This window comes from Myodes glareolus, chromosome X, assembly GCF_982192425.1.
Source record: "Myodes glareolus chromosome X, mMyoGla1.1, whole genome shotgun sequence".
Taxonomy (NCBI): Eukaryota; Metazoa; Chordata; class Mammalia; order Rodentia; family Cricetidae; genus Myodes; species Myodes glareolus.
This window is the reverse complement of record NC_142053.1, coordinates 127,622,439-127,766,617: the sequence shown is the minus strand read 5'-3', so window position 1 is coordinate 127,766,617 and position 144,179 is coordinate 127,622,439. Positions and strand designations below refer to the sequence as shown.

General features: G+C 41.2%; 2 protein-coding genes across 4 annotated transcripts; both read right to left on the bottom strand.

Annotated features, from left to right (window-relative positions):
• Positions 1-32,891: 32,891 nt before the first annotated feature.
• Positions 32,892-123,601, bottom strand: LOC125405218 (uncharacterized). Of its 3 annotated transcripts, none has more exons than XM_085684525.2 (4): positions 123,540-123,601; positions 123,154-123,230; positions 109,521-109,780; positions 101,327-102,308 (listed from the first exon to the last, which is right to left on the bottom strand). In XM_085684525.2, exons 3-4 carry the CDS (start codon positions 109,699-109,701, stop codon positions 101,893-101,895), a joined length of 597 nt encoding a protein of 198 aa, XP_085540651.1. In that variant the 5' UTR covers positions 109,702-109,780; positions 123,154-123,230; positions 123,540-123,601; the 3' UTR covers positions 101,327-101,892. The 3 variants fall into 3 exon arrangements, with proteins under 3 accessions (XP_085540652.2, XP_085540651.1, XP_087759094.1); XM_087902968.1 differs by having other exon boundaries at positions 123,154-123,226; positions 123,540-123,598; XM_085684526.2 differs by lacking the exons at positions 101,327-102,308; positions 123,154-123,230; positions 123,540-123,601 and adding exons at positions 32,892-36,954; positions 41,007-41,077 and having other exon boundaries at positions 109,521-109,647.
• A 10,017-nt stretch (positions 123,602-133,618) lies between these two features.
• Positions 133,619-136,185, bottom strand: LOC125405215 (protein FAM156A/FAM156B-like). The gene has a single exon (XM_085684524.2). It carries the CDS (start codon positions 136,061-136,063, stop codon positions 135,449-135,451), a length of 615 nt encoding a protein of 204 aa, XP_085540650.1. The 5' UTR covers positions 136,064-136,185; the 3' UTR covers positions 133,619-135,448.
• Positions 136,186-144,179: the final 7,994 nt, after the last annotated feature.

The following is a 144,179-nucleotide window of genomic DNA, read 5'->3' as shown; positions in this document are numbered from 1 at the left end:
CAGTCAAGCTTGTAGTCATATTAGATTTAATAGAGATACAGAAATAAACTTCAGTTAGATATTCTTCAAATCTTTCAGAGACCTACAGAATATGACATTAAATGTTTTTAAAAAGTGTAGGACTTTTCATGACAGTGAGACATATCTGTTCCTGGCAGCACCAAGGTACTTTGAGAGGAAGATAGGCATCTAAAAGGCTCCTTAGCCATTTGGGCAAGAAACTGCTTTTGCCTGGACTGCTTCACTGGACATGCAGTACCCACAGAGAGTTGGCTGCTGAACTTGCCTAAAGGTGAGGTGGTCCTTTGGGTTTCCTGCTTCATGAAAGAGTCTGTGAGACATTCTGCAGGACACAGAAGAAAGTGACTGAAATGCCTTTGAAATTTCCTGCTTTATGAAAAAGTCTGCTGGATACTATGGACCTGTAGGCTGAAGATGGACGCCCCAATTGTACAGAAGAAATCTGGGTGGCTGTTCAGACAGCAAGATGTCTATATCATTTCTATAGTCTTGGAAGTTGCTTACAATGCACTTCCTGTTTACTTAGGTAATATTCTATTCTTCTGGAGTCTTTGATGGAGTTGAAGAATTTATAGTTATAGTTCTCCTCAGTTATGATATAAGATAAAGTAATTATAAGTATTAAAACTGTAATTCATGTTTGAAACTTGTTTTGTTATTTGTGAATTTACTATGTTAAAGTTAAAGCCTTCCTTTTTGTTTAAACAGGAAAGAGGAAATGGTATAGTAGGTTCTTCTGTTCATGTGTTGCTTTCATTGGGTAATGAATAAAAAAACTGCTTTGGGTCTGATAGGGCAAAACTTAGGTAGGTGAAGAAGACAGAAATAAATGCTGGGAAGAAGGGCAGAGTGAGAGACACCATGAATCTCCAGCCTGAGACAGATGCTGGTTAAAATCTTGCCAGTAAGCCACAGTCATGTGGTGATACATAGATTAATAGAAATGGGTTCAAATAAGATGTAAGTGCTAGGCAATAAGAAGTTAGAGTGAATGGACTAAGCAGTGTTTTAAAGAATACAATTTCTGGGCCAGCCATCCCAGCTTCCATCCAGAGGGCCATCAGAGGGCTCCCTCACCAGGAATCCCAGCTTCCAGTCAGAGGGCCATCGGAGGGGTGAGTTTGCTTCGGGCCCGCAGCAAGGACCCGGCAAGGAGGAGCTCGGACTTTTCCCGACCCCATAGACTCCCAGGTCAGCCTGCACTGCTGGCTCCACCCTTCTAGTTCCCCCACCAGCCATCCCAGCTTCCATCCAGAGGGCCATTGGAGGGGTGAGTTTGCTTCAGGCCCGAGGCAGGGGCCCGACGAGGAGGAGCTTGGACTTTCCCCGACCCCATAGTCTCCCAGGTCACCCTGCAGTGCTGGTTCCACCCTGCTAAGCTCTCCCGCCTGTCATCCCAGCTTCCATCCAGGTACAAATTTCTATATTTCTCCCCTCCCACTGGGGCCATAAAATTTCCCCAGATCAGCTGCCTTGCATGCTTGGCCTACTCTGTAGGCACATCCCGGAAAGAGGGAGTGCCTGTGCTTCAATAGCCTGCCTGAGGAAAGGTAGGCATTATATCAGTGAATTCCCTGCCCAAAAAGGGAACCTGACCCGCTACCAGAAGTTCCAATAGAGAGCATTTGAACGAAGAGATGGGCAGACGCCAAGGAAAGACCTCTTCCAACAATCTGAAAAACAACATGAAAACACCAGATCCCAACGACCCTACAACAGAAGGACTTGAACACTCTAACCCAGAAGAAGTAGAAAAAAGTGCCATTATGAAAGCAATAGAGTCCCTTAAATAGGATATGAATAACTCCCTTAAAGAATTGGATGAGAAGTATAACAAAACGTTTGAAGAAATGAGTATAGAAATGGATGAGAAATATAACAAAAAGTTTGAAGAAATAAGTAAATCCTTGAATGATACCCTGAGAAACCAAGAAAAAACAATCAAACAAGTAAAGGAAACAGTTCAAGAATTGAAAACTGAAATGGAGGCAATGAAGAAAACACAAACCGAGAACCGGCTGGATATGGAAAACCTAGGTAAACGAACGGAGACTACAGAATCAAGCATAACCAATAGAATACAAGAGATAGAAGAGCGAATCTCAGATTCTGAAGATACCATAGAGAAAATAAATGCTCTGGTCAAAGAAAACGACAAATCCAACAAATTTTATTCACAAAACAATCAAGAAATCTGGGACACAATAAAGAAACCAAATCTAAGAATGATAGGGATTGAAGAAGGAGAAGAACTGCAGATCAAAGGCCCAGAAAATATATTTAACAAAATTATAGAAGAAAACTTTCCCAATAAAGAACGATATTCCTATGAAGGTTCAAGAAGCATACAGAATGCCGAATAGACTGGATCAAAAAAAAAGTCCCCTCGCCATATAATAATCAAAACACAAAACATTCAGATTAAAGAAAGAATATTAAGAGCTGCAAAGGAAAAAGGTCAAGTGACTTATAAAGGTAAACCTATCAGGCTTACACCAGACTTCTCTATGGAAACCATGAAAGCCAGAAGATCCTGGATAGAGGTACTGCAGAAACTAAGAGACCATGGATGCAAACCGAGACTACTATACCCAGCCAAGCTATCGTTCACTATCAATGGAGAAAACAAAATATTCCAGGATAAAAATAAATTTAAACAATTCGTAGACACAAATCCAGCCTTACAGAAAGTAATAGAAGGAAAATCGCAACCCAAGGAATCCAACATTGCCATCACTGCCTACAATAACCCAGACATCTAGCGACCTTTCACAACCACAACTCAAAGAAGAGAAACACACAAACTCTACTACACACACACAAACAAAAATAATAAACGGAATCAACAACCACTGGTCATTATTATCACTTAATATCAATGAACTGAACTCACCTATAAAAATGCACAGACTTAGAGACTGGATAAGAAAACAGGACCCAGCATTCTGCTGTTTACAAGAAACACACCTCAACCAGAAAGACAGATATCTACTCACAGTAATGGGTTGGGAAAAGGTTTTCCAAGCAAAGGGTCCTAAGAAACAAGCTGGTGTGGCCATTCTAATATCTAACAAAATTGACTTCAAACTAAAATCAATCAGAAGAGATGGAGATGGACATTTCATACTCATAACAGGAACAATTCATCAGGAGGAAGTCTCAATCCTGAATATCTGCGCTCCTAATTTAAAAGCACCCACTTATGTAAAAGAAAAACTTTTAGAACTGAAGGCAGTCATCAAACCACACATGATAATAGTAGGAGACTTCAACACACCTCTCTTACCAGTGGACAGATCAATCAAAGAGAAACTCAACAGAGAAATAAGAGAATTGCTAGAGGTAATGAACCAAATGGACTTAACAGAAACCTATAGAACATTCTACCCAAAAAGGAAAGAATATACCTTCTTCTCTGCAGCTCATGGAACCATCTCGAAAATTGACCACATACTCGGTAACAAAGAAAACTTACACAGATACAAAAAAATATTAGTAATCACCTGTGTCTTGTCAGATCACCACGGAATAAAGTTAAAATTCAATAACAATTAGAATACCAGAACGCCTACAAACACGTGGAAGTTGAACAGTCAACAACTGAATCATCCTTGGGTCAAGGAAGAAATAAAGAAAGAAATTAAAGTCTTCCTTGAATTTAATGAAAATAAAGACACAACATACTCAAACCTATGGGACACAATGAAAGCAGTGCTAAGAGGAAAGTTCATAGCACTAAGTGCCCAATTAAAGAAAACGGAGAAAGCATATATTGGAGACTTAACAGCACACCTAAAAGCTCTGGAAAAAAAAGAAGCAGACTCTCCCAGGAGGAGTAGAAGATTGGAAATAATCAAACTGAGGGCTGAAATCAACAAAATAGAAACACAGAAAACAATCCAAAAAATCAACAAAACTAAAAGTTGGTTCTTGGAGAAAATCAACAAGATTGAAAAACCCCTAGCCAAACTAATCAAACGGCAGAGAGAGAACACTCAAATTAATAAGATCAGAAATGAAAAGGGGGACATAACAACAGACACAGTGGAAATTCGGGGAATCATTAGATCTTACGACGAGAGGTTATATGCCACAAAGTTGGAAAATGTAAAAGAAATGGATTGGTTTTTAGATAAATACCATTTGCCAAAGTTAAATCAATAGCAAGTGAACAATCTAAATAGACCTGTTAGTCGCGAAGAAATAGAAACTGTTATCAAAAACCTCCCCACCAAAAAAAGCGCAGGACCAGATGGTTTCAATGCAGAATTCTACCAGAACTTCCAGGAAGAGCTAATACCTATACTCCTTAATGTATTTCACAATATAGAAACAGAAGAATCATTGCCAAACTCTTTTTATGAAGCTACAGTTACCCTGATACCAATACCACACAAAGACATAAACAAGAAAGAGAATTACAGACCAATCTCACTCATGAACATTAACGCTAAAATACTCAATAAAATACTGGCAAACCGAATCCAAGAATACATTAGAAAAATTATCCATTATGATCAAGTGGGCTTCATCCCAGAGATGCAGGACTGGTTCAACATATGCAAATCTATCAATGTAATCCATCATATAAATAAACTGAAAGAAAAAAACCATATGATCGTTTCATTGGATGTTGAAAAAGCATTTGACAAAATTCAACACCCCTTTATGATAAAGGTGTTGGAGAGATTGGGTATACGAGGATCATACCTAAATATAATAAAAGCATTATATACTAAGCCGACAGCTAACATCAAATTGAATGGAGAGAAACTCAAAGCCATTCCACTAAAATCAGGAACACGACAAGGCTGTCCACTCTCTCCATACCTCTTCAATATAGTGCTTGAAGTTCTAGCAATAGCAATAAGACAACATAAGGGGATCAAGAGGATTAAAATTGGAAAGGATAAAGTTAAATTTTCGTTATTTGCAGACGATATGATAGTGTACATAAGCGACCCCAAAAACTCTACCAAAGAACTTCTACAATTGATAAAAACCTTTAGTAATGTGGCAGGATACAAGATCAACTCCAAAAAATCGGTTGCCCTCCTATACACAAAGGATAAAGAAGCAGAGAGGCAAATCAGAGAAACATCACCTTTCATGATAGCCACAAATAGCATAAATTATTTTGCGGTAACTCTAACGAAGGAAGTGAAAGCCTATTTGACAAGAACTTTAAGTCCTTGAAGAAAGAAATTGAGGAAGATACCAGAAAATGGAAAGACCTCCCCTGCTCTTGGATTGGGAGAATCAACATAGTAAAAATGGCAATTTTATCAAAAACAATCTGTAGATTCAACACAATTCCCATCAAAATTCCATCAATCTTCCCCACAGACCTTGAGAGAACAATAATCAAGTTTATATGGAAAAACAAAAAACCCAGGATAGCCAAAACAATCTTATACAATAAAGGAACTTCTGGAGGCATTACCATCCCTGACTTCTAACTCTATTACAGAGCAACAGTATTGAAAACAGCTTGGTAATGGCATAACAACAGAGAAGTCGACCTATGGAATTGAATAGAAGACCCGGATATTAAGCCACAAACGTATGAACACCTGATATTTGACAAGGGAGTTAAAGGCATACAATGGAAGAAGGAAAGCATCTTTAACAAATGGTGCTGGCATAACTGGATGTCAACCTGTAGAAGAATGAAAATAGATCCATATCTATCACCATGCACAAAACTCAGGTCCAAATGGATTAAAGACATCAACATTAATCCGACCACTTTGAAAGTGATAGAAGAGAAAGTGGGAAGTAGTCTACAAGATATTGGCACAGGCGACCAGTTCCTAAGCAGAACCCCAGGAGCGCAGACAATAAAAGAAGCAATGAATAAATGGGACCTACTGAAACTGAGAAGCTCCTGTAAAGCAAAGGACACTGTCAGTAAGACCAAAAGGCTACCTTCCGACTGGGAGAAGATCTTCACAAACCCCTCATCAGATAAAGGTCTGATCTCCAAAATATACAAAGAACTCAAGAAACTAGACACTAAAACTCTAATTAAGCCAATTAAAAAATGGGGTACTGAACTGAACAGAGAATTCACAACAGATGAATTCTGAATGACCAAAAGACACTTAAGGTCATGCTCAATCTCCTTAGCGATCAGGGAAATGCAAATCAAAACAACTTTGAGATATCATCTTACACCTGTCAGAATAGCTAAAGTTAAAAACACCAATGATAGCCTATGCTGGAGAGGATGTGGAGTGAGGGGAACACTCATCCATTGTTGGTGGGAATGCAAACTTGTGTAGCCACTGTGGAAATCAGTGTGGCGGTTTCTCAGGAAATTGGGAGTCAACCTCCCTCAGGACCCAGCAATTCCACTCTTGGGAATATACCCAAGAGATGCCCTATCATACTAAAAAAGCATTTGTTCAACTATGTCCATAGCAGCACTATTTGTAATAGCCAGAACCTGGAAAAAACCTAGGTGCCCCTCAACAGAAGAATGGTTAAAAAAGGTGTGGAACATATACACACTAGAGATCCACTCAGCGGTAAAAAACAATGACATCTTGAATTTTGCATGCAAATGGATGGAAATAGAAAACGCTTTAGTGAGTGAGGTAAGCCAGACCCAAAAAGAGGAATATGGTATGTATTCACTCATATGTGGATTCTAACCATAATTAAAGGTCTTTGAGCCTATTATTCGTGATCCTAGAGAAGCTAAATAAGAAGGTGAACCTGATGAAAATCATGTAGCTATCTGCCTGGAGATTGGAAATAGACAAGAGTCCCAGGTACCCTCAGGTGCATGGGGGGGATGGGAGGGTTGTTGGAAGGGAAGAGGGTTAGAGAGAAGGGAATAGGGGAGGATTGGGGAAAGCTAGGTGGGCTGGGATGGGAGGAGGGAGGAAAGATGGATATGAGATCAGGGAAGAATATATTTCAACTAAGGGAGTCATCTTAGGGTTTACAGGAGACTTGATTATAAATGGGATCCCAGGTCCAAGGAGATCCCCAGATTGCTCTCTGGACAGAAGAGAGGGTGCCTGAAACGGCCTTGGCCCATAACCATACTGATGAATATTTTGCTTATCACCATAGAACCTTCATCTGGCGATGGATGGAGATAGAGATAGAGACCCACATCGGAACACTGGACTTAACTCCCTAGGTCCAAACGAGAAGCAGAAGGAAAGAGAACGTGAGCAAAGAAGGCAAGATCAGAGAGAACCTTCATCCGACGATGGATGGCAATACAGATGGAGACCCACACTGGAGCACCGGACTGAGCCTCCCCAAGGTTCAAATGAGGAGCAGAAGGAGGAAGAAAATGAAAAAGGAAATAAGGACTGCGAGGGATGCTATCACCCACTGATACAAGGGGACGGATCTAATGAGAGTTTACCAAGGCCAGTTGGACTGGGACTGAACGAGGACGCAATCCAACCAGATTCTCTGAATGTGGCCGGATTCTCTGAATGTGGCTGGCCCGGAGTCTTTCTGAAAAGCCATTGACAATGGCACTGGGACTTGTTTCCTCTGCATATACTGGATTTTGCGGTTCCAGTCCGTCTGGATACTCACCTTCCTGGACCTGGAGGGAGGCGGGAGGAACTTGAACTTCCCACTGGGCAGGAAACCCTGACTGCTCTTAGGGATGGAGAGGGAGGAGGAGAGGGAGTGGGGGGAGTGGGAAGGTTGTGGGAGGAGGGGCAGAAATGGAAACTTTTATAATTTAATAAAATTACTAAAAAAAGAAAAAATAAGAAAAGAATTCATTTCTGTGTTATTACTTCAGGTGTAAGCTAGCTGGGCAGCCGGGATGATAAGCAGGCCCTCTCTCTATCTCCACCCTGTTCTCACTTGTACCATTCTACCCAAAGTAGTTCCCTCCTATCAGCCTTTGAGCACCCTGTGAACTTATCTCATTCTCCCCTGCTCATTCCTACTGCTTCTTCCCTCTGACCAGAAACCTCAGAAGAGATGGACAGCTCCCCTGATCACAGGATGAAAATGTTTTTAACCTTTTCCTTTCCCTGCAGTGATGTATCTTTATGTCCAGAGGTTCTGAGTTTCTTCTAGTTCTGTGGCCTTCGGTGACAATAGTCACTGTATTCAGAGCTCTATTCTCAAAGAATGTTTTTGGTGCAGAGCCAGCCTGGTTCTCAGACCTGGACTATTAAGTGGGTTATATAGTTATCTGACTTTTAAAAGCCATTTATTTGGATTATGTCTGTGACTTATTATATTCTAAAACATGGCCTCCTGGGTATGTAACAGGACAGTATGCCAGTTGAAGTAACTTAGTATAAAAGGAGCTATAGTAGGTAGGTTAAACATGTCAGCAAAACAGCCCTGTGCAATCAGTCAGATCGTCACATTACAGTCCATGTAGTAGTGTAAGAGTCTTCCTTGTCTCTCTGAGACTCTGCATATTTCTGGGGTTGATTTTGAAGATAGCATTTGATTCAGCCTAGCTACCAAAGTCTTTGCAGCATCAAGACACTTTGGAGGATCAATCAGCAAGGTTAATGTCTTCCATTTATGTATTGTGCTCAGCTGTGCCTATAGGTTTCATAGGAAACATGGGGCCTATGAAGAGCATAGCAGATGCTTAAATGCATTGTCGTGTTAGATACCTCTTACATTATTTACTTTTTATTGCTGCAATAAAATACTGTGACCAACTTAAGGAAGAAAGAGTTTTGCGGGGACATAGTGAGGAAATACTAGACCATAGCAAGATCAGAACTCAGCAGGGAAAATATCAAATCCTGTAGCTCCATGTCTGGTGTCTTAGGCTTTGCTTTCCAAGGGCTTAGATGGTTCCACTCCTAGAGCTTTGTTGCCTGGGCTGAACCACTCCCTGTATGCCGCTCTCATTGGCAGATGCTTCACATTTCTGGCATCTCTAACACTCTTGAGCCTTCACTGAAACCCAGGCTGCACCTTCACAGCTTCATGCAATGGCCTCTCAGGGACCCCAACCTATTGCCTTTTCATAGCTACTCCAGTACTTCCATACTTTGCCCAGCCTTGGTGGATCTCCAGAAACACAGAGAAAGATTCCATGACCCCTTCACTTTTATATCATCCATGCCCCCAAAGGCAGTACCACATGTTTGACATTCATAAATTCAGATGCCTGCTTCAGATGGGCCATCTTCCCCTTTGACAACTCTATAAAGATAGCTTTTATATGCTTTCTAGGAAGAGAAAACCTCTTAGGCTCTCTTTTGTAAGTAGAAGCTGTAGCTAGGCAGGGTTTTGCTCTGAGGGCCCCCTTCTCACCTCTACCATATAGAGCAGGACTCTCTGAGGCTATCAAATCCCGGAGGAGGTAAACATATCATGGAAGGTTCCATAGTTAGTGGGCAGCAAAGTGAGAAAGAGTTCAGCTCCTACCTGTTCTTGAGACTCTTTCCTGGACTCCGCCCTAAAAGGAGACTTACAGTAAAATATTTGAAGTTCTCTCCAAGACAAATGAAGCTCCTTAATTCTCTGATAGTAGGACCTCTCTAATTTCTAGGAATGCCCTCAACAATTCATTTTCAAGAACATCTACTGGTATCTTATTAGGGGTACAGGTTAGGAAAAATGAACTGAGTTGGGCTTTGTTAACCAAAATCTTATTCTGCTGGATATGGTGCTGACTTTCCAGTTTTGACTGTTATGTAACTTAAAAATAGTTTATGTGTGTGTTTAGCCTACATGTATGCTTGTGCACTACATGTGTGCATCTCTCCTGGAGGTGAGAAGAGGTGTCATATCCCCTGGGAGTGTAGTTACAGCTGGTTGTGAATTGTCATGTGGATACTGAGAATTGATCCTGATTATCTGAAAGTGTTCTTGACTTTCATCTTTCCAGCCCCTGCTATTTTTTCTTTTCTTGTTAAAATTTATTTATTTATTTTACATCCCGACCCCATTTTTGATGCCCTCCTATCCTCCCTTTTCATCTCACCCTTCTCTTAATTCATTTCCTTTTGTTTCTTTTCAGAAAGGGGCAGGCCTCCCATGGGCATCAACAGAGCATTACATATCAAGTTGTGTTAAGACTAAGCACTTCTTCTTGTATTAAGACTGGGAAAGGCTGTCAGTATGAGAACTAGGTTCCCAAGAGTCAACCAAAGCATTAGGGACAGCCTCTGTTCCCATTGTTAGGAGTCCTACGAGTAGACCAAGCTACACACTGTCACATACAAGTAGATGGACTAGGTTGATCCTGTGACAGCTCCCTGGTTGTTGGTTCCGACTCTCTGAGTAAATATGAGCTAGGTTAGTTGTTTCTGTTGGTTTTCTTGTGATGTCATTGACCCCTTTGCCTCCTGCAGTCATCCTCCTTCTCTTCAGGAGAATTCTCTGAGCTCTGTCCAAAGTTTGGCTGTGGGTCTCTGCATTTGTTTCATCAGTTACTGGATGGAGGATCGCTGATGACAATTGGGGTAGTCACCCATCTGATCACAGGAGATGGCCAGTTTAGGCTACATATCCAGTATTGCTAGGAATCATAGCCAGGTCATCTTTGCAGATTTGTGGGAGTTTCCCTTGCATAAGGTTTCTACCTGATTCCAAAACAGTCCCTTTCCAGTTATCTCTTTCATATTTTCCCACTTCACATCCAAACCCAATCCTTCAACTTTCCACCCCCATATGCCCCTAGTTCACCTAGAAGATCTCTTCCATTTCCCTTTCCCAGGGAGACTCATGCATTCTACCTAGCAGACCCTGGTCTTAAACTGACCACTTTCGAGGTCTGAAAAGGGCTTACATAATGGCATGAGCCTGTGTCTAAGAGCCTCTTTACAGTCACTGAAGTCCATTTTCACTCAACTCTGAGACAATTGTTGGTTCATTGTAGATCAAAAATTAGCCAGAAGTGACTGAAACTTAAGTCTCTGTGGTTCCCTGGTGACTTCTAATAGTTTTCGCAACTGGACAGTCTTGTGGGAGTGCATACTAAATATAATATTGAGGATGTAATAGTAATAGAAAAAGTGATATGCACAGTAAGATAAAACTAATATAAAAGAAGTGTTTTTGTCAAAATGTTCCAGTTGAAATGATTAAGCATATTTTCAAAGACACATATACTAGTTTCTAGGTGTGCATGTTTTAAATAAAGTGTGATATGTGTCTTCCTTCAAAATGTACTGTTAAAAGATACTTAACAAAAATTTTAAAAAGAAAGATTTGATTTTTTTAATTTACTGAACTAACAACTGCTAACACTATAATGTTTTGCCTTATATCATGAGGAAGCACCAACTGGACCCTGATAATTAGAAGTGGGGATCTAGAAATTTTCCATATAACCTAGAACTTTAATACTTCTGTCCTCCCCTATCTGATATTGGTTCCCAGATGACCCTTCTTGATATGAAGATCTGATTCTTGCTTAAGTTCAGTATATATCGTGGTTTATATTTATTTATAGTATACACCCATATTTCCCTATATTTTATCTCATTTTTATGTGAACAGTATATTGCTATATTGCCTAGACTGATCTCTTATTTGTGAGCTCAAATGATCCTCCTGCCTCAGATTCCAAACTATCTGAGACTACTACAGGAATACACGACCACTTACTTATAATTCATGTCAGCTCTAGGACATTTATAAAAACACAACGTAAATGGGATGTAAAAAGCTTTTATTCTATATTGTTTAGAGAAGGATGACAAAGAATTATACCTCTGCAGTACATATGCATTATTCTAACATTTTTGTTCTTTAGTTGGTTGAATTGTAGGTTGAGAAGCTGTGCATAAAGAGTCCTAACTATACGTGTATCAACACCATTTTCCCTACTGAAGTAAATATAGACAAGAGTAAGCACCTCTTTTGTTTTGGTGTTTTTGCCTGTGACTTATCAGTCCTGACACAGCAAATAAGGGTAATTATTTAAACATCACTCTTATAAATTGAAAGAACAAATCTTTTGTTTCCAACATTTCTTTGAAAATATTAAATACGAGTTTATCCATGAAAGGCAACTTGAATTTTTTTAATTTTACTGTATTTTTCATTTTGGGTTTGACTTTGGAAGGCAAAGTTAACCAGATGCTAGAAGGTTTGAGTTGTACCTTGGTTTTCTATTAATCAAAGTGAAAAAATTTAGATAAGTATAACGAAGATTTTTGCATATTTATAAATGTAAGCTTTGTACATTTTTGCTTTTGTTTTGGGTTTTTTGTTGTTGTTGCTTTCAAGAGAATAGTCAAGGAAATGATCATTTTAGGGGGAAAAACCCTCACTGTGATCAGAGTCAATCTTTTCTGTTTAATTAACATTGTATAGAAAATATGTTACTCTGAATAATGTCTGCTCCAAAGATATTCAGGTTCTGACCTCTGGAATTTGTGAATGTCACTTTACATGGCAAAGAGAATTTATGAATAATGAGACTGCCAAGTTTATTATAACACCCAGATAGGAGTTTAAGTTTATGAAGAAAGAATACAATTTGAGGACTGAAGAAGCAAGATGAAGAAGGAAACAGGCAGAAGTCAAAGAATGTAGCTGTAGAATATCGAAAAGCCAAGAAAATAGATTCTCCCTTAGAGTCCAGGATAGGAAGATAGTTATACACTTTCCAAAGTATAAGAAAATAAATGTATTCTGTGTTAAACTACTAAAGTTAGGTAATTTGTTACAGTAGCCATAGAAAACCAAAATAAATAACGTTTAGTAATTTATGATAAGAGCAGATTAGTACCCCCAAACTGTCATTTTCATCGAGAAAAAAAAAAGAGGTTTTAGCTTGCTGTGAAGAAGAAGCCTCAGCTATCTATTGATGGTCTTACACAGTAAAAGAGCATTGTAATTTGAACTCTCAGCAGCTGTGATAACCTGTGTAAGATTAGACAATCAACAATTCCTCATGGAGGAGACAAGAGGCCCCTCCCCTCCCTGAGGGCTTAATGGCAGTTAACAGGCTGTTGAGCAAGATGAAGAGAGAATCCTTAAGCCAAGCAATACAACTGTAGAAGGCAGCTACATGAGATCCTCCCCCTCTCTGTTGAGCTGGCAGTTAATTGCTACTGGGGAAGAAGAAGGCAGTCAGTTTACCTTGGGGATTTAAACGCAGGTAAATTAACCTGTGGTATTGTAAAATCATTCTTAATTCATCAGTTTACATAAACTCAAAAAGCTTTTGCAACATTCCTTTTTATGATTTTATGATTTTTGCAACGTTCCTTTTTATGATTCTTTTACAGCTTTCGATAATGCTCAATTTTGTCATTCACTATTATTATTATTATTGCATCATAGAACAGCAAGTCACTGTGCTTTAGGGCAGAAACACTATCATTTTTGCCCTTAAAAATATTCCAAGCACTTGGGAGGCTGAATTGCCATAAGTTCAACAAGGCCAATCAGGAAGACACAAATCCTGGTCAGACTGAGCTACAGTGTGAGACTCTGTCTCAAAAAATAAACCTTATTATCTTGAGATTCCTAAAAGAATTTCATTCACATCTTATAGCTGTACACTAGTTTATTGTGGTTCCTAAAAAAATAAGAGTGGTGGAAAATGATGAATTTCTTTCTTTTCATCAGACTTAGTAGTTGCCATGGGTATGCTTTATGCATCTCTACACCACATATTTCCCTTCCATAATGTGGCAGAAATGATCGTATTCATTTACAGGCCTAAAGATACAATCACTCTAGTTTGGGTATTATGTTTACTCGTCTATTCCCAGTGTTCTATCTTACTTGGAAATTATCTTTGGAAAGCACACTGAGTATCTTATATTTAGTTTTCTAAAACCCCCCAAATTACTGATCAAAGTAACCCACTACAATAACTTATGAGAATTTAATAAAAGAATGATTAATTTTTCAACATAGATTTAGACTTTAATAATCTTAAATATTTGCTATGAGTAATTCTAGCTCATTTGATCATGAATACGTATATTTTAGAAAAATATATTCAAGACACGTGACAGAAAGAATTAATAAATGGGACCTTCTGAAACTGAAAACCTTCTGTAAAGCGAAGAACACAGTCAACAAGACAAAACAACGGTCTACAGAATGGGAAAAGATCTTCATTAACCCCACATCAGACAGAGGTCTGATCTCCAAAATATCAAAGAACTGAAAAATATGGTCATAAAAAGAACAAATAATCTAATAAAAATGGATCACAGACCTAAACAGAGAGCTCTCAACAGAGGAATCTAAATGGCTGAAAGGCACTGAAGGAAATGTTCAACATCCTTAGTCATCAGAGAAATGCAAATCAAAACAACTCTGATTCCATCTTAAACCTGTAAGAATGGCCAAGATCAAAAACACTGATGAAAATATATACTGTAGAGGTTGTGGGGAAACAGGAACTCTTCTTCATTGCTGAGGGGAATGCAAGCTGCCACAGTCCCATTGGATGTCATTGTGGTAATTTCTCAGAAAATTAGGAAACCACCTTCCTCAATACCCAGTAATACCATTTTGGAGTATCTATCTAAAAGATGATCAATCGTGCCACAAGGACATGTGCACAGCTATGTTCATCACAGCATTGTTTGTCATAGCCAGAACATGGAAACAACCTAAATGCCCCTCAACCAAAGAATGGATAAGGAAAATGTAGACGTTTACACAATGGAGTACTACACAGCAGAAAAAAATAACGACACCTTGAATTTTGCAGGAAAATGGGTGGCGCCAAAAAACAATATTTTGTATGAGGTAACCCAGACACAGAAAGACAATTATCACTTGTACTCACTCATAGGTGGTTTTTAAAACCTAAAGTAATGAAAGCCAACATACAATCCACAATCCCAGAAAACCTAGACAACAATGAGGACACTAAGAGAGACTTGCATGGATCTAATCTACATGAAAAGTAGAAAGTAGTAAAAGACAAGATCTCCTGAGTAAATAGGGAGCATGGGGACCTTGTAGGAGGGTTACGGGGGTGGGGAGAGGCATTATTTGAAAGAATTAGGAGATATGGCCTTGTTGGAGTAGGTATAGCCTTATTGGAGGAAGTATGTTACTGGAAGTGGGCTTTGAAGTCCTGAGAGAGGGCCTGTTGAAGTTCAAGGCCTTCTCCACTACATTCAGGCTGGGAAAGGTATGCATCCATGGAAAATACGATCCCAAAAACCAGTAAATGCAGTAGAGACAAATCCTAGTGCCATTGTCATTGGCCCCACAGTCTGCCCCAACTGTCAACCACATTCAGAGGGTCCAGTGTGATCCCTTAATCGTTCATTCCCTGTCCAACTGGGGTTGGTGAGCTCCCATTAGCTCAGGCACACTGTCTCAGTGGGTGAACCCTTCGTGGGTCTGAATTCCTTGCTCTGATTCTCCCTCCTTCTGATCTTCAACTGGACCTTGGTAGCTCAGTCCACTGCTCCGATATATGTCTCTTTCTCTGTCTCAATCTTTAGCCAGACGAAGGTCCTATGGTGATATGCAAGATAGTCATCAGTCTGACTATGGGAAAAGGCCAGTTCAGGCACCCTCTCCACTACTCCCCAAGGACCGAGGTGGGGACATTCCGGTGGACACCTGGGAACCCCTCCAAAGTCAAGACTCTTGGCAACCCCAAAATGGCTCCCCCAATTTGGATATTTCCATCCCTGCTCGCATATCCTTCATTCCTCCATCTCAATCATCCCACTCCTCCATGATCTCCCCGACCCTCCCCTTCTTCCATCTCTCTCCCCTTACTTGCACACCACCCCCACCCTCATGCTCCCAACTTTTCCCTGGCAATCTTGTTTGCTTCCAATTTCCAGGTGGATCTATGTAAGTTTTTCTTTAGGTTCACCTTATTACTTAGCTTCTCTAGGATCATGAATTATAGGATCAATATCCTTTGTTTATGGCTAGAAGAAACTAATGAGTGAGTACATACCATATTCATTCTTTTGGATGTGGGTTATCACTTTCAGGATAGTGTTTTCTACTTCCATCCATTTGCATGCAAAATTCAAGATGTCATTGTTTTTTACCACTGAGTAGTACTCTAATGTGCAGATGTGCCACACTTGCTTTATCCATTATTCCTTGGAGGGGCATCGAGGATGTTTCCAGATTGTAGGTATTACAAATAATACTGCTTTGAACATAGTTGAACAAATGTATTCATTTGGGCATTTCTTGGGTATAGTCCCAAGAGTAGTATTGCTGGATCTTAAGGTTGGTTGACTCCCAATTTTCTGAGAAACTGATTTCCAAAGTGGTTGCACAAGTTTGCATTCCTACCAGCAATGGATGAGTGGTCCCCTTACTCCACATTCACTCCAGCATAAGTAGTATTGATATTTTTGATCTCAGCTACTCTGACAGTTATTAGATGATATTGCAAAGTTGTTTTGATTTGCATTTCCCTGATAGCTAAGGAAGTTGAACATATCATTAAGTACATTTGTACATTTGAACTTCTGTTGAGAATTCCTTGTTCAGTTCAGTGCCTCATTTTTTAGTGGTGTTATTGAGAATTTTAATGTCTAGTTTCTTGAGTTCTTCATATATTTTGGAGATCAGTCCTTTTTCTGATGTGTGGTTGGTAAATACCTTCTCCTGTTCAGTAGCCTGTCTTTTTGTCTTACTGACTGTGTCCTTTGCTTTACAGAAGCTTCTCAGTTTTAGGAAGTCTCCTTTATTCATTTAACTCTTAGTGTCTGTGATACTGGGGTTTTATGTCAGAAGTTGTCTCCTGTGCCCATGCATTGCAGGCTACTGTCCAATTTCTCTTCTATCAGGTTCAGTGTGGTCAAATTTATATTGAGGCCTTTAATCCATTTGGACTTGACTTTTGTGCATGGTGATAGATATGGAACAATTTTCATTCTTCTACAGGTTGATATCCAGTTATACCTGAACCATTTGTTAAAGATGTTTTCTTTCTTCCATTGTAAAATTCTAGCTTCTTTGTCAAAAATCAAGTGTTCATAAATTTGTGGATTAATATCCAGGTCTCCAATTTGATTCCGTTGGTCAACATCAGGGACCCTTGACGTCTTCAAAAGGAGGATGGGACTCACAATGATGATTTCTCCAGGATTATGTTAACACCACTCAGCTGAAAAACACCATCTAAATATTAGCTTTGGGTTACAAACTTCTCAGAACAATTTCAAGGTGGCTAGCTGAGATGATCCAGCCTATCACTAGCTAGGACTAGAGATAAGCCCTGCACTTTGCCATTTTGCAAACATTGGGCAACAAATGACACTGCTACCTCTCCTATTAGTTGACAGTTATTCCAAATGTTTCTTTTCAGGATGCCCTAAAGATTCTGTTGCCTTCAGACAGCAGGAGTAAATTTAAGAAAACAATGCTCACATTCCCAAGAGGTGGGGTAGGTAGTTATTGTCTTTTATTGTGTTATAGATATTTGTCATGGTTTAGGGTGATTGGCTCTTTTGATTATGGCAATGAGACACATCTTCTCCTGACAGCAGCAATCTACTTCAGAGATGATGAGCATCAAGGAAATTCCATATGGAGTTTATTTTCTTTGTGGCAAAAGTAAGCCAATGGGAAAGAAAGTGCCCATGTCATGACTGCTGACAGTAGGCTGCCCTAATTGGACTAGCAGGACAGACAAAAATGTGACTACCAAACATTTTCAAGACAAGATGGGACAGCCCTTTAGAATATCCTGCTTCACAGAAATGTATGTCAAATATTGTAGACCTGTAGGCCAAAGATGGATGCCTCAACATTGTAGTGGAATTTTGGGTGACTGTCCAGGCAGCCAGTCATTTCTGTCATTTCTCATGTTTTTTGGAAGTTGTTTGCTTGAACTTCCTGCTTATTTAATTAATACTATTTTCTTCTTGACGTTTGAAGGAGTTGAAGACTAGATAGTTACAGTTTTCCTTGTTTACCAGACACAGAAAGCAAGCTACATTAGAAAATAAATTAGGTACAAGACTTTAAATTCACCAAGATAGGATAGATGATGAAATATTTTCTCTGATTTTTTAAATACAAATGGACTAGACACTGGTGATGTATTTATTACCTTATATATTGTTTATAATTATTGCACTTATTGTATATATAGTTTTTTATATTAGTTATTTCCCTCACTTTTATTTTAGACAAAAGGGGAAATATAGTGGTATTTTATTTGTGTTTTGATAAATAAGACTTACCTGAAGATCAGAGGGCAAAGCAGCCACACTAGCCCACCCTATAGTTCAGGGAGTGATGGCACACACCTTTAATCCCAGGACTGGGGAGATAGAGGCAGATGGATCTCTGCGATTTCAGGACTACCCTGGGCTACATAAGATCATTCCAGAAACAGATGCAGGTGATGGTGACTCACTCTTTTAATCCAAGATTCTTGGTAGCAGCTCTCTCTCGGGTGGGCTCTGCTTACTAGAGGCAGGCACTCTCATTTAAGAGAGACTTCCTGACTCACCTTTCACTGCAAAATCTTGGAGCTCTTTAAGAAGTCCTGCCATGAAACACTTAAATGGTGTTGATGAAAAGCTGAATGCGTGCATTGTGGTTTTCAGCTGTAGCAGGAAAAAAGCTGCACTTTTTTAAAATGCCGGCTTTCTGGGCCATACTTTCAAGGAAAACTCTGACTCTTTCAGGAAGGTGGTCTGACTATGAAGCATTTCAGTGTGATTTGTGAGCATACTGCTGCAGTTTGCTTGCTGGCAGGGACCTTGAACTGCCACAGAGTTGTGGCAATAAGCGTGGCCACAGCTGGTACCTCAGCCATGAGGCTAGAATCTCATAAATCTAAGGAGCAGGCTGGATCCTACCATCAAAGGCACAGCTTTAATCCTACCCATAATGTTTAGGAAATTAAAAACTCAAAGTGGTCAGAAGAAGAGAGAGAGATACAGTAAAGATAAATTCAAAGATGAAGAAAACCTCCAAACGGTTTACTGTGTTTTTCAAAATATATGCAGTCTTGGGAAGAAAAGAAAAAGGTTAAAGACCTTAAAAGAAAAAAGAAAAAAAAGAGAGTAGTTGGGTATGGTGGTATACACCTTTAATTTCAATGCCTGGGAGTCAGAGGCTGACAGACCTCTGTGAGTTCGAGGTGTGGTGGCACACACCTTTAATCCCAATGCCTGAAGGGCAAAGGCAGACAGATTTCTGTGAGTTCAAGGTATAGTAGCACAGACTTTTAATCCCAGCACTGGAGAGGCAGAGACAGGCAGATTTCATTGAGTTCAAGGACAGCCTGGTCTACAGAGTGAGTTCCAGGACAAAGATACAGAGAAACCCTGTCTCAAAAAGCCAAAAATTAAACATAAAAGAAATTAAGTTTAAAATAAAGTCTCGTAAAGATGGAAAACACACAGAGAATATGGATACTGTACATTATTGTGCTCTCTTTGAATTGTTTGAATGCTGAGAAAGGAGCAACAGCTGCTACAGATATTGGCTTAACTGGATTTTGATTCTGCTGCATGAACTGGCTTTGTGGGAGTCTAGTCTGTTTGGATGCTCACCTTCCTAGATTTTGATGGAGGGGAGAGGACCTAGGACTTCCCACTGGGCAGGTCACCCTGACTTCTCTTAGGACTGGAGAGGGAGGGGGATGGGGAGTGGAGAGTGGGAGGGAAATAGAAGGAGGGGAGGAGGTGGAAATTTTTAATAAATAAATAAAAGGTAAAAACAATCACATTTTTTCATTAAAAAAAGATATTTTCTTATAAATGCTGCCAGATAAGCCTCATTGAGCAGGACTAAGGCCAAACCCAAAATATTGGCCAATACTGGGCCCTGGACAGCAAGTGACCCTGATCCTGTACCAAAAGTTCCATCCAGAAAGGTGAGTGTATACACGATTGGCTGGCCAGCTGCCCCGGAAAGGGAGCACAGGCACCCTCCAATCCCCTAAATTTCTGGTCATTCAGCAGGAGATTCTCTCCCCAGCTAGGGCCTTTCTCTTCTTATCCCATCCAAGCTTGCCCCCACGCACCCCTTCCCATCAGTGGGGTCATAGGATCCCCCAACTCAGCCTGCTTCGGGGCTGAGGGGCTGTGGACAAAGTAGTGCGTGCAAGTGCTGGAGGAATTTCTTTGTTTCATTGAGCCTGCATCCAGCAAACCTGCCCTTTTGTCTGTGAGGTTACTGGCAAGCAAGTGGCCCTGATCCTGTACCAGAAGATCCATCCAGAGAGGTGAGTGAATGCCTGACCAGCCAGCAGGACGCCCCAGAGAGGCAGCAGATGAACCCTCCAAAGTCCTAAACTATCTGGCCATTCAGAGGGTCCTTCTCTCCCAGTTACTGCCATTCTATTTTTATGCCAGGCAAGCTTGCAACCAGGCACCCCTTCCCATCTGTGCAGTCATAGGATCCCCCAAATCAGCCTGCTTCAGGGCTGAGGTTCAGGGGACAAAGTGATGAGTGCAACTGCTCCAGGAGTTTCTTTGTTTCATTGAGCCTCTACACAGAAAGACTGTCCTTTTGTCTGCTATGTCCCTGGTCAGCAATTGTCCCTGATCATGTACCAGAAGATCCATCAAAGAGTCTACACACCAAGCCCGCACTTTAGTCTGCAAAGTCCCTGGCCAGCAAGTGGCCCTGATCCATTACCAGAAGATCCATCGGAGAGCATTTGAATGAAGAGATGGGCAGACACCAATGCAAGAATTCTTACAACAATCTGAAAAACAACATGATAACACCAGAACCCAGCAACCATACAACAGGAAGACTTGAACATCCTAATCCAGAAGAAGTAGAAGAAATAGACATTATGAAAATCATAGAGTCAGGTCATTCAGCAGGGGTGCTTCACCTTGCTAAGTCCTCTCTCCTCCTATCCCATCCCAGCATTCACCCAGGAACCCCTTTCCTTTCTCCTTCATTCCTCGGGACCATAAAATCACCCAGCTCAGCCTGTTTGGGTGCTGGGACAGGGTGGTGAGTGCAATCGGGCAGGAGGGAGTTCCTTTGTTTTAATAGGCTGCCTACAGCAAGGAAGGCCTTTTGTCAGCGAGATTCCTGGCCAGCAAGGGGCACTGATCCTGGAGCAGAAGATCCATCAGAGGGCGAGGTCACTGGCCTACAAGGGAACCTGACACTGTAGCAAAAGATCCATTGGAGAGCATTTGAAGAAAGAGATGGGCAGGCACCAAGGCAAGAATTGCTCCAACAATCTGAAAAACAACATGAAAACATCAGATCCCAGTGATCTTACAACAGAAGGACGTAAACAACCTATTCAGGAAGAAGTGGAAAAAAGTGAAAGCAATAGAGTCACTTAAACAGGACATGAATAACTCACTCACAGAAATGGAAGAGAAGTATAGCAAAAAGTTAGAAGGTGTGGGGGTTGCCGTTCCACGCCACCCACCTCCCATGAGTTCTATATTTCCTAGGGGTTAAAACACAAGAGGCACACACAGATACAGAGTTTGAGTCATCCTCAAGAAGAGAATGCCCAATTTATTCAACTTAATCCAGGGTTAAATACTTTTGGCCCCAGTAAAGAAAAACTCCTCCCATCCAGAGAGTGCTGGGGAAACAGGCACCTGTGAGAGCTCCTTCTCAGGCAGGTGTTCGAGGGTGCAAGGCAGTGCCAGACAGGGTAGATGGGCCTTGGCGCCTGAGCTTCTTTCAGGCAGGATGAAAAATTACCATTTTAAAGTAATATAGTCCCTCAGGCTATTGTACTAGGCTGTAGCAGAAGCAAGCACGGAACTTAGGAGGAAGCTTAGTTGGTTAGCGCAAACATTTCTTGCATCCTGTGTTTTGGCCTCGAGGAACAGGGAGAACAGGGCCTCACAAGAAGTAATGAGTAAATCCATAAATGACACTCTGGGAAACAAAGAAAAAACAATAAGCAGGTAATGGGAACAGTTCAAGGACTGAAAACTGAAATGGAGGCAATGAAGAAAACACAAACCGAGGGCTGGATGGATATGGAAAATTTAGGTAAACGAACAGAGACTACAGAAACAAGCATAACCAATAGAACACAAAACATAGAAGAATGAATCTCAGATTCTGAAGACACCATAGAGAAAATAAACACTCTGATCAGAGAAAACAGCAAATCCAAAAAACTCTCATTACAAAACATTCAAGAAATATAGGACACATTAAAAAGACCAAACCTAAAATGATAGGGGCAGAAGAAGGAGAAGAATTGCAAATCAAAGGACTGGAAAATATATTCAAGAAAATTAGAGAAAAAAAATTTCCATCCTAAAGAATGATATCCCTATGAAAGTTCAAAAAGCATACAGAACTGGATCAAAAAAAACCATCCCCTTGACATATAATAATCAAAACACAAAACATACGGATTAAAGAAAGAATATTAAAAGCTGCAAAAGAAAAAGGTCAAGTAACTTATAAAGGTAAACCTATCAGACTTATACCGGACTTCTCTATGGAAACCATAAAAGCCAGAAGGTCCTGGATAGTGGTACTACAGAAACAAAGAGACCATGGATGCAAGCCCAGACTGCTATACCCAGCCAAGCTATCATTCACTATTAATGGACAAAACAAAATATTCCAGGATAAAAATAAATTTAAACAATATGTAGTCACAAATCCAGCCTTATAGAAAGTAACAGAAGGAAAATCACAACATACACAAATATATCAATGTAATACACATATAAATAAACTGAAATAAAAAAAACATACGATCATCTCATTAGATGCTGAAAAAGCATTTGACAAAATTTAACACCCCTTTATGATAAAGATGTTGGAGAGATTAGGGATACAAGAATCATACCAAATTATAATAAAAGCTATTTGCAGCAAGCAGACAGCTAACATCCAATTACGTAAAGAGAAACTAAAAGCCATTCCACTAAATTCAGGAACACGATAAGGCTGTCCACTCTCTTCATACCTCTTCAATATAGTGCTTGAAGTTCTAGCAAAAGCAATAAGAAAACATAAGAAGATCAAGGGGATTTGAATTGGAAAGGAAGAAATAAAACTTTAGATATTTGCAGATGATATGATAGCTTACACAAGCGACCCCAAAAACTCTATCAAAGAACTCCTACTACTGATAAACATCTTTAATAATGTGGCAGGATACAAGATCAACTCCAAAAATTCAGTTGCCCTCCTATACACAAAGGATAAAGAAGCAGAGAGGGAAATCAGAGAAGCATCACCTGATATGATAGCCACAAATAGCAAAAATATCTTGGGGTAATTCCAACCAAGGAAGTGAAAGAACTATTTGACAAGAACCCTAAGACATAGAAGAAAGAAATTAAGGAGGCCACCAGAAAATGGAAGGATCCCCCTTACTCTTGGATTGGGAGGATCAACATAGTAAAAATGGCAATTCTACCAGAGGCAATCTATACATTCAATGCAATCCCAATCAAAATCCCATCAAAATTCTTCACAGACCTTGAGAGAACAATAATCAAGTTTATATAAAAAAGCAAAAAACCCAGGATAGCCAAAACAATCTTATATGATAAAGGAACTTCTGGAGGCATTACCATCCCTGAATTCAAACTCTATTACAAAGCTACAGCACTGAAAACAGCTTGGTATTGGCATAAGAACAGAGAAGTCAAATTATGGAATCGAATAGAAGACACGGATATTAACCCACAAACGTATGAATACCTGATTTTCGACAGTGGAGCTGAAAGTATACAATGGAATAAAGAAAGCATCTTTAACAAATGGTGCTGGATGTCAACCTATAGAAGAATGAAAATAGATCCTTATCTGTCACCACGCACAAAAGTCAAGTCCGAATGAATTGAAGACCTCAATATTAATCTGACCACATTGAACCTGATATAAGAGAAAGTTAGAAGTAGTCTACAAGACATGGGGACATGAGACCACTTCCTAGGTAGAACTCTGGTAGCAGAGACAATAAGAAAGACAAAAACAATGAATAAATGGGAACTCCTGAAACTGAGAAGCTTCTGTAAAGCAAAGGACACTGTCAGGAAGACAAAAAGGCTACCTTCTGACTTGGAAAAGATCTTCACCAACCCCTCATCAGACAAAGGCCTGATCTCCAAAATATACAAAGAACTCCAGAAACTAGACACTAAAACACTAACTAACCCATTTAAAAAATGGGGTACTGAACTGAACAGAGAATTCTCAACAGTTGAACATCGAAAGGCCAAAAGACACTTAAGGTCATGCTCAACCTCCTTTGCAATAAGGGAAATGCAAATAAAAACAACTTTGAGATACAATCTTACACCTGTCAGAATAGGTAAAATCAAAAACACCAATGATAACCTATGCTGGAGAGGATGTGGAGTAAGGGGAATGCTCATCCATAGTTGGTAGGAATGCACACTTGTGAAACTACTTTGGAAATCAGTGTGGCGGTTTCTCAGGAACCTGGGAGTCAACCTCCCTCAGGACCCAGCAATTTCACTATTGAAAATATGCCCAAGAGATGCCCTCAGGACCCAGCAATTGCACTCTTGGGAAAATACCTAAGAGATGCCCTATCATACTAAAAAAGCATTTGTTCAACTCTGTTCATAGCAGCACTATTTGAAATAGCCAGAATCTGGAAACAACCGAGATGCTTCTCATCTGGACCTAGGGAGTTAAGTCCAGTGTTCCAATATGAATCTCTGTCTCTATCTCCATCCATCGCCAGATGCAGGCTCTGTGGTGACATGCAAAATATTCCTCAGTATAGTTATGGACCAAGGCCAGTTCAGGCACCCTCTCCTCTGCGGCCCAGGGAACAATCTGGGGACCTTTCCTTGGGCCTGCGAACCCCTGCAGAATCATGTCTTTTTCAAACCCTAAAATGGCTCCCTTAGTTGAGATATAAACTTCCATGCTCCCATAACCATCCTTCCTCCCTCACCTGCTCCCATTCCCCCAAGCCATCCCCATACCTCCCCCCTCTCCCCTCTCCATAACCATCTTCCCTTACTTCCACCCCACCACCACCACCCCCCGTGAACCCAAGTTTGCCTGGCAATCTTTTATACTTTCAATATCCAGGAGGATAACTATATGATTTTCTTCAGGTTCACATTATTATTTAGCTTCTGTCGGATTACGAATTATATACTGAAAGACCTTTAACTATGGCTAGAATCCACTTATGAGTGAGTATATACCATATTCCGCTTTTAGGGTCTGGGTTACCTCACTCAGTAAAGCGTTTCATATTTCCATCCATTTGCATGCAAATTCAAGATGTCATTGTTTTTTACCGCTGAGTAAAACTCTAATGTGTATATGTTCCACACCACTTTTGACCATTCTTCTATTGGGGCACCTAGGTTGTTTCCAGGTTCTGGCTATTACAAATAGTGCTGCCATGAACATAGTTGAACAAATGCATTTGTAGTATGATAGGGCATTTCTTGGGTATATTCGCAAGAGAGGAATTGCTGGGTCCTGAATGAGGTTGACTCCCAGTTTCCTGAGAAACCGCCACACTCATTTCCAAAGTGGCTGCACAAGTTTGCATTCCCACCAACAATGGATGAGTGTTCCCCTCACTCCACATCCTCTCCAGCATAGGTTATCATTGGTGTTTTTGAGTTTGGCTATTCTGATAGGTGGGAGATGGTATCTAAAAGTTGTTTTGATTTGCATTTCCCTGATCACTAAGGAGGTTGAGCATGACTTTAAGTGGCTTTTGGCCTTTCGAGTTCATCTGTTGTAAATTCTCTGTTCAGTTCAGTACCCCATTTTTAAAATGGGTTAATTAGAATTTTGTCTTCCTGACAGTGTCTTTTGCTTTACAGAAGTTTCTCAGTTTCAGGAGGTCCCATTTATTTATTGATTCTCTTATTGTCTGTGCTACGGGGGTTCTACTTAGGAAGTAGTCTCCTGTGCCTATATCTTGTAGACTACTTCCCACTTTCTCTTCTATCAGGTTCAAAGTGGGCAGATTAATGTTGATGACTTTAATCTATTTAGACTTGATTTTTGTGCATGGTGATAGATATGGATTTACTTTCATTCTTCTACAGGTTGCCATCCAGTTATGACAGCACCATTTGTTAAAGATGCTTTCCTTCTTCCATTGTATACCTTTAGCTCCCTTGTCGAAAATTAGGTGTACATAGGTGTGTGGGTTAATATCGGGGTCTTCTATTCAATTCCATAGGTCGACTTCTCTGTACTTATGCAAATGCCAAGCTGTTTTCAATACTGTAGCTCTGTAATAGAGTTTGAAGTCAGGGATGGCAATGCCTCCAGAAGTTCCTTTATTTTATAAGATTGTTTTGGCTATACTGGGTTTTTTGTTTGTTCATATAAACTTGATTATTGTTCTCTCAAGGTCTGTGAAGAAGTTTGATGGGAATTTGATGGGGATTGCATTGAATCTATAGATTGTTTTGGTAGAATTGACATTTTTACTATTTTGATTCTCCTAATCCAAGAGCAAGGGAGGTCTTTCCATTTTCTGGTATCCTCCTCAATTTCTTTCTTCAAAGACGTAAAGTTCTTGTCAAATAGGTCTTTCACTTCCTTGGTTAGAGTTACCCCAAGATATTTTATTCTATTTGTGGCTATCGTGAAAGGTGATGTTTCTCTGATTTCCCTCTCTGCTTCTTTATCCTTTGGGTATAGGAAGGCAACCGATTTTTTGGAGTTGATCTTGTATCCTGCCACATTACTAAAGGTGTTTATCAACTGTAGGAGTTCTTTGGTAGAGTTTTGGGGTCGCTTATGGATACTATCATATTGTCTGCAAATAACGAAAGTTTAACTTCATCCTTTCCAATTCGAATCTCCTTGATCCCCTTATGTTGTCTTAGTGCTATTGCTAGAACTTCAAGCACTATATTGAAGAGGTATGGAGAGAGTGGACAGCCTTGTCTTGTTCCTGATTTTAGTGGAATGGCTTTGAGTTTCTCTCCATTCAATTTGATGTTAGCTGTCAGCTTGCTGTATATTACTTTTATTACATTTAGGTATGATCCTTGTATCCCCAATCTCTCCAACACATTTATCATAAATGGGTGTTGAATTTTGTCAAATGCTTTTTCAGCATCCAATGAATTGATCATATGGTTTTTACTTTCTGTTTATTTATATGATGGATTACATTGATAGATTTGCGTATGTTGAACCAGCCCTGCATTTCAGGGATGAAGCCCACTGGATCACAATGGATGATTTTTCTAATATGTTCTTGGATGTGGTTTCTCAGTATTTTATTGAGAATTTTTGCATCGGTGTTCATGATTGGGATTGGCCTGTAATTCTCTTTCTTGGTTGTGTAGTTATGTGGTTTTGGTATCAGGGTAACTGTAGCTTCATAAAAAGAGTTTGGCAATGACTCTTCTGTTTCTATATTGTGAAATACATTAAGGAGTATAGGTATTAGCTCTTCCTGGAAGTTCTAGTAGAATTCTGCATTGAAACCATCTAGTCCTGGGATTTTTTTTGGTTGGGAGATTTTTAATAACAGCTTCTAATTCTTCACGACTGACTGATCTATTGAGATTGTTCACCTGGTCTTTGTTCAACTTTGGTATATGGTACTTATCAAAAATATGTTGGTTTCTTTTACATTTTCAAATTTTGTGGCATACAGGCTTTTGTAGTAAGATCTCATGATTCTCTGAATTTCCTCTGTGTCTGTGGTTATGTCCCGCTTTTCATTTCTGATCTTATTAATTTGCATGTTCTCTCTCTGCTGTTTGATTAGTTTGTATAGGGGTTTGTCCATCTTGTTGATTTTCTCCAACAACCAGCTTGTTGTTTCATTGATTCTTTGGATTGTTTTCTGTGTTTCTATTTTGTTGATTTCAGCCCTCAGTTTGATTATTTCCAGTCTTCTACTCCTCCTGGGTGAATCAGCTTCTTTTTTTTCTAGAGCTTTCAAGTTTGCTTATAAGTCTCCAATGTGTGCTTTCTCTGTTTTCTTTAATTGGGCACTTAGTGCTATGAACTTTCCTCTTAGCACTGCTTTCATAGTGTCCCATAGGTTTGAGTATGTTGTGGCTTTATTTTCATTAAATTCAAGGAAGACTTTTATTTCTTTCTTTATTTCTTCCTTGACCCAGGGGTGATTTAGTAGTTGACTGTTCGAATTCCATGAGTTTCTTGGTTTCCTGGGGGCTAGCATTGTTGTTGAATTCTAATTTTAATCAATGGTGATCTGACAAGAAACAGATGGTTACTAATATTTTTTTGTATCTGTGGAAGTTTGCTTTGTTACAGAGTATGTGGTCAATTGTCGAGAAGGTTCCATGAGCTGCAGAGAAGAAGGTATATTCTTTCCTATTTGGATGGAGTGTTCTATAGATGTCTGTTAAGTCCATTTGATTCAATACCTCCAGTAATTCTCTTATTTCTCTGTTAGGTTTCTGTCTGATGGACCTGTCCATTGGTGAGAGAGAAGTGTTGAAGTCTCCTACTATTAGTGTGTGTGGTTTGATGACTGACTTGAGTTCTAGAATAGTTCCTTTTACATATCTGAGTGCCTTTATATTAGGGGCATAGATATTCAGGATTGAGACTACTTCCTGATGAATTGTTCCTGTTATGAGTATGAAATGTCCATCTCCTTCTCTTCTGATTGATTTTAGTTTGAAGTCGATTTTGTTAGATATTAGAATGGCCACACCTGCTTGTTTCTTAGGTCCATTTGCTTGGAAAACTTTTTCCCAACCCTTTACTCTGAGTAGGTTTCTGGCTTGTGGTTGAGGTGTGTTTCTTGTAAACAGCAGAATATTGTATCCTGGTTTCATATCCAATCTCTAAGTCTGTGCCTTTTTATAGGTGATTTGAGTCCATTGATATTAAGTGATATTAATGACCAGTGGTTGTTGACTCTGGTCATTTTTTTGGGTAGTAGAGTGTATGTGCTTTCCTTCTTTGAGGTGTGCTTGTGAAGGGTCGCTAGATGTCTGAGTGATTGTAGGCACTATTGGGAATGTTGGATTCCTTGGATTGTGATTTTTCCTTCTAATACTTTCTGTAAGGCTGGATTGATAGCTATGTATTGTTTAAAATTGTTTTTATCCTGGAATATTTTGTTTTCTCTGTTGATAGTGAATGATAGCTTGGCTGGGTATAGTAGTCTGGGTTTGCATTCATGGTCCCTTAATTTCTGCAGTACCTCTATCCAGGACCTTCTGGCTTTCATGGTTTCCATAGAGAAGTCCGGTGTAAGTCTGATAGGTTTACCTTTATAAGTTACTTGACCTTTTTCCTTTGCAGCTCTTAATATTCTTTCTTTAATCTGAATGCTTTGTGTTTTGATTATTATATGGCGAGGGGATGTTTTTTTTTTTATTGATCCAGTCTATTCGGTGTTCTGTATGCTTCTTGAAACTTCATAGGAATATTGTTCTTTAGAATGGGAAAGTTTTCTTCTATAATTCTGTTGAATATATTTTCTGGACCTTTGATCTGCAATTCTTCTCCTTCTTCTACCCCTATTATTCTTAGATTTGTTTTTTTATTATGTTCCAGATATATTGAATGTTTTGTGATGGGAATTTGTTGGATTTGCTGTTTTCTTTGATCAGAGCGTTTATTTTCTCTATGGTGTCTTCAGAATCTGAGATTCTTTCTTCTGTCTCTTGTATTCTATTGGTTATTCTTGATTCTGTAGTCTCTGTTCATTTACCTAGATTTTCCATATCCAGTCATCCCTCGGTTTGTGTTTTCTTCATTGCCTCCATTTCAGTTTTTAATTCTTGAACTGTTTCCATTACCTGTTTGATTGATTTTCTTCATTTCCTATGGTGTCATTTACGGATTTACTCATTTCTTCAATCTTTTTGTTATACTTCTCTTCCACTTCTTTAAGTGAGTTATTCATACCCTTTTTAAGGGACTCTATTGCTTTCATAATGACACTGGTTTCCACATCTTCTGGAATAAGGTGTTCAAATCTTTCTGTAGTAAGATCACTGGGATCTGGTGTTTTCATGTTGTTTTTCAGATTGTTGGAGGAATTCTTGCCTTGGTGCCTGCCCATCTCTTCCTTCAGATGCTCTGCAATGGCTCTTCCCTCTTCTGTGTTTTCTGCTACAGGATCAGTGCCCCTTGCTGACCAGGAATCTCCCTACCTGCAGTCCTACCTTGCTGCAGACAGGCTATTAAAACAAAAGTACTCCCTCCTGTCTGGTTGCGCCGACCCAGGTTGGGTTGGAGAATTTTATGCCCCAAAAAAGGGAGGGAGGAAGGGAAGGGGTTCCTGGATGAAAGCGAGGATGGGATAGGAGAAGAGAGGGTTTATCTGGGGGAATCTTTCCCTTCAGAATACCCAGGGAGATAAGGGAGGCGGGAAAATTGCGTGTTCCCTTACTGGACTTCTGTGGCAAGTCAGGAACACACTTACCCCTCCATTGTATCTTCTGCTACAGGATCAGTGCCACTTGCTGGCCAGACATCTCCCTGCCTGCAGTCTTACCTTCCTGCAGGCAGGCTATTAAAACAAAGGAACTCCGTCCTGCCCAGTTGCACTCACCGCCCCGTCCCGGCGGTGCCCACACAGGCTGGGTTGGAGGATTTTATGCCTCGAAAAAGGGAGAGTGGAAGGGAAGGTGTTCCTGGCTGAAAGCAGGGATGGGGTAGTAGATGAGAGGGTTTAGCTGGGGGAATCTGCCCCTTCGGAATACCAGGGAGATAAGTCTGACGGGAAAATTGTGTGTTCCCTTACCGGACTTCTGTGGCAAGTCAGGAGCACACTTACCCCTCCATTGTATCTTCTGCTACAGGATCAATGCCCCTTGCTGGCCAGAAATCTCCCTGCCTGCAGTCTTACCTTCCTGCAGGCAGGCTATTGAAACAAAGGAACTCCCTCTTGCCTGGTTGCACTCACTGCCCCGTTCCAGCGGCGCCCACACAGGCTAGGTTGGAGGATTTTATGCCCCAAAAAAGGGAGGAAGGAAGGGCCATGTTTGTCTTTCTGAATCTGGATTGCCTCACCAAGGAGGAGCTTTTTTCGTTCTATTCATTAGTAAGCAAATTTCATGGTATTATTGTTTTGTACTGCAGAGTAATAATCCAATGTGTAAATATACCACATTTTTTTTATCCATTCTTTGGTTGAGGAAGATCTAGGTTGCTTCCAGTTTCTAGTTATTACAGATAAAGCTACTGCTGTGGAATAATCCTTCTGTACAATGTGAATATGTATTACTCTCATTGGTTATTAAAGAAGATGATTGGCTAATATTAAGGCAGGACCAAGTCAGGCAGGAAAATTATAATGAGGATACAGGAAAGAAGAAGGGTGGAGTCCAGATAGATACCAGCCAGCTGCCAAGGAAGCAGAATATGCAGAAAATGAGATAACAAACTAAGTAATGTGGCAAAGCATGAAGAGAAATATGGGGTAATTTAAATGTAAGAGTTAGCTAGTCAAAACCCTAAGCTCTAGTCAAGCATATATAAATAGCATTAATCCTCTGAGTTGTTATTTGGGAACTTGTGAGTGTTAAAGAAACAGCCAACTTCAAGCTGCTATGAATGAGCAAGTGCCATCATGGAATGATTAAGCATCCTTTGGGTATATGCCCAGGAATAGCATAACTGGGTCTTGAGGTAGATGGATTCCCAATTTTCTGAGAAACCACCATACTGATTTCCAAAATGGCTGTACAAGTTTTCACTCTCACCAACAGAGCAGGAGTGTTCCCTTTCCTCTACATTCTCTCCAGCATGAGCTATCATTAGTTATTTTGACCTTAGCCATTCTAACAGGTATAAGATGGAAACGCAGACATTTTGATTTGCAAATCTCTGATGGATAGGGATGTTGAACACTTCTTTAAGGGTGTCTGGGCCATTTGACAATTCTTTGTTTGGATCTGTAGCCCATTTTTAAATGGATTATTTTGTTTTTTGATGTCTAGTTCTTGAGTTCTTTATGTATTTTGAATATTGGGCTTATGTCAGGTATGGGGTTGGTGAAGATCTTTTACATTCAGTAGGCTTCTGTTTTGTACTATTGACAGTATCTTTTGCCTTACATAAGCTTTTCAGTTTCATGAAATTCCATTTCCTGTTGTTGTGTTCAGAAAGTAGTCTTTTTTGCGTATGCATTCAAGGCTATTTCCTACCTCCTCGTCTATCAGGTTCAGTGTGTCTGTATTTATGTTGGGGTTTTTGATTAACTTGGACTTGAGTTAGGTGAATGGTGATAGATATGATCTATTTACATTCTTCTACATGGCAACATCCGCTTAGATTACTGTAATTGGTTGAAGATGCTTTCTTCTTTTCATTGTATAATTTTGGATTCTTCATCAAAAGTCAATTGCCCATAGATGTGTGGATTTACTTACATATCTTTAATTCAGCTGTATTAATGAATCTGTCTGTTCTTATGCCAATATCACTTGTCTTCTGTTTCATTTAAATTGCTTTCCTCAGGGACTGTTGCAATACAGAGGTTGGACTCTGGAGAGGGCATATTGTCTTATTTTTTATTTTCTGTGATTATGCAGTTAGACCCAAGCATCTGGAGTCACAATGCTTGAAATGTTTCCTGGCATAATTTTCTGGTCTTGCTCTGTAAGTGCTCTGTTCTTTGGTTCCTGTTGCTCACTCCGGATCTTATCCACATGTGATGGTTGTGAAGTAAGTGCCTTGTAGAGAAACATTCTTCTTGTTGGCATACATCAGATAGGAATGGAAATGGGCTATAAGGAAAGGCTTTCAGGGTTAACAGGAGATACTAGGGGAACCTGAGTCCTGTTTTTATTTTTGCTTTTGTTTGTACTTTCTGGAGATTTAAATCAGGGATCTTGCTTGACAGGTATAACCTCTAAAATTGAAATCTAACTGATACCTACCTAGAATATTCACCTCTACTGACAAGACTTTATGGTGCAAGAAGGTACAATGAAGGCTACCTAAGGAGAAAGGTAATCATCAACGTCATTCATCTAGTAAATCAATGACTCACAACAGTGACCAGTCTGTAAGTTATCCTGGTGCCATACTGGCACAAACGTCATAGGAGGGTTTTTATTTCTTATTAGATTTAAGACTTACTTCATGAAGTGGAACCAAACCTAACAGTGTTAAAGTATTCAAGATTCTGAAACTGCCTAAATCATAGGCATACAGGAAGAGCTACAACTATTTTTCTTGAAAAGGACCATACATAGCTATAGGTAGAAGTAGACTCCTGATGAAATACTGCTATACCCATAAACCTCTCTCAGTGCACACTGCACAAGCTTTTTTCTGGAAGCATCTGAAAATTAACATGGAGAAAGAAGATTGGACAATGAGCAGAGAGTGAAAAACTTTGGAGTACTCAGTCCAAAATGTAATGTCTTTATCACAAGCCTCTTCTCAAGGGTCAGAAAGGTATGTGGAAAGAAGGAGAAAAGATAGTAAAAGTCAGAGACAAAGGTGACTCAACAGAAAAAATTGTCTTTTTGATGAAACAGGACCAATACACCTAAGAATTTGCCAAGACTGACAGCGTGAACAAGACCTGTACAGGTTCAAGCCCCAGCATTGAAAAAGGGAATTAGACTTAGCGTCTCACCACTGACCTTGTAGCTATTTGCACTTGATGCCTCCTGGCAAAGGGAAAACCAGTTTTCTACACTGGAATGTCATTGGGTCTATCATCCACATTCCATGGCAGAGCCCAAGCTCCAGAATAGTTGGCCAGGACAAATGAAACTGGGAGGAGTTGGAGTAAGATAAAAGCATGATCAAAACATATTGTGTGGAAAAATTTTTCATCAGCACAAAAGAAAAAACAAACAAACAAAAGAATCCTAAAACCTGTTCTGACAGAGGCAGGCAGATCTCTGTGAGTGGTCTACAAGAACTAATACCAGAACAGGCTCCAAAGCATCAGAGAAACCTTGTCTCAAAAACAAGGAAACAAACAAAGAGTCCTAAAGCCTAATATAGCAATATACAAGGGGAATAAAAAAACAAAAAAAGAGATGAAAGACAAACAAAACAAACAAACACAATGTTAGAATATAATGAGGGCATGGGTACTAGAGGGGATCCCATTACTGCCACTTCCTAGACCAGGACACTTTCCAAACACATTCTAAACACGTATCCTTATGTGCATAGATGAACATAGAACATCTCACCCTTCATCAAAGGGGCTTCTCTTAACAGCAGTGGGAGGCTATTACAGAAATGTATAATTGGGGAAAACAGGGAGAATGGTTGTGGGGGCAAATCCCCAATGAACATATCGACAAAACAACCACTATGCCAAAGATTTAGGGAATATTCTGAAACATAGGGAAGAAAGACTGCAAGACCAGGACATCTGTGAAGGAAAAGTGTCTTCAATATGTGCCTAGCAAGTTGCACCCGTAAAATCTCAACACTATGGTCATCTAAACAAGAGATACACAATGACATCAGTTGACATGCCAACATGGATGGTGGGAATCTCACCAGGCCCTATACCTTAAATAAAATCACATGAGCACACACATGCCAACACGTTCATGTGTGTACATTGCATACAAAACAATGACAAAAATGTTGCAGCAGTGAATATAATAGCTTCCTTGCTAGGATGCATTTTAAATTGTCTCTCTCTATGATTGTCACTCAGCAGAGTCCACTAAAGGGGCAGGTGAAATTGACAATAGCACTGCAAGTGTATGGAACCAGATTAGCAGTATGCATTGCCCCAGTGAAGTGTGTTTGTATGTGTGTGTGTGTGTGTGTGTGTGTGTTCTACATGTATCAAACATAAATGACTTCTAATGGTTCTAGTTTTGATTGTATATTACTTCATGAAGTTTTGGGAATACTTGTTTCATTGACTTAAGAGACACAGAACTCAGGTTCCTCTGATGTCACGTGAACACTCCAAAACTGATTTGTCTCAAGCTCAAGCTTTTTATTTTTTTACACTCCCAATCTTCTAAACTTATAACATATACCATATGCTGCCCTTGTTTGTTTAGGTTCCAACAGTTACTAAAGTAAAAAGGGCAGTGTTTTTATTTGACTAGTAAAATATTTACATATTGGATATATGTAGCAAGAGTTGTTCCACAGTTCATATTCTATATCCTATATTTAATATATAGGTCATAGCAGGACCCCTGAGAGTTTTTCTTCTTATTCCTTTTCTCTTAGTTTTTCTTTTCTGAAGACAGGGTATCTCTCTATAACAGCTCTGGCTTTCCTAAAACTCACTTTGTAGACTAAGTTGGTCTCAAAATCAGAGATTCTCTGGCCTCTGCCTCCTGAGTGCTGAGATTAAAGGTGTGTGTCACCACCACCCAGCTCAGGCCTCCTGAGTTTTACAAGTGGTTTTGATGGATATTTAAATAAAACTAAGGAAAATCTGTAATTGTCATGTCACCCAGAGTTTGTAATTTGGAGTCTTTGTCCTATTGAATGCCTCTCTCCCCCAGAGATTGTACTTTGGGATCTTTGCCTGAATAAAAACTTTTGTCCTCACAAAGCTTTGCATTCCTGCTTTTGGCAGCTTTATTTGTAGTAGCTAGCCAAAATATGGAAACCAAAATGCCCAAGAAGGGAGTGGAAAAGGAACTGACAGCACATGCAAATCGTGGTATGGCACACATTAATGAAAATTAATAGCAACTGAGAGAGGTGTGTGTGTGTTTGTGTGCAGGGAAGTGTTGGAGAATCAAATTTAGGTGCCCACACGTGCTGGGCAAGCAGCTTGATTACAAGCTATATTCGCAAAGAATGGAATCTTAATATATACAATTAAGTATATAGAATTAAGGGTAGGGTGGTGAGTGGAAAAAAAACAGGCTTGACCATTTTTATATGACGTTGATGAAATGAAATGATAATGGAAATAACAGACAATGCAATAGCTGTCCCAGTTGAAGCATACTGCTGGGTGTCATCACAAAAATCAACATGAGTAAAATTTTTCTGAGAGAAGAGATGAAACTTGATTGCAGTGGTCATTACATGAATTTACATACATGATACAGTGACAGAGAGGTCTACACACCCAGTGTAACAGTGCCAGTACCCTGCTTTCAGTGTATTATGTAGTTGTGTAACATATATGGTGAACAACTGGGGGACTAATTACATGAAGAATGCTCTATATGTTCTGATTCATGTTAGATAAAGAAGAATCATATTGAATTATGCTGATATAATGGATTTGAAATGAAAATTTCATACACACACACACACACACACACACACACACACACCTCAGTCAGTTCTGGTGATTCTTCTGGGTTCCAGCCAATAAAATGGAATGGACACAGTTTTGAGAACAGAAAGACATACACTCTACATCAACATTCTCCCTTTAGTGGCAATAACATAACGAAGGATGAGTCAAAACTCATTGAGGGGAAGATGGTAGCTCACCCATGGAAACAGCAGCATTGTGAGTATGGAACTATTGCAGCGGGGTGGCCATTGCCAAAGAGTATCTCTACCAAGAGTGCCCCAGGGAGGATGTCAAAACTACTAAGAAAAAGACTGATACATTTGTGGGATAGGCTTGAAACTTGCCGTCTGAAATTATTGTCACCAGGCTGGATGCTGATACTCCTACTGACCATGCAACCAAATACATATCACCCTAGGGATTGGTGATGTTGACACTCATGATAGTGTAGGTTCTGGTCTTCTTCACATGAGGATAACAATACCAGAGTTATTCTGTCCATTTGTGGAGAACCTTTAGAAACCCCTTTTTGTTTTTCAGCTGCCAATTCAATTTGTTTTCACTTGTCTGCATTCTTTCTGGCAGAATAGGGGGCTGGGTGGAACGAGGGTTGAGTGTCAGGTTATGGAAGTCTTGTATCAGCTTTTTTGTGGAGGGTGAATGACAGGTTGCTTCTGTCCTGGTCGCCACAGAGACTCCGGACGTGGTCCCCATACAAGCTTGGCAGTAGCGGCATTCACATTTGAACTTTTCCTCTTCTGCATCTCTAGGGAAAGATGGTTTTCTTTTCTTGTCAGCTTGCTGAGATAAGGGAGACCCAACACGTTTCTTTTTCTTGATTTTAACTAGATTAGTTTTCTTCAGGGGTGATCTTGAATTCTCTGACTGCTGCTCTGTGTTCATCCCTTCAGAGAAAAAAAGGACATATTAGAAACACAGAGGGTCTGTTGAAAACAGCTTGTTCTGTACACAGTCCTGGAGCACCTACCAGCACTCACAGATCACATCTCAGAAGAGGCCCTGAGGTTTGTTTCACCAATGGAAATCTTAGTTTCTAATTTTAGTGCGACCATTTTTCTTTTGTTTTGTTTATGGGTATCAACATGCCAACAAGCAAGATGTGTGCTCTTTGACTTTGCAACATATGTTTTAGTTCAGTTTTCTTTGTACTTGATTTTGTGTGCCATGAAAAACACCAGGGCAGAATTCCTTCATGTGGAGCCCACAGATCACGACTTCTGAATGTATGATGCTGATGCCTCTTGAAGCTATGCTTCACAAGTAGCCTCTTCTTTAATGTTTCCTTTAAGCTCTCAGTCCCACCACATAAATGTGATTCGAGGCAGTCCTGTCTCAGAGGACATCTTTGAGGTTCCAGGGTCTACAAACACAGTTGCTCACCACACTAGCACCTAAGGCCTTAAGAACAATGATACAGTTGCAGTCCCACTTGCCTGGGCAGAAGAACAGAACCAATCAAAGAGACCTCCCCTCATCCTACTCCAAAGGACCCCTCTCTCCATCAGCCGTGGCACATCAACCAGAAAGAATCAATGTGCGAGATTCCTGGGCACAATATGTGCTCTACATTGCCAGGCCAGCACAGCAATGGTCAATCTTCTGAGCGAGGACGTCAGGATTAACACACAACACAACTTCAGGTTCTACAGACAAGCCTTTATTCTACTTTCTCACACAGTATATATAGGCCTCAGCAGGGGAAGACAAGCAAGCAAAAGCAGGAAGCTCATCACCATAACTCAATGGCTTAGGGGTAAACATCCTTAGAAACATTGCTGAGAACAACAGATTTTTCCTGTTTTTGTTCCTGTTTTCAACCAACCACAAGAGTGCAAAGCAGATGAAGTGGGAGTGTAAAGGCCTATCCTCTAGGGACCTAACATACATAACCTGCATTTCAGGCCATACTAGGTTATCTTGCATCCCTTGCTGAGACAAGAGAACACCAGAGATAAGCAAAATGAACCCAAGGAGAAAACCACTGGACACAGATTGAGGTTGGTTGGCAAGTCCCAAGTCTTCCAGTCTTTTAGTAGGACAAGTCACATCTTGGAGAGCACAGAATGCCATGGTAAGCCCACCGACAGAGACACAGGCCATCTTCCATTTCTGGAAAACCTATACATGCACCTAATAGCAGTAATTTCTGGGGACAGAACAGGCAGAAGGGAAGTTGGTATAGTGGAATGAATTCAATGATTGCAGGGGCTAAAGGGGACTATATAATTATAATTCTTACTTATGGGTGCATTTATGGGTACATATTTGGGATCCAGGCATGAAAGTGTTCATGCCCGGGAGAAGAGTTAAGAGCATTTTAACAGAGGAAGATTTGGCACCTGGCATGATCTCTGACCTCTCTGAACTCATTTGCCACCTGTATTAAAGGTAATACAGCCTACCATTCCCTGGTATAGTGCCTATGAGTGATCATACAGGGCTTGAGCACTAAAGGAGTTTATTAGGAATGACAGCAGCTTCCCTTTGAAACCAAGGAAATAACTAGACTAGTATATGAAAATTTGTGGTCAAAGATGATTATGCTATCACATCAAAATGTACACGCATGCACACACACACACACACACACACACACACACTCATAGAGGAAAAAGGAATGGAAAGGCCACATACAGGGCTTGGTTGAAGGAGTTAGGAAGGCTTCGCACTAGGATATGTAAATCAGTCTGACAATCATGGAGATAGTTATGAGGTGTCTCAAAACATTTACTATATGGCTTCCACATAGTCTAGCCCTAACTTAACTCATGGCATCAAAGCAAAGGAACCAAAAGCACCTTACTACAGAGATACCTGACTTTCCATACTACTAACAGAACCTAAATCATGGATTCAGCCTAGGTTCAAGTTCATGGACAAATTGATAAGGGAAATGTGGTGCCAGTACAAAAGGTGGTTTCACGTGGCTGCAAAGAAGGACAGACTGCAGTGCTTGGGGGAAGACGATGGATCTTATGGAAAACAAGCCAGGTCTGTAAAGACAAATATCCCTTGTTAAAACCACAAAGATCAAAAATAAGCTAAAAGCCAACACAAAGGGACGTAAAGTTACATGAAGCAATACTGGGACTGTAGGAGGGGATTGGGAAAGCAAAGGGAGAAGAAATAACAAAGAGTAGCAGTGGGGGTGAATACAGCCAAGTTATCTTATGTGTATATATGTAATTACCAAAATGAAAGCCTCCCTTTTAATGAATAATATATACTAATAAAAACTGGGGAAAACAAAGTCTCTTTTGAAGGGTGGCTGGGAACTGTGTCCTTTTCGGGTTATCAAATGTAGCAAGTGATGTTTGACTCCTGAATACCAAGGATCAGAACAAGCTTTATTGCCTTGGACTCTCAGTACCTAGCACATGCTGCTTTGTGGGTCCTTGGGAGACATTTTCCACACACCTGCCACTCCCAAAATCGAGCAAAGCGTTTGATCTCCACTCAGAGAGTGACCAGCTCTTCCAGATCCCACCTAAAGTCTTTCCTATATCCAAAAACATTTGCCACCTGGTTGTAATGCTTCTGTAGTTAGCTGCCCTCCTACCATGTTAATGTCTCCCACTGCCTGACACAGTGTGTCAAAGCCCTTCTCCAGACTCTGAAACTCTCCTACCTCTCCTGTACTCACTCTTCTTGATCTTGCTAATCCTCCAGACACCTTTACACCTGACCCCTCTCTTCTTTCAACTAGGACATTTGCAGTGAAGCTAGTCATAAGCACTTCACTTAACAGTGCAAGTTGGGCCTGAGCTGGTCATGGTGGTGTAAAGCCTTTAATCTCAGCACTCTGAAGGCAGAGGCTGGTGAACTCTGAGTTCCAGCCTAGCCTGGTACACAGAGTGAGATCCAGGACAGTCAGGACTACATAGACAGAATACCCTTTTATTCTAAAACAAAAGTACTACAGAAAAAGTTTCTGCCCTGGCATGACAGTCAAATAGTGCATCACTGACACACATAACTTGGCTGTAACCAACAGTTCCCAGATTGGACTTAGAGCCTGCTCACAAAGGAAAATTCCTGTACAGTACTGGAATGTATAGCCTGGTGGAGTCATGAATCTTGGAGGAGACTCTACAACAGATATTTTACTAAACAAGCATAATTCCTGACTACATTCTAAGTGCTTTTCCTCATACCCATAGAGAAGTGTAGCCCTCAACCCTCACTAAGGAAATGTCACTTTGTGAGAGACAAAGATCAATGCAAAAAACTACCAATCAAAATGCAGAGTTCTGGCATCGTTCCCTGCTAGCTCCAAGGAGATCAATACTTGGTGGACATAAGACATGAGACAACAGTGGCCCTGGGGACCCAGACCCTCCACTCTCTAAAACCTCCACATGGGAGAAAGGCCAGGGGTCCCCCTCCCCAGGTGCCTTCTGGAGTCTTTGATAGAGTTGAAGAACAGATAGATAGTTATAGTTTTCCTTTGTCATGATAAAATATAAAATAGATATAATTATTATAATTGTAATCCTTGCTTGAAAACTGTTTTGTTATATATAATTTTACTATGTTAAAGTTAAAGCCTTCCCTTTCCTTTAAACTGAAAAGGGAAAATTGTGTAGGAGGTCCTTCTGTATTTGTGTTGCTTTCATTGGTTAATAAAAAACTGCTTTGGGCCTGTTGATAGGGCAGAACTAGGGTAGGCAGGACAACCAGACAGGAAGTAGAGGCAGGGCAATGAGAACATGAGAATTTTGGGAAGGAAGAAACATATGCTTCCCCAGTCCTGCCCATACTACAGAAGAAGCAATATGTGACCTACCCCACCAAAAAATGTTCCGAGTCATGTGTCTAACATAGATAAGAATAATGGGTTATTATACATTATACGAGTTAATACAAAGCCTGATGTAATGGGCCAATGAGTATATAACTAATGTAGGCTCTCTGTGTGATTTTCTCTGGGACTTACCTGCTGTGGGAACTTGGTAGGACAGAAACGTCAACAAGCAGGCCCTCAGGTTACGAATGGAAAATCTCCAACTACAAGAACAAAGAAAGAATGTTAATGACTGCAAAAGAAAAAGGTCAAGTAACATATAAAGAAAAACCAATCAGAATTACAGCTGACTTCTCAATGGAAACCATGAAAGCCAGAGGTTCTGGATAGATGTGCTGCAGAAACTAAGAGACCATGGATGCAAGCCAAGACTACTGTACCCAGAAAGCATTCATTCACAATTGAGGGAGAAAAGAAGATATTCCATGATAAAAAACAGATTTAAGTAATATTTACCAACAATTCCAGCCTTACAGAAAGTACTTTAAGGAAAGCCACAACCCAAGGAAGCTATCTACACCCACAATAACAGAGGCATCTGATAACCCCCACTAGCATAACTCAAAGAAGGGAAACACACAAACACTACCATTAAAAAAAATAACTGGAGTCAACAACCACTGGTCATTAGTATCACTTAATATCAATGCACTCAATTCACCTATAAAAAGGCACAAATTAAGAGAAAGTATACAAAAACAGGATCCAAAATTCTGCTGTTTACAAGAAACACACCTCAACCTCAAAGACAGACACTACCTCAGAGTAAAGGATTGGGAAAATATTTTCCAATCAAATGGGCCTAAAAAAAACAAGCAGTTATGGCTATTCTGATGTGTAACAAAATTGATTTCAAACTAAAATCAATCAGAAGAGATGGAGAAGGACACTTTATATTTATAACAGGAACAATTTATCAAGATGAAGTCTCAATCCTGAATATCTATGCCAGTAATTCAAGAGCACCCACATATGTAAAAGAAACAATACTAAAATTTAATCACATATCAACCACACACACTAATAGTAGGAGATTTCAACACTCCTCTCTCAACAATGGACAGGTCAACCAGACAGAAACTTAACTGAGAAATAAGAGAACTAACAGATGTAATGAATCAAATGGACTCAACAGACTTAATAGAGCATTCCACCCAAAGAGGAAAAAATATACCTTCTTCTCAGCATCACATTGAACCTTCTCGAAAATTGATCACATACTCAGTAACAAAGCAAACACCCACAGAAAAAAAAGTAATTCACTGTATTTTATCAGATAACCATGGAGAAAAGTTAGAATTCAACAACAATACTACTCCCAGAAAGCCTACAAACACATGGAAACTGAACAGTCAACTACTGAACCAATCCTGGTTCAAGGAAGAAGTAAGAAAGAAATTAAAGTCTTCCTTGAATTCAATGAAAATGAAGGCAAAACATATCCAAACCTATGGGACACTATAAAAGTAGTGCTAAGACGAAAGTTCATAGCACTAAGTGCCCACATAAGGAAAATGGAAAAAACTCACACCAATGACCTCACAGCATGCCTGAACAGCATGCCTGAAAGCTCTAGGGAAAAAAGCAAGCAGACTCACCCAAAAGGAGAAGAAGACTGGAAATAATCAAGTTAAGGGCTGAAATTAACAAAATAGAAACATAGAAAACCACACAAAGACTCAATGAAACAATGAGCTGGTTCTTTGAGAAAACCAACAAGATTGACAAACCCTTATCCAAACTAATCAAAGGTAGAGAGAGAACACGAAAATTAACAAAATCAGAAATTTAAAGGGGTACATAACAACAGACACTGAGGAAATTCAGAGAATCATTAGGTCCTACTACGAAGATCTGTACTCCACAAACTGGAAAATGTAAAAGAAATGGGCAATTTTTTAGATAGATACCACCTTACAAAATTGAATTAGGACCATGGGAACAATTTAAATAGACCTGTAAGCCTTGGGGAAATAGAAACTGGCATCAAAAACCTCCGAACTAAAAAAAGCCCAGGGCTGGATGGTTGTAGTGCAGAATTCTATCAGAACTTTCAAGAAGAGGTAAGAACTATACTCCTCAAAGTGTTCCACATAATAGAAACAGAAGGCTCACTGACAAACACTTTTTATGAAGCTACAGTTGCCCTGATACCAAAACCACACAAAGACTCAACTAAGAAAGAGAATTACAGACCAATCTCACTCATGAACATCAATGCAAAATTCTCAATAAAATTCTGGCAAAGTGAATCCAAGAACACGTCAAAAAAAATCATCCAATATGACCAAGTAGGCTTCATCCCAGAGATGTAGGGCTGGTTCAACACACAAAAATCAACCATGTAATCCACCACATAAATAAACTGGAAGAAAAAAACCACATGATCATTTCATTGGATGCTGAAAAAAACATTTGACAAAATTCAACATCCCTTCCTGATTAAGGTCTTGGAGAGATTAGGGATACAAGTAACATATCTAAATATAATAAAAGCAATGTACAGCAAGCCGACAGCTAACATCAAATTAAATGGAGAGAAACTCAAAGCCATTCCACTAAATTCAGGAACACGACAAGGCTGTCCACTCTCTCCATACCTCTTCAATATAGTGCTTGAAGTTCTAGCAATAGCAATATGAAAACATAAGGAAATCAAGGGGATTTGAATTGGAAAGGAAGAAACCAAACTTTCATTATTTGCAGATTATATGATAGTGTACACAAGCGACCCCAAAAACTCTACCAAAGAACTTCTACTGCTGATAAACATCTTTAGTAATGTGGCAGGATACAAGATCAACTCCAAAAATTCAGTTGCCCTCCTATACACAAAGGATAAAGAAGCAGAGAGGGAAATCAGAGAAACATCACATTTCACAATAACCAAAAATCCATAAAATATCTTGGGGTAACACTTACAAAGGACACAAAAGACCTATTTGACAAGAATTTTATGCCGCTGAAGAAATTGAGGAAGACACCAAAAAATGGAAAGCTCTCCCATGCTCTTGGATAAGAAGAATCAACATAGGAAAAATGGCAATCTTCCCAAAAGCAATCTATAGATTCAATAAAATCCCCACCAAAATCCCAACAAAATTCTTCACAGACCTTTAAAGAATGATACTCAACTTCATATGGAAAAACAAGAAACCAGGATAGTCAAAACAATTCTATACAATAAAGGAACTGCTGGAGGCATTACCATCCCTGACTTCAAAATCTATTACAGAGCTACAGTAATGAAAACAGATTGGTATTGATATAAAAACAGAGACGTTGAGCAATGAAATAGAATGGAAGACCCAGATATTAATTCACACACCAATGAACAATTGATTTTTTACAATGAAGCAAAAAAGATACAATGGAAAAAAGAAGGCATCTTCAACGAATGGTGCTGGCATAACTGGATGTCAACATGTAGAAGAATGAAAATAAATCCATATCTGTCTCCATGCACAAAACTCAAGTCCGAATGGATTAAAGACCTCAATATAAATCCGACTACACAGAACCTGATAGAGGAGAAAGTGGGAAGTAGCCTTCAATGCATGGGCACAAGAGACCACATCCTAAATATAACCCCAAAGTACTGATAATAAGAGCATCAATAAATAAATGGGACCTCCTGAAACTTAGAAGCTTCTGTAAAGCAAAGGACACAGTCAGTAAGACAAAAAGGCAGCCTACTGAATGGAAAAAAAAAATCTTCACCAACTTCACATTAGACAAAGGAATGATCTTCAAAATATATAAAGAACTCAAGAAATTGGACATTAAAATTCTAAATATCCCAAATAAAAAGTGGTGTACTGAACTAAACAGAGAATTCTCAGCAGAAGAATTTCAAATGGACAAAAGATACTTAAGCACATGTTCTTCTTCCTTAGCTAGCAGGGAAATGCAAATCAAAACAACTTTGAGATACCATCTTACACCTGTCAGAATGGCTAAGATCACAAACACCAATGATAGCTTATGCTGGAGATGTTGTGGAGCAAGGGGACCACTCATCCATTGTTGGTGGGAATGCAAACTTGTGCAACCACTGTGGAAAGCAGTGTGAGAGTTTCTCAGAAAACTGGGAATCAACCTATCTCAGTATCCAGCAATTCCATACTTGGGAATATATCCAATAGATGCTCAATCATACTACAAGGTGGTGAACGATGGAGAGTGGCCTTGAGGGAAGAAAAACAGCTGATCTCCCAGTGATAAAGGCTTAGAGGAGGTGTAGAGAAGCTGGGCCATCCTTGCAGTGGTTTCTCAGGCACTGGAATCTGGACGTGTCTATTAGCAGGATTATTTCTGAGGCAGATTGGCTCTTTACCTGCAGGGAGAATGTAGGTAAATGGGGAAGAGGAGACAGGACTAGGTAGGATTGACTATCAGCTTCTTACCCTGAGGAGACAGCTAGATTTCTTTTTTCTTTTCATGTGAAATCAAGTTCCACTCCCTGCTTGAGGACCCTCAAGCTATCAGCCTCCCCCACTGGTCCCCACCCCCAGTGGACAGTGTGGAAACACTGGAGGGGTCCTGCCAGAGCTCTGTGCCCTTGCTGGGACTCATTGTGACCAAAGCAAAGTTTCCAAGGTGCTGTGAGTGACCTAACAGTGGAGGGACGGAAAAACTGGTCCCAAATTCAATCTTCAGGGTGTTCCTGACAGCGGGGGATGTCCATAGTTAGGCCCATTGTAAGGGAGTGAGAACCCTGCCCGACCCTCGTTTGACAGGCTGGGATTGCTTTTCTCTTAGAGTCCATTCAAGACAACTAGTTTCCATTTGTTTGTCTATGTCTGCTTCATAGAGAACACGCTGAAACTGCTCATTGTGTCTTACCTGACACCTTAAGCAGATGTAAGCAGTAGCCTGCTGCTCAAGGAAAGGTCAATGTGAACATCTATGTATTCATTAAGACGTGTTGAGTTCTTCATTTCCAATTTGAATCCCCTTGATATCCTTTTGTTGTCTTATTGCTACTGCTAAAACTTCAAGCACTATGTTGAAGAGATATGGAGAAAGTGGAGAGCCTTGTCTTGTTCCCGATTTTAGTGGAATGGCTTTGAGTTTCTCTCTGTTTAATTTGATGTTAGCTGTCGGCTTGCTGTATATTGCTTTTATTATATTTATATATGATTTTTGTATTCCTCATATCTCCAAGACCTTTATCATGAAAGGGGTGTTGGATTTTGTCAAATGCTTTTTCAGCATCTAATGAAGTGATCAGATGGTTTTATTTTCTTTCAGTTTATTTAAAGGATGGATTACATTGAGAGATTTTTGGATGTTGAAGCATCTCTGGGATGAAGCCTATTTGATCATGAAGGATGATTTTTTTGATGTGTTTTTATATTTGGGTTGCCAGGATTTTATTGAGAATTTTTGCATTAATGTTCATGAGTGAGACTGTTCTGTAATTCTCTGTCTTGGTTGAGTCTTTTGTTGTTTTAGTATCAGAGTAACTGCAGCCTCACAAAAAAGAGTTTGGCAATGTCCCTTCTGTTTCTATTATGTGGAACACTTTAAGGAGTAGAGGTATTAATTCTCCTTGGAAATTCTGGTAGAATTCTGCACTGGACTTTTTTTGATTGGGAGGTTTTTGATGAGAGCTTCTATTTCCTCACAGATTATAGGTCTATTAAAATTTTCACCTGGTCTTGATTTAATTTTGGTATGCAGTTCTTATCCAGAAAATTGTGCGTTTCTTTTACATTTTCCAATTTTGTGGAGTACAGGTTTTTGTAGTATGACCTAATGATTCTCTGAATTTCCTCAGTGTCCATTTAATTTCTGCTTTTGCCAATTTCAATGTTCTCTCTCAGCCTTTACAGAACCTGGAAACAACTTAAATGTCCCTCAATTAAAGAATGGATAAGGAAAATGTAGTACATTTACACAATGGAGTATTATACAGCAGAAAAAATAACATTTTGAACTTTGCAGGAAGGTGGATGGGGCTAGAAAACACAATTTTGAGTGGGGTAACCTAGACACAGAAAGACAATTATCACATGTACTCACTCATAACTGGTTTTTAAATATAAAGCAAATAAAACCAGCCTACAAACCACAATCCAAGACAACAATGAGGACACTAAGAGAGACATACATAGATCTAATCTACATGGGAAGTAGCAAAAGACAAGATCTCCTGAGTAAATTGGGAGCATTGGGACCTTGAGGGGTGCAGAGAAAAATGTAGAGCTCAATAAAAATCAATTAAAAACAAAACAAAACAAAAAGACAAAGGGGGTTAATCCATTTTTTTGTATCTGTGGAGGTTTGCTTTGTTATCAAGTATGTGAACAATTTTAGAGAAGGTTTCATGAGGTGCTGAGAAGGAAGTATATTCCTTTGGGTTTGAATGGGATATTCTATAAATGTTTGTTAAGTCCATTTGATTCTTTACATCTGCTAGTTCTCTTATTTCTCCCTTAAGTTTCTGTCTGGTTGACCTGGCCATTGGTGAAAGTGGAGTGTTGAAGTCTCCTACTACTAGTGTGTGGGATTTGAGGTGCGATTTACGTTTTAGTAATGTTTCTTTTACATATGTGTGTGCTCTTGTATTAGATGTTCAGGATTAAGTCAAACTTCCGTTATTTGCAGATGATTTGATAGTGTATATAAGTGACCCCAAAAACTCTATTAGAGAACTCCTACTGCTGATAAATACCTTCTGTGATATGCCAGGATACAAGACAAACTCAAAACAAAACAAGTAGCCCTCCAATACACAAATGGTAAAGAAGCTGAGAGGGAAATCAGAAAAACGTCTCCTTTCACAACAGCCACAAGTAATGTAAAATATCTTGGGGTAACACTAACCAAGAAAGTTAAAGACTTATTTTACAAGAACTTTATATCTTTGAAGAAAGAAACTGAAGAAGTTACCAGAAAATGAAGAACTGGACTGAGCTCCCAAGGTCCAGTTGAAGAGTAGAAGGAATGAGAATATTAGCAAAGAGGTCAAGACCATGAAGAGTTCATCCACTGAAACAGTTTACCTGAGCTAATGGGAGCTCACCAACTTCAACTGGACAGGGAAAGAACAAGCATAGGACCAAACTAGTCCCTCTGAATGTGGTTGACAGTGGTATGGCTGGGAAGGACATAGGAGACACTAGACGTCCCACTGGGATTTATCTCTACTGCATGTGCGATTTTTGGGGGGATCCTATTCTCTTTGGACATATAACCTGCTCAGCCTAGATGTAGTAGGGAGGTTCTTGGACCCTCCGCAAAACAAAGTGCCTTACCCTCTTTTAGGTGGGAGTGTGTGTGGAAGGGATGGGAGGAGGAGAGGGAGTGGTAATTTGTATTGCTTTTTTCCCTTTTTATTGATTTTTATTGAGCTCTACATTTTTCTCTGCTTCCATTCCTGCCACTCCCGTCCCACCTTCAGCCCTTCCCCAAGGTCCCCATTCTCTCAATTTTCTCAGGAGAACTTTTTTCTACTTCTCATGTAGATTAGTTCTATGTAAGTCTCTTTCAGTGTCCTCATTGTTGTCTAAGTTCTCTGGGATTGTGGTTTGTAGGCTGTTTTGTTTTTTTTTTTTTTTTTGCTCTATGTTTAAAAACCTCCTGTGAGTAAATACATGTTATAATTGTCTTTCTGTGTCTGTGTTACCTCACTCAAAATAATGTTTTCTATCTCCATCGATTTTGCTGCAAAATCCAAGGTGCTGTTATTTTTTCTGCTGTATAGTACTCTGTTGTGTAAATGTACCACATTTTCCTTATCCATTCTTCAGTTGAGGAGTGTTTACGTTGTTTCCAGGTTCTGGCTATGACAATCAATGCTGCGATGAACATACTTGAGCACAGGTCCTTGTGGCACAATTGAACCTCCTTTAAATATATACCCAAAAGTGGTATCACTGGGTCTTGAGGAAGGTTTTTTCCTAATTTTCTAAGAAATCACAATCCAAAGGGGTTGTACCAGCTTGCATTCCTACCAACAATACAGAAGTGTTCTCTTTTCCCCACAACCACTCCAGCATAAGTTGTTATCAGTGTTTTTGATCTTGGTCATTCTTACAGGTGTAAGATGGAATCTCAGAGTTGTTTTGATTTGCATTTCTCTGATGACTAAGGATGTTGAACATTTCCTTAAGTGTCATTCAGTCATTTTAGATTCCTCTGTTGAGAGTTCTCTGTTTAGGTCTGTACTCCATTTTCTTGTTGTATTGTGTGTTCTTTTGATGACCAATTTCTGGAATTCTTTGTATATTTGCCAGATCAGACCTCTGTCTGATGTGGGGTTAGTGAAGATATTTTCCTATTCTGTAAGCTGTCATTTTTTCTTGTTGACCACGTCCTTTCCTTTACAGAAGCATTTCAGTTTCTGGAGTTCCCATTTATTAATTGTTTCCCTCTGTGGATGTGTGTTTCCCTTTGGGGTTATATTTAGGAAATGGTCTCCTGTGCCAATGCGTTCAGGTGTATACTTCCCACTTTCTCTTCTATGAGGTTCAGTGTGGCTGCCTGTATGTTGAGGTCTTTTTAAAAATATATATAGTAATAATAAAGGTGTGTTTAATTTGTGTGTCAATGTGAACATCTACGTATTCACTAAGATGTATAAAATGTGTATATTTATCCGGGCTAGGAGGTCAGGTCTCCTGTAGCTCAATCTGGACACAAATTTGATTTAACAAGGATAATCTTGAAATTTGGATCTCCGAACTCCACATCCCAAATGCCAGGATTGAAGGCCTGAGCCACCAAACCTGCTTTATATGAGGCTTGGTATCAAACCAAAGGCTTCCTGCATCATAGCCATCTCTATGAAAAATGGGCAGTCCCAGTCCCGCTAAAGGGGTGGTAAGAACAGCAGTGCACACACGAATGCCATTGTACTTAGTCCATACTCACAAGCTCCATTGTCCTCACTTGTCCCTCTACGCCCTTCTGCTTAGCCCCTTCCTCGCCAAAACAGGATCTCTGGAGAGTCAATCACCATCTACAAGTGCAACATTATCCTTCATTAACGATGGCCACAGAATTAGGGTGTTATGGTCATTTTTTTGTCCTTATCTCTCTTTCTCTCTTTGATATTCTGAAATGGAGGAGAATAGAGGGCTTTGGCAATCTGTTCCCAAGTAAGGATTAACAGTTCCTGGAATCTCCATACAGATCAAAGCATGTTAGGTCTTACGTGCTGTGCTGTGTCACCATCTACTGATGACTCCCAGCTCAACATCTGTACCTCCAACTTGGTGATGATCCTCAGTTTCTAGTCTCCTCCCAGACCACCCTTCATGGATATTCGGATCCTGTGTACCAAAATGAACTCACACTCGTTGAACATTTGCAAATGTATGCCTCCTCTAGTCTCAGGAGTCTTTGAAAGACTCCACCATCTACTGGACTGGACCACTGCCTCAGAATCCTCCTCTGCACCCACCACCTCTAAGGCATTCAGACTGTCTAGATGACATGGCAATTCCTCTTTCATCCTCTCTGCCCATTCTCCCCACTTTCGCTTCAATCATATTACTGCAGGGAGAGATGCAGCGACACACAGAGGGTTCCGGAGACATAGACCTCCCCACAGGTTGTCATGGCATTGCTACTTGTAATAGTATGGAAGCATGCTCTGTGAGTATGTAAGCATGTATGATGATTATGCAGGTGTGCATGGATATATATATATATATATATATATATATATATATATATGTCGGCATGTAGTCTGCAAGAGCCCAAGAGCAGCAGGTGCACAGTAGCCTGGAATCCCCAGAGTGCAGCAGTATGTGGGATATTGACTGAGCTGTATCTGGGTTGAAAATCAGGTGCTGAGAAGCAGTGGCTTTGTGTGAAGACAGAAAAAGAAAACCCAGTTTCATACCTTTCACAAAGGTGGTCAGAACTGGATGAAGGAAAAAGGGGAAGGATGCGAGACCTTTCCAGAATGGACTGCAAGGGAGGCTCTGCTTTATCTCCACTGGACTGAAGACAGGACTCTGTCTCAGAAGCAGCTCTCTACAAGCAGAGCCTGCTGGCTTATGGGAATGCATCCCTTGCTCTCAGTGAGAAATGAACAGTGAAGAAACGGGTGCATGTCAGCCACATCATGTTTTCCACTTCCCATTGCTCTTCATGAACAAGGTGGTAGGGGAATGGGCAAAGAGGGAAAAACAGCACCAGCTGTGATTCAAATGACCCAAGAAACAGTCTGTTCAGGATACCACATCATCATCGGCCATCATGGTTTAGATCTGTCCCTCGTCCAGGTTTTTCCCTCTCTTAAAGATGAAAGCTAATGCCAGAATTAGCAGAATGACCTTGTGGTCACCAAACCCCGTTATCTATCTCTGCCCTGCATAGGCTGGATGACTTCTCATCTCTTAATTGGTCCTAGACTGGATAACTGAGCAAAGAATTTTGAAGTAGTTATGGCTGGAGGGGTTAATTTGAGCTCTGATTAGAGCAGGGAGGTGTTTGTATCTCCATGCCTTTCCACTGGCAGAGAAAGGGTGAAGACTGAAATTAGTTTTCAGAGTCTAAATATCTCCTAACACATGATCACAGGGTATGGGAAACACAGGCCAATGTCAAGAATATCCTCTCAAACTTCCCATTGTGAGATGCCACCCAACCCAAAGCTCTCTGGATTGGGAAGGCTAGAAGAATGTTTTAAATGGTTGGCACAAATTTTGTGTGTCAAGCAGACAAGAGGGACATATAAGAATACCAGTGAAACTACCTGCAGGCCCTCTCTTCTCCTTCTCCCGCTTTTCCCACACTTAATCCCTAGTTCATTCCCAGCTCTACAGCAGAACACCCATGACTACCTTCCCTGCCCCCTGATCCATCTACTGTGTATCTTACAAATCTTACCCTTCCAACCTCACTCCCTACACTTGATCCTTTGGTCTACAGCCCATCTCCAGCAGGCACTGCTACTAACCCGAGGACAATTCCTCCCAGGCCAACAAGTATCATGAAGGCAGACTGCCACATCCACGGCTGTCACACCAGTGTAGCAGAAATGCTGACTGGACGGACTGTTGCCGTAGGATTGGGGCCTGCGCTCCATGGAGTTGTACCCCAGGCTGTCCCTTGGCAATCAGCTGTGGTCATGATGCCACCTGAGTTGCCACCTGCACTGGCTCGATCTCACTGCCCTTGGCGCCAATATGTCTGCCTTTTCCTTGTCTTTCTGTTCTTTGTGATTCTTGCATCTTGTCGACAGATCAGACTATTCCAGGAAGTTGCTGATACAAACAAGACTGCTGAGGACATTTTGAGCTCTGCCCCACCATTCATTAAATCCTTTAAAGAAGTAGCCAGTTCTGGGAATTGGGGGTCATAGTTAGGATAATTCCTTACTGATGTGGAGCAAAAAGAGTTAATATTACTAGGAGAAACCTTAGAAGCCTTCTGCAGAAAAACAGCTGCAGCAGTCCCCACTCGGCATCTGCCTGGGGGATACGTGCAGTTGCAAACAGGAGGCCTATGAAGCCTTTCTTGTGGGGAGAAAAAGACCTAGACTGATAACAACATCTGAGCCTGAGAATTAGGAAGGGAGGAGAGTTGAGGTCAATGGTGTGAGACGAGCTTCAGAGAAGTTTGAGATCATGTCTTTGAAATTTCCTAGCAGAATGTTTTCCCAGGAAGATAGTGGCCTTCCCCTCTCCCACCCAGGATATTCTGAGCACAAGGTCACTTAGCTCAACCCAGCCAGCCAAGTTCTTTGATTGTAAAAGAATATAAACCTTGCGCTGATTGAAGTAAAGTCGCAGCAGCATATTCAACCACATTGAATGTGTCTGTCTGTCATTTCCTCACTGATTCCTGAATTTTCCTGAGCCTTCGCCCTGATTCTCCCACGGTCTGAGTGGCTCCCCTGAGCCGGTCCGTGGCAGCAGACACACAGCTCTACTGCTGCTCCTGGGATCTGTTACCACTAGGCTCATCTGCAGCTCTGCAGCTTGACACCTGCGGTGGTCCCTCTCTGATCCCATACCCAAAGCATCTGAAAGACCTCCTTCTCTAAGTGTCCCTCCCCAAATTCATCCTAATATCCCAGCCTCCAACACCAGCAGGCATTGCATGTCAAAACACCCTTTGAACATCCCAGGAAATCAGGCAACACTCATCCACCCCATCACACTCTCTGGAAATCGGAGAAGGAACAACCACCAAGAAACAAAACACTCACCCCGTGAAGGCAAGGCCAGATATTCACATCTAGAATTACAGTCTTTCCAATCCCAGTTTCCTAGACGCCTATATAAAAACACAATCAATAATAGTCAAGGCAATGAGTCTCAGCTAGAGCACAGCTATCCCAGCATAGCAGGCCCTGAATATTCCAACTCAGCAGAAGAACAAGAAAAAGATCTGAAAATGGCAGGTATAATAATTATAGAAAGCCGAATAAAGGAAATTAAAAAACTTCTTGAAGAAATCCGAGAAAACACAAACAACAGTGCAAGGAAATGAATAAAGCTGTTGAAGACCTGAAATTAGAGACAGAATAGATAAAGAAAACCAAAACTTGGGGAATTTGAGAAATGGATTATTCAGGAACCATATAATATTCAAAGCAATAAATATACAGAAGAAAGAGAAAATCCTAAAAGCTGGAAGGGAAAGTGACCAAGTAACATATAAAGGCAGACCTGTTAGAATTTTACCTGACATCTCAATAGAGGCTCTACAAGCTGGAAGGGCCTTGAAAGGTTGCTGCACACCCTAAGAAACCACAGGTGCTAGCCCAGAATACTGTCCTCAGAGACAATTTCAATTACCATCAATAAAGACAATGCAATATTTCATTATAAAGTGAAATATAAACAATATCTACCTACAAATCCAGCCCTACAGAGGGAGCTAGAAGAAAGCCTCCAATATGAAGAGGCTAACTATTGGCTAGTCCATGAAGACAGAGGAAGTAAATCAATTCTTTCTAGAAAAATCAAAAGAAGGGACACACACATACTCACACATATTACAAAATCAACACCAACAAAATCACCCATCGTTAGTCATTGATATCTCTCAATATCAATGGTCTCAATTCTCCAAAAAAAAGACAAAGACTAACACAATAGATGCAAAAACAATAGCCATATTTCCTCTGCATTCAAGAACCACAGCTCAGCGTCAAGAAAAGACAGCATCTCCAGGTAAATGGTTGGAAAAAGTTATTCCCGCAAATGGACACATGAAGCAAAATGGTGTAGTCACTTAAATAGGTACCAAATGGACCTCAAGCCAAAACCAATCACAAGACATAGTGAAGGACGCTCCACATAGTGATAGTGCAGCTCATATCATCTACTGCAAACCAAACACAACGGCACCCATGTTTGTAAAAGAAACACTACTACAGCTTAAATCAAATATTGATCCTCACACACTAATACTGGGAAACTTCAAAACCCCATTCTCACCAAACAGAGAAGTCATCCAGTCAAAAAATAAAAGAGAAATGCTTGAGGGAATAGACATCCTAAACCAAAATGGAATTAAAGGATATTTACAGACCATTTCACAAATACATAAGAATATATCTCCATCTCAGGACCTCATGGAACGTTCTCTAAAACTGAACATATCCAAGAAAAGTGAAACAGCTCCCCTCATCCTGTCAGACTACCACAGGTTAAAGCTGAACATCACGAACAACACAAAGCCTACACATTCATGGAATCAGAACAACAACACTAATAAATGAAAATGCATCATGCACAAAATTCACAAAGAAAATTAAGACATTCTAAACTCAATAAAGCAAATACACAGCATCCCCAAACTTATGGGACACAATGAAAGTGATGTTAAGAGGAAATTTCATAGCACTAGGTGCCTACATGAAAAAGACGAGGAGGGGGTAGTCCATATACTAGCCACTTAACAGCACACCAGAAAGCTCTAGAACAAAAGAAGTAACCACATACAAGAGGAGTAGATGGCAATAAATAATCAAACTGAGGGCAACAACCAATAAAATAGAAACAAAGAGAAAACAAATAAAATAATTAAAAGAGTTGGTTCATTAAAAATTCAACAAGATAGACAAATGTTTATGCAAACTAACTAAAAGGCAGAGATAGAAGATTCAAATTAACAAAATCAGAAATGAAAAGTAGGACAAAACAGCAGACACTTAGGAAATGCAGAGAATCATAAGTACATATTTTAAAAACATGTAGGCCACCAATTTGGAAAATATAAAAGAAATGAATATTTTTCTCAAGAGGTATCACTAACCAAAGGTTAATAAACCAAAGTCAGATAAACAATGTTAGTAGACTTGTAATCACTAGGGAATTAACAACAATCATTAAAAACCTCCCAGTAAAATCAAACCCCTGGGTTGCAAGGTTTTAGCACAGAAGTTCATTATATGAGGCCATTGTTACCCTGATATCCAAACCACACAAATACTAAAACATGAAACAGAATTACAGATCAATTTCCCTTATGAGCATAGAAGCAAAAATAATTAATAATATACTTGCAAACAGAGTTCAAGAAAATGTCAAAAAGCCCATCTACCATGATCAAGTAGGCTTCATCCTAGAATGGCTGGGGTGGCTCAACATATGAAAATCAATAAACATAATCCACCATGTAAAGAGACTGAATGACAAAAATATATGATCATCCCAATAAATGAACAAAAATACATTGAACCTATTGAGGATATAAGGGACATCCCTTGGCATCCCTTGACATAGGAAATTCAGCTTGCAGCAAGTGAGTAGCCACCATCAGAGTAAACAGAGAGAAACTCAAAAGCAATTCCACTCAAATCAAGAACAAGAAAAAGCTGTCCACAGTCTCCATTCCTACTCAATAGAGTACTTGATGTCTTAACTAGAGCAACAAGTCAAATGTAGAAGATCAAATTGGAAAGGAAGAAGTCAAAGAATTGTGATTTTCAGATGACAGGATAGTTTACATAACTGACCCTAGAAATTCCACCAGGGAACTCATAAATTTGGTGATCTATTGAGGCTCTGGGGACAGCCTTCAGCAGGCCAGGGTTTGAAAGGAATCCATGGAGTTGACATGTACAATGACTTTTTTCTCTGAGGGGGTTAAGGGAAAAGATGCTCACACACTCTCTTGATGGTTTCCCCCTTTCTTCTGTATTATTTATTTGACTTCTCTATTCTCTTTTATTATCTGTAGCCTGAAAAGTCCCTTGTGTTCCTCTTGATATTTTCCTTCCAGCTCTCTTCATGTCTTTTTCCTAACTAACTCAGTCTTGATGTTTTCCTTCCCACTCTATCTTCTTTCTTGATATTTTCTCCTATTTTTATCTTTAGACTTCTGTATTCTCTCCGAGTGGATGTTTTTCTTCTTCTTCTCTCTTTATTCTTTCCCTTACAGCTTATATACCACAGCAAATCTCTCAAGCAATATGACAGTTACAATATGGTTACAATCCATTTTTCATGTGAATGATTACAATAAATAAAAGTAAATAAGATCATGTTTTCCATATCCCTTACATGATTAAATATTTTATGTATGACAGGTGAAAACAAATTTTCCCGAGAATCCAAGTATGTTCATCCCTAAGAAAAGAGTTACAGATTATAGGAGTGTAACCAAGACATTTTTTTTAATGGCAGGCCACAATTTGTGGTACAAATAAAGGATCAATCGCTTTATTATTTATCTCAAAATATAATCTAATGAAATCTTAAAAGAATCACAAATCTAAGTTATTATATAAGAAAAAGAATCAGTCAGAACTATGTTAAACCTTTAGGATGCACACCCACACATCAACAATCTCTTTTCTTTTAATTTGTGTTATTTTTCTTTTTGAAAAAGAAAACAATCTTTTTTCATTTTACATATCAATCCCTGTCCCTACCCCTCCCTCCCCACTTCCCATTACCTCTACCTAATCCCCCATACCACACCTTAACGATTCCTCAGAGAAGGTAAGGCACATTGCTTTGAGAAATGTCCAAGGTCCTCCTTATTATACCTAGGCTGAGCAAGGTATCCATCCAAAGAGAATAGGTTTCCTGAAAGCCAGTACGAACTGTAGGGAGAAGTTCTGGTGCCACTGCCAGTGATCCTGATATAAAATTGTCACCGACATTCAGAGGGTCAAGTTTGAACCTATGTTGGTACTTTCCCTGTCCAGATGGAGTTGGTGAGTTCCCATTAGTTCAGGTACACTGTTTCAGTGGCTGTTGCCATCATGGTTTTGATGTCTGTTCTTATAGTCTCACCCCTCCCACTCTTCAACAGCACTTTGGGAGCTCAGTCCAGTTCTCTGATGCGGGTCTCTGCCTCTGTTTCCATCATTTGCTGGATGAAGGTTCTATAGAAACATTTAAGATATTCATCAGTCTCACTATAGGACAAGGCCAGTCTGGATACCCTCTCCTCTATTGCTTATGATCTTAGCTGTGGCCATCCTTGTTGTTTCCTGGGAAATTCTCTAGTGCCAGGATACTTGCTAGTCCCATAATGGCTCACTCAATCAAAATATCTCTTTCTTTGCTCTCATCTCTATCCTTCCTCTATCTTAAATATCCTGTTCCCTCAAGTACTCTTTTCCACTCCCCTTCTCCCATCCTCTTTCGCTCCCACCCTCCCTTTACCCATCCACCCCCATACTGCCAATTATGTCAGGTCATCTCGTCTATTTCCCCATTCCAGGGGGATATATACATGTATTTCTTAGGGTTCACCTTGTTACTTAGCTTCTCTATGATCATGAACGATAGGCTGAATATTCTTTGATTTATAACTAGTATCCACTCATGAGTGAGTACATACCATTCATCTTTCTGGGCCTGCTTTACCTCACTCAGTATGGTCTTTTCTAGTTCTATAAATTTAATGCAAATTTTAAGGTGTCATTTTTTTTAAAGTAAATTTTATTAAATTATAAAAGTTTCCATTTACGCCCCTCTTCCCAACACCCTCCCACTCCCCCCACTCCCTCTCCTCCTCCCTCTTCGTCCCTTAGGGCAGTCAGGGTTTCCTGCCCTGTGGGAAGTTCCAGTTCCTTCCCCCTCCCTCCAGGTCCAGGAAGGTGAGTGTCCAAACAGACTGGATCCCCAAAAAACAGTATATGCAGAGGAAACAGGTCCCAGTATCATAGTCAATGGCTTTTCAGAAAGACTTCGGGCCAGCCACAGTCAGAGAATCCGGCCAAATTCCAAGAATCTGGTTAGATCACCTCCTCGTTCAGTCCCAGTCCAACTGGCCTTGGTAAACTCTCATTAGATCCGTTCCCTTGTATCAGTGGGTGATAGCATCCCTCGCAGTACTGATTTCGTTTTTCATGTTCTTCCTCCTTCTGCTCCTCATTTGGACCTCGGGGGGTTCAATCCGGTGCTCCAATGTTGGTCTCCCACTATATCGCCGTCCTTCGCCAGATGAAGGATCTATGGTGATAAGCAAAATATACATCAGTATGGTTATGGGCCACGGCCGATTCAGGCACCCTCTCCTCTGTCCAGAGAACAATCTGGGGGAATCTCTCCTTGGACCTGGGATCCCATATATAATCAAGTCTCCTGTAAACCCTAAAATGACTCCCTTAGTTGAAATATATTCTTCCCTGATCCCATATTCATCCTTCCTCCCTCCCCCCCCATCCCAGGCCACCGAGCTTTCCCCATTCCTCCCCTACTCCCTTCTCTCTAACCCTCTCCCCTTCCATCGACCCTCCCACCCCCCATGCACCCGAGGTTACCTGGGACTCTTGTCTATTTCCTACCTCCTGGTGGATAGCTAAATAATCTTCATCAGGTTCATCTTCTTATTTAGCTTCTCTAGGATCACGAATAATAGGCTCAAAGACCTTTAATTATGGTTAGAATCCACTTATGAGTGAATACATACCGTGTTCCTCTTTTTGGGTCTGGCTTACCTCACTCAGTAAAGCGTTTTCTATAAGGTGTCATTTTTTTAACACTGAGGACTCTTTTGTCTGAGGTTTCTGTCCCGCCTTGTTCCTGCAGTAGTTAAGTCCCAAAGAAAACACGTACAGGTCTACATTAACTATAAACTGATGGGCACATTAATTCAGGCTTCTTATTAACTCTTATAACTTATATTAGCCCATTATTCTAGTATATGCTAGCCACATGGCTCAGTACCTTTTTCAGTGAGGCGGTCACGCCTTGCTTTTTCTGTGTGTGGGATGGAACTCTCAAGGAATGAGCTTCCTCCTTCCCAGAATTCTCCTGTTCTTGTTGACTCACCTCTACTTTCTGTCTGGTTGTTCCACCTGTACTTGCTGCCTGGCTACTGGCCAATCAGCATTTACTTAACATATAATTGTCAGAATACAGACCACAGTCCTACACTACTTCCCCCTGTTTTAAAAAAAAAAGAATATCTATAGTACATTTTGTGGGAATGTGGACATAATTTTCCAGGCTACTTCCTGCTGGTTGCGGGCACTGATAATATAATGGGGACATAAACAAAATTTTGAGTTATGATAGTATACTCCAATCCTGACTGGAGTATACTGTGAGGCTTGATCATCTCCAACAGCAGACTTGAATCTGTTCTAGATGTAGAACTCAGACATCTGGGCCATTTGTTCCTGACAGATTTCTCAGGGGATTGTCCTTGATCAAACCTGATTTTTATTAACTCAGAATGAATCCACAGCTTCTCATTTTATGTGGAAGCAAAACCAAAACCTCTTCAAAGTAGCATATCTTTTGAAGTCAAGGTATTTTCAAAATACCTATCTTGGATTAATTTAGCAGCATTTATAAACAAATATCTTTTAGCAGCTGTTGTTCCTTCCTCAGCTTTCAGACAACTCAAAGAGAGCATAATAACATACAGTATCCAGACTCACTGTGTATTTTTTCATCTTTACGTGGCTTTATTTTAATCTCTATTTCTTTTATTTATGATTTTTGGCTTTTTGAGACAGGGTTTCTATATATTCTTATTCTGGAATACCTCTGTAGACCAGGCTGTCCTTGAACTCATAGAGATCTGCCTGTCTCTGCCTCCCAATTGTTGGGATTAAAGATGTGTGCCAGCACACCTTGAATTCACAGAGATCTGGCTGCCTCTGCCTCCCAAGTGTTGAGATTAAAGGTGTATGCCACCACACCTTGAATTCACAGGGATCTGTCTGCCTCTGCCAACCAAGCACTGGGATAAAAGGTGTATGCCACCACAACTTGAACTCACGGAGATCTGTCTGTCTCTGCCTCCCAAGCATTGGGATTAAAGGTGTATGCTGCCACACCTTGAACTCACAGAGGTCTATATGCCTGTCTCCTTAGTGTTGGAATTAAAGGTGTGGTGTGGGACAATTCTATATTCTGTCAATTATGCTTTAAATAAACTCTGATTGGCCAGTAGGCAGGCAGGAAGTATAGGTAGGACAACCCTACAGGGGAATTCTGAGAAGCAGAAAGCTCACTCTGCAGTCCTGCCCAGATTATGGAAGAAGCAAGATGTGGCCTGCCCTGCTGAAAAAGGTCCTGAGCCCTGTGGCTAACATAGATAAGAATAATGGGTTAATATACACTACAAGAGCTAATAAGAACCCTAAGCTAATGGGCCAATCAGTTTATAACTTATGCAGACCTTGTGTGATTTTCTTTGGAACTTGCCGGCTATGGGAACCAGGCAGGACAAAAACCCCAACAAGCCGACCCTCACGTTACAAAGGTGTGTTCTACCACATCCAGCTATTCTCTTTCTTTCTATTTTATTTTAAGGAGATTAACCATTTTCTTTTGTCTCCCAAGCCTGCATATATTTTTAGCACATTGTAAACCATTTAGAGGTTTTCTTTGTCTTTAAATCTCTCTTTGATGTATATATCTCCCTTTTTCTGACCACAAGAGTCTTTAATTTGCTAAGCAATATGGTGAGGATTAAAGCCGTGGCTTTGAAGGCTAGATCCAGCCTATTCCTTAGCTTTCTGAGATTCCAGGCTCATGGTTGAGGTACCAGCTGGAGCCATGTTTATTGCCACAACTCTATGGTGTTTCAAGGTCCTTGCCAGCAAGCAAGGTGCAACAGTGTGCTCACAAACCAAACTCAAATGCTCTGTAGTTGGACCTCTTGCCTGAAAGAGTCAGAGTTTGCACTGGCAGGATGGCCCAGAAAGCCAGCATTTTAAGACAATGCAGCATTTTTCCTGCTACGGCTGAAAAACAAAAAGCATCTGGTCAGCTTTTCATCAACACCATTTAAGTGTTTCATGGCAGGACCTCTTAAAAGAGATGCATGGTTTTGCAGCTAAAGCTAAATCAGGAAGCCTCTCTTAAATGAGAGTGCTTGTTTGCCTCTAGCAAGCAGAGCAGACCTGAGAAATTGCTGCTACCAAGAAGCCATGCTTTACTCTATACTTTTCTGTTTAGAATTATATCCTGAACTCTTTCAGGCTTTATGTGGATGCAGTGGTCCCCATGTTGGTCACCATTTGTTGTCTGAGGTTCTGTGTTGCCTTTTTCCTGGAGTAGTTAAGTTGCAAAGAAATCATATAGAGGTCTACATTAACTATAAACTGATTGGCCCATTTTCTTTTTTACAAAAAATTATTTATTTATTTATTTATGACAGATTCTTAGGAAATCCAGAGAATAATAGGGATGTAATTTATAACTCTATCCCACCAATTTGGAAAATCTAGGGAGATGAATATATTTTTTGTTATATAACATCTACCAAACTTGAATCAAGATTGTATAACCAATTCAAACAGACTCATGACCCCTAGTAACATAGAGGCTTTAATTAAAAGACTTTGAAACAATACAAGTCTAAGGCAAGATAAATTCAGCACAGAATTATACCAGACTTTCAATGAAGAATTAACACCAATACTTCCAAAATTATATTGTAAATTAAAAAGAAACAGAAGGAACATTGTACAATGTTGTTATACAGCCACATTTACTGTGATATATACACCAAATAAACACCTAACAAAGAAAGAGAATTACAGACTAATTTGTTTTATGAGTATAGATGTAAAAAAAACTTAATCAAATACTTTCAAAATAAATCCAAGAACACATAGAAAAGATCATCAACGATAATCAAGTAGTCTCATTTCAGAGATGCAGGGATTGTTTGACATACAGAAATCTGTAAATGTGAATCACTATATAAACAGACTTAAAGATAAAAGCCACACAATCATACCATTAGATGTGGAAAAAGTCTTTGAAAAAATTCAATATCCCTTCTTAATAAGAGTTCTGAAGATACTGGGAATAAAAGTGATAAACATCAATGATTTACAGAATATATTAATCTAAATGGAGAAAGCTATCATTTCCATTAATATCAGAAACAAGACAAGATTGTGTTTTGGAATACTATTTTAATTAAGCAAAGGTATGTTACATTTGTTTATCATGTGGAATATTACTTTAACTGAATAAAGTGCATTAAATTAGAAAAAAAATTTCTACCTCCTCCCCGCCTCCCTTTTCCCTCTCCCTCCCCACCTCCTCCTCCCACTCTAGTCTTAAGAGCAGTCAGGGTTCCCTGCCCCATGGGAAATCCAAGGTCCTACCCCCTCCATCCAGGTCTATAAAGGTGAGCATCCAAACAAACCAGGCTCCCACAATCTCAGTCCATGCAGTAGAATAAAACCCAGTGCCACGGTCCTTGGCTTTTCAGTCAGCCTTCATTGCCAGCCACATTCAGAGTGTCCATTTTGATCACATGCTCCATCACTCCCAGTCCAGCTGGCCTTTTCTTAGGCTTCTTATTAACTCTTATAGCTTATATTAGCCCATTATTCTAGTATATGTTAGCCACATGGCTCAGCACCTTTTTCAGTGAGGCAGTCACATCTTCCTTCTTCTGTGTCTGGGATGATACTCCAGAGGAATGGGCTTCCTTCTTTCCAGAATTCTCTTGTTCTCATTGACCCACCTCTACTTTCTGTCTGGTTGTCTTGCCTATACTTGTTGCCTGGTTACTGGCCAATCAGCATTTACTTAAGATATAATTGACAGAATACAGACCATGGTACCACACCAGTACTCCAGTATTTAAATATACTACATTGTTTAAATATATTCTTCAGTTTAGGGGCATCTACATTGTTTCCAGGTTCTGGCTATTAAAAACAATGCTCCTATGAACATAGTTGAAGAGATGTCCTAGTAATATGAGCATTTTGGGGGTATATGCCAAAGACTTGTATAGCTGGGCCCTGAGGTAGATTAATTCCCAGTTTTCTGAAAAATCGTCATACTGATTTTCAAAGTGGTTGTGCAAATTTGCATTCCTTCTAGCAATGGAGGACTATTCTCCTTATTCCACATCCTCTCAGCATCCAGCAGAAGTTATCATAGGTCTTTTAGAACTTACACATTCTGACTGGTGTAAGATGGCATCTCAGAATCATTTTAATTTGCATTTTTCTGATGACTAAGAATGTTGAACATTTCCTCAAGTGTCAATTGGCCATTTGAGATTCTTCTGTTGAGAATTCGATGCTTAGTTTTGTAATCCATTTTTCAACTGGATTATTTGGAATTTTAATGTCTAATATCTTGAGGTCTTTATGTATGTTGGAGATCAGTCCTCTATCTGATGTGGGGATGATGAAGATCTTTTCTCATTCAGTATAAACTATAGATCTTTTCCCATTCAGTATTAAAAATATCCTTTGCCTTACAGAAGTGTCTCAGTTTCAGGATGTCTCATTTATTTATTATTGCTCTCAGTGTCTATTGTTCTAGTGGTATAGTTAGGAAGTAATCTCCTGTGCCCATTCATTGAAGGCTAATTCCCGCTTCCTCTTGTACCAGGTTTAGTGTGGCCAGATTTATATTGAGGTCTTTAATCCATTTTTACTTGAATTTTGTGCATGGAAATAAATATGCATACGTTTTCATTTTTTTTTACATGTTGATATCCAGTTATGCCAGCACCATTTGTTGAAGGTGCTTTCCTTTTTTTCTAGTATAATTTTGGCTTCTTTGTCAAGAATCACATGTTCAAAAGTATATGGATTAATATCTGGGACTTCCATTCAATTCCATTGATCAACCACTCTGTTTTTATTTCAATATCAAGCAGTTTTCACTAATCTAGTTCTACAATAGAGCTTGATGTCACGGATGGTGATGCCTCCAGAAGTTTCTTTGTTGTATGGGATTTTTTGGGTTATCATGGCTTTTTTGTTTTGGTTTTTCCATATGAAGTTGAGTATTATTCTTTTAATGTCTGTGAAGAATTGTGTTGAGTTGTTAATGGTGATTACATTGAATCTACACATTGCTTTTGGTAGGATTGCCATTTTTGTTATGTTGATCATACCTATTCAAAAACATGGGAGATCTTTCCATTTTCTGATATCTTCTTCAATGTCTTTTTTCAAAGACTTAATATTGCTGTCGAAAAGGTCTTTCACTTTCATGGTTAGTGTAGCCCCAAGATATTTTATGTCACTTGTGGCTATTATGAAGGGTGATATTTATCCGATTTCTTTCTCAACGTCTTTATGTTTTGTATATAGAAGGGCTATTGGTTTTTATAGTTTATCTTTTATCCTGCCACATTACTGAAGGTATTTATCAGTTATAGGATTTCCCTAATAGAGTTTTAAGTCACTCATATACACTTTCATATCATCTGCAAATAGTGGAAGTTTGACTTTCTTGTCCACTTTGGATCCCATTGATCTCCTTTTGTTCTCTTTTTGCTCTAGACAGAACTTCAAGAACCATTTTGAATAGATATGGAGAGACTGGATAGTCTTGTCTTGGTCTTGAATTTAGTGAAATCCTTTTGAGTTTTTCTACATTAAATTTGAGTTTGACTGTCGACTAGTTGTATATTGTTTTATTATTTTTCCATATATTCCTTGTATCCCTCCATTTTGTGGTTACAGAGAAAGAACCAATTACTTATTTACCTCAAAAGATAATATTATGAAAAATCTTAAAAGAATCACAAATCTAAACTTTTATATATGAAAAATTATCAGTCAGATCTACTTGAAATCTTTAGGGTACATATCCACTCATCAGTAGATTCTTATATCGGCAGACTGAGGGTAAAATGGGTATAGAAAATTAATCATCACCTTTTGGTCATCAAGCAATCCTAGCATGAAAGGCCTGTCAGATAAGGATAATTGGGCTGCTTCCTTCTACTTCTCTGATGTTAATGAGTTCCTCACTCAACTATGTGCTTTTCTAAAACTTTAGATTGCCTTTTTGGGTTTTTCACCTCAAAGATATTTGACAAAATCATCCTGGTCTATCTTTAAGTTATTTTCAAAGTTGTGTTTCAGCTATAATACACACTATATCCTTTGAACAAATCTATCAACATGAAGGTAACAAGAGTTTGAATTAGCTGGTCTAGTGGAACTCAATTGCTTTTCCTAATTATTAACAAAAGTCACATTAAAAAGTGGTACATAGTTCTAGACAGAGAATTCCCAACAAAGGACTCTAAAATAGGTGATAAACACTTCAAGAAATGTTCAGCATCCTTGGGCATCAGGAGAATGCAAATTAAGACTACTTTCAGATTCTGTCTTACACCCCTTAGCATGGTTAAGGTCAAAATCACTAATGACATGCGAGACATGCATTCAGGCTGGACCACGAGCATCACCTACTGGATTATTTTCCCCCAAGACCCACTCTGGTGCCAAACCAATGGGCTTGAGTGACACTCCCCATGACCAACACTTCCCTGCAACCTCAGTAGACTACAAAGGCATAGGCAAAATTCAAACCAGTTGGAAAAACAGATGCTTAAATGCCAGTGTGAGAATACATTCAACAACAGAAAGGGAAAATTGGCACCACCAGAACCTAGAGGTTCTACAACAGCAAGACCTGAACATTACAATGCAGAAGAAGCACAAGAAAACAAGCTCAAAAACACATTTATAAAGATTATGAAAGCCCTTAAAGAGTAAATGAAAAGTTAACATAAAAAATTGAGGAAAAGACAAGTAAAAAATTGGAATAAATCACTAACTCCCCTTTGAAAAGCCAAGAAGAAACAATCAAACATGTAAAGGAAACTGTTCAAGACTTGAAAATTGAAATAGAACCTATAAAGCAAACACAAACTAAAAAAATTCTAGAATTGTAAAACCTGAGTAACTGAGCTACAGATGCAAGCATGACCACCAAACTACAATAGATGGAAGAAAGAATCTCAAGCATTGAAGATACGTTAGACGAAAAAGATTCACTGGTCAAAGTAAATGTTAAAACCAAACCAATAAATTCCTAACAAAACATCCAGTAAATCTGGAAGGCCATGAAAAGACCACTCCTAAGAATAATACAGATGGAAGAAGAAAAATTCCAGATCAAGGGCACAGAAAACATGTTCAAAAAATCATAGAAGAAAACATTCCCAACCTAAAGAAGGACAGACCTAGAAAAGTACAAGAAGCTCGCAGAACCCTAAAGAGACTCAACAAATATAGTACCCTTGCTCCATAATAATCAAAACACTAACCATACAGAATAAAAAAGAATATTAAGAACAGCAAAGGAAAAAGTCCAAGTCACATATAAAGACAGACCTATCAAAATTATACCCCACTTTTCAACTGAGACTCTACAAGCCAGAACATCCTTGACAGATGTTTTGCAGATGCTAAGAGACAATGGACACCAGCCCAGACTACTATACCCAACAAAGTTTTCAATCGCCACAGATGGAGAAAACAAGACATTCCATGATAAAAACACATTTACACAATACCTACCCACAAATACAGCCCTACAGAAAGTACTAGAAGGAAAAACTACAACCCAAGAAAGTTAACTACAAGCACAAAAACATGGCTAATAGACAATCTCAACCCAAAGAAAGGAAACACACACACACACACACACACACACACACACACACACACATGCACACATAGGAACACCGCCACCAGCAACAAAATGAAAAAGGTAACATGAATTATCGATCACTGGTCATTAATATCTCTTAATAGCAATGGACACAATTCTTGGTACCAGGATCTATCCCTGGCTTTTTGGAGCCCACTCCTTATGGTGGGATGCCTTGTTCAGCCTTCATCTTGCATCAACTTCATGTTCCAGGCTTCCTTGTGTCTTCATGGGAGGCCTTACACTTTCTGGGATGCCTATAGGGCTTAGGGGGGTGGAAGATGGAGGAAATGGGAGGAGGATAGGGAGGGGCATCTGTGGTTGGTATGTAAAATGAATGAAAAAGTTGGAAATCTTAATGCACATAGGAGGGACTTGGTCCTGGTGCAACATATGGTGCAAGACTTTATCAGCTCCCCATGGGGGTCCTTACATGTTAGTAGAAGTGAATGGGGCATGGATGTGGGGGTAAAGAGGGGATCAAGAGGAGGAGCGGGAGGGAGAATTTGGTTGGAATGAAAATGAAATTTTTTTTAAAAATTGAATGCGTTTTCAGAAGAAATTTGAAGAAATCTCACACCAATGACTTAATAGTATACCTGAAAGCTCTAAAACAAAGAGAATCAAACAAAGCCATGAGGAACAGATGGCAGGAAATAATCAAATTGAGGGTTAAAATCAATAAAGTAGAAAGAAAAAGAACGTTCCAAAGAATCAATGAAACAGTGAGTTCTTTCAATCAACATGCTAGAAAAACCCTCATCCTAACTAACCAAAATATACAGAGAATAAATAAATTTTAAAAATCAGAGACAAATGACATTCCTGACCAGCAAGAGACAGTGAACTTCTAGCAGACATCAATTGGAGGAGGGGTGAGTTTGCTCCTGGCTCGAAGGCTTCTGCTAGGAGGAATTCAGACGTTCCCCGCCCCGCTCGACTTTCTGGTCACCCTGCAGTGGTGGCTCCACCCTGCAGAGTTCTCCCGAACCCTATCCCAGCCTTCATCCAGGTACACCGTCCTCTTTTCCCCCCTTCCCCCTGGGGCCACAAGATCTCCCCAGAGCTGCTCCCTTGCACGCGGGGCCCGGGCATCTATAGAACATTCCACCCAAATAGGAAAGAATATACCTTCTTCTCTGCTGCCCATGGAACCTTCTCAAAAATTGACCACATACTGGGTAACAAAACAAACGTCCACAAATACAAAAAAATATTAGTAACCACCTGTGTCTTGTCAGACCACCATGGATTATAGTTAGAATTCAACAACAGTGCTACACCCAGGAAAACAAAAAACTCATGGAAGTGGAAAATTCAACTACTGAATCACCCCTGGGTCAAGGAAGAAATAAAGAAAGAAATTAAAGTCTTCCTTGAATTTAATGAAAATAAAGCCACAACATACTCAAACCTATGGGACACTATGAAAGCAGTGCTAAGAGGAAAGTTCATAGCACAAAGTGCCCAATTAAAGAAAACGGAGAAAGCACATATTGGAGACTTACAAGCACACTTGAAAGCTCTAGAAAAAAAAGAAGCTAATTCACCCAGGAGGTCTAGAAGACTGGAAATAATCAAACTGAGGGCTGAAATCAACAAAATAGAAACACAGAAAACAATCCAAAGAATCAATGAATCAAAAAGCTGGTTCTTGGAGAAAATCAACAAGATTGACAAACCCCAATCCAAAGTAATCAAACAGCAGAGAGAGAACATGCAAATTAATAAAATCAGAAATGAAAAGGGGGACATAACCACAGACACGGAGGAAACTCAGAGAATCATTACATCTTACTACGAAAGTTTATATGCCACAAAGTTGGAAAATGTAAAAGAAATGGACATTTTTTTAGATAAGTACCATATACCAAAGTTGAACCAAGACCAGGTGAACAATCTAAATAGACCTCTCAGTCGTGAAGAATTAGAAGCTGTTATCAAAAATCTCCCTACCAAAAAAAGCCCAGGACCAGATGGTTTCAATGCAGAATTCTACCAGAACTTCCAGGAAGAGCTAATAGCTATACTCCTTAATGTATTTCACAATATAGAAACAGAAGAATCATTGCCAAACTCTTTTTATGAATCCACAGTTACTCTGATACCAAAACCACACAAAGACACAACCAAGAAAGAGAATTACAGGCCAATCTCACTCATGAACATTGACGCAAAAAGACTCAATAAAATACTGGCAAACTGAATCCAAGAATACATTAGAAAAATTATCTGTTATGATCAAGTGGGCTTCATCCCAGAGATGCAGGGCTGGTTCAACATACGCAAATCTATCAATGTAATCCATCATATAAATAAACTGAAAGAAAAAAACCATATGATCATTTCATTGGATGCTGAAAAAGCATTTGACAAAATTCAACAACCCTTTATGATAAAGGTGTTGGAGAGATTGGGTATACGAGGATCATACCTAAATATAATAACAGTAATATATAGCAAGCCGACAGCTAACATCAAAATGAACGGAGAGAAACTCAAAGCCATTCCACTAAAATCAGGAACACGACAAGGCTGTCCACTCTCTCCATACCTCCTCAATATAGAGCTTGAAGTTCTAGCAATAGCAATAAGACAACATAAGTGGATCAAGGGGATTCGAATTGGAAAGGATGAAGTTAAACTTTCGTTATTTGCAGACAATATGATAGTGTACAAAAGCGACCCCCAAAACTCTACCAAAGAACTCCTACAGTTGATAAACACCTTTAGTAATGTGGCAGGATACAAGATCAACTCCAAAAAATCAGTGGCCCTCCTATACACAAAGGATAAAGAAGCAGAGAGGGAAATCAGAGAAGCATCACCTTTCATGATAGCCACAAATAGCATAAAATATCTTTGGGTAACACTAAGCAAGGAAGTGAAAGACCTATTTGACAAGAACTTTAAGTCCTTGAAGAAAGAAATTGAGGAGGATACCAGAAAAATGGAAAGACCTCCCTTGCTCTTGGATTGGGAGAATCAACATAGTAAAAATGTCAATTCTACCAAAAGCAATCTATAGATTCAATGAAATTCCCATCAAAATTCCATCAAACTTCTTCACAGACCTTGAGAGAACAATAATTAAGTTTATATGGCAAAACAAAAAACCCAAGATAGCCAAAACAATCTTATAGAATAAAGGAACTTCTGGAGGCATTACCATCCCTGACTTCAAACTCTATTACAGAGCAACAGTATTGAAAACAGCTTGGTATTGGCATAAGAACAGAGAAGTCGACCTATGGAATCAAATAGAAGACCCGGGTATTAACCCACAAACTTATGAACACCTGATATTTGACAAGGGAGCTAAAGGTATACAATGGAAGAAGGAAAGCATCTTTAACAAATGGTGCTGGCATAACTGGATGTCAACCTGTAGGAGAATGAAAATAGATCCATATCTATCACCATGCACAAAACTCAGGTCCAAATGGATTAAAGACATCAACATTAATCTGTCCACTTTGAACCTGATAGAAGAGAAAGTGGGAAGTACTCAACAAGATATAGGCACAGGAGGCCACTTCCTAAGCAGAACCCCAGTAGCACAGACAATAAGAGAAACAATGAATAAATGGGACCTACTGAAACTGAGAAGCTTCTGTAAAGCAAAGGACACTGTCAGTAAGACCAAAAGGCTACCTTCCGACTGGGAGAAGATCTTCACAAACCCCTCATCAGACAAAGGTCTGATCTCCAAAATATACAAAGAACTCAAGAAACTAGACACTAAAACTCTAATTAACCCAAATAAAAAATGAGGTATTGAACGGAACAGAGAATTCACAACAGATGAACTTCGAATGGCCAAAAGGCAATTAAGGTCATGCTCAACCTCCTTAGTGATCAGGGAAATGCAAATCAAAACAACTTTGAGATATCATCTTACACTTGTCAGAATAGCCAAACTCAAAAACACCAATGATAGCCTATGCTGGAGAGGATGTGGAGTGAGGGGAACACTCATCCATAGCTGGTGGGAATTCAAACTTTTGCAGCCACTGTGGAAATCAGTGTGGCGGTTTCTCAGGAAACTGGGAGTCAACCTCCCTCAGGATCCAGCAATTCCACTCTTGGGAATATACCCAAGAGATGCCCTAACATACTACAAAAGCATTTGTTCAACTATGTTCATAGCAGCACTATTTGTAACAGCCAGAACCTGGAAACAACCTAGGTGCCCCTCAATAGAAGAATGGTTAAAAAGGTGTGGAACATATACACATTAGAGTTTTACTCAGCGATAAAAAACAATGACATCTTGAATTTTGCATGCAAATGGATGGAAATAGAAAATACTTTACTGAGTGAGGTAAGCCAGACCCAAAAAGAGGAATATGGTATGTATTCACTCATAAGTGGATTCTAACCATAATTAAAGGTCTTTGAGCCTATTATTCGTGATCCTAGAGAAGCTAAAGAAGAAGGTGAACCTGATGAAAATCATGTAGCTATCCTCCTGGAGATTGGAAATAGACAAGACTCCCAGGTAACCTCGGGTGCTTGGGGGGTGGGAGGGTTGTTGGAAGGGGAGAGGGTTAGAGAGAAGGGAGTAGGGGAGGAATGGGGAAAGTTCGGTGGACTGGGATGGGGGGGAGGGAGGAAGGATGGATATGGGATCAGGGAAGAATATATTTCAACTAAAGAAGTCATTTTAGGGTTTACAGGAGACTTGATTATAAATGGGATCCCAGGTCCAAGGAGAGATCCCCAGATTGTTCTCTGGACAGAGGAGAGGGTGCCTGAAACGGCCTTGACCCATATCCATACTGATGAATATTTTGCTTATCACCATAGAACCTTCATCTGGCAATGAATGGAGATAGAGACATAGACCCACATTGGAACACTGGACTTAACTCCCTAGGTCCAAAGGAGAAGCAGAAGGAAAGAGAACGTGAGCAAAGAAGGCAAGACCAGAGGGAACCTTCATCCGATGATGGAAGGCGATACAGATGGAGACCCACATTGGAGCACTGGACTGAGCCCCCCAAGGTCCAAATGGGGAGCAGAAGGAGGAAGAATATGAAAAAGAAAATCAGGACTGTGAGGGATGCGATCACCCACTGAGACAAGGGGACGGATCTAATGAGAATTTACCAAGGCCAGTTGGACTGGGACTGACCGAGGACGCAATCCAACCAGATTCTCTGAATGTGGCCGGATTCTCTGAATGTGGCTGGCCCGGAGTCTTTCTGAAAAGCCATTGACAATGACACTGGGACTTGTTTCCTCTGCATATATTGGATTTTGGGGATCCAGTCTGTCTGGACACTCACCTTCCTGGACCTGGAGGGAGGGGGGAGGAACTTGAACTTCCCACAGGGCAGGAAACCCTGACTGCTCTTAGGGATGGAGAGGGAGGAGGAGAGGGAGTGGGGAGAGTGGGAGGGTGTTGGTAGGAGGGTCGGAAATGGAAACTTTTATAATTTAATAAAATTACTTTCAAAAAATAAAAATAAAAAAAGTCAGAAACAAAAAGAACGACATAAAAATAGACACTGAGAAAATTCAGTGAATCATTAGGTCATACTTCGAAAACGTGTACTTCATAAAATTGTAAAATCTGAAAGAAAAGAAATAATTTTAGGATAAGTACCACATACCAACAGTAAACCAAGACCAGATAAGCAACTTAAGGATGCCTTTAGCCCCTAATAAAAGCAATGGAGTCATTGAAATTCCCAAACAACTACAACAGAAACAAAACACCCAGGGCTAGATGGTCAGGAAAGAAATCTACCAGAATTTCAAAGAAACACTAACAGCAATATTCGTCAAATAGTTCCACATAATAGAAAGAAAAAGAAAATTGCCAAATTCTTTTTATGAGGCTACTGCTACCCTGATACCCAAACTACCCAAAATGCAACAAAGAAAGAGAATTATGCCCCAATCTCTCATGAACATTGATGCAAATATACTAAAATATTGGCAACAAGAATCTAAATACACCGGAGAAAAACCACATTCATTATAATCAAGGAAACTTCATCCCAGATATGCAGGAATAATTCCACAGATAAAAAAATCTCTCAAGGTTGTCCACCATATAAGAGAAGTGGATGGGGTTAAGAAGTGGGGGAAGAGAAGAGAGGGGAGTAAGGAGCAGAAACTGTGGTTTGTATGTCAAATAAATGAAAAAGTTAATGAAACCCCCACAAATAACAATTCATGCTGTGAAGAATATAGAGCAAGAAGAACTCTGCTCTATTGCTGGAGGGAGTGCACACTTCCACAACCACTATGGAAATCAATATGCCAGTTCCTCAGAAAATAGGAACTCAACTTACATCAAAAACTCACTATAACACCCTTTGTCATACACCCAAAGGATTCTTCTTCGTGCCTCAGGGACACTTCCTCAACCATGTTAATTGCTGTTCTATTCTTAATAGACAGAAACTGGAACCAAGATAGATATCTGTCGAAAGAACAATGGATAATAAAAATAAGGAACAATGACAAAAAGGGAGATTACTCAGCTTTTGAAAGGTATGAAATTGAGAGGCAAATGGACAGATATAGAAGAAAAATCACCTAAGTGTGGTAACCCACACCCAGAAAGATAATTATAGTAGATGCACACTTAAAGGTGTAAAATATAATAAGAAAATGATAACCTATGGATGGTAGTACAAGTTTTCATTGCCACCATGACGGAGACAGGGGGATCTCTCTGCATTCCAGGCCAGCCTAGCCTTCATAGTGTGTTCTAGGACAGTCAGAGCTACTTGTTGAGATCTCAAAGAAAAAAAAAAACAAAGAAACATAAGTAAATTATAACCAAACTACGATCCTTAGACCAAGAGAGGTTAGGTAAAGGGACTGGTCTAGGTGGGGACGCATGGATCTCTGGGAAAGAGGGAAATTAGATTTTAAAGGCATACCGGGGGAGGTAGGGATTGGAAATAGAGTGGAGAAATTGGTGGGGGTGATATGGTGGAGGGATAGAGTGTGAAGAGAGAATATTCAAATTCATGGCATTTGGGGATTGGTGTGGAAACCTAGTGCATTGAAAACTTCCTGGAACCTATGAAGGTCATTATAACTGGGACTCCTCGCAATGGGGGAAGGATACTGAGTCTCAACTGGCCATTTCTGAAACCAGGAAAGGATTCCAGTGTTGTTACTGGTTTGCATTTAGTTGAGGTTTTGGAAAAGAGGGTTAGAAAATCCTCAAACTAGGCTGTTTCTAAAACAAATGATTGCACTTTGAAAACTGACAGTGTGACCCCATTGCTGAGGACAATACCCACATAGCTCAATGAACATGGAGAATTTGAACTGTTGCCTATAAGCAACTTATGCCATTGTGTTCTAGTCTCTTGGGTGCAAGAAAGTACCCTACAGGCTAAGGAAAGAGAAAGGTAGACACCAAGGCAGGCACTAAACCTCTGACCTACAATCCATCCTGCCTGCCAAATATACAACTGTGGCACAAAAATGGCCAAGTAGCCAATCGATGTCTGATCTGTCATGCTGAGGCACTCTACATGAAAAGGAACCCACAGCAGACACTGCATGGCTAACCAACAACAAGAGATTAGATACTCAAGAGATCTAAGACCAAACACAACTTCTCTTAAGAAAAATCACTAAAGTCTTTCCGAATGATATTCTGTTCTGCTCATTGATCAGTGCCTTATCCAGTCACTAGAGTCTTCTTCAACAGTACATGGGAACAGATGCAGAGTTGCACAGCGAGATGTTATATGGAGAGAGAGTCTAAATTAGAGGTCTCTGTCACGCCCGACCTCGACCAGCAAGGACTGATGCAACACCAAGAGTCTTCCAGCAAGCGGCTTTATTGCAGGATCTCAGTTACAGTTTAGGGGTAATAACGTCTTCTTCCCCGAACCCTCCCTGTAAGCAGCTTATAAACCTCTGCTCTCCAATAATTGTTAGCCACGTGGGCATAGCTCATAGGCTCCCTGGCAACTGCAGACACTCGTCAGAGTATGACGCAGAGTCACTCCACAGAGGATCTGTGGTCCAATGCCAAATAAGGAGTTGTTTACTATAAGGTGGCCGTTAGAAAGGCTAAGAGCCAGTGCCATCTTTAAGGTGCGGCTGGGGAACCATGTGGTGGAGGCGAGCAGCGCCCCACAGGTCTCCACCAAAACTCTTCTACCAGAGCTCATGAAATCCCATGGAAAAGGAGTTTAAAGAGTGGAGAACCAGAGGGGATGAAAGACACCACCAGAAAATTAAGCAAGGTGTATACGAGCTCACGGAGACTAGTCAGCATGCACAAGGTCAACCAGAAGCTGTACTAGGTCTGTTGAATAAATGTTACAGATATCCAGCAGGCTTAGTATTTATATGGGACTCCTGACTGTGAGAACAAGTGAGTCTCTGAACCTTGCGCTTGCTATCAGGACTCTTCCCATGTTGGACTGCCATGTCCATCTTGGACATAATATATTTGTCTCTATCCTAGTTTCTTTTGTTGCTTCCTTTTTATCTGTTTAAAGACTGATCTTTTCTAATGAGAGACAAAAAAGATTGGATCTGGAGGGAAGGGAAGATTGGGAGGAATTGGGAAGAATAGAAAGAGGGATAACCATATATTATATGAGAAAGGAATTTATTTTCCATAAAACAAAACACTGTGTAGAAAAGGGCATTTGGAGTTTTAAACACTGACTAAATAAAGAAAAATAAGATTTTAAAAACTCTTATTTCAATGTGTGTCTGAGTGTGTGTGTGTGTGTGTGTGTGTGTGTGTGTGTTTCTGTATGTGAGGGATTGGAGGTGATAAAAAAAATCATGTGATACTCTGGAGGGCATGGGGTCTTTGCATTTGAGTGGTGACCCACAAGGTGTTCTATAATTAATTCCTTAACGGGAAAGATTCAGCATGTCTGACCTGTCAGCTCCATGGCAGCTCTCTCTCTCCCATAGTCTCTCAGTATATCTCTTTCTGTTAAGCCATTGGCTGAAAGCAGCTTCTTTTTAACCAATAGCAATACAAAATATTCACAGCATACTTCACGTCCCTCATCAGAAGAGGGTGTCAGATTCCCTGAAACTGGAGTTAATGATTAATTCTGAGCCAATATGTAGCTATTGGGAACTGATCCTAGGTCCTCTGCTGTAACGTCTGCACCTGCGTTACTTTCTCGGTACAGTTCGCGCGTCACTGTATCCTGTGCAAGCTGGACAAGGGTCTGGAGACTGAAAGAACACACAAGAGACCTGGGTCATTTGAAAGGAGATCAGACAAATGTCGTTTATTCAAACTTAGGAAAAACCTTAAATACCTAGATGCTGCAAAATAGAATAACCACCAGGCAGGTAGACTTTCAACATGGTTAAATAACTCCACGTAAAACATGAGAGGGCTTGAAAAGGAATTCTAGACTCAAATATAGAGTTGAACACAGCTTTTTTCTGTTTGATGGTGGCAGATCACAGAGAGATTGTCCTGGCTCAGCATCCAAAGCAGGAAAAAAAGGGAAGATTTAAAATATCGGCTTTCTGGGCTGACCCACCAGTGAAAACTCTGTCTCTTGCAGAAGACGAAACATTTAGATGGGGTTTGTGAGCAGAGTGCTGCAGCTTGCTTGTTGACAACATGGACCACCATTGTGCCTGGAAGTTGGTCAGTGTGTGTGCGGCTCAGAGACACGAACAGCTCTGCCATACTGGAAGGTGCAGAGCATGGGTAGAAACTATCGTATATACTATAATAATAGCACAGCTTAAGTTTTAGAATGGGCAGGCAAACAGATTATACCGTATTACCCTTATTAATGGCACTACATAAGTTTTTAAGAAGCTCTTAGCGTTTTAAGAAGTGCTCCTGGACAGTAAAGCATTACAGATTCACAAAAGGACAGATACAGACATAAACAAACTCTAAATGAATCACAGTGTTGGATAAATGTACGTAGGCCTGGGAGAGAGAAGAAAGAGTACAGAAAGACATAAAATAAAGTTAATGCTTTAAAAAAGGAGGTAAAGACTTTAAAGAGACAGAGTAAATTAATAGAGTAAATAATAAACCATGTAAAAATAAAAAATTCAAAGATAGTCTACATTATGTATGTTATTGTGTTATTTTTGAATTATTTGACTGTTAAGGAGCTAAGTACAGAAAGATATTTCATTATATGGGCTGCTAAGATAAATCAGCATATATTATATTATATGGTAGTATATTATAATGGTATCTTGTATTCAGAATTAGAGTCTAAGGATATGGTGCTATGGAAAAGAGGTTCTTTCTTTGTTATCACAGAAGATGAGAACCTGTGGATTGCTTCTACACCACTATGGTTTCATGGACCAAGGCCTCAAGAAAGGTTACCATGAATACCCTCAAAAAATTACTTCATACAACTGCTGACTGAGATGAATCTAGTACACAGGATACACCATGAAAGACCTGATTAATGGAGCCCTCACACAGTAGGAAAAAGTAAAAAGGAAAATAACTGTGATCATATTCTCAGATATTGTATACAAATGATCTTTTACATTGAAAAGGTGATATGATATAGATATGAATAATTTACATTGGTATGGATCTTGGTTTATTGATATAATAAGATCCATCTTATTGTATGTATATTTCTGCTTTGACTGAGGCATTGTGATTGTGTAGTTTATTTAAAAATGAAATGCATAATTAAAAAATATAGGTTAATAGATAGTCATCTATAATAGTCAAGTTCATAGTCATGTTACTTAGATATTCCAGATGTGCGTAGATATAATTCAAATGGATAGGCATTCTTCATCTCTTTCAAAGACTACAGAATATGGCATTTAATGTTTTAATAATTGAGGACTTTTCATGAAGGTGAGACATGTCTGCTCCTGGCAGCACCAATTACTTCAAGAAAAAGATGGACATCAAAGAGGCTCCTTATGGAGTTTTACAGCCATTTGGGCAAGAAATTGCTCTTTCCTGGACTCCTTCACAGGACATGCAGTACCCACAGAGAGATGACTGCTGATCTTGCCTAAAGGTGACATGGTCCTTGGGGGTCCCTGCTTCATGAAAGAGATTGTGAGACGTTCTGCAGGACACAGAAGAAAGTAACTGAACTGGCTTTGAAATTTCCTGCTTCATGAAAATGTCTGCAGGATACTATGGGCCTGCAGGCTGAAGATGGATGTCCCAATGATACAGGAGAACTTTGGTTAACTGTACAGTCAATGAGATGGCTCTGTCATTTCTAGAATTTTGGAAGTTTCTTACAATGTACTTCCTGTTTACTTAGGTAATATTGTATCCCTCTGGAGACTTTGATGGAGTTGAAGAATGGATAGTTATTATTATAGTTTTCCTTTTTATGATAAAAGATAAAGTAGGTATAAATATGGTACCTGTAGATGTTGCTTGAGACTGTAGTGTTGTATGTAATTTTACTAAGTTAAATTTAAAGCCTTCCTTTTTGTTTAAACAGAAAAGAGGAAATGGTGTAGGAGTTTCTTCTGTTCCTGTGTTGCTTACATTGGGTAATGAATAAAGAAACTGCTTTGGGCCTGAGAGGGCAGAACTTAGGTAGGTGTAGAAGAGAGAACTAAATGCTGGGAGGAAAGGCAAAGAGAGAGTCTTCATGGTGCCGCCAGAGACAGACATGACAAATATTTATTGGTAGGCCGCAAACTTGTGGTAATATGCAGATTAATAAAAATGTATTAAATCAAAATATGAGAGTTAGCCAGTAAGAGACAATAGATAATGGGGAAAGCAGTGTTTTAATTAAAACAATTTCTGTGTGGTTATTTAGGGTGTAAGGTAGTCAGGCAACCAGGACAAACAAGTGGGCCTCTCTGCTTCAACACAAGAGTGGTACACGCTGCTGCCAAGTATCAGGCCACCTGCATTTTACTATGCTCACAGAACTTCCTGGACATCTTTTTGGTTTCTTCACAGTTACACAAGCCACATTGCACATCCTCAGGATTAGCCTGAGAACAAGTGAGATGAGCTTTGTGAATGGAACATTTGGAAGACTGAAGAAATCATGAGTGTGGAATCAGGCTCAGTACGAGTTTGAAAGGCTTTGGACCACAAATGTGCAACCTGAAGGACAAATATTCAGATCCAGTCAAGGAGTCATCTCTCCATTCTCTTCTATTTCATTGTCTAGTTATCACCCATGGGTCATTCTCTCAAGCACAGTGCTGGAGCTTGGGCCAGTCGTAATATGACTCTCACCAGCCCAGGTACATGCTAAAGGCAAGAAAAAGGACCCTTCCTCATGTGTGCGGCAAACACTCAAGATGCTGTAGATATCTTGCTGTATTTGATTAAAAGCCACATTGCACTCTAACAATGCACTGCGGGAAGGTGGAGAGATCCTAGCATGAATGCTCTTCAGAACAGGTCAGTCACAGCATCCAGTCCCTGGAGTGTGCCAAGAACCCATTTAGGCGTACAGCATAGGTAAGGCTGTATTCATGGGATGATTTACACATACCCTGACTTCTGCAGGTTTCTCAGTAAGCTTGTGAAGGAAGGTGTTCATCATTGAAAAAACAGGGAGCCCTGAATGAGCTTTTCCGAGGGAGGTGAGAAAGAGGAGGAAGCAAAGAGACAGAAGGACAGAAAACTTGTTGGGCAATAGGGAGGTCTGAGAAAAAAGGTGAGCACAAAATCATAGGGGCACAAGGAATATGTATTCATGGATGCCCACTGGGGATACCTCTAAGGAAAGAGTTTTATTGCAGTGAAAAGACACCATGATCATGGCAAACCTTACAAAAGAAAATTGTTACTGTGAGCAGATTTACATGTCAGAGGTTTAGTCCACTGTTGTCATGAAAAGGTAACGAGTGAGCCACTAGGCCTGGCTTGAGCGTCTCAGATCTCAAAGCCCACCACCAAGTGAAACGCTTCTTTCAACAAGCCAACACATACTTCAACGAGACCACACCTACAAAAATGCCACTCTCTATGAGTCTATGAGGGCATTCTCATTCGGACGACCACAGTAGGTACAGAACCAATCCATAAATCTTACACATGGCTATTTCCTCTCAATCATCAAGGCAGACATGGAGAATGGAGACAGAGCTGGTCTTGGTAGATCTCACCTTTAATCCCAGCATACAGGACATGGAGGCAGAGAAATGTCTGTGAAATTTCCTTCACTCTGGTCTACTTATGAATTCTGGGAGAGTCAAAGCTACATCATACAGCTCAAAACAAAAACAAAATATAATAGAAACTGAAGGCATTATGTCTGGGTTCCTCTACACACCCCACTAAATTTCACACCCTTTAAGCTTGTTCTGAATTCTCTACTTGCAGAGCTTGATATTCGCATTTGGTCCCATGTACACTGTGATGGTTCCAACATGAAGTGTGCACCTGTAGGGTTGACTACCTCAGACATATGTATGAGGCAGGATTTGGGCCATGGTGCTGATCAGGACAGATGGAATGCTACAGCTCAGGGGTGTTCACCATGTTCTTGATCCATTCCTTGAAAGGCACCTGCATGGTGCCTCTATATCCCAGTCTTTACTTCCACCTGAGTTTGGGAGCTACAGCAGTGGCAACTGATTTCACTTTTCCCATTTTATCTGGATTTGGGGGACATTCCTTGGGCAAGCATTATAATTCTCAAGCTCCATGTTAGGATTCTGCTTGAAATTCATTGTTCAGGCTTTGGAGGTCAACTCTCAGGGCATATCTTGTAGGGATTTTACATGGAATGCATCGATGAACATTGAAGACTATTTACATGCATATATGTGTTTGTGTGTATGTATATATATATACATATATATACTATATATATACATGTATATAGTCAAACTCGCTTAGAATCACATCATCTAAGTAAATATGTGGTGTGTGAAATGTCACAATTCCCTGCGTTCTGTGCCCTACAAATAGATAGATGAGAGATACAGAGATAGAAAGACAGACAGACAAAGAGATAGACAGAGAGAAAGACAAGACAGTTACAGTACACAGTCTTGAGAATTCCAGGGGTCCTAAGTAATGTTCCATTTAAGCACTTCTGGAATGTACTCAGCACATGCGACATTAACAGGATGGCCAACACAGAAAGAATACCATCTGTGTAATGGGAACATGGTTCCACAGGAGTTCACAGCCCTGTCTCCTTGTTACCACCAATAGGAAAGGGACTGCCCCATCTGCACACCCTCACTGAAAATCCAATGGTCCTTTTAGCTTGTGGCCAGAGCCTGTGTCCTTGTCCTCCTTGTCTTTGCATCTCACAAACAGACTCAGACCCCTTCAGGAAGCCGCTAATGTTGAGAAGGCACTAAAATACTGAGCATACTCCTCTACAATCTGACTGGAGGGCTGTATCCTATAGAATGAGCCTGCGCATGTGGCAGTCTCCCTCTGCCCTGGCTCTTTCTCTCTCTCCAGGTAACCTAGGCAACCACACACTCCATCCTGTCAGAAAAATCTCTTTTTCTCGCAGGTTATTGATTTCCTCTGGCACAGTGGTTTCAGGATGAGATTTTAAAACTACACCTCTGCCACCACCTCCTGTCCAGAGTCCTCACAGGGCATCAAGCTGAGTCATGACATTTGAGGAACACGTCTCTCCAACCTCTCTTGAGAGAAAATGAGAATGGTGGGGTGGGGAAAATTGTCTGTCTATTTAACAAGGGCTGGGAGAGGGTGGCACAACGCAGTCCTAGAGGTAAATCATGTTGCATTGATGAAAGGTATTCCAATGGCATCACCATGACAACACCAATCAAGGCATAATTGGAGTCTCTCTTGTAGCACCAGGGTTTAAAACATACTTGAGGGTTTGAGAGCAGCAGCACCACACTCCTAAGATGCTGGAAACTGCTCCTGGAGATGCTGCGTGCTACCTTGTGAGTGTGAGAAACACATCCTGGTCGGCTCATCCAGGAAACTGCCCACCGGAGAGGGTGAGGCAGGGAGAGAAAGCAAACTGTGGCTGTGGGCATCTTTACTCCGGAAAGGGCCATTATTATGTGAAGGAAGAATGCAATTAAACAAAATAATATGAAACTGAACTGGGGAGCCAAAGGGCTGGTAAAGTGTCTGGGTCATAGGCAAGAGGGGCTGAAGTAAGATCCCCCACCCTCACTAAAAAGCTGACCTGGCAGAGCACTCTTATAATCCTACGGCTGATAGACAGAGAGACGGGGATTCCTGGGGATGGCTATCTACCTGATCAAGCCACACTGGTGAGTTCTAGGATCCTACGAGAGAATTGTCTCAAAACACACGATGGAGACCAATAGAGCAACACACTCAGATTGTCCTCTCTGCTGCAAGCTTTAGAAATGGGCTTCCTTCAAGATCTGGTTAATGTTGGAGTAAGGACCTTGGCCTTGGCACAGTGCATAGTCCTCATGTGAGAATCGGGGATATTGGAGTAAAGTTCAGCAATGTTCTGGTTTAAGCTGCTTTCTGGTACACTTCCTCGTACTGGGTTATTGATGCAGCTGTGGTTTCTTTCGTTATCACTGCTTGATGACTGGAAGGAGAAAGACAGAAGGAGGATGGCTATTATGATACTGTCATCATTTCCTGTTCAGCTTGAAGAATACTGGCATAACACTCTACAAACGGCTCCACAGTCTATGAAGTGCAAACACTTGGGTAGCTCCTTACCTCCTGACAGCAGTGCTATCACTCAAACTGGGGTTAATGGCACCATTTGACACAACAGGAAAGAAATGTTTTCAAACTCAAAGGTGAGTCTTTGGGAATGTCTATTTGAATACTCCAAAACCCTTCACATATCCTCTGACCCTGTGGCACCATGCATTTTAATTGCCTGAACCAGGGAAGTAAGCTCCCAACAGCCAGGACAAAACAGCAGTCAATGCTGCAGAATGTGATAGGGATAAATGAATAAATTGGAATGCAAGCCAAAGTCCCTATGTGACAAAGAAATGACGGGAAAAACTCTGCTTACACATGTATGCACATGTGCATATGTATATACATACCAATAACAGAATCTTTCCATACCTATCCCCGAGACTGGACATATGTGCATACCCTATAATAATACGAGCAAGGTTCCACTCGTACTTTGAAATGATTTTGATATTTGTTAATGACGACTGTAGGCCATCAGCCAGCATTTCCGATGATTGACACAAACTGGTCCCCAACATTCGTTTTAGTATAGTTTACATGTGGTGAGTTTGCTCTCAATATTTTCTTTCCTTCACTCTCTCATATTGCTGATATCATGTGGGATGCCACCCAAAGTGTCATATTCTGGGGTTCTGTAACCGAGGAATACAACTTAGTGACAAAATGCTTTTCTCACATGCATGGGACCTCGGGGTTCATCTCCTTGGGTACAGGAATGCACATTTTGCACACACTCATGAAGTTCTTGCCTCTAATCTTAAGACTATCAAAGGAGGAAGAGATGATCACTATGACCCTTAGGTGATCATAAATGTTGAAAACTATTGGTATCATATGTCTTATGAGATCATCTTTCTCCCAGGATAGCTGTAATAATGACAGAAACAAGATGTGCCATTATTCTTCAGGCATGGGGAACTGCTCAGCCCACTACATCACCTACAGGTATCCAATGAGTATTTATGCAATGAGATTCATGCACTCAAAAACTATACATGAGAGACACAGAAGTCAGATGCATCTGTGGGTGAGTAACCACCAAATAGCTACCAGTAGATTTAGGGGCCATGATTGCGAAAGAGGTCAAGAGGAATCCATAAAAATTATGCCCGTTATAAGGCCTCTAATGTAAAAATCTAGATGAAGCAATTGATTATATGGTTTGTTTATAAACACGCAAACCCAGGCAATGTATCACATTGGATAAAAACACCCAGTACACACTCTGGTTTCTCTGAGGTAGATTTTCTTTGTTGGTTGTTTCATGTTGTTTTGTTTTTATTTTTAATGGCAAGTAGGGGAATGATCACAAATGGAAGCATTTTGCTTTGAACTCTTGTGTCAGAAAGATGATAGTATCATACGAAGACTGGATATATTACACTGAGGGGTACTGGGGATATGGTGACAACGGTGGAGAGCTTGCCTAGCACACAGAATGCACTGGGTTTGAGCCCCATTCAGCATTCCATGTGCTGAGCAGTACTCCTGTAGAGTCAGGTGGACTGTGGAGGATTAGAATGCTAAGGTTATGATCATCTTTAGCAACATGGGAAAGTTGTGGTTTACCTGAGTTACCTGAGACCCTGTCTGTGAGAACTCACAGGAAACCTCTCAGTTTCTAATTTCTAGCTGGCTTATAATATTTTTTCCTCAGCTGTGTAGGAGCATCACTATTACAATAATGCTTATTGTAGTACTTCAACTTCAGCATCTTAGCTATTAACAACCAGAAACCAGCAAAGAGTTTTCATAAGGAAAGTAGCTACCAGGGCAGATGAACACACACCTGTAATACCAGCACTCAGGAGGCTGAAGAAGGAGGATCTAGAGGACAGTCTGGGCTACATATGTGCTCCAGGACAGCACCAGCTATCTATCAAGAAGCTGCCAAAACAAAACCCAGACACATGGACAGGTAAACACACAAGAACAATTTAAGAATGAATAAAAGAATGCAGAAGGAAATTCAACTAATCTAAACGATACATCATCTATTCATAGTCTTCAGACAATATCAGTTGTGCTTTTCCTAAAATAGAATGATATTCTTGATCTTTTATGGGATGCCTATATTTCCCAAGTCTTTTGAAAACCTTAAAGTGTAGTTAATAAATCCCAATACTACATATTGGTTGGAAAAATACTCATGTTGTCTTAGTTATTTTCTATTGTCGTGAAGAAACCACAACCAAGGCAACTTACAAAACTGAAACACACAGTTTCAGAGGTCAGACAGGGCCCATGATCACCGTGGAGGGGGGGGTATGTGGCAGTAGGAAGTCAAATATGGTGCTGGAACAAGTGCTGAGAGCTTGACATACAATCAGGAGTGGGGGAGGAAGGGAGGTGGTGTAGGATGGTCTTCTTTTTATGTGTTTCTTTCATTGGTTAAAAAAAGAGACTGCCTTGGCCTTTGATAGGACAGCACCTTAGATAGGCGGAGTAGACAGGAAAGAATGCTGGGAGAAAGGAGGCAGGGTGAAAAAGCCAGCCATCATGAAGCTGCCAGGTCAGACATGCTGAATCTTTCCTGGTAAGCCATGATCTCGTGGTGACATACAGATTACTAGAAATGGGTTGAATCAAGATGTGAGAGTAACCCAAGAAGAGGCTATAACTAATGGGCCAGGCAGTCTTTAACTTAATACAATTTTCATGTGGTTATTTCCGGTGAAAGCTAACGAGGTGGAATGGAACAAAGGGCCTGCACTCATATTGGGCAGGACGTGGCCCACTCCTCCTTTTACAACAGGGAGGGAGGAAGGGAGGAAAGGAGGGAGGGAAAGAGGGAGGGACAGAGGGAAGAAGGGAGGGAGGGAGGGACAGAGACAGATAGAGAGATAGGAAGGGCATGTCATGGGGCTTGAAACCTCAATGACCACCCACATAGTGACACACCTCCTAACCCTTCCCAAGTAGATTTAGGACTGAAGATTGAGTATGTAAATATCTGAGCCCATTGGGGCCATTCTTACTCAAACCACCACATACTTGTACAAGTTGAGATGAGAAATCATTGTTGCTACTTTTGTGATATCTTCACATTCCATCGAATCTACATCAAGTGATTCATTGGCAGAACAAAGATTCACTTTGTCAGTAACTATATAAGAGGGCTACTACAATACAGTGGAAATCTTTTATGAGATTCAGTTCCTCCTGATTTCAAAAAAAAGATTAGAGAAATAAATTGCAATGCTAGAAATAGACCTTAGGAATAGTCTTATGCTACAAAGTGGCAAAGACAGCCTACCCTCAGCTCCCTCAGCAGGTCTTCCACCATCCACAATGGCTATTCGTCCAATCAACTGTCATCCCACTTACAAAGCCTGGACGTTGTAACATTCTTGATGTGAGAATGGCGTTGAGGAAATTTTTTTGATTTGGAAATGTTTATAATGCAGGACCCATGGGGAATTTGTCTAATGTGTGATTGGCTTGCCCTTTTGGAAGCCCAAATGGCATTCCTAGCAGAGATATTTACACCTTCCTATAACTCAGTTTCAGGGTGAGTTGATTTCTCAGAACATAGAAGACCTGAAATATTTCAAGATCATTCAAATTTTAATCGACACATGAATGACACTTAGCATATTCTGACTACTCCCAGAAAAGTATTTTCATAATGCCCACCCATGTATGAAGAACAATCCATTATGGAAAAAAAGGAGAAGATGTATTTGCTGGGAGGTGGCAGCACATACCATTAATCCCAGCACATGGAAGTGAGAGGGACTTGCATCTCTGTGAGTCTGATGCCAACCTGGTCTACACACTGAGATCCAGGAAAAGCAGGGTTACACAGTGAAACCCTGCCTTGAAAACAAGCAAACAAGAGAACCAAAGAGATGGATTGATTCATGTGTCCCTGAGTGTAGTCTATGTGCACCAGGAGTACTTAGGTGCCTGCACAGGTCACAACAGGGGGATTCATGCTCTTCAGCTGGAGTTACCGGTGGATTAAAAAAAAAACCACTCAATATGGATGTTCAAATTCTGAGAGAGAAGCTACTGGTCCCAACGGCTGACCCACTTCTCCAGTCATACAAAGCCCACTCTTATTTCTCTGCACTCTCAACGCACTTGAGCACTTGTTTTGGGCACGTCCATACAGGTCAATGCACTCCTTAAAATAAAAGGATACTTAAGAAGAATCTGGGGAAGAAGATCTCACCATTTAAAGTTTCCAAAGGTTCTAAACAATGATGATGTGGCCTCGATACATGGGCAAAGGCAAGGTTATACCTTGTTGAAAACCTTAATAAAATCTGCATGTTTTCCTCGGAGTCAAGGAAGCTGTGTCTCTGTGTCAGCAGAGATCTGGCACAGTTCTGTTTGAGGACAGGACAGAGAATTGCCTGTGCGGCTTTTTTATTATCAGTTAGCTCAAAAGCCTACTCAACTGGACTGCACCTGGGAGAGAATGCTGGGTAGACAAAGGCCTTTGCAATGCCCAGTCTATCCAAACACATGCTTGTGGAATTACTACTGGAACAGAAATCTCATCTTGTCCCCAGAGGCCCCTGAGCTGGATCTGACCTGAAAGTCTCTTTCATGAGGTCTGTACTTCACGAGGACAAGCTTCCAAAAGAGGGAAGCAACCAGCAATCCTACCCAGGTATGATGCCTGTGAACCACGACGACCAGCATGCTAAGATAACCCTAAGTGTGTGGTAGTGGCACATGCACTAGTGGTGACCTACAGATCCTCAAACTTCAGTCCTGCTCAGGAGGAGGGAAATCATACCTGGTACAGGAAACCTAGGGTTAGATATAATAATGGAATCTGCAGAAGCAGTAACTGCCCCTTTAAGAAGACATCATAATCCCTAACTACACTGCAAATATTTACCCTTATACCCAGACAGAAGTGCAGTCCTCGTGCAGCATCATGGAAACATCTTCTTCCAACAGACAGAGACCATTAAAGAAAACCACAACTAATGAAAATGCAGCACCGTGGAGCCCAGTCCCAACAGACACAAGGAAGAGAATGGAAGAGGGAAAGAAAGATTGCTCAAACAAGAGGTTCACGAAGTTTTCTGTGAGCCGGTGTCTCCTAGGAATGTCAGATGCTACACCCATGGTCTCACCAATGTAACGGCCTAAGAGTGAACTGAAGAACAACCACCACAGACATGCCAAAGTGGTCAGGGAATGCCCAGCACACCTCAGGGCTGCGAAAAACAAAACTGAAAACAAACCTATAGGCAACAAAGGGACACTGGTAGTGGGAGAAAAAAAGCCCACAAATTCATTATCCAAAACCAAAAAAATAATGTTATAGGGACTAAATAGGTTGTGTATCTCTCTCTCTCTCTCTCTCTCTCTCTCTCTCTCTCTCTCTCTCTCTCTCTCTCTGTGTGTGTGTGTGTGTGTGCGCGCGCGCGAACGCATGTGTTTTCAATAAAAAATAAATTTTAAAATATGAAATTGAGAAAAAATGAGTAGTATATGAAAGGGTTTCCAGGGATAAAGGCAAGGTTGAAAGGAGGTAAGTATATTAGAATCTTAAAAATAAAATGACTGGAAGATGAAAGCCACCTGCTCTAGGCAGTGCACTATGGGAGGAATCCTCACAGACAGAGTGTAACCACTGGGGAGAACAAGAGCTCAAGACTGGTGAGGATGATTTGGAAGACAGACCGATGCTGATAAGATGTGGGTTATGGCCCCTGGGGGAATTCTCCAGCCATGAAATGTGCAGGAGCAGACATGGTAAGAACATGTGGAGACCTTGGGTGTCCCACTAAGAACTCTATTGAGCTGCACAGACAGATGCGCTCATGGATGGATGGGAAAGGAGGACAAATATGATAGAGGACACCGAAAAAGATATAGAAAGTATCCAGAAACAGAACGCACAGGTCTTAGTGATGTTGACAGAAACACAAAGCAACATCTGGTGACATCCAGAGAGTGAAGGGGAGATAGTCACTGAGAACAGTGCACACACACACACACACACACACACACACACACACACAAACAGAAAGAGGGGGGTGTCCCGACCACTGCAGACATCACCTGGCAATTTCTATATTCCCGCGTTTGAGCATAACATGCTCCGCAGAATGAGTTCTCCAGTGTAAGCTAAGGCAAAGGAAGGGGCAGCTGCAGATGGTAAGGTGCAGTGAGCAGCTGTAGGAAAAGAACTGGCAAACAGGAGGTGGTGGGAATGCAGACAGCAGCTTCAAATCAAAGGTGAGAAGGAAGGCAGCACCAGTCTCCAGTGGGTGGAGAGAGAGCCTCCATTGGTAGTGTTACAAATCCTGGGGAAATGGAAACAGAAGCAATAAGGAAGAAAGTTATCCTGGAGTATCATCCCAAATACTAAATGGAAATTCATGAATATGCATGATATGCAACTAGATAATACTTATTAAGGTAAAAAGCAAGTGAATCCAGCATTTTTTGATCTTCAACTCCAATTTTGATATTCATCCAATTCCATTTCTATGTACCTCAGAGATATTGGTTTCTGAATCCCCAACAGTGTAATGAAATTCACCCTTAATACCCGCTGCACCCCAGGAATTACATGATGTTGTTTACTAACCGAAACTGACAAGCCCTAAAAAGCCCACTGAAGTCCTTTGACTATGAACTCCCAAAAGCTCCTCACATTTACAAGGGCAGACCCTGCTTTACTGATCCCACCAAACACTGCACACTCTTGAGTCAGAAGGCACCCAAGAAACCAGGTTGTTGGATTACTACCACTTTGCAAATGAACAAGGGAATGAATGACATTCGTATGGGAAATTCTGTGTGCAGGGAAGGGGCCTAATTCAGGCTATCTGAAGACCAGAAGGTAAAATTGGGCCAGACCTTGAGTTCTGATCTGCGTTGTAACTGACAAATTCAACCTCAGATACAAGTCATATGATCTCATCTGTGTGAAAGGAGTGAGTGGAGTTTCAAAAAGGCAAGCAAAAGATGACTGGGAAGCCTCAATATAGAACACATACTTATCATCAATTGACACCTCAAGAGTCTAAGGTGAACTTGCATATGAGAATGCTTACTATATGTTGGCATGCACCATAGTCAAGGCTTCGTAAAACATCTACAAGCTATGAGGCCACTTTAGCACAGCTCCCTCACCCCCATACATACCCTTCCAAGGAATGTATCTTCTAAGAAGGTCACTTCAAAAGGCACCCCCTTTTTTGAGCATAAGTTGTCCTTAGCACAACTAAGGACATTTCTTCACCTCAGTGTGATTTAGGAGGGACATCTGTCTATGTGTTACTTTCAATGGTCAAATAAAGAGACTGCCTTGGTTTTTTGATAGGACAAAATTCAGAGAGGTGGAGTAGACTGAACAGAATGCTGGGAGAAAGATAGCAGAGTCAAGCAGACGCCATGGTTCCCCTTCCCGAGACGGATGCTGGCTAGACTCATACTGGTAAGCCACGACCTTGTGGTGGCATACAGATTATTAGATATGGGTTAGTCAAGATGTGAGAGTTAGCCAATAAGAGGCTAGAACTAATGGGCCAGCCAGTGTTTAAATGAATACAGTTTTCATGTAATTATTTTGGGTGTAAACTAGCCAGGCGGCCAGGAGCCAGGTGGGATGAAAAGCAGCCCACTGCTCCTTTTACAATTGGCTGCCCAACATGGTAACTAAATCCACTTTAAAACCTGAGAGGGCTTTAAACAAAAGTGAAAGAGAGTCTAACACAACATTTTGCTGTTTGCTAGGATGTGCCATAGAGGGATTTCCTGTTTCAGCAATAGCAGCAGAAAAAAGTGCCCTGTCATTTTAAAACGCGGCTTCCTAGGCTGGGCCGCCAGTGCAAACTCTGGCTTTAAAGCATTGCAATGGTTTTTATGAGACTGGATGTTTGTGTTTACGCTCGGAAATGGGAAGAAAGTACTCTGAAACTATGCCAATGGCTTGGCACTCCCCACCTGGGCAGACTGTGGGATCAGGCTTAGGCAGATGGGAGAGCATGGCAGGTTTCTGCCGCCATACAGAGAGATGTGTCCAGGCTGTGCAGTGCTCTGCACATCAGATTTGGCTGTAACTTGGATGAAAAGAGTTTCTGTGCTGCATGTTCAGTCTCAGAGTTAAACTGCTGAGTGCGACTCCTACCTGGCAGGCCAAGAGCTAGCAGAAAATGGTATGTCCTCCATTTTGAAATTGGAGAGAGGTGGAGCCAACATCCAGAACAGCCCACAGCTCTGCAACTCAGAGGTACAACTGATTCAGAGTCACAAAGGGCTCTGTCACGTTGGACTGGGCGGGGCAAGCCCGCAGTACCTGTTTTTGACCTAGGAATGTCACAGCTTAGATTCTTAAATGCTTAAAAATTTAAAAGCGCAAAGCAAAAACAGACATCACAATAGGACAGATTCAGACATAAAAGACCTCTACATGGGTCAAAGTGTTGGATGACTGTATGTAGGCTTGGGAGAGAGAAGAAAAAGAATGTAGAGAATAAAATTAATGCCTTAAAAAAAGGGTAAAATCTTTAAAGAGACAGAGTACAGATAGTTATAGATTAAAAGAAATAAAGAAAAATAAGCCACATAAAAATGGAAAATTCACAGAGAGTTTGGATTCTGTATATTGTGTTTTCTTTGAACTTTTTGACTGTAAAGGAGCTAAGTACAGAGGCATATCTCATTGTGTGGGCTGCTAAAATAAACCAGAACATATATCATAAAGCTATCTTGACTTCAGAATTTGGATCTAAGAACATGATGCATTAGAAAGGAGGTTCTTCTTTTGTTTTCACAGAGGATGAGGCCCTGTGGATTGCTTCTGTCCCAATATGGTATGATAGATCATGTCCTACTGAAAAATTGCTGTGAACACCCTCAAAAAATTACTTCACTCAACTGCCGACTGAGATGAACCTGGCACGCAGGTTACACCATAAAAGACCTGAATAATACTGCCCCCAATAAGCACGAAGCAGCTTGGAGAGAAATAACTGCGCCCATATTCCCAAAATGTTCTTTTACATTTAAAGGAGGGCTATGATATAGGTATGGATAATTTGTATTGGTATAAATCTTGACTTATTGACACAAGTTTAAGGTCAACTTTGTTATATGTATACGTATTTCTGATCTTGATTAAGGTATTGTGATTTTGTAGTTCATTTTAAAAATGTAATGTATAACTACGAAATATAGGTTGTTAATGGATAATCATCAATAATAGTTAAGCTTGTTGTCATGTTAGATTTTCTAGATGTGTAGAGATATATTTCAGTTAGATAGGCATTCTTCATATCTTTCAAAGACAACAGAATATGGCATTTTAAATGTTTTAATAACTTAGGGCTTTTCATGACAATGAGACATGTCTGCTACTGGCAGCACCAGCTACTTCAAGAGGAAGATGGGCATTGAAGAGGCTCCTTATGGAGTTGGTTAGCCATTTGGGCAAGAAACTGTTCTTGCCTGGACTGTTGCATAAACTGGACACAGAGAACCCGCAGAGAGAGGACTGCTGAACTGGCCTAAAGGTGAGATGGCCATTTGGGGTTCCTGATTCATGAAAGAGTCTGGGAGACATTCTGCAGGACACAGCAGATAGTGACTAAACTACCTTTGAAATTTCCTGCTTTATGGAGAAGTCTGCTGGAAACTATGGGCCTGAAGGCCGAACATGGATGCCCAAACAGTGCAGAGGAACTTTGGGTGACTGTCCAGGCAGTGAGAAGTCTCTGTCATTTCTAGAGTTTGGAAGTTGCTTATTTCTTGTTTACTTACATAATATAATATCCTTCTACAGTCTTTGAGGGAGTTGAAGAATGGTTAGTTATAGTTATACTTTTCCTTAGTTATGATAAAAGATAAAATAAATATAAATAATATAAATGTAATTCTTGCTTTATAACTGTTTTTTTTTCAGTTAGACTTGTTTATTCAAGTATCCGAAAACACTCTTTCCACTTCCTCCCCTCCTCCCAATACCCTCCCGCTCCCCGCACTCCCTCTCCTCCTCCCTCACCATTACCAAGAGCAGTCAGGGTTTCCTGCCCTGTGGGAAATCCAAGTTCCTCGCCCCTCCCTCCAGGTCCAGGAAGGTGAGCATTCAAACAGGCCAGGATCCCAAACAGCCAGTACACGCAGACTAAACAAGACCCAGTGCCATTGTCAATGGCTTCTCAGTCTTCATTTGGACCTTGGGGGCTCAGTCAGCCCCCATGTCACCACATTCAGAGAATCCGGTTTGATCACATGCTCGTTCACTCCCAGTCCAGCTGGCCTTGGTGAGCTCTCATTTGATCAGTCCCCTTGTATCAGTGGGTGAACGCACCCTTCCGGGTCCTGACTTAAAGTACTCCACTGTGGGTCTCCGTCTCTATCTCCATTCATTGTCAGATGAAGGCCCGCTCTGATTTTGCATTCCTTGCTCATGATCTCCCTCCATCTGCTTCTCATTTAGACCTAGGGAGTTAAGTCCAGTGTTCAAATATGTGTCTCTGTCTCTATCTCCATCCATCGCCATATGAAGGTTCTGTGGTGACAGGCAAAATATTCATCAGTATGGTTATGGGCCAAGGCCAGTTCAGGCACCCTCTCCTCTGCGGCCCAGAGTAAAATCTGGGGACCTCTCCTTGGGCCTGGGAACCCCTGCAGAATCAAGTCTCTTGCAAACTCTAAAATGGCTCCCTTACTTGAGATATAAACTTCCCTGCTCCCATATCCATCCTTCCTCCCTCCCCGCCATTCCCCCAAGCCATCCCCAAACCTCACCCTCTCCCCTCTCCCTAACCATCTCCCATTACTTTCCCCCAACCCCCCGTGGACCCAAGTTTGCCTGGCAATCGTGACTACTTCTAATATCCAGGAGGATAACTATATGAATTCTTCAGGTTCACCTTCTTATTTAGCTTATCTAGGATCACAAATTATAGACTCAAAGACCTTTAACTATGGCTAGAATCCACTTATGAGTGAGTAAATACCATATTCCTCTTTTTGGATCTGGGTTACCTCGCTCAGTAAAGCATTTTCTATGTCCATCCATTTGCATGTAAAATTCGAGATGTCATTGTTTTTTAACGCTGCGTAAAATTATAATGTGTATATGTTCCACACCTTTTTTAACCATTCTTCTATTGAGGGGCACCTAGGTTGTTTTCAGGTTCTGGCTATTACAAAGAGTGCAGCTATGAACATAGTTGAACAAATACTTTTGTAGTATGATAGGGCATTTCTTGGGTATATTCCCAAGAGTGCAATTGCTGGGTCCTGAGGGACGTTGATTCCCAGTTTCCTAAGAAAACCCCACACTGATTTCCACAGTGGCTGCACAAGTTTGCATTCCCACCAACAATGGATGAGTGTTCCCCTCACTCGACATCCTCTCCAGCATAGGCTATCATTGGTGTTTTTGAGTTTAGCTTTTCTGACAGGTGTAAGATGGTATCTCAAAGTGGTTTTGATTTGCATTTCCCTAATCGCTAAGGAGGTTGACAATGACGTTAAGTGTTTTCTGGCCATTCGAAGTTCATCTGTTGTGAATTCTCTATTCAGTTCAGTACCCCATTTTTTAATTGGGATAATTAAAGTTTTGGTGTCTAGTTTCTTGAGTTCTTTGTATATTTTGGAGATCAGACCTTTGTCTAATGAGGGGTTTGTGAAGATCTTCTCCCAGTCAGAAGGTAGCCTTTTTCTCTTACTGACAGTGTCCTTTTCTTTACAGAAGCTTCTCAGTTTCAGTAGGTCCCATTTACTCATTGTTTCTCTTATTGTCTGTGCTACTGGGGTCCTACTTAGGAAGTGGCCTCCTGTGCCTATGTCTTGTAGACTACTTCCCACTTTCTCTTCTATCAGGTTCAAAGTGGACAGATTAATGTTGATGTCTTTAATCCATTTGGACTTGAGTTTAGTGCATGGTGATAGATATGGATCTACTTTCATTCTTCTACAGGTTGACATCCAGTTATGCCAGCACCATTTGTTAAAGATGCTTTTCTTCTTCCATTGTATACCTTTAGCTCCCTTGTTGAAAATTAGGTGTTCATAGCTTTGTGGGTTAATATCCGGGTCTTCTATTCGATTGCATAGGTCGAATTCTCTGTTCTTATGACAATACCAAGCTGTTTACAATACTGTAGCTCTGTAATAGAGTTTGAAGTCAGGGATGGTAATGCTTCCAGAAGTTCCTTTATTGTATAAGATTGTTTTGGCTATGCTGGGGTTTTTTGTTTTGCCATATAAACTTGATTATTGTTCTCTCAAGGTCTGTGAAGAAGTTTGATGGGATTTTGATGGGGATTGCATTGAATCTATAAATTGCTTTTGGTAGAATTGATATTTTTACTATGCTGATTCTCCCAATCCAAGAGCAGGGGAGGTCTTTCCATTTTCTGGTAACCTCCTCAATTTCTTTCTTCAAAGACTTAAAGTTCTGGTCAAATAGGTCTTACACTTTCTTGGTTAGAGTTACCACAAGATATTTTATGCTATTTGTGGCTATCGTGAAAGGTGATGTTTCTCTGATTTCCCTCTCTGCTTCTTTATCCTTTGGGTATAGGAGGGCAACCGATTTTTTGGAGTTGATCTTGTATCCTACCACATTACTACAGGTGTTTATCAGCTGTAGGAGTTCTTTGGTAGAGTTTTGGGGGTCGCTTATGTACACTATCATATCGTCAGTAAATAACGAAAGTTTAACTTCATCCTTTCCAATTCGAATCCCCTTGATCTCCTTATGTTGTCTTATTGCTATTGCTAGAACTTCAAGCACTGTATTGAAGAGGTATGGAGAGAGTGGACAGCCTTGTCGTGTTCCTGATTTTAGTGGAATGGCTTTGAGTTTCTCTCCATTCAATTTGATGTTTGTTGTCGGCTTGCTGTATATTGTTTTTATTATATTTAGGTATGATCCTTGTATCCCCAGTCTCTCCAACACCTTTATCATAAATGGGTGTTGAATTTTGTCAAATGCTTTTATAGCATCCAATGAAATGATCATATGGTTTTTTTCTTTCAGTTTATTTATATGATGGATTACATTGATAGATTTGCGTATGTTGAACCAGCCCTGCATCTCTGGGATGAAGCCTACTTGATCATAATGGATAATTTTTCTAATGTGTTCTTGGATTCGGTTTGTCAGTATTTTACTAAGAATTTTCCCGTCGATGTTCATGAGTGAGATTGACCTGTAATTCTCTTTCTTGGTTGTGTCTTTGTGTGCTTTTGGTATTAGGGTAACTGTACCTTCATAAAAGGAGTTTGGCAATGACTCTTCTGTTTCTATATTGTGGAATACATTAAGGAGTATAGGTATTAGCTCTTCCTGGAAGTTCTGGTAGAATTCTTCTTTGAAACCATCTGGTCCTGGGCTTTTTTTGGTAGGGAGATTTCACGACTAACGGTTCTATTTAGATTGGGCACCTGTTCTTGGTTCAACTTTGGTATATGGTACTTATCTAAAAAATGTCCATTTCTTTTACATTTTCCAACTTTGTGGCATATAAACTTTCGTAATAAGATCTAATGATTCTCTGAATTTCCTCTGTGTCTGTGGTTATGTCCCCCTTTTCATTTCTGATTTTATTAATTTTCATGTTCTCTCTCTGCCATTTGATTACTTTGGATAGGGGTTTGTCTATCTTGTTGATTTTCTCCAAGAACCAGCTTTTCGTTTCATTGATTCTTTGTATTGTTTTCTGTGTTTCTATTTTGTTGATTTCAGCCCTCACTTTGATTATTTCCAGTCTTCTACTCCTCCTGGGTGAATCTGCTTCTTTTTTTTCTCGAGCTTTCAAGTGTACTGTTAAGTCTCCAAAGTTTGCTTTCTCCGTTTTCTTTAATTGGGCACTTTGTGCTATGACCTTTCCCTTTAGCACTGCTTTCATAGTGTCCCATAGGTTTGAGTATGTTGTGGCTTTATTTTCATTAAATTCAAGGAAGACTTTTATTTCTTTCTTTATTTCTTCCTTGACCCAGGGGTGATTTAGTAGTTGACTGTTCGAATTCCATGAGTTTCTTGGCTTCCTGTGGGTAGCATTGTTGTTGAATTCTAATTTTAATCCATGGTGATCTGACAAGAAACAGGTGGTTACTAATATTTTTTTGTATCTGTGGAAGCTTGCTTTGTTACCCAGTATGTGGTCAATTGTCAAGAAGGTTCCATGAGCTGCAGAGAAGAAGGTATATTCTTTCCTATTTGGGTGGAGTGTTCTATAGATGTCTGTTAAGTCCATTTGATTCAATGCCTCAAATAATTCTCTTATTTCTCTGTTATATTTCTGTCTGATTGACCTGTCCATTGGTGAGAGAGAAGTGTTGAAGTCTCCTACTATTAGTGTGTGTGGTTTGATGACTGCCTTGAGTTCTAGAAGAGTTTCTTTTACATATGTGGGTGCCTTTATATTAGGGGCATAGATATTCAGGATTGAGACTTCTTCCTGATGAATTGTTCCTGTTATGAGTATGAAATGTCCATCTCCATCTCTTCTGAATGATTTTAGTTTGAAGTCAATTTTGTTAGATATTAGAATGGCCAGACTTGCTTGTTTCTTAGGTCCATTTGCTTGGAAAACCTTTTCCCAACCCTTTACTCTGAGTAGGTGTCTGTCTTTGTGGTTGAGGTGTGTTTCTTGTAAACAGCAGAATGTTGGATCCTGTTTTCGTATCTAGTCTCTAAGTCTGTGCCTCTTTATAGGTGAATTGAGTCCATTGACATTAAGTGATATTAATGACCAGTGGTTGTTGACTCCGGTCATTTTTTTGGGTAGTAGAGTGTATGTGTTTTCCTTCTTTGAGTTGTGCTTGTGAAGGGTTGCTAGATGTCTGAGTTATTGTAGGCAGTGATGGGAATGTTGGATTCCTTGGGTTGTGATTTTCCTTCTAATATTCTCTGTAAGGCTGGATTTGTAGCTACGTATTGTTTAAATTTGTTTTTATCCTGGAATATTTTGTTTCCTCCCTTGATAGTGAACAATAGCTTGGCTGGGTATAGTAGTCTGGGCTTGCATCCATGGTCTCTTAGTTTCTGAAGTACCTCTATCCAGGACCTTCTGGCTTTCATGGTTTCCATAGAGAAGTCCGGTGTAAGTCTGATAGGTTTACCTTTATAAGTTACTTGACATTTTTCCTTTGCAGCTCTTAATATCCTTTCTTTAATCTGAATGCTTTGTGTTTTGATTATTATATGGCGAGGGGATGTTTTTTTCTGATCCAGTCTATTTGGTGTTCTGTATGCTTCTTGAACCTTCATAGGAATATCGTTCTTTAGGATGGGAAAGTTTTCTTCTATAATTTTGTTGAATATATTTTCTGGACCTTTGATCTGCAATTATTCTCCTTCTTCTACCCCTATTATTCTTAGATTTGGTTTTTTTTATTATGTTCCAGATTTCCTGAATGTTTTGTGATGAGAATTTGTTGGATTTGCTGTTTTCTTTGGTCAGAGTGTTTATTTTCTCTATGGTGTCTTCAGAAAATGAGATCCGTTCTTCTATCTCTTATATTCTATTGGTTATGCTTGTTCCTGACGTCTCTGTGTGTTTACCTAGATTTTGCATATCCAGCTAGCCCTCGGTTTGTGTTTTCTTCATTGCCTCCATTTCAGTTTTCAGTTCTTGAACTGATTCCATTACCTGTTTGACTGTTTTTTCTTGGTTTCCCAGGGTATCATTTACGAATTACTCATTTCTTCAATCTTTTTGTTATATTTCTCTTCTATTTCATTAAGTGAGTTATTCATGCCCTGATTAAGAGACTCTATTGCTTTCATAATGACACTGTTTTTCACTTCTTCCGGAATAGGGTGTTCAAGTCCTTCTGTCGTAAGTTCGCTGAGTTCTGGTGTTTTCATGTTGTTTTTCAGATTGTTGGAGGAATTCTTGCCTTGGTGCCTGCCCATCTCTCCCTTCAGATGCTCTCCAATGGCTCTTCCCTCCCCTGGGTCTTCTGCTACTGGATTAGTGCCCCTTGCTGGCCAGAAATCACTTTGCCTGCAGTCCTACCTTGCTGCAGGCAGGCTACTAAAACAAAGGAACTCCCTCCCATTTGCACTCGCTGCCCCATCCCGGCCGCACCCACACAGGCTGAGTTGGAGGATTTTCTGCCCCGAAAAAGGGACAGAGGAAGGGTGGGGGTTCCTGGCTGAAAGCGGGGATGGGGTAGGAGGAGAGAGGGTTTAGCTGGGGGAAGCTGCCCCTTCGGGAATACCCAGGGAGATAAGGATGACGGGAAAATTGTGTGTTCCCTTACCGGGCTTGTGTGGCGGGTCAGGACACACTTACCCCTCCATTGTATCTTCTGCTACAGGATCAGTGCCCGAGCTGATTTTTTTATACAGTCTATTTGGTGTTTTGTAAGCTTCTTGTATCTTCATAGGGATATCCTTCTTTAGGTTTGGAAAGTTTTCTTCTATAATTTTATTGAATATATTTTCTGGGCCTTTGAGTTGTAATTCTTCTCCTTCTTCTACCCTATGATTCTTAGGTTTGGACTTTTCACTGTATCCCAGATTTCCTAGATGTTTTGTGTTAAGAATTTGTTGGGTTTCCTGTTTTCTTTGATCAATGCACCTAATTCCGCTATAGTGTCTTTAGCACCTGAGATTCTTTCTTCTATCTCTTGTATTCTGTTGGTTATACTTGTCTCTGTAGTTCCTGTTCTTTTACCCATATTTTCCACATCCAGCTTTCCCTTAGTTTGTATTTTCCTTATTACCTCCATTTTGGTCTTCATGTCTTGAACTATTTCCTTTGCCTGTTTCATTGTTTTTCTTGGTTTTCTTGGGTGTCTTTGAGGGATTTATTAATTTCGTCTAACTTTTTGCTTGTCTTCTCTTCCATTTCTTTAAGAAAGTTTTTCTTTTTCTGCATAAGGGTCTCCATCATTTTCATAAGGTTACAGTTAAAGTCAATTTCTTCTACGACTTCTGTTTTAGGGTGTCCACGTCTTCCTACTGTTTTTTTTTTTTTTTTTGCTGGATTCTGGTGTTATCATGTTGCTTTTCAGGATGTTGGAGGAATTCCTGCATTGTCACCGGCCTATCTCTTTTTTCAAATGAGGCCAGGAAAGTCTTGGCATCTTGGTCCAATCTTTGCTGTGGCTGACTGTGTGCACTTGGGAATTTGTCTTGGTCCGCCCTCTCTTAGGTCCCTTCAGCACTATACCTGGCTCTCAGATCCCCTCCACCCTGAAGCAGGCTGTGTTTGTGGATCTAATGATCCTGCAGATGAAAAGGAGTGCTTGGGGGAAAGATGGGATGTGGTAACAAAAGTCAGTAGCCAAGAATATGCCCGGATGAATGCTCAGAAAATTTTATGGAATTGTAGGGGTCCTGGACTCCATTCCTATAATAGACTCCCTCTGCTGCAAAGAGAAGCCCCTTTGATGAAGGGTGAGACGTACTATGCTTATCTATACACATAAGGATAAGTGTTTAGAATGCGCTTGGAAAGTGTCCTGTTCTAGGAAACGGCAGTAGTGGGCTCCCCTCTAGTGCCCATGCCGTCACTATATTCTTACACTTTGTTTGTTTGTTTTATTTTTGTCTCTTCATGGGTTTTTTTTGGGGGGGGGGGTTCTCATTGTATATTGCTGTATTAGGTTTTAGGACTCTTTGCTTATTTCCTTGTTTATCGAGACAAGGTTTCTCTATAGCTTTGGAGCCTATCCTGGAACTAGCTCTTGTAGACCAGGCTGGCCACACACTCACAGAGATCTGCCTGCCTTTGTCAGATCAGGTTTTAGGATTCTTTTGTTTGTTTGTTTTTCTTTTGTGCTGATGTAAAATTTTTCCACACAATATGTTTTGATCATGTTTTTACCCTACTCCAACTCCTCCCAGGTTCATTTGTCCTGGTCAACTATTCTGGAGCTTGGGGTCTGGCCTGGAATGTGCATGATAGACCCAGTGACATTCCAGTGTAGAAAACTGATTTTCCCTTTGGCCAGCAGGCATCAACTGGAAATAGCTACATGGTCAGTTGTGAGACACTATGTCTAATTCCCTTTCTCAATGCTGGGGCCCTGTATGGCTTGAACCTGTACAGGTCTTGTGCACGCTGTGGGCAAGCTGCACCCATAACATCTCAACACTTTGTTCACCTAAACAAGACCTATGCAATGACAACATCAGTTGACATGCCAATGTGGATGGTTGGAATCTTACCAGGCCCTATACACAAAAAACTTCACATGAGCACATACAATGGCAAAAAATGTTGCAGCAGTGAGTCATATATCTTCCTTGATAGGATGCATTTTAAACTGTCTCTCTCTGTGATTGTCACTCATCAGAGTCCACTAAAGGGGGAGGTGAAATTTACAGTAGCACTGCAAGTATATGAAACAAGATTAGGGGTATTCATTGCCCCAGTGAAGTGTGTGTGTGTGTGTGTGTGTGTCTGTGTCTGTGTCTGTGTGTGTGTGTGTGTCGGTGGTGCTGGAGAATCAAATCTAGGTGCGCACACATGCTGAGCAAGCAACTTGATCACAATCTAAAGTCCCACAGAATGGAATCTTGCTATATACAATCAAGTATATAGAATTAAGGGTACGGTGATGAGTGGAAAAGGCCAGGCCTGACCATTTTTATAAGATGTTGATGAAATGAAATGATAATGGAACAAGCAAACAATGCAATGGCTGTCCCAGTTGAAGCATACTGCTGGGTGTCATCATAAAAACCAGCATGAGTAAAATTTTTCTGAGAGAAGAGATGAAACTTGATTGCAGTGATCATTGCATGAATTTACATACATGATACAGTGACAGAGAGGTCTATACACCCAGTGTACCAGTGCAGGTGACCTGCTTTCAGTGTGTTATGTAGTTGTGTAATGTGTATGGTGAACAACTGGGGGACTAATTACATGGAGAATGCTCTATATGTTCTGATTCATTTTAGAAAAAGAAGAATCATATTTTGTTATATTGATGTAATAGATTTGAAACAAAAATTTCATACACACACACATGCACCTCAGTCAGTTCTGGTGATTCTTCTGGGTTCCAGCCAATAAAATAGAATGGACACAGTTTTGAAAACAGAAATACATACACTCTACATCAACGTTCTAACTTTATTGACAACAACTTAAGGAAGGACGAGTCAAAACCCATGGATGGGAAGATGGTAGCTTACACATGAAAACAGCAAAATTGGGAGTATAGAACTATTGCTGTGTAGTGGCTCTTGCCAAAGAGTATCACTTCTCAGAATGCCCCAGGGAGGATGTCAAAACTACTAAGAAAAAGGCTGCTACGTTTATGGTATAGGCTTGAAACTTGCCATCCAAAGATGTCACCAAGCTGAATGCTAATACTCCCACTGATCATGCTCCCAAAAACATTTCGTTTTTATATTTATTTATTATGAATACAATATTCTATCTGTGTGTATGCCTGAAGGCCAGAAGAGAACACCAGACCTCACTACAGATGGTTGTGAGTTACCATGTGGTTGCTGGGAATAGAACTCAGGACCTTTGGAAGAGCAGGCAGTGCTCTTAACCTCTGAGCCATCTCTCCAGTCCCCTCCCAAAAACATTTCACCCTAGGGATTGGTGATGTTGACACTCACGATAGTGTAGGTTCTGATCTTCTTCACATGAGGATGACAATGCCAGAGTCATGCTGTCCATTTGTGGAGAACCTTTAGAAACCCCTTTTTGTTTTTCAGCTGCCAATGCACTTTGTTTTCTCTTTTCTGTATTCCTTCTGACAGAACAGGGGGCTGGGTGGAACGAGGTTTGAGTGTCAGGTTATTGAGGTCTTGTATCTGTTTTTCTGTGGAGGGTGAATGAGAGGTTGCCTCTGTCCTGGTCCCCACAGAGACTCCTGACATGGACCCCACACAAGCTTGGCAGTAGGGGCATTTACATTTGAACATCTCATGACCTGCATCTCCAGCGGAAGAGGGTTTTGTTTTCTTATCAGCTTGCTGAGGTAATAGAAACCTGACACTTTTCTTTTTCTTAATTTTAACTGGTTTTGTTTTCTTAAGGGGTGATCTTGAACTCTCTGGCTGCTGCTCTCTGTCCATCCCTTCAGAGAAAAGAAAGCACGTATTAGAAACACAGAGGGTCTGTTGAAAACAGCTTGTTCTGTACACAGTCCTGGAGCACCTACCAGCACTCATAGATCACATCTCTGAGGAGGCCCTGAGATTTGTTTCACCAATGGAAATCTTAGTTTCTAATTTTAGTGCGACCATTTTTCTTTTCTTTTGTTTATGGGTACCAACATGCCAACAAGCAAATGGTTTGCTCTTTGACTTTGCAAAATTGGTTTTAGCCCAGTTTTCCTTGCACTTGGTTACGTGTACCACGAAAAACCCCAGGACAGAATTCCTTCACGTGGAGCCCACAGATCACTATTTCTTAATGTAAGATGCTGATGCCTCTTGAAGCTATGCTTCACAAGTAGCCTCTTCTTTAACGTTTCCTTTAAGCTCTCAGTCCCTCCACATAAATGTGATTCAAGACAGTCCTATCTCAGAGGACAAATTTGAGGTTCCACGGTCTACAAACACAATGGCTCTCTACACAAGCACCTAAGGCCTTAAGAACAGTGATACAGTTGTAGTCCCACTTGCCTGGGCAGGAGAACAGAACCAATCAAAGAGACCTTTCCTCATCCTACCCCAAAGGACCTCTCTCTCCATCAGCCATGGCCACATCTACCAGAGAGGATCAACGTGTGAGATTCCTGGGGAACAATATGTGCTCTACATAACCTGCAGCTAAGGCCATACTTGGTTATCTCGCATCCCTTGCTGAGATAAGAGAACACCAGAGAAAAGCAAAATGAACCCAAGAAGAAAACCACTGGACACAGACTGAGGTTGGCCGGCAAGTCCCATGTGTTCCAGTCTTTTAGTAACACAAAAGACTTGTGCTCTCCATTCTTTGGAGAGCACAGAATGCCATGGTAAGCCCAGCGACAGAGACACAGGCCATCTTCCACTTCTGGGAAGCCTATCCATGTACCTAATCGCTGCAACATTTCAGGGGACAGAACAAGAAGAGGGAGAGGGTATAGCGGAGTGAATTCAATGACTGCAGGGGCTATAAGGGTTTATATAATTACAATTCCTAGCTATGGGTGCATTAATGGGTGCATGCTTGGGATCTAGGCAAGAAAAGGTTGGTGCACAGGGGGAAAGCTGAGAGCTTTTTAACAGAGGAAAATTTGGCTCCTGGCATGATCTCTGACCTCTCTGAACTCATTTGCCACCTGTATTAAAGGTAATACAGCCTACCATTCCCTGGTATAGTGCCTATGAGTGATCATACAGGGCTTGAGCACTAACGGAGATTATTAGGAATGACAGCAGCTTCCCTTTGAAACAAAGGAGATAACTAGACTAGTATATGAAGATTTGTGGTCAAAGACACTTATGCTACCCCATCAAAGCGCATGCATTCGTGCGCGCACACACACACACACACACACACACACACACACTCACTCATATAGGACAAAAGAATGCAAAGGCCACATACAGGGCTTGGTTGATGAAGAAAGGCTTTGCACCAAGATATGTAAATCAGTCTGATCGTCATGGAGATAGTTACGGAGGTATCTCAAAACATTTATGATAGGACTTCCACATAGTCTAACCCTAACTTAACTCATGGCCTTAAAGCAAAGGAACCAAAAGCACCTTACTACAGAGATACCTGACTATCCATACTACTAACAGAACCCAAATCATGGATTCAGCCTAGGTGCCAGTTCATGGACAAATTAATAAGGGAAATGTGGTGCCAGTACAAAAGGCGGTTTCATGTGGCTGCAAAGAAGGACAGACTGCAGTGCTTGGGGGAAGACGATGGATCTTATGGAAAACAAGCCAGGTCTGTAAAGACAAATATCCCTTGTGAAAACCACAAATGCTCTGTGCTGCCATTGCACCAGATATCTGTCACTGGGGCATGTTCCTTGAGCATAGAGGCAGAGAATTAACACACGTGAAAGAATTAAGGGATCTCTTGTTGGTCTTTCATGGGTCACATTTCCCTGGGTAAGAGAAGACATGTGAAGGGCTCTGGGCCATTCACAGCCTGAACTGTGTTATTCCTCTTGCAAAAGTGCCCAATAACAACCATTCGTTGGAGGTAATTGCCCTTGCTATAATTTCTCACATCGTTCTGCCATCATCCCTGCCTCTTCTAATGTCCTGGGGCTTCTGAAATGGCTCAGTAACTGAAAAGGCTACCTGATAGTGGGCAGCCTCATCCACAAGTCACACAAAATTCTATCCTGGGACTACCCTGAGAAACCAGAAAAACATCAAAGTCAACGGAATGTAAGGCAAAAACTACAAATGAAGGTGCTCACAGCTAGAACCAGAGTGACAGGCCTGAAGATCATTCCTTCAAGAGGACTGCCAGCTCGGGGTTCACATTGCTCATGTCCATGTCTCACTCCACCATTTGTAAGCTTGTGTCTATATCCTGCCCCATGATTTGTGATCTTGTGTCTATGTCCCTACTCCAGCATTTGTATGTTGACATGACCCCTAGCCTCTTTTGTGAATAGGAGGTAACAGTTGGTCCCACAATGGTAGAGTTATTTATGATGGTTGGATGAATTTTGTCAAGAGGCACTTGGAAGAGAGCCTGACACACACAGCACACAGGAGGTATTCCTCAGCTCCAAGCAACTCATCATGGTTAAAAATGTCTGCTCAGGACAGCCACACTGACCAAGAGAGTCATCTGTTCAAAATCAGGCCAATGAATCAGAAGCAGGGAGAAGCCATCACCTCTTCCTGCTCTCCCCAAGGGTCACTGAAGTTCAGTTCAGAACCACCTTTTTCCCCCACACTTTCTATGCAAGGTGAGACCTACCTCCTCAGTATTCTCTTTCAGACTGAAGACCTCCAGGATTTTGACTGAAACAGGGCTCTGGGTATGTCTAAGAACAAAGATTTCCTCAGAGAGCTTCTTGTACTCTGATTGGGTGATGGTTAGAAGAACCAGTGGCCATGTTTCAGAGGACTTTGGTAGAGAAATCATTTTAAACATTTTCTTTTCAGAAAATTTATTTCCAATAAATGGACTGACAGGGTGAGAACAGTTGCCTGACATGGGATTCCTCTCCATATGCTTTTATTGGTTAAAGAAGCAGCTTTGGCCTATGGCAGGGCAGAATATTGGTAGACAGGAAAACTAAACTGAATGCAGGAAGAAAGAAGGTGGATACCAGCAGATGCCATTTAGCTGCTGAAGGAGAAAAACACCAGAACCTTGCTGGTAAGCCAGAGCCTCATGGCAAAACACAGATTAATAGAAATGGGGTAATTTTTTAAATTTTTTCCAGCTATTTTTTTATTTCTTATAAAAATTTCTACCTCCTCCCATTTCCCTTCCCCTCCCCCCAGCACCCTCCCCTTCCCTCTCCAGGCCAAAGAGCAGTCAGGGTTTCCGGCCCTGTGGGAAGTCCAAGGTCCTCCCCCATCCATCCAGGTCTAGGAAGGTGAGCTTCCAAACAGACTAGGCTCCCACAAAGCCAGTCCATGCAGTAGAATCAAAACCCAATGCCATTGTCCTTGACTTCTCAGTCAGCTCTCATTGTCATCCATGTTCAGAGAGTCTGGTTTGATTACATGCTCCATCAGTCCCAGTCCAGCTGACCTTGGTGAGCTCCCATTAGACCAGTCCTGCCATTTCAGTGGATGGGCACACCCCTCGCGGTCCTGACTTCCTTGATCATGTTCTCCCTCCTTCTGCTCCTCATTTGGACCTTGGGAGTTCAGTTTAGTGCTCCAATGTGGGTCTCTGTCACTATCTCCATCCATCACCAGATGAAGGTTCTATGGTGATATGCAAGATATTCATCAGTGTGGCTATAGGATAGGGCAAGTTCAGGCGCCCTCTCCTCAGCAGCCCAAGGAACAAGCTGGGGAAATCTCCTTGGACACCTGGGAACCACTCTAGAGTCAAGTCTCTTGCCAACCCTAAAATAGTTCCCTTATTTAAGATATCTCCTTCCCTACTCCCATATCCACCCTTCCTCCATCCCAACCGTCCCATTTCCCCAAGCTCTTCCCATCCTCCCCTTTTCACGCCTCTTTCCCCATCTCCCCTTACCCCCACCCCACCTCCACTCCCAATCTCCCAATTTTTGCCTGGAAATCTTATCTACTTCCAATATCCAAGAGGATAACTACATGTTTTTCTTTGAGTTCACTTTCTTATTTAGCTTCTCTAGGATCACGAATTATAGGCTCAATGTCCTTTAATTATGGCCAGAATCCACTTATGAGTGAGTACATACCATATTCATCTTTTTGGGTCTGGGTTACCACATTCAGGAGAGTATTTTCTATTTCTATCCATTTGCTTGCAAAATTCAAGATGTCATTGTTTTTTACTGCTGAGTAGTACTCTAATGCGTATATATTCCACACTTTCTTTATTCATTCTTCCATTGAGGGGCATCTAGGTTATTTCCAGGTTCTGGCTATTACAAATAAAGCAGCTATGAACATAGCTGAACAAATGCTTTTGTAGTATGATAGAACATCTCTTGGGTATATTCCCAAGAGTGGTATTGCTGGATCCTGGGGTAGGTTTATCCCGAATTTCCTGAGAAACCGTCACACTGCTTTCCATAGTGGTTGCACAAGTTTGCATTCCCATCAGCAATGGATGAGTATACACCTTACTCCACATCCTCTCTAGCAAAGGCTATCATTAGTGTTTTTGATTTTACCCATTCTGACAGGTGTAAGATAGTATCCCAACATTGTTTTGATTTGCATTTCCCTGATTGCTAAGGAGGTTGAACATGACCTTAAATGTCTTTTGGCCAAGAAATGAGGTAATTTAAGATGTAAGAGCTACCTATAAATATGTCTGAGCCGTCAGCCGAACAGTGTTATAATTAATGTAGTCTCTGTGTCATTATTCTGGTATGGGCAGTCAGGAAACAAAAACACAGACTGCATTTACATACAGGTGCCCAAACAATTGGGGCTAGCCAGCATAGACTGCCACCCACTTCCAGTCTGGGGGCTTGTATGACTGTTCAGGGTTAGGTGCAAAATAGTTGAGAGCAGGTCAGCAGCTCAGTACTCCCTCCCTGGGCAATTGGTGGACCAGGTCTTCTAGGAGTGCACAGGCAGGAGAATATGGCGAATTCTTGCTACCATGCACAGATATATTTTCAGGCCACACAGCATGCTGCATGGCACATTTAGCTTTACTCAGAAAAAAAAAAAAGGGTTACGTGCTGCATAGTTCTTCCTAGAGTTGAGAAGTAAGCATGTTTCCTACTCAGCAGTCCCAGAGCTGGCAGTAAATATACCTTTGCCATATTGAAAGGCCAAGAGAGGTGAAGCCAGCATCCAGGGCTGCTGTGACCACACTGTTTACCATTTGAAAATGGTCCTAATCAAAAAAGGATTCCAAATATACAAGAAGACAGATTCAGACATAAAAGACCTCTAAACAATACACAGTATATTTTTAAATTGTACATAAGCTTGAGAAAGAGAGAGAGAGAGAGAGAGAGAGAGAGAGAGAGAGAGAGATTAAAGACACAATGAAAGTAATATAAAAGAATACAGGCAGACATAGATTAAAGGAATTCTAAAAAGCCACATAAAGATAGAAAACACACAGACAGTTTGGATTATGTATATTATTGTGTTTTCTTTAAAGTTTTTGGCTGTTAAAGAGCTAACTACAGAGAGACATTTGATTGTGTGGGATGTCAAGCTAAACCAACATGTATATTTTAATGGCATCTTGTCTTCAAAATTTGAGACTAAGGATATGTTACTCTGGAAAAGAGGTTCTGCTTTTGTTTCCAAAGAAGATAAGAAGCTTTGGAATCCTTCCAGGATAATGTGGTTTGATGAAAGGTCTCCATGAACCCTAAAAATATTTCACCCAACAAACAGGAGAAAGCAATTTGAATAAAACAATGCCTAACCTGTAAGATGATTTATTATAAAAGTTTGTTTTCATTTAAGAGGAGTTGATTATGAGTGATTAATAGTCAAAATAAATTTCTTTAAAAAAATAAGGGGGATGTGATATAGAGATGAATACTCTGAATTAGTATGAATCTTGGCCTACTGATAAAAGATTAAGGTTAATTTTGTTACACCATGTATAAGCATTTCTGCTCGTTAATGTATTGTGTTTGTGCATCTCATTAAAAAGTGTAATGTATAGTTAAAGATACAGATTAATGGTCATGATAATAATCAAAGTTTTTATTATGTAGTTTAGGTTTTTCTAGACATACAGAGATATATTTCAGTTAGATAATAGTCAGCACTTCAAAGACCTACAGAACAAGGCAGAGGCAGGTAGTTTTCTGTGAGGTTGAAGCACAGGTATGGTGGCACACACCTTTAATCCCACTTGGGAGACAAAGGCAGGTGGATGTCTGAGTTTCAGGCTAGCTTGGTCTATAGAGTTATATCCAGGATGACCAAAGAAAACAGAAAACCCCTGCCTCAAAACAGAAAGTAAAATAAAATAAAATAAATACAGTTTTTAAAAAGCCATGTAAAAATGGTAAATACACAGAGAGTATGGATACTGTCACAGAAGACTTTCATGTCATCCAAAACTCCAGGCATGGGATAGATCACATTGCTCTTGGCCCTATCATCGGGCACCTAAGACATTTCTAGCCCTGACTATTACAGAATACTCAACACACATTATTTTGTATCAACCTTCCTGTACATTCTTAAGTGGTTTCTTTGGTATATACAGTGGCAGTCCTGGTCACCTTCGGTGGGCATTTCATTTTGCTTTGCTTACATTTAGTTTAGTTTATGTATTGAAAGAGGGTCTAAATATGTAACTATAGCTGGCCCAAAACTCAATGTACGAACCATACCATCCAAGCAATCACATAGATATGTCTGCTGCCTGAATCTTGATACCTGGGACAGTCTATCATACCTTGTCAATTGTGGAAAATATACTTGGAGTTCGGGGGGTGGAGAGTGTAAGTCATGTGGCCCAAAGCCTGGAAATAGAGTCTTCTGACACTCATTCAAGTCTAACTGGCTCCTGAATGCATACAACCCATGGAGATACAGTTTCTTGAACAACAACAACAAAAAAAAAAAGACCACATTTTCTAGACAGGGATTTCAATCATTAGATCATAGCCATTATCCTAGGAACAGGATACAATACCTCACTTGGGAAGTCAGCGTGCGACAGATAAACAAAGAAGATACATGTGCCTAGTCTTGTGAAACACAGATTTCCACCTCACCTGATTGTAGGAAAGCGTGTTTCGTTGTCTCTGGAACCAGTCCAAATTGCCTGGATGTCAAACTCTGATTCAGGACTAACTGCAGCAGGATGGTGAACAATGGAGAGTGGCCTTGAGGGAAGACAAACAGCTGATCTCCCAGAGATGAAGGCTTAGAGGAGGTGCAGAGAAGCTGGGCCATCCTTGTAGTGGTTTCTCGGGCACTGGAATCTGGACGTGTCTGTTAGCAGGATTATTTCTCAGGCAGATTGGCTCTTTACCTGCAGGGAGAATGTAGGTAAATGGGGAAGAGGAGACAGGAATAGGTAGGATTAGCTATCAGCCTCTTACCCTGAGGAGACAGCTAGATTTCTTTTTTCTTTTCATGTGAAATCAAGTTCCACTCCTTGCATGAGGACCCTAAGGGTACCAGCCCCCCACTGGCCCCTATCCCCAGTGGACAGTGTGGAAACACTGGAGGGGACCTGCCAGAGGCTCTGTGCCCTTGCTGGGACTCATTGTGTCCAAAGCAGAGTTTCCAAGGTGCTGTGAGTGACCTAACAGTGGAGGGATGGAAAAACTGGTCCCAAATTCTATCTTCAGGGTGTTCCTGAGGGAGGGGGATGTCCATGGTTAGGCTCATTGTAAAGGAGTGAGAACCCTGCCCTGCCCTTGTTTGACAGGCCGGGATTGCTTTTCTCTTAGAGTGAACACGCTAAAACTGCTCAGTGTGTCTTACATGACTCATCAAGCAGATGTAAGCAGTAGTCTGCTGTTCAAGGAAAGGTCAGTGTGAACATCTATGTATTCATTAAGACGTGTTGAATTTGTATATTTATTGGGCTTGGAGGTTGGGTCTCTTGCAGCTCAGTCTGAACACAAATTTGCTTTCTAACAATAATAATCTTGAGATTTTGATCCTCCAACCTCCACATCTCAAGAGTCAGGATACGAGGCCTGAGCCACCAAACCTGCTTTATGTGAGGCTTAGCATCAAACCAAAAGCATTCTGCATCATAGCCATCTCTATCCATAGAAGTACAGTCCTAGCACCCCTAAAGGGGTGGTAAGAACAGAAATAATGGGTTCTTCACAGCAGTGCACACACGAATACCATTGTACTTGGTTCATACTCACAACCTACATTGTCCTTACTTGTCCCCATCTGCCCTTCTGCTTAGCTCCTCCCTCACCAAAACAGGATCTATGGAGAGCCAGTCATCATCTACAAGGGCAACATTATCCTTCATTAGTGATAGCCACAGAATTATGGTGATATGGTTACCTTTTTGTTGTAAAGAGGAACAGAGGGCCACGCTTCCCACCACCTGGCTAGTTTAACCCCAAAATAATTACATGTAAACTGTATTCATTTAAACACTCCCTGGTCCATTATTTCTAGCCTCTTATTGGCTAACTCCCACATATTGATTCAACCAATTTCTAATAATCTGTATGTCACTATGAGCTTGTGTTTTACTGGGAAAGATTCAACATGTCTGATCTGGCAGCTTCATGGTGGGCAGACCACACAATGAAATGTCTCTCTGTATTGAGCTCCTTCACATTCAAAAAATTCAAAGAAAATCCAATATACAGAATCCAGGCTCTCTGTGAATTTTCCATTTTTACGTGGTTTATTTTTTTGTGAGGTCCTGTCCTCCCTGTTCCTTGAGGCCAAAACACAGGAAGCAAGTAATGTTTATGCTAACCAGCTAAGCTTCCTGCTAAGTTCCCTGCTTGCTTCTGCTACAGCCTGGTACAATAGCCTGAGGGGTCTATTTTACTTTAAAATGGTAATTTCTCAACCTGCCTAAAAGAAGCTCAGGTGTTAAGGCCCATCTACCCTGTCTGACACTGCCTTGAGCCCTCGACCACCTGCCTAGGGAGAAGCTCTCACAGATGCCAGTTTCCCCAGCCCCCTCTGGGTGGGAGGAGTTTTTCTTTACTGGGGCCAAAAGTATTTAACCCTGGATTAAGTTGAATAAATGGGGCATTCTCTTCTTGAGGATGACTCAAACTCTGTATCTGTGTGTGTGTGTGTTGTGTTTTAACCCCTAGGACAATATGGAACTCGTGGGAGGTGGGTGGTGTGGAACGGCGACCCCCACAATTTTTCTTTATTTTTTTTTAATCTATAACTATCTGTACTCTGTCTCTTTAAAGAATTTACCCCTTTTTTACGCATTAACTTTACTTTATGACTTTTTGATAGTCTTTTTCTTCTCTCTCGCAAGCCTACATATGTCTATCAAACATTATGACCCATTTAGAGGTCTTTTATCTCTGAATCTGTCCTATTGCATTGTGTGTAATTCTTTACTGGCCAGGAACATTTTTGCTTTGCACTTTTAAATCACTAAGTGCTTAAGAAACTAAACTGTGACATTCCTATGTCAAAAACACGTACTGCGGGCTTGCATGGCTCAGTTCAACATGGCAGAGCCGCTTGTGCCTCTGAGTCAGTTGTGCCTCTGAGCCTTGGAGTGGCAGGCTACTATGGATGTTGGCTCCACCTCTCTCCAATTTTAAAATGGTGGATGTAACATTTCTGTTAGCTCTGGGACCGCCAGGTAGGAGCCGCACTCAGAACTTCAACTCTGAGACTGAGCGTGTGGCACATAAACTCTTTTTATCTCAGTTACAGCCAAATCTGCTATGCAGAGCAGTGTGCAGCCTGGAAATATCTCTCTGTATGGCGGCAGAAATTCGCCATGCCCTCCTGCTTGTGCATGCCTAGTAACCTGATTCTGCTGCCTGCCCATGCAGACAGCACCAAGCCATTGGCATGGACTCAGAGTACTTTCTTCCCAATCCCGAACAGGCACACAAACATCTGGTCCCAAAAAGAAAAACTATCGAAATGCTTTATAGCCAGAGTTTGCATTGGTGGAACAGCCCAAGAAGCTGAATTTTAAAATGGCATGGCTTTTCTTCTGCTGCTATTGCTGAATCAGGAAATCTCTCTACAGCATGCCCCAGCAAACAGCAAAAAGCTGTGTCAAACTCTCTCTCTCTCTCTCTCTCTCTCTCTCTCTCTCTCTCTCTCTCTCTCTCTCTCTCCTTTTAAAGCCCTCTCAGGTTTTTAAGTGGATTTACTCCATCACGTTGGAGTATCAATCTGTTATAAAGAGGAGTGGTGGGCCGCTTCATACCACCTGGCTAGTATAACACTGAAATAATTACACAGAAACCGTATTCCTTTAAACACTGCCTGGCCCACTATTTCTACCCTCTTATTGGCTAACTCTCACATCTTGATTCAACCCATTTCTAATAATCTGTAAGAAGCCACAAGCTCGTGGTTTACTGGGAAAGATTCAACATGTCTGGCCTGGCAGCTTCATGGCACGCAACTCCCTGCCTCTACTTTCTTCCTCCCAGCATCCAGTTCTGTTTTCCCTGCCTAAGTTTTGCCCTATCAAAATGCCAAGGCAGTTTTCTTTATTCAACCAATGAAAGCAAAACATAGAAAGAAGAATCTGGTACACCACATTTTTATCCCGATCGCTCTCTCTGACATTAAAAAAAAGAGGAGCACAGTGGGCTTTTGCATGCTGTACCCAGGGAAGGATTAACAGGTCCTGGAACCTCCATGAAAATCTAGGAATGTTGGGCCTTACTAAACTTATGTGCTGTGTCGCCATCTACTGATGACTCCCAGTTAAATATCTGTAGCTCCATCTTGGTGATGGTCCTCAGTTTTTAGTCTCCTCCCAGACCACTCTTCCTAGATATTCCCAGGAATCCTGTGCACCAACATGAACTCAAACTCATTGAACATTTGCAAAGCTATGCCTCTTCTAGTCTCAGGAATCTTTGAAAGACTCCACCATCTAATGGACTGGACCACTGCCTCAGAATCCTCATCTGCACCCACTATCCCTAAGGCATCCAGACTGTCTAGATGACCTGACAATTCCTGTTTCACCCTCTCTGCCCATTCTTCCTACCCCCGCCTCACTCATGTTGATGCAGGAACAGTACGGCAACACACAGAGGGTTCCTGAGACACATAAACCTCCCTACAGGTTGTCATGGCATTGCTACTTGTAACAGTATGGAAGCATACATGGTGAGTATGTAAGCATGTCTGGTAACTGTGCAGGTGTGCATGACTCTCTCTATATATATATATGTGTGTGTCGACATGTAGTCTGCAAGAGCCCAAGAGCAGCAGGTTCACAGTAGCCTGGAATCCCCAGAGTGCAGCAGTAAAGGATGTTGAATGATCTGTACCTGGGTGGAAAATCAGGAGCTGAGAAGCAATGGCGTTGTGTGAAGACAGAAAAAGAAAACCCAGTTTCATACCTTTCACAAAGGTGGTCAGAACTGGATGAAGGAAAAAGGGGAAGGATGCAAGACCTTTACAGAGTGAACTGCAAGGGAGGCTCTGCTTTCTCTCCACTGGAGTGAAGACAGGACTCTGTCTCAGAAGCAGCTCTCTACAAGCAGAGCCTGCTTGTTTCCAGGAATGCATCCCTTGATCTCAGTGAGGAATACACAGTGAAGAATCGGCTGCACGTAAGCCACATCAAGATTTCCACTTTCCATTGCTCTTCATGAACAAGGGGACAAAGAAATGGGCGAAGAGGGAAAAATAGCACCAGCTTAGACTCAAATGACCCAAGAAACGCTCTGTTCAGGATACCACATCATCATCGGCCATCATGGTTTTGATCGGTTCCTCATCCAGGTTTTTTCCTCTCTTTAAGCTAAAAGCTTATTCCAGTATTAGCAAAATGACCTTGTGGCCACCAAAAGATACCACAGAGATAGATAGTTATCTATCTCTGCCCTGCATAGGCTGAATGACCTCTCATCTCTTAATTGGTCCTGGGCTGGGTAACTGAGCATAGAATTTTGAAGTAGTTATGGCTGGAGGGGTTAATTTGAGCTCTGATTACAGCAGGGAGATTTTTGTATCTCCATGCCTTTCCACTGGCAGAGAGAAAGTGAAGACTGAAATTAGTTCTCAGGGTCTGAATGTGTCCTAATACATGGATGACAGGGTATGGGAAACACAGGCCACTACCAAGAATGTCTTCTCAAATTACCCATTAACCCATTATGAGATGCCACGCAACCCAAAACTCTCTGGACTGGGAAGGCTAGAAGAATGTTTCAAGTGGTTGGCACAAATTTTGTGTTCCAGGCAGACAGGAGGGACATATGAGAAAACCAGCAAAACTACAAAACTACCTGCGGGCCTCTCTCTCTCTCTCTCTCTCTCTCTCTCTCTCTCTCTCTCTTTCTCTCTCTCTCTCTTTCTCTCTCTCTTACAAATCTTACCCTTCTAACCTCACTCCATACACTTGATCCTTTGGTCTACAGCCCATCTCCAGCAGGCACTGCTACTAACCCGAGGACAACTCCTCCCAGGCCAACAAGTACCATGAAGGCAGACACACACCTCTACTGCTGCTCCTAGGATCTGATACCATTAGGCTCATCCCCAGCTCTGTAGCTGGACACCTGCTGTGGTCCCCTCTCCTCTCTGATCTTATATGCAAAGCACCTTAATGACCTCCTCCTCTAACTCTCCCTCCACAAAATCATTGCCATATCCCAGCCTCCAACACCAGCAGGCATTGCATGTCCACACACTCATTGAACGGTCCAACAAATCAGGCAACACTTAGCCATCCCATCAGACTCTCTGGAAATCAGAGAGGAAACAGCCACCAAGGAATAAATACACACCCAATAAACACAAGACCAATATCCTCATATAGAATTATAATCTTTCCAATCCCAGATTCCTAGGTGCCTATATAAAAATAAAATAATAACCAAATAGGCAATGAGTCTCAGCTAGAGACCAGATATCCCAGCATAGCAGGACCTTAATATTCCAATACAGCTGAAGAACAAAGAAAAGACCTTAAAACTGTGGGTGTAATGATTAAAGGGATTCTAGTAAAGGAAATAAAGAAATCCCTTAAAGAAATCCAGGAAGGCACAAACAACACTGTAAGCAAATGAATAAAACTGTTCAAAACCTGAAATTAGAGACAGAATAGATAAAGAAAACCAAAACTTGGAGAATTTGAGAAATGGATGATTCATGAACCATATAACAATAAAAGCAATAACTATACAGAAGAAAGAGAGAATACTAAAAGCTGGAAGGGAAAGTGACCAAGTAACATATAAGGGCAGACCTGTTAGAATTTTACCTGACATCTCAATAGAGGCTCTACAAGCTGGAAGGGCCTCGACAGGTTGCTGCACACTCTAAGAAAACATAGATGCCAGCCCAGAATACTGTCCCCAGGGACAATTTCAATCACCACCGATAAAGACAATGCGATATTTCATTATACTTTGAAATTTAAAAAATATCTACCTACAAATCCAGCCCTAGAAGAAAGCCTCCAATACGAAGAGGTTAACTACTAGCTAGTCCATAAGACAGAAAAAGTAAATAATCTCTCTCCAGAAAAATCAAAAGAAGGGACAAACATATACATACATATATTGCACCACCAACACCAACAAAATCACAGAAATCAACCATCGTTAGTCATTGATATCTCTCAATATCAATGGTCTCAATTCCCCAATAAAAAGACACAGACTAACACAATAGATGCAAAAACAATAGCCATATTTCCTCTGTATTCAAGAATCACAGCACAGCATCAAGAAAAGATCGTACGTCCAGGTAAATGGTTGGAAAAATTTAAACCCTGCAAATGGATGAATGAACCAAACTTGTGTAAACACTTGAATAGCTGCTAAACTGGACCTCAAGCCAAAACCGATCACAAGACATAGGGAAGGATGCTACAAGTAGAGGACAATGCAGCTCATATTATCTACTGCAAACCAAACACAATGGCACCCAGGTTTGGTAGAAACACTACTACAGCTTAAATCACATATTGACCCTCACACACTAATACTGGGAAACTTCAATACCACATTCTCACCAAACAGAGAAGCCATCTAGACAAAAACTAACAGAGAAATGTTTGAGGAAATAGACATCTTAAAGAAAAATTGATTTTATAGATATTTACATATCATTTCACCTAAACACAAGAATATATTTTCATCTCAGGACCTCATGGAACTTTCTCCAAAACTGACCACATCTTCGATAAGAAAGCAAGACTAAACAAATAAAAGAAAAGTGAAACAACTCCCCGCATCCTATCAGACCACCACAGGCTAAAGCTGAACATCAGGAACAACACAAAGCCTACAGACTCATGGAATCAGAACAACAACACTAATGAATGAAGATGCATCATGCATGAAATTCATAAAGACATTAAAGACATTCTAAACTCAATACAGTGAATTCACATCATCCCCAAACTTATGGGACACAATGAAAGTGGTGCTAAGAGGAAATTTCATAACACTAGGTGCCTACATGAAAAAAAAGAGGGGGAGCAGTTCATATACTAGCCACTTAACAGCACACCAGAAAGCTCTAGAACAAAAGAAGGAAGCACACCCAAGAGGAGCAGATGGCAATAAATAATCAAACGGAGGGCAAAAACCAATAAAATAGAAACAAAGAGTAAATAGACTAAAAGAAATGAAACAGAGTTGGTTCGTTAAAAATTCTGGACTTCACTCCCTAGGTCCAAACGAGAAGCAGAAGGAAAGAGAACGTGAGCAAAGAAGGCAAGACCAGAGGGAACCTTCACCCGTTGACAGATGGAGATTGAGACAGAGACCCACATTGGAGCACTGGACTGAGCCCCCAAAGACTAAATGAGGAGCAGAAGGAGGGAGAACATGAACAAGAAAGGCAGGACCGTGAGGAGTGTGTTCACACACTGATACAAGGGGACTGATCTAATGAGAGTTCACCAAGGCCAGTTGAACTGGGACTGAGCGAGCACGTGATCCAACCAGAGTCTCTGAATGTGGCCAGATTCTCTGAATGTGGCTGGCACGGGGTCTTTCTGAAAAGCCATAGACAATGACACTGGGACTTGTTTCCTCTGCATATATTAGATTTTTGGGATCCAGTCTGTTTGGATGCTCACCTTCCTGGATCTGGAGGGAGGGGGGAAAAACTTGAACTTCCCACAGGGCAGGAACAGTGACTGCTCTTAGGGATGGAGAGGGAGGAGGAGAGGGAGTGGGGGGGATTGGGAGGGTGTTGGGAGGAGGAGCGGAAATGGAAACTTTTAAAAATTAATAAACTTTTACAAATAAAAAATGAATAAAAAAATTCAAGAAGACAGAAAAATGTTTATGCAAACTAAATAAAAGGCAGAGATAGAAGATCCAAATTAACAAAATCAGAAATGAAAAGGAGGACAAAACAAGAGACACTTAAGAAATGCAGAGAATCATGAGTACATATTTTAAAAACATGTAAGCCACCAAACTGGAAAATATAAAAGAAACAAATATTTTTCTCAAGAGGTATCACTAACCAAAGGTAAATAAATCAAAGTCAGATGAACAATGTTAGTAGATCTGTAATCCCTAGGGAATTTGCAACAATCAGTAAAAACCTCCCAGTAAAATCAAAGCCCTGGATTGAATGGTTTTAGCACAGAAGTTCATTATATGAGGTCATTGTTACCCTGATATCCAAACCACACAAATACTAAAACATGAAACAGAATTACAGATCAATTTCCCTTATGAACATAGAAGCAAAAATAATTAATAATATACTTGCAAATGGAGTTCAAGAACACCTCAAAAAGCCCATCTACCATGATCAAGTAGGCTTCATCCTAGAATGGCTGGGGTGGCTCAACATATGAAAATCAATAAACATAATCCACCATGTAAAGAGACTGAATGACAGAAACCATATGATCATCCCAATAAATGAGCAAAAATACATTGAATCTATTGAGGATATAAGGGACATCCCTTGGCATCCCGTGACATAGGAAAATCCCTTGGCATCCCTTGACATAGGAAATTCAGCTTGCAGCAAGTGAGTAGCCACCATAAAGGGAGAGACACTCAAAGCAATTCCACTAAAACCAAGATCAAGAATAGGTTGTCCACAGTCTCCATTCCTATTCAATACATTACTTGATGTTTTAACAAGAGCAAAAAGTCAAACGCAGGAGATCAAATTGGAAAGAAAGAAGTCAAAGAATTGTGATTTTCAGATGACAGGATAGTTTACATAACTGACCCTAGAAATTCCACCAGGGAATTCATAAAGTTGGTAATCTATTGAGGCTCTGGGGACAGCCTTCAGCAGGCCAGGGTTTGAAAGGAATCCATGGAGTTGGCATGTACAATGACTTTTTTCTCTGAGGGGGTTAAGGGAAAAGATGCTCACACACTCTCTTGATGGTTTCCTCCTTTCTTCTGTATTATTTATTTGACTTCTCTATTCTCTTTTATTATTTGTAGCCTGAAAAGTCCCTTCTGTTGCTCTTGATATTTTCCTTCCAGTTCTCTTCATGTCTTTTTCCTAACTAACTCAGTCTTGATGTTTTCCTTCCCACTCTATCTTCTTTCTTGATGTTTTTCTCTTATTTCTATCCTTATACTTCCGTATTCTCTCACACTTGATGTTTTCCTTCTTCTTCTCTCTTTATTCTTTCCCTTACAGCTTATATACCTCAGTAGATCTCTCAAGCACTATAACAATTACAATGTGGTTACACTCCATTTTTCAAGTGAATGATTACAATGAATAACAATGAATAAGAGTATGTTTTCCATATCCCTTACATAATTAAACATTTTATGTATGACAGGTTAAAAGAAAATTTCCAAAAAATCCAAGTACGTTCATACTCAAAAAGAGAGTTACAGAAAGTAAGTAAGCAAGGAATTCTTTTACTGGCAGGCTGCAATTTGTGGTACAAATGAAGGATCAATCGCTTTATTATTTATCTCAAAATAGAGAAATATTAAAAGAATCACAAATCTAAGTTTTTATATAAGAAAAAGCACCAGTCAGAACCATTTTAAGTCTTTACGGCACATACACACACATGAATGGTTCCTTTCTTTTTTAAAGTTTATTTTACCATTCTTTTTTCAAAAAAACCACAAATGGCTACGTATTTTTTAATGTTAACATCTAATTTAATAGTAAATACAAAAAGGAGATTTTTTTTGAAGGGGAAATAAAATATTCTGCTCCGAAATCCATCTTCTTTACATACGCAAACATTCAAATTCCCACTCTGACTTTTTTTTTTATTAAAAATTTCTACCTCCTCCCCGTCTCCCTTTTCCATTCCGTCCCCACCTCCCCCTCTCTTTTTAGTCCTAAGAGCAGTCAGGGTTCCCTGCCCCATGGGAAGTTCAAGGTCCTCCCCCCCTCCAAACAGGTCTATAAAGGTGAGCATCCAAACGAATTGGGCTCCAACAAAGTCAGTCCATGCAGTAGAAACAAAACCCAGTGTCATCCATTGTCCTTGGCTTCTCAATAAGCCCACATTGCAAGCCACATTCAGAGTGTCCAGTTTGATAACATGCTCCATCACTTCCAGTCCAACTTCCATTAGATTAGTCCCACTGTCTCAGTGGGTGGACACACCCCTCGCGGTCCTGACTTCCTTGATCACCTTCTCCCTCCTTCTGCTCCTCATTTGGTCCTTGGGAGGGAAGTCCAGTGCTCCAATGTGGGTCTCTGTTTCTATCTCCATCCATCGCCAGATGAAGGTTCTATGGTGATATGCAAAATATTCATCAGTACGGCTATGGGACAAGGCCAGTTCAGGCACCCTCTCCTCTGCTGCCCAGGGAACAATCTGGGGACCTCTCCTTGGACCTGGGAACCCCTCTAAAATCAAGTCTCTTGAAAACCCTAAAATGGCTGCCTTAAATTAAGATATTTATGTCCCTGTTCCCATATCCACCCTTCATCCATTCCACCCATCCCATTCCCCCAACCTCTCCCAAATCCTCCCCTTCTCCCCTTAAATCTACCCTCCCACACCCCCGTGCACAAAAGTTTTGCCAGAGAGGCAGGGTTGGTTCAACATACGAAAATCTATCAATGTAATCTATCATATAAATAAACTGAAGGAAAAAAAACATATGATCATTTCATTAGATGTTGAAAAAGCATTTAGCAAAATTCAACACCCCTTTATGATAAAAGTCTTGGAGAGATTAGGGATACAAGGTTCATTCCTAAATATAAAAAAGCAATATACAGGAAGCCAACAGCAAACAATAAATTAAATGGAGAGAAGCTCAAAGCCATTCCACTGAAATCAAGAACAAGAAAGGGCTGTCCACTCTCTCCATATCTCTTCAATAAAGTGCTTGAAGTTCTAGCAACAGCAATAAGACAACACAAAGAGATCAAGGGGATTTAAATTGGAAAGGAAGTAGTCAAACTTTCATTATTTGCAGATGATTTGATAGTGTACATAAGCGACCCCAAAAATTCTACCAAAGAAATCCTATAGCTGAAAAACACCTTTAGTAATGTGGCAGAATACAAGATCAACTCCAAAAATCGGTTGCCCTCCTACACACAAAGGATAAATAAGCAGAGAGGGAAATCAGAGAAACATCACTTTTCATGATGGCCACAAATAGCATAACGTATCTTGGGGTAACTCTAACCAAGGAAGTGAACGATTTATTTGACAAGAATTTTAAGTCTTTGAAGAAAGAAATTGAAGAGGATACCGGAAAATGGAAGGATATCCCATGCTGTTGGATTGGTAGGATCAACACAGTAAAAATGACACTTCTACCAGAAACAATATGTAGATTCAATGCAATCCCCATTAAAATCACAACAAAATTCTTCACAGACCTTGAGAGAACAATAATCAACTTTATATGGAAAAACAAAACACCCAGAATTGCCAAAACAATCTTATACAATAAAGGAACTTCTGGAGGCATTACCATCCCTGACTTCAAACTCTATTACAGAGCTACAGTATTGAAAACAGCTTGGTATTGGCATAAGAACAGAGAAGTCAACCTATGGAATTGAATAGAAGACATGGATATTAACCCACAAACCTATGAACACCTAATTTTTGACAAAGGAACTAAAATTATGCAATGGAGGAAAGAAAGCATCTTTTAACAAATTGTGCTGGCATAACTGGATGTCAACCTGTAGAAGAATGGAAATAGATCCATATCTATCACCATGCACAAAACTCAAGTACAAATGGATTAAAGACCTCAGTACTGATCTGACCACACTGAACCTGAAAGAAGAGAAAGTGGGAAGTAGTCTGCAACACATGGGTACAGGAGACCGCTTCCTATGTGGAACCCCAGTAGCACAGATAATCAGAGCAACAATGAATAAATGGAACCTCCTAAAACTGAGAAGCTTCTGTAAAGCAAAGGATACTGTCATTAAGACAAAAAAGGCAACCTACTGAATGGAAGAATATCTTCACCAACCCCTCATCGGACAAAGGTCTGATCTCCAAAATACATAAAGAACTCAAGAAACTAGACTTTAAAACTCTAATTAACCCAATTAAAAAAAATGTGGTACTGAACTGAACAGAGAATTCTCAACAAAAGAAGTTCGAATGGCCAGAAGACACTTAAGGTCATGCTCAACCTCCTTAGCGATCAGGGAAATGCAAATCAAAACCACTTTGAGATATCATCTTACACCTGTCAGAATAGCTAAACTCAAAAACTCCAATGATAGCCTATGGTGGAGAGGATGTGGAGTGAGGGGAACACTCATTCATTGTTGGTAGGAATGCAAACTTGTGCAGCCACTGTGGAAATCAGTGTGGCAGTTTCTCAGGAAACTGGGAGTCAACCTACCTCAGGACCCAGCAATTCCACTCTTGAGAATATATCCAAGAGATGCCCTATCATACTACAAAAGCATTTGTTCAACTATGTTCATAGCAGCACTATTTGTAATAGCCAGAACCTGGAAACAACCTAGGTGCCTCTCAATAGAAGAAAGGTTAAAGAAGGTGTGGAACATATATACATTAGAGTTTTACTTAGCAGTAAAAAACAACGACATATTGAATTTTGCATGCAAATGGATGGAAATAGAAAATGCTTTACTGAGTGGGGTAACCCAGACACAAAAAGAGGAATATGGTATGTATTCACTCATATGTGGATTCTAGCCATAACTAAAGGTCTTTGAGCCTATATTTCGTGATTCTAGAGAAGCTAAATAAGAAAGTGAACCTGAAGAAAATCATATAGTTATCCTCCAGGATATTGGAAGTAGACAAGATTGCCAGGCAAACTTGGGTGCATGGGGTGGAGGGTTGGAGGTAAGGGGAAATGGGTAGAGAGAAGGGAGAGGGGGAGGATTCGGGAGAGTTTGGGGGAATGGGATGGGTGAGATGGAGGAAGGATGGATATGGGGGCAGGGATGTAAATATCTCAACTAAGAGAGTCATTTTAGTGTTTGCAAGAGACTTGATTCTAGAGGGCTTCCCAGGTCCAAGGAGAGGTCCCCAGATTGTTCCCTGGGGAGCAGAGGAGAGTGTGCCTGAACTGGCCTTGTCCCATAGCCGTACTGATGAATATTTTGCATATCACCATAGAACCTTCATCTGGCGATGGATGGAGATAGAGACAGAGACCCACACTGGAGCACTGGACTTAGCTCCCTAGGTCCAAATGAGGAGCAGAAGGAGGGAGAACGTGAGCAAGGAAGTTAGGATCATGAGAAGTGTGTGAGTGTCCCACCCACTGAGACAGTGGGACTGATCTAATGAGAGCTCACCAAGGTCAGCTGGACTGGGAGTGATGGAGTATGTGATCAAAGTGTACACTCTGAACGTGGCTGGCAATGAAGACTGACTGAGAAGTCAAGGACAATGGCATTGGGAGTTAATTCTACTGCATGGACTGACTTTGTGGGAGCCGGGTTTTTTTGGATGCTCACCTTTATAGACCTGTATGGAGGGGGGAAGACCTTGGACTTCCCACAGGGCAGGGAACCCTGACTGCTCTTAAGACTAGAGAGGGAGGGGGAAGTGGGGAGGGGGGGGTGGGGTGGGGGAGAGAAAAGGGAGATGGGGAAGAGGTGGAAATTTTTAATAAATACATAAATAAATTTTAAAAAAAAGAACTCAGTATAACACTCTTGGGCATATGCCCAAAGGATACTTCTTCCTGCCTCAGCGAGACTTCATAAGAGCCAGAAACTGGAACCAAGGTAGATATCTGTCAAAAGAAGAATGGATAATAAAAATAAGGTACAATTACACAATGGAAGATTATTCAGCTTTTTAAAGACATGAAATTGACAGACAAATGGGTAGATATAGAAGAATCACCTGAGTGTGGAAATCCACACCAGAAAAAGAAATATAGTAGGTGCAAACTTGAAGGTGTAAATTATCCTTTAAGTAAATGATAACCTGTGGAGGATGATTGTACAAGTTTTCATTGCCAGCATGACGGAGACAGACAGATCTCTGCATTCCAGGCCAGCCTAGCCTACACAGTAGTTCTAGGACAGTCAGAGCTACATGGTTAGATCTTCTCTCAGAAAAAAAAGAAAGAAACAAAAGTAAATGATAACCAAGCAACAATCCTTAGACCCAAGGTTTAGTTAAAGAGGAGTAGTCTAGGTGGGGATGGATGGATCTCTGGGAAAAAAAGAGAAATATAGATTTTAAAGGCAAACCGGGGGAAGGTGGGGATGGTAATAAGGCTGAGAATTAGGTGGCAGTGATGTGGTGGAGGGATAGAGTGTGATGTGAGACGGTTCGAATTCAAAGCATTTGGGGTTTGGTGTGGAAACCTAGTGCATTGAAAATTTCCTGGAATCTATAAAGGTCATTCTAATGGGGACTCCTAGCAATGGTGGATTGATACTGAGTCTCAACTGGCCATTTTTGAAGCTAGCCAAGGCTTCTAGTGGTGGGATTGGTTTGCATTCAGTTGAGTTCTTGGTAAAGAGGGTCTGATGGAAATCCTCAAACTTGACTGTTTCTACGACAAATGATTGCACTCTGAAAACTGACAGTGGGGCCCCATTGCTGAGGACAATACCCACACAACTCAATGAACATGGAGAATTTGAACTGCTGCCATAAGGAACTTATGTCACTGTGTTCTAGGATCTTTGATGCAGGAAAGTATCCTGCAGGCTAAAGAAAAAGAAAGGTAGACACCAAGGCAGGCACTAAACCTCTGACCTACAATCCATCCTACCTGTCAAATATGCAATTGTGGCACAAAAATGGCCAAGTAGCCAACCAATGTCTGATTTGTCATCCTAAGGCCCACTATACAAGAAGGAACCCATAGCAGACACTGCATGGCTAACCAAAAACAAGAGATTAGATAGTCCAGAGACCTAGGGTAAAACTAAACACCACTTCTCTTAACAAAAATCATTGAAATATTCCCTAATGATATTCTGCTCTGCTCGTTGATCAGTGCCGTATCCAGTCACTAGAGGCTTCTTCGACAGTACATGGGAACAGATGCAGAGTTTCACAGTGAGATGTTATATGGAGAGAGAGTCTAAATTAGAGGTCTCCACCAAAACTCTTCTACCAGAGCTCAGGAAATCCCTTGGAAGAAGAGGTTAAAGAGTGGAGAACCAGAGGGGATGAAAGACACCACCAGAAAATTAAGCAAGTTGTATACGAGCTCACGGAGACTAGTCAACATGCACAAGGCCAACCAGAATCTATACTAGGTCTGTTGAATATATGTTACAGATATCCAGCAGGCTTAGTATTTATGTGGGACTCCTGACTGTGAGAACAGGTGGGCCTCTGAACCTCATGCTTGCTGTCAGGACTCTTCTCATGTTGGACGGCCATGTCCATCTTGGACATAATAGATTTGTTTCTATCCTAGTTTCTTTTGTTGCTTCCTTTTTATCTGTTTAAAGACTGGTCTTTTCTAATGAGAGACAAAAAAGATTGGATCTGGAGGGGAGGGAAGGTTGGGAGGAAATGGGAAGAGCAAAGGGAGGAAAAATCATAATCAGGATATATTATATGGGAAAGAAATTTATTTTCCACAAAACAAAAAACTGCGTAGATAAGGACGTTGGAGTATTAGACACTTACTGAATCAAGAAAAAGAAGATTTAAAAAAAACCCGTATTTCAATGTGTGTGTGTATGTATGTGTGTGTGTGTGTCTGCATGTAAGGGACTAGAGGCCATAAAAGGGCATGTGATTGCCTGGAGGTCATAGGTTCTTTGCATTTGTGGGGTGCTCCATGAGGCCTTCTGCAGTTAATCCTTAGTCCTGTGCAAGAGTGGTACATGCTGCTGAAAAGTGTCAGGTCATCTGCATTTTACTATGCTCACAGAACTTCCTGGGCACCTTATGGGTTTCTTCACAGTTACACAAGCAACACTGCACGTCCTCAGGATTAGCCTGAGAACAAGTGGGACGAGCTTTGTGAATGGAACATTTGGAAGGCTGAAGGAATCATGATTGTGAAATCAGGCTCAGTATGAGTTTGAAAGGCTTTGGACCACAAATGTGCAACCTGAAGGACAAATATTCAGATCCAGTCAAGGAGTCATCTCTCCATTCTCTTCTATTTCATTGTCCAGATATCACCCATGGGACATTCTCTCAAGCACAGTGCTGGAGCCTGGGCCAGTGGTAGTGTGACTCTCACCAGCCCAGGTGCATGTTAAAGGCAAGAAAAGGGACCCTTCCTCATGTGTGCAGCAAACACTCAGGATGCTGTAGACATCTTGTTGTATTTACTTAAAGGCCACATTGAGCTCCTAGGATGCACTGGAAAAGGTGGAGAGATCCTAGTATGGATGCTCTTTGGAACAGGTCAGTCACCGCATCCTGTACCTGGAGTGTGACAAAAACCCACTTAGGCACATAGCAAAAGTAAGGCTGTATTCATGGGGGGGATTTACACACGCCTTGATTTCTGCATGTTTCTCAGTAAGTTTGTGAAGGAAGGTGTTCATCATTGTAGGGGGAATACTAAGTGAGCTCTGTTCGGAGGGAGGTGAGAAAGAGAAGGGAGCCCAGAGACAGATGGACAAAAGACTTGTTGGGAAATAGGGAGGTCTGCCAAAAAAGTTGAGCAGGGAATCATGAGAGAACAACAAATGTGTCATTATAGACATCCTCTGGAGCTACCTCTAGGGAAAGGAGGCAACTGTGGGCAACCTGATGACATATATACGGCATTTCTCATTACTGAGAATCCTCTTCCTAGGCTATGGACGTGTGAATATGGGAAAACTTAGAGGCACATCACAATTACAACAGATAAAGTGGAACTGAAATACTGTTGAGGCCAGTCTGTTACTAGAAGGCTGGGACAAATTTTGGACAAACTTTGGCCCAAAGGAAAGTACTTGTTTCTTTCTTTGCTCAGACTCTGGACATCAAAATGGGACCAGATTTGGAAAATATAACTTGGAGAGGCGTAGTGCTGTAAGGTTTCTAGAACCAAAAACTGGCTCCTAACACAAGTACAATATATTCTTACTGAAGGGGGCCATCAAAGTAAAAACAGGACGTCTCTACTTGGTAGGGGTGATAACCAGTCACACTACACAGATTCCTGAAGGACTACATTTTCTGAGGAACCCAGGAAAAGTAGGACTTCTTCAGTCACAGAGTAGATATGAAGAAATGCGTACCCAATGAAGTAGGGAAGGACAAAATCCTGGTGGCTAACTGTGGGTCTCTTGGATCAGAAAGCTTGGCTGGGAACGGAAAGTGACAGGGGAACCAGCATCCTAGCCATGCATTCTGCTCCCTCCTCTTCTGAAGAAAGACAGCAATGGCTAGCTAGCCTGGGAAAAAGAGTGAGGCAAGAGCAGAGAGAGTGAGTTCTGAGGATACATGTCCCTTTGCCTTGGATGAGCTGTCATTGTTCCCACAACACACTGTAACATATGGGCAGGTCCCAGCAAGAAGAAAACCAGCTCAGCATCCTGGGGACTCTAATGATCCACCTTTGCCTTTGCCTTCAGGTCCCAGCAAAGGTCAGCATGCAGTGGCTGTCCACTGCAAATGGAAAGTTGTTCTTTGCACAAAGAGGCAAAGGGAACTTCTGAGCTCTGACTTGAGGTACACTGCTGTAATCTGGATTACTGGAAAAGATTGTATGCCCCTCCTGAGACTGATCGTTTGATAAGAGAGTCCAGGAGTCATTAGGGATTAGTCTCTTAGTTATTTAAATAAGGTGTCACAAGACACTGGGTCACCTCAAAGAAGAGCTGGAGGGCTAGAGAGGAGCAGGCTTTCCCTTTTATTTGGATGCGGTCTTTCTCTGTCTCTCTCTGTCTCATTGACATGTATGTTCTCCATGAACATAATATATCATACAGAAATGGTGGCTATGGATGAGAGTGTCAACTAATGCTCATAGGATAGAAGCATTGTTCTCTGAGAAACAGCAACAGAACTTGGTGCAATGCATAGAGATGGGAAGTTGACTATCATATGCCTTCAAAAGGTGCTTAATGTATGTCTGTGTTCTTCCTGTGGATGTCCTATGTGAGCAGATATGTTTCTTTTCAAGTCCATGAAGGAGTGTGTATTGGTTTGACTTCCACACACACTTTAGGAATTGGCCACCTTGTTCTTGGAGAGTCTTTCTGTTGGACTTAAGCTCAAGATGAGCCTAGCCTTGTTGAACAGTGATCCAACTGACACTCACACCACTCTGTACCTGAGCAGAGCTAGGGTCCTGGGGGCAAGTCGCCATGCCTGGCTTTTCACACTAAACTCAGGCATTCATGTTTGTGCCACAAGCACTAATCGTTAATGTGTAACTCCAGAGACTCTTCTAAACGCCATTTCACAGGACTGACTTGAGCCTGCCCAGATCTTGTGTTTGCTGTCTGAACTGCTGGTAGTTCATATGTGCAGATGCTCTTGGATGATCATGCACCCAAGTAAATTCAGGCAGCACAAAGTGATCTGAAATGGCTTAAAAAGAAAAAAAATGCAATAAACGTAGGTGAATGTGGAAGGCTGGGTGGATTTGGGAAGAGTTGGGGATAAGTGAAGGGAATATGATGAAACCAAATTGTATGAAAATCTCAAAGAAGTAATGATGAAAATTTTATAGATTTTTGATAGTTTTTTTTTCTCAGCATCTCTCTCATTTCCTTTCTCAACTAAGTCTGCTGTTACCCTGCCATATGTATGCCTACACAGCACTGAAGCTTTGCTGCTTGGGCTCTCAGACTCCAAAATCATGACTGAAATAAACATTTGAATGAGGCATGCAGTATAGTCATTCAGTATTGAAGTATCTCTAGGAGCGAATCTCTTTACCAAGTGATATTAATGACAGTGCATTACCAGTCACAAGATAGTTCTCAAGTCCACAGTACAAAGCTTTCCTGTGATGCTTATTGAGCAGAGGAATTCTAGAGAATTCTGGAGAAAACTCATGAAAATCTGAGAAGAGAAAACAGCAGAGGATAAAGCAATGTGTGCCCAAGCCCTTTGACCCGAGTACAGTTCCATGAACCCATGTGGTAGAAGGATGATTAGAGAATCCCGTGAGGTTCTCTAATATTCACATACATGTGCCATGGCTTGCACATGTGTGAACACGCACAAACACAGGCACACTTTTGAAATGCAAGAACAAAATCATGAAAATTGGAAATTATATTACAGAAAGCACTTGGGTTCAGAAAACCCAGGAGAGACACCATTCCCAGGTGCCCAGGTGCCCAGGTGCCTAGGAATGGGAGTAACCCAGCTTGGACAGTGTTGCTGGCTCCACCCAACCTCAGTCAAGTACTGAGGCAAGAAAGAACAAAATGGGCACAAAGTCTGAGAAAAACCCCAAGAACCACATGTTCGTGAGCCACCTCTTCCTATGCTGTGCATAGGAACTTTAAAATGTAATGCTCCTTTTTGTATCCTTTCAGTTGACTAGACTGAACGAAAATGCATTTCATGTCCCTCAAAATCAAGAGAGCTAGGCAAGACAAGAGATGTTGAGGTCCCTTTCTGTAAACCTGTCACTTCTCATTCTACAAACTATCTGAAGTCAGCTACATATTCTGTGGCCTATGGGGACAAGTCCGCCCACAGATGAGCATGCGGCTAACTCTTTCAGAGGACTCCTTCATAGCTGCTAGAAAAAGATGCCAATCAGGCCAGCAGCAGTGACATTTAGACAGTGAGGATATGAGCTCAGAAACTCAATAATATTATTAGAGGTGTGTGGGTTTGGGAATTCACTGTCTGGCTAGAAGGGTGCCTTTCAGAGCAGCAGAATAGCTACTTTGAAGGACTCAAATCAGTGTTTCTTTCTTTGTCCTTTCTCCTGGGATCTGTGGTTTTGGTCCATAATACCCACATGACCCTGAACACTGATGAATGTTTTCAGGAAGGAGAGTCTTTTCCCTCCAACAATTTCATCTGCATTACATTCGCAATCATCCCCAAGCAAGGAAACTCCATGAGGGCTGCAGCTTCAGGAGCATTCTGACCAGCCCTCCCCTAACATCAACATTTCGACATGATTAAACCTCAGACCAGTCTCAGTAAACCAGCAGTGGACAGAAATGTGAAAGACCACCATTGAGAAAGTAAGAAAAGCTGTATCCCCATGAGGAAGCTCTTTCAAATGACTTCACCAACACCTATCAATCCCTATCTCCCCAGTAGGCATTCTCGATGTGTCCTGTGTAGCAGGTGCATGGCAGCATAGGGCCTACCATGAGAACCCACTAGAAATGGAGACAGTTGCATGGAAAGGTTAGCATCTGTAAGTGTTCAGCTAGGGTTTTATTGCTGTGAAGAGACACCATGACCATGGCAACACTTACAAAAAAACAAAAAAACAAAACAAGCAAACAAGAAACAGTAAGTGAGCCACTAGGCCTGGCTTGCGCTTCTCAGATCTCAAAGCCCACCACCAAGTGAAACAATACTTCCAACAAGTCCACACATACTTCAACAAGGCCACACCTCCAAAAATGCCACTCTCTATGAGTCTATGGGGGCATTCTCATTCAGAACACCACAGTAGGTACAGAACCCATTGATAAGTCTTACTCATGGCTGTTTCCTCTCAACCGACATGGTAGACATGGAGAATGGAGACAACCCTGGGCATGGTAGATCTCACCTTTAATGCCAGGATAAAAGACACAGAGGCAGAGAAATCTCTGTGAAATTTATTTCACTCTGGTCTACTTATGAATTCTGGGACAGCCATAGCTACATTGTACAGCTAAAAACAAAACATAATGGAAACTAAACGCAGAATGTCTGGGTTCCCTTACCCACCCCACTAACTTTCACACCCTTTAAGTTTGTTGTGACTTTTCTTCTCTCAGAGCTTGATATTCACATTTGGTCCCATGTACACTGTGATGGTTCCCACATGAAGTGTGCTCCTGTAGGATTGACTAGCTCAGACATATGGATGAGGTGGGATTTGATCCATGTTGCTGATCAGGACAGATGGAATGCTACAGCTCAGGGGCATTCACCATGTTCTTGATCCATTTCTTGACAGGCACCTGCATGGTGCCTCTACATCCCGGTCTTCACTTTCACCTGAGTCAGTGAGCTATGGCAATGGCAGCCCATCTCTCTTTTCCCACTTTATCTGGGTTTGGGGGACACAGTGTGAGTATGCATTGTAATTCTCAAGCTCCATTTTGGGATTCTGCTTGGAATCCATTGTTCAGGCTTTTCGGGTCAACTCTCAGGGCATTTCTCTTAGTCATTTTACATGGAATGCAGCTATGCACACTGAAGACAATATTTACATGCATATATGTGTTTGTGTATGCATGCACATATGTATATATATATATATATATAGTCAAACTCACTTAGAATTACAACATCTAAGTGAGTATGAGGTGTGTGAAATATCACAGTTCCCTCTGTTCTGTGCCCTATAAGATAGAGAGATGAGAGATAGATAGATAGATATATAGATAGATAGACAGATAGACAGACGGATGGAAAGAAAGAAAGAAAGAAAGAAAGAAAGAAAGAAAGAAAGAAAGAAAGAAAGAAAGGTGCTGTAAACAGTCTTGAGAATTCCATGGGTCTTAAGCAATGTTCCATTTCAGCACTTCTGGAATGTACTCAGCACATGTGACATTAACAGGATGGCCAACAAAGAAAAGATACCATCTGTCTAATGTGAACATGGTTCCACAGGAGTTCACAGCCCCTTCTCCTTGTTACCACCAGGAGAGGGACTGCCCCATCTGCACACCCTCACTGAAAATCCAATGGTCCCTGTAGTTTGTGACCAGAGCCTGTGTCCTTGTCCTCCTTGTCCTTTCATCTCACAAACAGACTCAGACCCCTTCATGAAACTGCTAATGTTGAGAAGGCGCTGAAATACTGCGCATACTCCTCTACAATCTGACTGGAGGGCTGTATCCTATAGAATGAGCCTGTTCATGTGGCAGCCTCCCTCTGCCCTGGCTCTTTCTCTCTCTCCAGGTAACCTAGGCAACCACACACTCCATCCTGTCAGAAAAATCTCTTTTTCTCACAGGTTATTGATTTCCTCTGGCACAGTGGTTTCAGGATGAGATTTTAAAACTACACCTCTGCCACCACCTCCTGTCCAGAGTCCTCACAGGGCATCAAGCTGAGTCATGACATTTGAGGAACACGTCTCTCCAACCTCTCTTGAGAGAAAATGAGAATGGTGGGTGGGGTAAAAATGTCTGTCTATTTAACAAGGGCTGGGAGAGGGAGGCACAACGCAGTCCTAGAGGTAAATCATGTTGCACTGATGAAAGGTATTCCAATGGCATCACCATGACAACTCCAATCAAGGCATAATTGGAGTCTCTCTTGTAGCATCAGCGCTTAAAGCATGCTTGAGGGTTTGAGAGCAGCAGCACCACACACCTAAAGTGCTGGAAATTGCTCCTGGAGATGCTGCGTGCTACCTTGTGAGTGTGAGAAACACATCCTGGTCGGCTTATCCAGGAAACTGCCCACCAGAGAGGGTGAGGCAGGCGGGGGAGCACACTGTGGTTAGGGGCATCATTACTCTGGAAAGGGCTAGTATTATGTGAGGTAGAATGCAATTAATTAAAAGTTTATGGCTCCTGGCTGTGGAGCCAAGAGGCTGGTTCAGTGTCTGGCTCATGGGCAAAAAGGGGCTGAGGTTAGATCCCCCAATCTCACTCAGAAGCTGACCTGGCGAGGCACGCCCATAATCCTAGGACTAATAGACAGAGAGAAGGTTCCTGGGGCTGGCTATCTACCTGATCAAGCCACACTGGTGAGTTCTAGGATCCTTTAAGAGAACTGTCTCAAAACACACGATGGAGAGCAATAGAGCAACACACCCAGAGTCAACCTCGGACCTCCACCCACACCGGCATGAGGGTCTACAGTCACACACACGCAGAGGCACTCCGTCATGCAGAGCACACATATAATTGTATGAAGGGAGGTACAGACAATGAGTCAGTAATCATGGTCGAGTGAGGGCACCAGCAGGACTCAAATAACTGAGGCAAGGTAAAGGGGGCTACCTGGTCCCCACAGAAGACCACCTCGAGGGGAAGCAAGGAGCATGGGTGCCAACTCCAGAGACCACTTAGGTGACTCTAAGAGTCCTTGGCCAAGAACACAGTGTTGTAATCCAGATAAGGCGTCAACTTTTACAGGGTATGGGGCAGTGGGGATGACAGCTGAGCCTGGGCCCTCTTGTGAAAAGGTCCTGTATCCAGCATGCCAAGAGAGTCACAGCACATACTGCAGTTGGTTGAAGTGAGTCACTGGAATCTCCAGGGAGGTGGGTCTTAGGGCAAATGGTTCAATGACCGTCATCCTACTCTCTCACCAACTTTGAAACTTTACCATTGTGTATTCTAAAGAACAGCATGTGCTGATGCTGGATGCAGAGGGAGAACAGGAAGACCTCTAGGTAGATGAGGAAGCAGAGAGGGAAAGATGTGACTAGAAGAAAACACAGCACCTACTACAGGAGATTTACTGTGGAAATGGAAAAACATGACCATTGCTGTGCCAAAGGGAGAAATATTGAAAAGAAAGCAGGCAAACTGAACTATAACGACAATGTGTGTCATCACCTTGTCAGTAGGGGGGCTGAGACGATCAGTTACAAAACTCAGAATGTGCAGAAAAAAAAAACAAGTTGCCCCTGGATTAGGGTGGAGACCAATACACAGTTTCTTCACCTCTCAAAGTCTCAGACAAAAGCACATGGTGACATCCCAGTCCACATTAACAACAGGAGGCAGGTGGTCATAGAAGAGAACATGTTTACACATTTGGAACAGGGCATTTCATGCTGTCTGGTACAAGCACAGGACATCACAGACTTGAAAGGAACAAATCAGTTCAATGTCAGGCAAGTGAAAATAACTTGTTCACCCTGACACATCCCTCTGATCAGACAGAGTTACAGGTGCCCTGTCCAGGGACTGCAGGTCACAGGGCATGTGAGAAGGAAGAACAAACAGTACAGCAAGTGACACATCTCACAGATGCTCCCCCTGTTCTCCCAGTAGACAGCAGGCTCTGCCTCTCATGGCCTAATGGCCAGGAACAACTTTTACCCTGCCAGGATACCTTTGCACTCAAAACTATCAAGGCACCCCATAACGGCTGGTAGGGATGTGTTTCGAGCCCTCCAACAGCTCCTTCTACCATTCCAAAGCTACACATTGACTGCTGTAGAGTGGTTGCTAGGCAGCAACCTGGAGCAATGAACAACATCCTCATGTGAATAAGGCCCCATCCACCCCACCCCACCTTTGTTGCATATAGGCAGATGAAATGCTGGTCCTCTTGTCAATTAAACAAGGGGTACTTTCTGCCCTCCCTGATATTTGTTTGGATCATCAAAGGCTTTTAGCAGTTAAGAAACAGAGTGTACAGATCCCCAATAAACTAGTAACTAATAAACACATAGAAACTTGCCACTGCAGGATCTTGACCGGTAACAGCAAACTTGAGGGCAAAGTGGCCTCCCCAGCTTCCAGTCTATAACATGGGCATACACAGGCCATGAATATTTATAGTGACATTACTGGAAAAGTTGTGAAGTCAGTCCCCATACATATTCATCAGTTTTCACCAAATTCTGGTGATAACAATATTGATCATCAGTGTCTATCACTATGACAACTCCACCTGGACCCTCCTGCAGTATAGTCCATACACACTACCGAGCCTGTCCATGCCAACCCCAGCATGCATAGTTGAGCTTCTTGTCTCTTTGCCTCCTCATCTACATGAAACTATGCCTTTCCTGACCTGCCTGGGTGTCCTTAAATTATTGTATTAATCAGATGAAGAGACGTGTGTGGGGAGGGGGTGTGATACACAGGTGGGCAATTCCAAATCAACATTGCTAGAAATATAATTGAGTGAACACATGGGAAATTCTTCCGGCGATTCAGCATTTGGTATGGCTAAGAGGGAGTATTCTCTTCTTCTATGTAGGTTCAAACCACTGGATGTTCTACCTAATATAATGCATTAGGTAGCTGGTTTCAGCTTGCATTCCCTTGTTTCAAATTGAGGATGCTGCAAGTCAATGCGTCTCTCCTATCCAGAGCATGGACCTCATAATACCTATCATTCCTGTAATTCCTTTTGTGGGGGCACTCAATAAACTGACATCAAGAAGGCATTAAGGAGATATGTATGTCTTATATATACATATGTACATATATAGAGTGTTATATACACACACAATGTTGTTTTGTTTTTTGTTGTTGTTTTTTTTTTACAGGAAAGTAGGGGGCATTGTATTCCCAGGGAAATGAGTGAACACTCTTTGTGTATGAATCACAACATGAGGGTTCAGGGATCTCTGGTTCCCACTTTTCTTTTGTATAGGCTAACACACACCACCACACCCAAAAAGGCATGCTAAAAGACATAAGGAGGAAAGTTGAAGCCTTTCCTAGGACAAATTCGGTCATAGCACAAGTGTTTGGACTCATGCAAGGCAGATGATTGCCTAGACCTCAGAAGAGTCCGGCCCCTGAGGTGGCCATCCACACCGTGTGCATCAGTTTTCACCTCCATCTTCTGGGAGCCAGCTCCTCGGCCTTCTTCCATCCTCTACTTGAGCATCCTCTGGAACATCCTCATGCTTTCCTGCTGCCTGTCCACCGGGAGCATCTGCTCTGGCTCCAGCTGCCCCCCAGTCCCCTCTGGCAGGGGGCTGGGTCTGTTGGCTCCCAGGCTGAGGGTGAGGCCACTGAGACCCTGCACCAGCGTTTCCCAGGAGTGAGGGTTGGGGGCCGTGTTCCTCTCTCCACTCATCCCAGCAATATTTGGAACATGGTCCTGGCATGGGAGCTGATTCTGAGCTTTTTCACTTGAGGGAGAGCCTTTGATAGCCCTTTCAAGCAGGTAAGGTGCCATGTGATCCCGGTGCCAGCGTCTTGAGTGCCTCAGGAAGACTTTCTTCCTCTGAGGAAAGCCCTGCTTTTCCCAGTACTGCTGCCACAGGGCCTTTTTCTCGCGGGCCTGCTGCTGGAGCAACCCCTCTGACAGAGGAGTAGGGACAACAGAGCCAGGGCTACGGCGGAGGTTCACGCCACTGAGGCCCAGACTTAGCTTTTCTGAGGAGGAAGGCTGAGAACCTGCTGAGGCCTCTTGGGAGCTTGTCACAGTGGCCATGCGGGAGGGCATGGAAATCGACATTGGATCCCATTTCTGCAACGGATCCATGGGTGTCTAGTCTGAGTCGGAGGTCACACTGAGCCCTGGGTCCAGGAGGAAAAGTGAAGGTGGAGGCTTGTGGAATAACTAGGCGATAGCCAGGAGGAATGTGTGCAGCCAGGAAAATCCAGACTGTAACAAGAGGTGAGAAGAGAAGAAAGAGAGTCTGTGATTATTCATCCCATTTTGTCTGTCCCTCATCTTCAACATGGGGCCACCTCCCAGGCTTCTTCTGGGGGTTACATGAGATGATACATGTCCAGAGAGCTAAAAGCAATCCTGGCATGGCAGCTGGTACTCTTTCCCTCACTTGAGAGCTCATGAGGAAAGTATGGACAACCACATTGATTTCTGCCTCACTTCCGCCAGAACTCGCAAGGCAACTCTACTGCAATGAATGGACAGTGATAGCCATACTTCAGAGGTGTTTGCATGAATTTAAAAGGCAAAATTTTTCTCTACTTACAAGGATTTGAACCCTAAGACCTCACACTGTCTCTCATCTTCACCCCACTAATCACTGGCTTACCATGCTGTCCTAGAACCCACTCAGTTCCATGACATGCACTGAGATCATGACCAAATTGCCCAGCTTGTGAAGACAATGAAAGAATCTTGGCATGGGGATTTCATAGACTCTGGGGTGGCTCTTTCCTGCATTCCAACAGGAACCTTATATAATTGCCTAAAAGTGAACCTTGCCCACCACTGTCTTTCGACCTCAGGTGTCCTGATGTAACACTCAGGATCTACTTCAGCTCAATGATTTGAATGTGATCTTTCCTTTACCTCCCGTGTTCCTAGTCGTACACTTCAAATGACCTGTGCTGACCCTGGTCAACCTGGACTCTTGCACTCTGCAATTCCACAGGTTTTGTCTTTTAGTTTGTGTAGGCAAACTCCTTCCCGTAAGCACATCCGATTTCTTCAAATTGCAGAGTTACACAAAAGAGTCTCCTCATCCAAGGGAAAAGCAAGCACATGAAATAAAGGAAGTAAGCAAAAGGGATACTGGAACAGTCTGGGCAAGGGTGGCATCAGTGAAAGAGGGAAAATTCTGGTTGGTCATTCCTAAGGAAGGACGTGGGAGTCACAACTCTGCCTGCAGATAGCAGCAAGTTAGAGTTGACCATGCTGTGTCCCCTGTGATTGCATGTCCTGGACTCTTGGAACACAATCAGAGAACAGTGGAGGCTCACATAGGCAGCCTCCAGGAAGGTTCACTATGCTTCTGTCCTCAGGCATAAGGAGACAACTGAGCAAAGACATTCTACATACTTGTTAACCTGCCTGGGAGGTGATCAAGTTAAGCTTGCTACTGGATAGGAATGAAAAAACTGCTTCTGAGAAGTAGATACTAAATTATGTCACTTGGCAGCACTGTTTGTCCACTGCCATTCAATCTTCCAGTTTCCTGAGGATGAGATTCCAGAAATTCAAAGGCAGAGAGAGAGGTAAAGGGAAGAGAGGGAGGCGGGGAGAAGAGACTGAGGGAGAGACCATATGTATGAAAGAGAACTAGTCCCCAATTCTTAATCAGTGTCATAAGGAAACATGCCACAGCTGTTTTCACCTCCTCTGGACTTGGTTTTTGCTCTTCCATGCAGTCATTGAAGAAGGTCCCTGCACAGCTGCAGTCCACTCCATGTTCCTCTGCTCATCCAAATACAGACAGCAGTCAACATCAACAGAAGCATGTTTAGTGTAATGATACCTCATGCCAGACCATCGTCAGCATAATGGTTTTCTGGAATATGTCTTCCCTCTCGATGACCAATACCCTCCTATCAAGATATTCAGAATACTATGCATACCTTTCTCATCCAACATATCTTTTCCTGGGTACTTCCTGGAGACAATGGTTTCATAGGAAACCAAGTTACTCCTTGTAATATCCAAGGCATGGATCCTTAGCTTTACTACGAGAAATTGGAGGAGGGAAGCCATTTCTGTGAGGGTTCCCATGTGAAAGCTCATCTTGCCAAAGGCTGCAGATGTCTCCATTCCTACAGTGTGACCGGCTGCAGATCATACTGGAGACGAAATTTTGGTTGAGGGTGCTCACATTTTGTCTTCTCCTCAGTAAGTGGTACTCATAGGGACCTTACAAGTACTTTAGGATCAGCTGTGAACCGATATGGATCTTTATTTTCCCAGGACAGCAACATATTTGGAGGTATATGTGAACACATATGGATCCTTTATTTCTGATAGGGCAAATTATTTGGGAGAGGGCAGGTATTACAGTCAAAAATAACAGTTTGGCGTTGGTCTTGATGCATAATCAAACTATGATCTGTCTCAGGATCACATCAAACAGAAGCCAAACCTACCCAGGTCAGGATTTCTGAGAAGGTAACAACCTTTGCATTGCTAGTCACAGGAGAACTAGGAATCCTCTGGGGTAATGTGGAGCGCAGGAGTTGTGGTTGGATAATATTCCGGTACAAGGACAGTGTGCTTGAGGAATTTGAAGTGGGGAACAGGTTCCTATAAGATCAGTCTAAAGTGGTAGCCACTCACACTAATCCATAAAGCAGACATTGTGGGACAAGGTCAAGGGTTTGGGCACTTAACTTTATAGCAGTGGCTAGGTCACTGTTGCTGCCAAGAGCTCGTCAAGAGCTGCCAAGATCCCTGCACTTGCAATGATACTTTGTACAAGTCATCACAATTGCATTCAAAGAAATATTTCTGTGCATGTCCTCTATCCTACAGAGCATTCCAGACCTTGGAATGGGGGAATGATGCCCACAATATACTCTGTTAAGAACTCGATGGGACCTCAGTATCCCATAATGTGGTTAGAAGTGATGCCAAAGGCCCAGGTGGAAATCGGATTACAGTAGAGGTTACCAGACCCATGGGACAGCAGTGGAACTGCAGCTTGGTGGACAAACTCTGAGTTGAGGATTGAATAGAGGATTTGTGAGGTCCTGGGGTTGAGGTTGGATGAATGGAACGAGAACACACAAGAGCTGTATCACTCTGGGGCAGGAAGATCATGGTTGAAACTGGCAAGTTGGAGGTGGCAGAGATCTGGTGGGAGGGGATGTTATCGATGTGGCAGAGAGAAGTTCTGGGCCAGCCAGGCATAGGCACATGTAGCCTCTTGGCATGGACATATCAGTCAGGGCTAAGGCATTGGATATCACTACTGAGAAGAGATCACGGAAACCTAGGCCTCAGTGAATGTCAGATTTGAGGGTTTGGCTAAACTAAGAAGAAAAAGGCAAAAAGAAAAAAAAACAACCGGTGACATAGCTACACCATTGTTTTAGGAGAGCAATGTGTCAGCATTTTCTTATGTCATTCCTGTTGTGCCCTTAGTTCAGGAATCATGTCCTGATGCCAGAGTCACCCCAGTACTCTACCATCGAACAGTAGCTACCCTATCCTGGAAGCTCAGTGCTGGCAGAGCAATCACTGAGTGAGATAAGAGGATTGTGATGGCCTTGTGGTAGAAGAGGGTTTCCTTCACAAGCAAAGGAGAGCAGGATACCTGCCCTGGCACCCACTGTATGTGCCTCATTCTTAAAGCATCCTATGTCCTCAGATAACTAATTTACAAAACTTGTGTGTTCAGAACATAGATTGAAGTAATTATTTAACCCATTTTAGGAATTTATTCTCTTTGTTTTAAATTTTTATTTCAGGTATCACTTGTGGTATAGCTTGGCCAAAAACTCACCATGTAACACAGAAGGGTCTCAAATTTATGGTCATCTTCCTGCTTTGCCTGCTCTGGAAATATAGGAATGGACACTAAACCTATTAAACATGTGTGAATGTCAGTCTTTCACACACATACACCCGTTCTCACATGCGAGCCACATATGTACAATGTTTGCCAATTGGGCTGAGTCTCATTATGCAGCTAAAGCTGGTGTACAGCTCCTCATCCTTCTGCCTCCCAAGTTCCTGGAACAGAGACGTGCTGATCCCAATCCACTTATCTTTAAAACTTACTAAGGCATCTAGGTTTTTAAGCTGAAAACTGAGAACATGGCTTTCCCAATGCTGGGAAATAAACCCAAAATATTCCCTAATGGGTTGGGTTTTTTTTATTTTTTTGCCTAAATAATGTGTTTCTCAAAGGGAGTGGGAGCATTCTGCCTGAAGTGGAAAATCTTTCACGTACAACACTTGACTTGAGCATTCTTCTTCAAACTCTGATAAAAGATTTCAAAGATTGATCTCCAGGATTTCCCCACAATGCACTCACAGACTTTCCCCGTGAAGGATCTTGGTGCCAGGCAGCCCACACCAAATGACCCGGTACTAGCAAATGGAGCAAGCATGTCTCTCTCTCCCGTTTGAGAATGCTCACCACTTATCTCCTATCACTGCCAGCATCAATGGAATGTTCCACAGTTCATTTGCCAAAACTGGCTCCTCTGGCAGTGCTCCAGCTTCAGATTTTGTGGGGAGAACTGCATTATGTATTGAGTTCAAGTTGGAGGTTAAATTAGACTAATGCCATTCTGCTTCATCTTCCCTCTGATGAGGCCCTCAGGCCCAAAGAGGTTCTCATTGTGGAGTTTCAGTCTCTGTCTTTGACACGTTTAGATGCATGGATTCTGGGGAAAAAAATGCCCTGTAATCAGTCTGCGGAATTAGGCAAGTGCATCACTATTTATACTTGGGCCAATCGCACAGTGCTGCAAGGCAAAGCAAGGGACCACTACCTGCCCATAACAGTTTCAAAGTAAACACAGTCCTTCTATGACTGGATACCGCCAGGCAATGCAAGACTTTTTGCTTTTCAGGAAATGCACAAAAGGCTACACAGAGAGCTCAGAAATCACAAGGATGTGTCTCAAGTCAACATCAATCATGAGAAGTCTCAAAATATGAAGGGGATTCAAGACTGAAGATGAGCTGTAAGAAGCTCATATCCCCAGTTCCGAAAAACAGGGATACTACCGGGTCAAGCGTTGTTAAAGATAGTGGCAATGAAGGTTATGATTGCAACCATTCAGTCCTATTTGCTAAGTAACTTACCAGCATGTTGTCCCTGAGTGTGACATTACTGCCTTGTACCTTGTCACTAGCAAGAAAGAAGACCCAGTCTGATCTCATACTTACATTAACTCCTGAGAGATGTCTATGTAGGAAATAACTTCTATTCCATTTACAAACTTTGGCTGAATTTTTATTTATTTGAGTATGTTTACTTTTGTCTATCAATACAGGGTATTGGACCTAAGGCCTGCTACATAGTAGATATATGTTACTACTCGGCTATATTTCCAGACTTCTCCATTGATATTTTCTTTTGACTCAAAGTCTCAGGACCCTATACATGCTGTCCTTGAACTCAGTCTGTAGCTCTACCTTACAGTAGGTTATTCACCTGCCTCGGACTCCTGGCTAGCTGGGATTACAGGTCTCCACCAACAGGCCTTTGTCTTCATTTCTATTTGAAAACAAGGACTTGGGCAAATTTCTTCTTCCAAGAGAAGAATTGAACAGTACAGTTTCTCCCAGAGGGCCATTAGTTATCTTCGCTGGCTTTTTAGCTTCATTTTGTCTGCAAGCTTCATGGTGTCTTGAAAATCAGCAACTAAGTTTTCTATCTGGAATAGGAAATCTCAGAGTATGAAAATGCACTGACCACATAACCACACTGTGGGAAAGGCCAAACCCGCAGGATTGTAACAGTATGGACCTCTCACACAGGTCAAGAAGGCTTGCCATCTTTCTACACCTGGTCCACATCAAACCTCTTAACAAAACATGAAGAAAAGTCAAAAGAACAAACTAAAACCCGACTGGGACATCCATATTGGGAAGAATGCTGACTGTTCCCTCTCTAGCCAAGGTTAACAGGCTAACCATTTACTATTTTGAGAAATCAACCTGGCCATAATCTCCAAGACAGGTCCTAAGCATAACAGGATGAGAAAATAGTCATTAATTAAAGTAAGCTCCGAAATTTCACTCACTTGGTGGGAACTCAAGTGATCTTAGGACACATCCCTCACAGGATATGGGGAAATGATGATGATGCAGAGAATGGCACAGGAGTTCACCAAAACCTTCAAAAGTTAGGGTTTCCTGGAGACCTCAAAGTGACCTTGCATCAGTCTGTCCTGTGTTGTGGTCAAGTAGACAGAAAAGGACTCTCCAGAGGGAATAATTTACTGGTTGTGCTAATCTGCAGCAGGGACCACAAACAAGCAAGGAAAGACAAGAGGACTGTGATATCATGCAGGGGACTGTCATGTGTCGCAAGTGTAGAACCACAAAGGGAAACCAGTGCCATCTGCTAGTGGCCCAATCGAGGAACCTCACAATTATGAAGGTGATATGAAACCTGGGAGGAGTACATAAGCAACTCTTCTGCTCATTCGGACCTGCCCAGCAGTCATTCTATGGGTACAAACATGACCACCAGACAATTTGTCCCTCAAACACCTTCAGGGTTTTTTTTCTGCCTTCAGGCAAAATATCTATCTGGTCTATGCCCATGAATACCCAAGGTCATCGTGGCAATAGCTGATGAAAGGATCTGTGCATCGAGCAGTAGTCACAAATGAAAAAATTATCAGGACAATGTAGGTTTCAGGTCAAAGTTGTTAATGTGGAGATGGAAAGAGTAAAGTAAGGGAGAGAGAGAGGGGAAGAGAGAGAGAGAGAGAGAGAGAGAGAGAGAGAGAACAGAGAGTGAGGAGGAGACAGAGAAGCAGAGAGGTGGAAGGGAGGAAGAATGAGAGATACTGTTCCTTGGTCTCAGGTTCACTGAATATGGTCATCATGGAATCATCAGGCTTAAATACTGTCGAGTTAAACAATGCAATGAGTGGACAGCACCAGAAGCTTCTAGAATCAACCAGCCTTGCCTAAAACAGCCCACTTGCATTAGTGCAAAGGGAGCTTGTACTAACTTGAAGAGACCTGCTTTTAATGCTGGTGTTTTCTCTCCAGTTGTGTGTCATATGCTGCTCATGGACTCCTGTCACATACTTCAGGATCTGATTGCACAGGTGGATGACTTGGCAGCAAGTTTCCCTCCCTGCCTGTGACTTGCAGCCTCAACCTACTTCTGCCTCCATGGGTGCTGGGAAGGCCACACTGGGGTTGGAGCCCATACTGGGTTGTTCCGAAGTTAGGTCCTTACTCTCTGAACACTAGCCCCTTATCGTCCCTGGTGAAATATTCTTCCCTTTCTATAGGTTCTAGACTCCAGTAGAAAAGGGTCGCTTCTCTCCATCACCAGTCTTGGAAAATACTTTATATTACCAGAGGGACTGTTATGGAGGTCAGGCTTATACCGATTCAATAAATACTTGGGAGCTGTTAGGACATAGGCTGGTGATAAACAGCTAAATTACTTGCAAAAGACAGTACAGGGATGGCACAATGTATTTACCAGGACAAGAGAGTCAGACTCTTAGAGGAGGCAGATTTGCAGAAGTTAGGGTCCAGCTGGAGGTACACAGTCATTCCAGTTCAGACTAGGTCACATAGGATGAGCCTGACTTTACAAACAATTACAAACAAATGTTTTAGAAAGGCCAGACATGATGGCACAAGCAATCCATCCTAGCAAACAGGAGGCAGAAGCAAGCTGACCGGCATGTGTTCCAGGCCAGCCTGGTATACATAGAGTTCCAGGCCAGCTCTGGTCAAATGTGAGATGAGAGTGTTTTTCAAGAGGGCAGAAACTACTTCCTGGAGTCTGTTCTATCTTTCCATCACGTGATTGTGAGGGATGGTACCCAGATTGTAGGCTAGGTGAAGAGCACCTTCCCCAAAGATGACTATACCATGAATGATAGTGGTTCAAACCCAGATGGGCAGCCTGCCATAGATGTCACCCTGCACTGCTCTCCTTAGGTGCTCCTGAATTGTGCTGCATGCATGCAGTTTCAGACTGCAGATTCCTTCTCCTTTTTATTATTTGGTTGTTTGCCTCACTCTTACAGAGAAATTGTTAACTGAGTGTCTGTTTACTGTCCCCTGCCAAGAACACTAACGTCTTCTCCTGAAGATCTGCTTCTCCCACTTGGGAAACATTAGCCATAACACAAGTCCTTTGCATGGCATGTGGCTTCCTGCATAGAGTGCTTGCTTCACAAACAGAACAAGCCTCTTCTCCGTAAATGTGAAAACTGTGTAA

What these genes read in the sequence shown, in the direction of transcription:
- LOC125405218 (XM_085684525.2), bottom strand. Translation starts at nt 109,701, where the DNA reads ATGGCCCAGCTTCTCTGCACCTCCTCTAAGCCTTCATCTCTGGGAGAT. An exon ending in ACACGCTTTCCTACAATCAG is followed by an intron (nt 102,309 to 109,520) that starts GTGAGGTGGAAA and finishes TTTTCTCTGAAG; the next exon opens with GGATGGACAGAGAGCAGCAG.
- LOC125405215 (XM_085684524.2), bottom strand. Translation starts at nt 136,063, where the DNA reads ATGGATCCGTTGCAGAAATGGGATCCAATGTCGATTTCCATGCCCTCC.